Source organism: Acanthopagrus latus, chromosome 4 (genome assembly GCF_904848185.1).
Source record: "Acanthopagrus latus isolate v.2019 chromosome 4, fAcaLat1.1, whole genome shotgun sequence".
Taxonomy (NCBI): Eukaryota; Metazoa; Chordata; class Actinopteri; order Spariformes; family Sparidae; genus Acanthopagrus; species Acanthopagrus latus.
This window is the reverse complement of record NC_051042.1, coordinates 5,250,398-5,394,069: the sequence shown is the minus strand read 5'-3', so window position 1 is coordinate 5,394,069 and position 143,672 is coordinate 5,250,398. Positions and strand designations below refer to the sequence as shown.

The following is a 143,672-nucleotide window of genomic DNA, read 5'->3' as shown; positions in this document are numbered from 1 at the left end:
CTATTTCTTGTATTTTTCTGTGACCTGAGGCCGTGCAGTGTTGTCGTCACAGTCTTTTTGTTAATACTATTATGAGAGCTAATAATCTACGAAGGACTGAACGGCACAAGTCATGCTTGTAGAAAGTGTTTCATATGGGGTAATACTGCTCAGACAGCAGACTTCATGCAGTCTGGACTGTGGCATTGTGCTCCTGATAAACACTTCTCGTTTCTCTAGTTTGTTGGAGCGCTGAGTGGCAGAAGAACTCACAGCGGGCTTTCTTTTGTGGCAGCCAGAGTCCATCACAATGAAACAGCTTCTGGACAGACATGTTAAATATCCATATGTAGCCTACATTTCAATAGAAATAAAACACATATGCTGTGATCTGCTATGAATCGGCGCACCTGCCCTCTCAAACTTGGCATGTCAACCTTCGTGTATTTGGATGGTTCGTGCTGTGTCTTTGAAGCGCGGCTGTGTGTTGTAGAAGTTGTCGCACCATCGCTTGTTAATTAATTTTTCATTAAGCTTGCTGAGGGATGTCTGGTTCGCCTCTCACGTTTCGGAGTCTCGTCAGTCGCTGTCGCTGGAGGAGGCAACTTTTAAATCTTGACTGCAAACTTTTTTTTTATTTTTTCAGGCGGATATCTCCTGCTGGGATGAAGCCTTGTCCATAAGTCCATACGCCATATTTATATTTAAGTTGTCTTAGCAGCATATCTCATAAGTCACACAATATTAATTCATGTAATGTGATATTAATTCATTTATTTGCCAGGTTTCTCAATGAATTTTTTGCCCAATTTTCATCTGGAGACAAGAAGACATGATACCTGCAATTATATACTTTATTAATTCTGCTGTCTATTGATGAGTCTGTTCGGGTGGTACCTTCAGCGCTCCTTCCGTCTCAGTATATTCCCTTGGTGTTTGAGCGCTGACTACAGGAGTGCAGCTGGATGATTTCAGCAGCAAGATATGAAGTCTAGTCTAACTGTAACAAAACACAGCATAATAGCGCTAAAGACATAATGTGTTTTAATGAGCCGTAAACAATACGCTTAATTTGAATTTTATGCAGGTGGTTTTTTTTTTCGGTCCCAGTCACCTTCCCTCCCTTCCTGCTGCATGAAAGAGAATATAAACAGTGTAAAACAGTGTTAGAAAGACAGCCGGTGGATCTGAGACGAAGCTGCCCAACAAGTGCATGTGTTGGTACACAGCCGGGCTTCTGTGTGTTCTCTCGCCCCGACAGAATCAGCAGATTTAACACCCGTTGATTCCAGCCCAGATTCCTAACTTCATTTATCAGAGTGTATGCCAGCAGTGTAAACATTTAATCCAGCGTGAGATTTTTGGGCTCCTTTGGGTCAACAGTTTAGCTGTTGCTTTTTTTTTTTTTTTTTCTAAGCCTCGAGACAAAGTCTGCTTTCAATTATTTCTGCAAAATTGCTTTACAGGGTCCATGCATGATTAAATATTCATTATGTTAAACTAAGCACTTTCTTTGTATATAAATCCATATTAGATTTGGCTGGCAGGCTGCCTGAAGCCACATGAGAAGGATTTCTGGTGCAAAAAAACGCCGTGGACCTCCTCAGCAGCTCTTTTCTCCTCCGTTTGTTTGTTTTTGTTCTGATGTAAATGACGACTTGTTGATATTTTCCTACCTTTTTGTCCTCCTGGCTGGGCTCACACAGGCCTTTTTTAGTCGGTGGGGGGAAATGTTGGAATTTAAAGTGGGCATGGGAAAAATAAACAAGCGTGTCAGTCGGCCTGGCGGCAGGGGAGCAGCACTGATCTGTCCAAAAAAACTGGACTGTGTCTGAAGAAAAAGCCAATTGTGTGTGTATCTGTGTCTGTGGCGCAGCTTTGTGAGTACGTTCAGAGCGAAGGTGTGTGTGTGTGTGTGCGTTTGCGTGTGTGCACTGTAAACCCAGGCACAGGGGGTGATTTCATTTCAAATATGACTGGTTTCCCTGCAAATATTTACCTAATATTTTTCTCTTTCCAAGCAAAATTGACCTCTTTGATTGCAGAGATTGCTCCAAAGACCTCATGGAAAATAAATTCAAGAGTATTTGAAATTCCTGAGTGGATTCGCTCGGGCTGCCTAGCGTGAGCCCGTGTTTATTTGTTTTCCGACGGCAGGAGGGAACGGGGTTGTGTTGACTCAGAAGGTATTTGGTTTGTCTTCTGTTACAGACATCATGAAGGGGCTCTTACTGCAGATGGTCAGGAATAGGACAAACCTGAAGCAGCTGTGTAATCTTGTTTCCTCAGAAAGTAGAAAAAATATTCCTGTCTTCCTGCCAAGTAATATGTTTTATAATTTGCTACTGTGGTATTGCGTCTTTTATGGCTCCTTTTTTCAGAATCATTATTTTCACTAAACCGGAGTGCAATAAGTGCTTCACTAGCCGCCGTGCCGCTGGCAGTGCAACCTGTCCCTCTTGGCCCTGAGCTGCTGGAGTGCGGCTGGTTGTAAGCGGCTGAGGAATGCATATCATTCCTGAATGAATTGGACAGGCACTGACCGCAGAAAAGAGAGCCTGGTGTTCTGTAGAATAACATCTGAAGAAAAGGGAAAATTTAATAGCAGAAAGCGTCGGCCCTACCTTCCATGCTCCAACAACATAAGAGAGATGTGTGCCAGGCCTTGAGAGGCAGCGGTACCGAGAGGAGCAGGACTGTCGGGCTACCATGCAAATATTCTGGGTGGCCGAACACACAGAGACCCACAGAATGTGTGTGTGTGTGTGTGTGTGTGTCTTACGTCTTACACTAAACAAATGCAGAGGACCTTGCGTGACAGAATTAGTTCCCCTGCCACTGAATGACACACAAACACACACAGCTCACGTTACCAAGATGTTGCTCTCCCACACACACCGACCATAACAGACTCTCGGTACCACCAGCGTGTCTCTGGAAACACAGGGTGACATAACGAGACTCAAGCTCCACACGTACGCCACATTGTTTTATCATTGCATTATTTACTTCACATTGTGTCGGCCAGTGTTGTAGATGTGTTGCACGGCTCAGTTAGTCGTGAATTAAACATAAACCGGTTGATAGCTTTTCTTGAAATGTCTTAACCAGCGACGTTCGAACTGCTTGTTGGAAAATAATAGAATATTATCTTAAGGTCCAGTTTGTAAGACAGCTGATTATTGAGGCTCAGTCCAGCCCGATCCACCAGCCCAGTATTTGATGACTTGGGATTGAGAGTAAATAAGCAACTGTTTTACAAACTGGGGTCATTTTGAATACATTTTGAGTCAGAGTTGTTGCTAATTGGGGCTGATTTTAAACACATTTCCAAAATGTTGCTACCTGTATTTGTCTAATATGAATATGATAATTAATTCAGTCAGGTAGAAGATATCTGTGAGAAGGAAATACAATCCATAACAAGAATGAATTCCTAGCGGAGGGAATCCCAGAGTAACTCCTGATATGATTCATGATTACAAGTATTGTGATGCAGCTAATCTGCGATAATCAATACTTGGCAAGACAATAATCTAAAGATACCTCCAGACATCTAACTGAAGAATAAAATTGCAGTCGTTCGTTTGTCTACTTCAGGTGTTTGCTTACTCTGAAAGATGTTCTTGTTGCACCTTCTTCTTCTAACATTTCTTCTAACTCTAAAATCACATATGAAATGTCGACTAAAAAACTGCAACAAGAGTCAAACATTGTATACTTTGTTGGTAAAAACCCCGACACGTATCACAGTTTGACACCTTCCATCCATCACCCTGTCACCTTTACATAGACTCCGCTGTCCTTCACTCTTGTTGTCCGATGAAACATCATTATCCCAGTTCAACATGAAACCCTACTCACAGGATATGACTGGCACCTGGACTGAAGAGGGCAAATGCAGAACAATGAAGGGACGAGGGCTTCTCCATTATGAGAATTAATCTAATCGCAGCTCCGAGCTGAAAGCAGGTTTTGTTAATGGGGCCTGTACAGTCAATTATCTTAATTGTTCCATTTACAGAACCTGCTGCATGTTTCAGGAGCGGCCGCTGGAACCTGAGGGATGAGCTCAGTCACTCTCCATAATTGTAATCGTCAGTAGATTTGCATACGAACGTCAGGGCGGCCATACGGAGAATAAGTGTAATTGCAGGTTGTTCAGGGTGACGGGGTGACGGTGGTGATGAGGAGAGCACGGAGGTCCAGTTCTAATGGTTAACGTGAGCTGACATGTTTTATTGTCTGTGAGGTTAAACAGCATTCTGTTTAGATTTATTAATCTAGTTATCATTATTCATAAAACCATATATCACATCATGATATTAGATTCTGCATATCGTACATTGTGTTGTTTTTTCCTGGTTTTACAGTTACAGTAAAGTGATGTCATTTCCTGACTGTTCCACGTGTTCCAACATTTGCCATTAGTCATTTAGTCATTATATCCACAATCATTCAGTTTTATCTCGATATTGAGGTACTTGATAAAGCATTTATGAGGGATGCTTTTGAGGAGACATCCAAATATCGAGCTATATATCATCTATGTCATATCGCCCAGCCTCATTTCAAACCTTCATGCCAAATTGTCAGAAAGCCTGCAAGGTTTACACTTCCAGTGTTTGTATTCAAAGTGTTTTATCCTGCAGAAATGTCTTCAGGGTCGCAAATGCAACGGGTGTCAAATCCGAGGAATCGCAAAGTGGAAGATTACTTTCACCTGCCTCTTTGCTCCGATGCACCATCTCTGTCAACATCAAAGCCCAATCTCCAGCGACTCCCGGGCCCCTGATCGGGAGAAGCCTCAGCACCGAGGTCCGCCATGGTTCAGGGAGCCTTCAGACGGTCCCTGAGTGAGGTGGTCTGCAGTCCCTCCTTGTACCCACAAATACTGCAGTGTGAGATACTCACAGAGAGACTGTCACACATAAACCTGCTGAGACAGCAGGTCCCCCGTCAGTCAACTCTCTGAGGGAGTGGATAAAGTATGTTGTCAAAGTGTTTCCTCTCTCTCACACATGCTCTCTGTTTCTCCTCTCTCCGGTTGTTGCTATGGTTCTGTTTCAATTTGGAATTGCTGGAGAGTGACTAACATGGAGGCCCAGTGGAGAAGGTCAAGCACTGGCAGCCATTAAACTCACTTGTCTGTGATATCAAGCACTCTGCTTTTTGACCATGTAGTGTTTGATGAGCTGCACTGTGATATAATCACTTGTTCTCTGCACCACGGTAGCCTTTCAGAGCAGCGCTTCACCATGTTAGAGGTTGTTGTAAAACTCCACGATTAAAAAAAAAAATCTCGTTACGGAGAGAGTTAGAGAGAGAGAGAATCCCGATGAGAGGGGAGACAGAGGTACTTTTAGACTGTAGTACAGAATAGTGAACGCTTTGGAGCTGCTCGTAGATGTTGTGCTCATTAAGCTTGTGTAGCATCCAGGACCAGCTTCAGCACAAAGCGCGACAATGAAACGAAGTGGTCGTGATAACATTGAGCAGGGCTTGAATGACGTCTTCCCACAAACCGGCAACAACAAACTAGCCTGGGGAGTTACTGGTGTTTGTGTTGGCCTTGGAGGTGATGAGGTGATGCTTGGTTACTGCTGTAGGTCTTAGCCATTCCTTACGCCTGCCAGGGTTCCATGGGGTCTTAAAAAGTCTAGAATTTGACAATCTCAATTTTAGGCCTCAAAAAGTCTTAAATACATCCATATTTTGCATATAGGTCCTACATGATATTTAGTTAGGTCTTAAATACGTACAATCATTTACTACTTCTGTCTACGCCTTTTTTTTGTTTTGGGGTAATGCATTCTGGAAAGACTTTGACAGCAGCTTCTGCTACAACTATAAGTGTAATTTAACAAGTGTTGGCTTGAACAACCATAATTCAGTTGGTTAAAAGCCTAATAATGAATTTGAAGTGCAGTGTGCCAGTCAGCATCTAAAAGTCTCCAGCGAAGTCACGCTATCACACACTTCTGTACGCCTCTGTCACCAGTTCCCGGTCCAAGTTCATCCAGTTCTGCTCGACCTGAACCGACATTCAAACCATCTTCAGCTCAAAACCAAACTACTACTATCTAATCACTTGTTAAACTAATACAAATAAAGTGAAATGAAAAAACAAATTGAAAAACTAAATTAAAATAAAAACTAATGTAACATTATAATAACCCTGACACACACTCACTCACTCCATTCTTCATTGTTTGAGTTGCTCTGTGAATGGCAATACATTTGGTTATTTTTCAAAGTAATTCTGGGACTTCATATTTCCTTACTTTTACGTACTTCATGTGGGTCTTGAACGTAGTTCAAAATGCTCTTAAAAAGGTCTTAAATTTGACTTGTTCAAACCTGCAGAAACCCTGACTTACCTTACATTATCTTTTAATTTTGGCTTTGTAACAACTTAAAAAATTACACCGTCCTCCAAACTCCTAAAAGTTTGGAGGATTGCGTATTTATCTCACTAGAAATCCAAAGTGATCCTACTACTTGGTACAGAAGGAAATACTAAGCCAAGTTAATCAAATCATAGCTGACTGATGCGACATTTACTGGTCAATCCCACTGACAGAATAAACACAATTGAACTGTTTTTATAATGAATATTAATTAGGATTCTTCCATGAAGCCTTTTCCTTCCTCACACGGCATTGGTCAGAAGAAAAGTTTAGTCTTCTCTGTGTGAACTGTTTGTTGAAGCCTGGCAGGATGTTCATTCTCAGTGACCCCGTGAAGTCATCAGCAGGCTTAAGCACACGACATGACTTGGCGGGTACTCAGTCCGATCCAGTAATCACATCACTTCCGAGCAGAACTGAAGACATTTTTATAAATAAGCAATTGCACAGTGGCAAATCTAATTCAGTGCTTCATAATTAACCTTGGGAGGAAAACTCATTTAAGTCTATTAAATCATCAAATGAGCTCAGGTAAAGCTAAACTTGATTACGCTATGGAAAAAAAAGAAAAAAGAAAAGAAAAATCCTGTTACAGTCTTTGAGGTGAGGAAACATTTATGGAGCCGGAGCAGCTCTCTGTTTGAGCCGTTAAATTGCGGCTCACACATCAATGCAATTAAACTCGTCGGAGGAATACTGACTTTCTGGTTGAATTCACAATGTTAATTAGCCGGTTGGGATTTTTTGAAATAAGTTATTGCTCTGCTTTATCTGGTGCTCTGGGTGAGTGATTCTCATAAAGACTAGAGCCTTTCTCTCTGCCTTCCTATCATAGGCAACGTGTGGGGTGAACTTGCAAAATAATTGCAAGGAAGTGTGTAACTAATGATTTCCACAAAGCTGCAACGCATAATGTGCTGGTGTTTAAAATGCAAATTTCTCCTTGTTTATTCAGGGAGCATATTCAAATTCCAACTTATTTAACTTAAGTTAAATTCCAACCTCGTGCTATTTCGTAACGTAGATTCACTTTTCACTTGCAGTATTTTCCTCTTCGCCCTGCAGAGGTGTGTCTGCGTGATATCACAATATCTCTAAATGAGCTTTTAGATTGCAGTGGCACTTTAATATGTTGGATGGTTTGTAAATATGTGCATTATTGTATTTGCAGCCTTCAGATCTACTTTATCCCCTCATTGTCAAGCAGCCAACAAACCTATATCTTTCCTTTATATAGGTATCACACTTTGTTTTATCTCAAATAGGGCTTCTCTAATAATGAGAGCGTTCAAAACCAAAGTGAAATGTTTGTAGGTGTGAATAACGCAGGCAGGTTCCCTTTAAAAACAGCTGAGGTTGTGGTGGCTGCACCAGCATCACCAGTGACCTTTGGAGCTGCCACCAGTGGCCAGCTGTAATTCATCAACATCTAAACTTTCCCCCTGCGCTCGGTCAAACACATGTGGGAGAGCGCCCACTGACATTAAAACTCAATTAGCAAGGCCATTTTCTAAATAATACATTAGCAAAGCGCATTAGCTGCACATTGTCTGGTGCCCGGAGCACAGTTCTTGCTCTACATCTCAATATGTCAGGGATACCACTGTCTGGGAGCTAATGTGTGGGAATGGGGGGGCATTAGAATGCAGATGAGCTCCAGTAATTAGACGGTTATTATTTAACACGGAGGAGGAAGTTCTTGTTGGCATGGGTTTTCAGTATTTTGATTGTCTATTAGTGGACTTCATTCCCGATCTCACCTCCTAAAAGTCTCATATTAATCTGAGACACATTACAGCCAGGGAAATGTTTTCTAAGTGGTTAATTATAGATAATTACTGTTTCATGGTGCAAAAGGCCTCAGTTAAATCAAGTGTTTTTTCCAGACAGAAAAAGAGCTGGCTGTGTAACTTGATGACAAAACAGCAAAATGACCTGCATTTGTCTTTTATTTAACATTGAGACATCAGAGCAAGGAGGATTCGGGTGCATGATGAGATCCATAGGAGACAAAGATACAGTGATTGTCATCACCTGGGCCAGGAAAAGGAAAAAGAGCGACGGTGGCATCACCAGCACCTTTCTGAAAGGTCGAGAGATTTTCACTCAGCCAGAGTAATCACGCCATTCTTCCTCATTTAACTACATAAACCTGAGTAAGCTTGCAGCAGGAAAATATCTCTGAAAATAATAGCCTACAAGTTGTTGACTGTATTGACTGTCATAGTATAGAAATGCCTAAATATCACAATTAAAAAGTGTGTAAAAGTGTGTATTCTGTGTTTTCTGTTTGATAGGTACAAACGCAGGAAGATAATAAGTAATCACTGATCGTTTACTCAAGTGTCGCAGCTCCAGTTTGATCTTGAGTGCACAGCAAATGGGTACATGCAGAAAGTAATCAGAGGGAGGACAAAGCCCCCCCGCCCCCCCCCAAGACCACTGACAGAACCAGATGCCACCCACCCTGACCTGGACCTTTAACTGATCAATTACTGTGAATTATGACGTTTTGACAAAGCACTTCTATTGTAATCACCACTTTTCTAGCCTTTACAGCACTACAGGCCCAGATGACTCACCAGTCAAGGTGAATTACTCAGGTAACGCTACTTGGCCAATCAAATCTGTGTGTTGCTTTAGGCATTGTGATTTGTGTCAGGCAGAAACACGCAGACGAGACGAGACGAGACGAGACGAGAGACAGCAGTCAGAGAGAATAGTCAGTGAAAATGGAGCTTTTAAACAATAATGGACTCTTACATGTTCAGTCTCCCCACCAGCAGTTCAAAATCAGAGTGACTCATATCTGACACTGTGGCGATTATTAAAAGCGGCAACGTGAAGCGCCACTACTTGACAGCACATGAGCATACCCACTCAGATCTGAACTGAAGGCACAGGAAATAATATTTGGTATGGCACTGAATCACAACGCTAAGTACGAAATTACGATGTTCTGGACCCGCGCTTGAGGATATTGTCTCTAAGTGAACCTCCACTGAATTGCTCCACTTTCTGTAGTTTGTCAGTCATCTTCACTTGTCATTCACTTGTTTATGTGACGTAACAGAAGTGCATATTTAACAGATTCAGTGTGGACAGAGAGTTTCCATTGTGACACGATGCTCAGTTTTATAAGAGTCAGACTCTGCTGTTAGAACTCAGTGTTTCAGACATTCACACTCCCCTCAGGATGAATGGTAATATTGGCTGATCCTCTGACTTAGTTTGTCTGAGAGCTGAAGCTACGGGCAAAGCATGTGGAAGGTAAACTAAGACTGTGTTTTCCATCACTGGATTCATGCATGACCCCGCTGTGGCCATAATCCCAACATTACCGACCGTGCTGTGGTTCAGACACTGCCGTGTTGGTAATATTATGAAGTCGAAGCTGCTCTAAAATGCATCCGCTTGTGGTGCAGTCATAATACCATATCCATAACTTTGAATTTGACTGTACAAAATCCCATTCAGGAATGCTTCCGCCAAGCAGGGCTACACCATCTGCCACAGCACGAACATAATGCAAGCAAATACTATAAATAGATTACAGGAGGCCTTATCCACACAACGAGATGCTCGCTGTATTTATTCAGAGGAGAGAAATGTGCTAATCTGGCTTTGTTTCACTTAGAGGCCTCATTTGTCATCCCATTGCTCCGTCTCTGGGTAATGACTCCCTGGCTCAAAAGCACACCAACTGTTAAAATGGCTCATTGTAATGCACTGGGTCACCTGGGTCATTACCCCTCTCCAACCGTATTAAAGAATAAACAGATAAGAGGGAAGTGAAATTAATTGTCCTTTAGGAATCCCAAATAAAGGCCTTAACTCACCCTCTCTGGCTTCAGCCCTGGCAGAAAACAGTTGCAATCATGAGCTTCAAAAGATAAATACATTTGCAAGTGATTACCGTTAAGCTGGTTCCTCGTCAACACCAACCAGGACATGAAGGTCCCTGCCAAGAACAATGAAAGCTTTGGGTTTTCGCGTCCACAAAAAATATTGGAAGGCATTGTTGAGGGATAAACACCCTCAGCCAAAGTGGGTTGGATGTTTTCCTCGTGTTCCTGGCACAGCCTCCAGTTCCTGCAGCTGTCAGTGGTGTGGTTTTGCTAAGGCACTGTGAATCCCAGGCTGACTTTTTACTGGCTGTGGTCGTCTTTGTGATGACAACGTTGAGACTGATCTCCATCCGCCCACACTCATTAAGGTCTAGTATGCACGGTTCTATTGCTCCCTCACTCATCCTTGTTTTAAACTTCCAGGCTGCTTCTATAAAGGTTTTAACCACTTGTGGAGTCCTTGAACTGCTACAAAATAATTTAGACATCCTGTCCTGGTTTTTACATCTACGGACATTATTAATGCAAATAAGCCATCTGCATCACTGAACACAGCACGAGCTTCTGCCGCTTCTACTTCATGTCACGCCGCACTCGCAGCCAGGGATGGAACTATAAAAGATAGCAGATCGGGATAAACACTCACAAAAATCATTAATAGCTTCACAATATTGACTTGAACAAGCTGTGTAGCTCAATGATGTACAGTGCCTGAGTCATTTATCATGGCTGAAGACATGGCATGCACATTGGACCCAAGAATAGTTATGTTGGATTGGATGATTCCAAACTAAAGCACGACAGGGGGACGAGGTCACCACCATTTATTGATCTTTTATTTGTCCAGGATCACCTTGTGAATACTTAATTAAAATCCTTTGATTGTTGTGCATCTGTGATGTAATGAAACTATTTTTTTTTAACAAAATATCAAAGTGATTCCAGTATGTTTTAATGCAAATTGTGTTTTTATTTTAACCTTTTAAGGATATTTTCATGATTATCGGGGTCAATATCGTGATTCATGACATTTTCATATCTTCCCATGACTATACTCACACCCATGACTCTACATAGGACCCAGAATTATGGGAATTATTACAGCTCTTCTTGTCTGGGATCTCAGTTAATTGTCTATTTCCAAGCAGTGTTATTGACCAAAATGTCTCTGATGCAGTTAGGTAGACCTGCAACCAATCACAGCTACCAAACATGTGATGTAGCGCAGAGCGATGTGATCCAGGTGGGGCAGTGCTTGCTCTGTTGACGATTGTGATCGGGCAAAACAAAACAAGTTGCAGTGAAATGTGTGTGAATAGGAGAGGAACAAGGTGAGTCTGCCTGAGCACAAATGAAGCATGAGCTTGGAGATTTGTCTGGTTATCAAGCTGCCGCTCTTCAGTCCCGCCTCAAGAAAAGGTACTCCGTGGAATGAAACGATAAAGTGAGATTACTTACTGTGCTCCGGGTTTTCCTGGTACTGAGAAAATGGCTTTGGCTAAAGGTTTGGTGCTGAATGTTCCAGGACGCACAGAGAGCTTTAAAGATGGACGCCAGACTGGCAGTGGTGAGCAGTTTGGGTAGAAAGACGAAAGAGTGGATGGTGAATTTGAATAATTTTTGATTGCAAAGATAATGTTGCTGTGTAATTATACCAGAACACACACACACACACACACACACACACACACACACACACACACACACACACACACACACACACACACATTTACACTCCAGGTTATATCAGACAGAAGTCGATTAAGTTAACAAGCAACATGCCAATGAGTAATATACATTAGCTTATATATTATATGTTTACTGAACTTTTTAATCTTAGCATGTTTTTATGCTCACAAACGTCCAGGCTAATGAGGCCTTTACAGTGAAATAAATGTACATAAATATCCTCTTAACTTTAAGTGAGCTGCTACACGTGACAATGATGACTTACTCACTCCACACAAGTATGAGTCATCATTTCACAAAGGCTATTCGTGACTAATGTTCAACCTCTCAGGAGAGTTACTGTAAGAAACCCAGTTTTTAGACCAGGAAAACAATATTTGTGGTGAGTTTTTATGCAACACTGTCTGCCACAACACAAACACTCTGCTGGATGGTCTGTTGTGGACCTGCGACCAATGCTTGATTTCTGGGGATGATGCTGTTATCGATATTGGGAAGTTAAGAAGAAATCCGAGCCAATTTGCACCTTTTCCGTGCAGTGATCATTCAAATATGATAGTCAAAGACTTGTGACAAAGAAATGGGATGAAGGGAGGATATTTAGACAGTTTAACAATAAATGTTAGCGTGCACTGAAACCACAAACCTACTGGGGATTTAATAATTATAAATTACCCAGAGTATTATCATCTCTAAAAAAGAGTTTTCATATCAGGCATCATATATGCATCTATTGATATATCTGTGCATGGCCAAATTATATATTTATAGAGATTAGTATTATTGTAGGTGATTATAGTGCTTTACAGTGAAGGTTAAGTCCTACTTAAAGTTAAAAAGTTAAATGAAACTGTACACCAAACTGACATTTCAGCCATTTTCTCATCCTCGGTGAAATGTAGCTGTAGCCACTTGAAAAGAGCTCAGCCTTACGTTCCCTGTGTTTGTCTTTAGGAGTGTTGGATTAGTATACTGTGAAAAGGCTAATAAAATGTGCCAGCATCTGTGTAATCATACAATAAGTCACTTATTTGTCATATCAAAAGGAGAAAAGTGGCTCCCTGTTGTTGTCCAACTAATAAAAGCTGAGATTTGTCCAAGGTCAGAATATTGGTCAGAAGACATTCAGAAGAAATGAGTCATGTGTTGGTGTGGCAGAAACAGAACTCTAGGACAGCAGGACAGTACAATGAGTTTGTTTGCTCTGCTTATGTTTGTTCGCTTGTATTTAGGATTAACCACCAACTATATTTTTTTGCTTTCACAGAAAACATGACCAGTTACCCAACTGAATCTTGATGTCATCTGTTAAGTTGATCATTTCCCTTTTTTTCCTTCAGTTGGAGCGACAGGAGAGTCTTTGGCATCTCATGTACCACTGTTTGCTTTCCTCTCCATTATATTGTTTAACATCCCCATTAAATACTTTCATGTTCTTTACACCCAGCTTATCCGTCTTTGAGGCCGGCCTATCTGCAGCTTGAGGCAGGATCATAAGTCATTTGGCCAAGATAAAACTGCCATAGCTGATATTAATGTTTAACTCATCTCTTGGAAACGGCTGCAGATGAAGGTCCTCCACCTTTGCCCTCATTAACTGTCAGTGCCATTTACTGTAGGCTGAGAAGAAGCAGATGAAGGAAGTGTCCCGACGCGCCCCATGCATCGGTTCACCCAACTGAACTACGGCTGTGCAAATATTTATACTGGAAAATCTACGCACTCAAAAAAAATGAAGGGCACACTTAATCGTCACACTATAACGCCAAGTTAGTTAAGCTTCAGGGATATCAGTCTGTCCATTTAGGATGCACAGGTCATTGTGAATCAGTTTCACCTGCTTTGGCACAAATGAAAGTGACAACAGGTGCAATGGAGAGGCAGAACCAAGACAACCCCCCAAAAGGGAATCCTTCACTTTACTTCTGCCAGTGTTCTTGTCACTACTGGTAGCATGAGGAAGTACCTGCAACCCAATTAGGTTGCACAGATAGTCCAGCTTCTCCAGGATGGCACAACCATACATGTGGTCACAATAAGGTTTGCTGTGTCTCCCAGCACGGTCTCAACAACATGGAGGAGATACCAGGAGATGGTTGGTACAGAAGGACAGCTGGAAAGAGCCATAGGGCATCAACCCAGCTGCAGGACCATTAACTCTTTTGTGCGAGGATGCACTTGAGGAACACTGCCAGAGCACTACAAAATGACCTCTGGCAGGCTACTGGTGTGCCTGTTTCTGACTAAACCGTCAGAAGCTAACTGCATGCGACGTCCTCTGATTTGATCTGTGATCGCAGGCCAGCACCGTGCAGCTCGATTGGCATCCCTTTCTCTTCACGGACGAGAGCAGGTTCACACCAATTTCATGTGACAGGTGTGAAAGAGTTTGGAGATGCCGTGGTGAACACTATGCTGCCTGTAACATCATCCAGCATGAAAGGTTCAGCGGCGGGGCCAGTGATGGTCTGGGGAGTCTTATCCTTGGAGGGTCGCACAGACTCTGAGACAGTTTGTCAGACCTTAGACCGGTGCAGTTGGCCCTGGGTTCCTCCTGGTGCAGGACAATGCCCGACCTCATGTGGCCAGGTTGTGTTGGTAGTTCCTGGATGACGAAGGCACTGATTCCATTGACTGGCCCTCTCGATCTTCTGACCTAAATCCAATTGAGAATCTCTGGGATGTTATGTATTGGTGCATCCAGCGCTGCCACGTACCACAGACCATCCAGGAGCTCACTGATCTCGTAGGACACCATCTGCAGAGTCATCAGGAGCAGGCCCAGGTGTTATACTACATTATGAGTTGCAGCTTGTGATTTAAATGTTTTACTTTGATTTCCCATGTGATTTTAGTGTAGCCCTCAGTGGGTTGATGATTTTCGTTTCAACTGACTGTTGTTATGTCATTTTGTTCAGTAAAGATCTTCAACTTGAACAATTCATTCATCACGATCTCGATATCACCACCTACGGACCGATTCGACTACCTATCCATTTGCATTGTTGGGATGAGCTGAATTGGCTATGTTGTTTATTTTTGTTGTGATTTTCAGCTGTAACTGTAATGTTTAAAGATAAATACACAGTGGTCCGATGTATCTGTGTTTGTCCTTTGCTAATTTCACGTACTGCGTTGTTTTGCCAGGATCTCTGATCAACTGAATCTACCCGACAGTGAAATCTCACCACTGGTTGGACTACTGCTAGTTTTGGGTAAAGTCAAGTTGTTATTTCCAAACTTCACTTTAGTTGAAGTGTTGCTTGCACATTAGGGGTAGACCCATGTGGCTGTTTCACGATACAATACAATCAATAATGAATCAAGGAGAATAAAAACCAACATTTGGAACCGATATTCATTTACAATATAAATGAAATTCTTTGTGTCAAAATGTTGAGGTGATTCACTCCTATGCTTCCATTTTCTGCTACATTATACCTCCCTCCACTACATTTATTTGTTGAACAAGGTTCCTTTGTATGAGTAAGGGTCCTGGTGGGCCTTGATGGAGATATGCCTGCTACTGTGGAAAAGATTGGGACACGAGTATCACAAGACCTGTCTTATGTTACCCCTTTATTAATTTTAGTATGGATTTTGCTCTCTTTGGCATCGCTGTAGTTCTGCATGGTTTAACTAGACAGGTATATCATGCATGTAAGAGGCTGAAATTTCCTTTTGACCCCCAATAAGAGAATTTGTATTTTGTTCCTAGCACTAGACTATTTCAAGACGCTGGATTCTAAGGCCTGGGCTGACCTCAGATGGAGAAGATAACTGTGCAGAGGAGCTCGGGTATAATTGCACCGAAAGCTGGCAGGAGCAGCAGAGTGTGGTGCATTTTCAGGCGCTGGATGGAAATGAGTAAAAATGAGTCATGTATGAGTGGGGCTACTCACTGTGTGCCACAAGAGCTGTCCAAGTGGCTTTTCAAAAGAGACATAATTGCTTTCCTTTTCAACTGAGCTCACACTGGTTACAAGAAAATGGCATACTGTGTTGTGTGTGTGTGTGTGTGTGTATGTTTTAGAGATGCTCTTTTTATCTGAGCCGACATTGTCACGTTGAATGTGATTAACAGGGATCAGACAATAACCCCTGTTATTAACTATTGACAATGACATTGCTTTCATGTCAGATGCTACTTTTTCTAATACAGCCTTTTCAATGGAATCTAAAGATATAGATTGGGGATGATGATAGTGTTTAGTCCAGTGAGAGCGACAGAAATAACTTCCATTGTGTTCCAGTCCCTCACAAACACACGTTCAAGTTTAGAACAAACACTGTCGCTCTTAAGACGGATGCAAGAGCTCTTTTTGATGAGGAACCATTTTGGTCCTTCATCACTGAATCATGTCAGGTGCTTTGTTTCAAAGCTTTTATCACACATCTGCTGGTTGTGAAATGAAAGGAGCCATTTTCACCTTTGCTACATTAGGTTGGGAGCTACATTAGTCACACATCTCAGGCTTTATGTGAATCCACGTCTGTGTGTGTGTGTGTGTGTGTGTGTGTGTGTGCGCGTGCGTGTGTGTGTGTGTTCTCTTGTAGAAGTTCCTATTCGCTGTCGTCATACTTTTTAAACGTGAGAAAGAGAGGAACACACCTCTGAACACAAGCCAGCTGCTGTCGTGACACGGAACTATGGTTCTTTGATTAATGCCGCATTTAAGGAAAAACGTGTCTTATAAGAACTTGGGTTTCAATTTTGCAGAAAACCAATGTCTTGTTTGTGTGCGCTCCTCTCTTGCACCATACGTTATGTTTTTCAGGCATTTTTTAGAAGCTGTTCTTTCGATTTCATGCAGCCAGTCTCATGTTGATGGCCTGAGTGCGACACACTGCCTGTTGCGGTCAGCTTGGTGTGTTGTTATGGATGCATTGCACACAATCCAACCAGCCAATAGTTTGAAAAGCTGAGGTAAACATTTCTGGTTGTAAGGAGGAGAACACTTACTTTTGAATATACTGGAAAAAAAACGTGGATGGTTGAAGGAATGAAAATGGGAGGTTGTGCTGTAAACAGGTATCTTAGTGAAGTATTCACTTTCATCACAACGCTGTATGAGTATTGTCTTTTTCAGAATAACAAACACACTTTTTTCTGTGCATGGATACTTTTCATTTATGTAACAATGCTGTTTAAAAAGGTTTTCAGCTCGGGGCAAGAAACACGAGAGACGAGTGTGAAATCAGCCAACAGTTTTGTTTGAATGGTTCTGACTTTGTGTGGAGGAACTGGAAGTGAGCACACCTGTGATGTAGGCGATTCTTCCTTACTGCACAGGAAAACAGAGAATGATCACAAACATTTCCTTCAATAGGAATGAAGTTTTATCCAAACTACAGGAAGTCCATGAAGCCAGTTTATGACCCTGGATGTTTGTCTGTAAATTGCAGCGTTGTTTTCTCCTTCAAAATACTACTAATAAGACTATCTCGCCTCACCTGACATATATTTTTAGCTGGAGCAACGGAAACAGAACCAGGGAAAATGTTAGGTTTTTGTTTTTGAAAGAAACCATCCACATTCTTTTAAAAATGCACGGTTAGCCTGTGCAACTTCTCCAGTGTGCATGTTCGCCCTGCATTACCTTTATTAGTGGTTAGCATCACATTTTATCAGTGAGCTGTGTACTCCACCCTCTGTAGGACCTCCCCTATCCTCTGTGCCCTTTGTCTTTGTCCACTTGTTTTCTTTTCTGTTGTTGAATCTATAAACCATTTCATATGCTCAATGACTTTCACTGCTCTGATAGGCTGTGAGCTAATATTTGCCTAACGTTTTATTGGCAGTAGCAGGATGGAAACAGTAAGGTGGTGCGGTGGCATTGTCTTCCAAAAAAAAAAGGCCTCCGCCAACAATAAAATGTTAACTGCCGTACTGAGTGCCAACTGGAGGGATAATTGCATCAGCTAACACAGATACTGATATTGAACAGTGACATTGTGGTTATTGACCAGGTTGAATTTGGCAGAGGCTTTTAATATGCTGATGCAGAGAATATAATAGCTAGATCAAGTACATATTTGATGGCAGTTCCTCAGACCTGTTGTTTATCAGCCATCTTGTATATCTCTGACAGTGCCGTATCTGCGTCCTTGTACCTTTTTATCAAAGCCTCACAGCACTTAGCAAATGACGGTCTGTATCTCTGGACCCTCTTAGGAGTTCTTAGGAAACATAGAGTCTGCAGGCAGATAGTTCTTATTCCCTCATCACACAGAAGAACACTTGTTATGCCGCTTTTGAATACGTCAACAGAAAATGCTGCACTGTGCGCAGCAGTGAACATGGAGAAGGAGAAGCAGGTGGTAATATACAAGAATATAAAACAATCAGGGACTTTTTCTTCCAGAGAACTCTGTGTTCATTTTTCAACTAAACCAGATGTTATTGTGATGTTTTTACAGTCCAACCGCGATTTTAAAAAGTTGTCATGCGCTGTAAAACTTGGATCAAACAAAATGTGTCCCTTCGCGAATCTGTTTGACATATACTTAATCAAGAACAGAACACAGGCGGAAGATGTTTTTACTTCATCAGCATCATTGATTTTTGCAAATAACTGCTTATACTGATTGTGATGCCAGCAACACATTTCAGACACTTTGGTAGAGGAGCAACAGAAGACTGGGAGAAGTGTGGAATGATCCAGAAACACCTGTCGGGAACATTCCACAGGTGAACAGGTTCACCGGTAACAGGTGATGGTATCATGATTGGGAATGAAAGAGCATCATTGAAAGTCATTCACAAGTGTCCTAGTTCCAGTTTCTAGCTTCGCAAAATGTGGCTGCGAGAAGGCAACGTTTGACAAATATGAGACTGAACTTTGCAAGATCACACCTGAACAAGCCAAATCCCAGTCAGACAACGAACTGAACGGTCTGAAAGTCTGCGTTTGTTTCTTTAGTTGTCCAGATATTAATGACAGGATCTACAGCTGCATTGTGGGGATGCTTGACTCTCAACTAGCATCACAGTTTTAACACTAGTTGACAGTTCATACACCTTCCTTTAGCTCTTACATATTAAATGTTAGCTTAAGTGCGTACATACTATATGACAATTCAATCAGGACCCAAAACTGCAGCTAAAATATCAAATACATTCAGAGATCACCTTCCAACAGACGTCAGTGACAATGTAAACCCTCTCAGTGCTGCAGCTTCACTCTTCACCTGTTTGTCATCTGCGGTTTTCAGCAAAACACATTTTTCTTTTGAAAATGTTTCCTTCTTTGAGTCTGTATGGCCAAATCTTAAAACTAATATTGGGGATGGATGCAATGATTTATATATACAGTACTCAGTATAATCCAATGTTGTTGATGTGTTTTTAGACATAACTATGACCTCTAATTGTTTAAGAACTTTGACGTATAGTCACGCTCTGGCAGACATTAAACCAGCATCAGTGTCCGTTAATGATATGTCTGTTATTTTGGAATGAAAGTCTTATTTATCAAGAGTGTCAGCAAGATCTTTAGATTTATCTTTGATGCCTTTTCCCCCAAATGTCAGGTCTAATATCAGAGTTCAGAAAATCTGAGTAAATAAATAAATAAATCATTCCTGACTTTCTGTGCTGGACTCCTCAGAGCACTGAATGTGTCTGACCAGGAGATGGCAGTACTAACCGTGACAGGCGCTCTGTGTTGTGCACCTGTGCTGCCCCACCCGACCGCTGGCGCTCACACATCCATACAACACACAGCCGTATTCCTCTGACCTGTCTGCGCATCAGCTGCGTTTCTCTTTATCCACCTCCACTTTCATAACGCAGCCTGTGGAGGATATGAAAGAATGAGCAAGGTTTTTTTCTTCTACAGCATGAACTATGCAGGGACACTTGACACTTAAGCACGAGACACTGATTAACCTGTGTGTAAGCTTTAACGACCTGCTCCGGTGAGGATGATGACAGACCTCTGGACAGTGAACTCCGCCGGCCGGCTATCAAAGACTGTAAACACTTAACCTGAACTAACACAAGCTCAGGCTAATGTTTCACAAAGTCAAGGGAATTCCTCTTAAATCAGGTTGTTCCACAAAACAGGTCAGCAGGAGTGCTCAACATCGATTTCAATCTGCTCTGTTTGCCTCACAAACAAAGTAATTGAGGTATCTTTGAATTTATAGACAAGCTCTGTGAATAACAACCAAGATAACAGGTAGATCTGCTAGTTATTAATACTGTTACTAATACTTCTGTCTTTGCTTTGCTTGACTCCTGGTGAGCAAGAAACAAAGCAAATGACAGATACTACATCTGCACATAACATTAGTCAGTCCACACACCTCGCGCACACAAAGAGCTGGAAGACAAAGAAAAACCAACAACACGGCGAAACACTGACTCACTGCTTGTTTGACTAGTGTGAAAAGATGACATCAGCCCACACCCTCCATCTTCCCCTCTTTATCTGGGCCACAACCTAAAGGGTACTGGCCTTATTGCCCAGACAGTGTTCCCTCACTGTTGTTCTAATACTAGTCAAACATTATTTTGAATGGCCAAACTCAATAGTGGCAGTGTTCAGCCTGGCAGTGTAAATATTAGCAGAGCACACAGAGAAGCAGGAGTTGCTATGTGTGCATCTGTGTGCTAAGTGTCGTCTCTCTGTCAGCTATGTCCACACGGCGCCGAGCAGCAACAATAAAGTTGCTGGAGACAAAAAGAAAGAGGAAGAAAAAAACAAAGGGAAAGGAATTCGGCTCATTCTGGCCCGATGTGCTTCCTTGTTTGACAAAGACAGACGCGCCATTTTTCTGTTATTAGCTGCGTTGTAGCCGCTGCACTCACATAGTCTTGCCATTATCTGCGCTGCTTCTAGTTTGTTTCACACAAATCAATGCAGCTGTTGAACATTAAATCTTCCCCGTGCAACCCTGTGCTAATAAGCTTAAGAACACAGAGAAAGCTAACGTCTCTGCTTTGTTGAGAAAAGTCTATGTGTTCTTCGAAGTCACATGGTCGTTCAGATAAACAGCAGCAGGCCTTTTTAGATTAAAGCTCTCTCACGGCAGCCTCTGAATAACTGCTGAAGATTTTGTGCAACAAGTTCACTGACCATCAGTTCGTCATTGGTCAAGGTCTCCCTGATGACGGATCCTACGTATGTTCTTTGGTAATTTGCCATGACGAGCGCTGAAACGGCTTTGTTTGCACATCCCTGAGGAGAAGTTTGTTTAGTGGCAGGTCAAACAGCAGGTGTTAAAGGAAACGGTCTACCATGAATCATGGCTGTCAGTATTCTCTGTTGCCGGCCGTTTTTTAAAAAAATCAGTGAACACAACTTGAGCATAGAGCTGTATTATATGCTCAATTATTAACTACACACCTGATTCCACTGTGTGCAAACAAATTGTGTTTACCAGCAACATTTTCTCAAACTGTATCCAAAGCACATGTAGTAATATCCTTTACACAGGTGGGGTTCTCCTCCTTAGTCTCATGATGACCCGTGACTATGACTAAATTCATAGGTTACTTCAGGTCCAGCTGTAGTCTGCAAGGTAAATTTGAAAATGCATGTTTTGTTCAGATGACCTTCCTCTGTTCCAAAGATATATTTTAGATTGTTTGGAAATGGTTAAGTTTGAAGTTTAGTTACATTTTTCAACGTTAAAATGTTCTGCTCACAACATAACTTGGTAGCTATTAACTTAGTAAAGAAAATACTGCGGGATATTTATGAACAACCTTTGTTATGCTATGTGTTTATTGAAATCATTAATGTTGGCCGAACAATGTTTTGATTTTTTCTTTTTTAACTCTCAGATACTGTTTTCCATACTGACCTTACAGATCCCGGATCAGTTGAGCCAGAAGAGTTAACTGTTTGAAAGAACTGTCTAATTTGCAACAACAAAGATGAATTTGATTTAGTTTATGACTACCCGACAGCTCCTCCACACCTGCTTCCATTCACATCATAGGAGGAATCACTGTGTGAAACTCTGCTGTTCACTCTCCGTTGGAGGAAGCAGGAAGAGCAGCTGTGAGACTGTTTGCAGTTTCATCTCAGGAGAAATGGGCGGGAAGTACAAGCGTCTTCAGCTGGTTGAGAAGCATTCTCTTGAAATACTGTTTGTTCTGGGCACAGACACAAAACACCAATGTAAGTGACGGTCTAGGCAAGCAAATAAACAAACAGGCTAATATTGACTGTAGTTTTAGGTTTGTTGATTCGTGCCATATGTGCCTGCTGTTCATGCCAAACAAGTCAAACAAGATTTATCTCGTTTTGAGTGTATGATTTTTTTCCCATCACGATTTTTCACTTCTATCACGAAGCTTGAGTTGTGCCAATGTCTTTGTTGATTAATTCAATAATCAAATAAAAATCTTCTCAGGAAAATGATTAGACGTGTTGCTGAGCACTGCTAAGTGGGAGCTGATGCTGCTTTTCATATTCACGGGGAGCCGTGTCGATGTGATACAGCCCGAAGAGTTTAACAGCCAGACGCTGCTCATGAGGCCGCTCTCAGTTTGTACGTCAGAACTTACCTGATACACTTACTTTGCATTTATTTCGCCCTCAGGCTGCTGCAGAAGTGCCTACCTGGCCTCGTTCTTAGCCGTAGGGCTTCACCTGTCAATTCCTGTAGCTTCAGTTGTAGCCCCGGGACTCGCGCTGTAAACCTGCGCTGACACATCCCGTCTCTCACACATTTAGCAGTTCCAGCGGGTCATTTTCAAGAAAGCTATAACACTGGAGGACAGTAGCAACACCATACAGTCTGACGGTCCTCCCTCCGTCTGTACATGTGAGCTGGGGTTGTGTGTTGTATGTGCATGTGTATGTGGTCTGAATCTCCAAAGAGAGAGCGGCAGACATTGAGGCACTGCCCTGGGCTCATTCTCATGCAGGCCCATGGTGTGGGGCTGAGGCGAGGAGATAATTGCTTCTCTGTGGAGTGGATGGCCTTGGAGCTTTCTTCATCTGCCGGTGCCAGCCACCAAGCTGTCCATCATACGGGCCTGATGACTGACATCCTCTGAGGAGAAACAAAGGCTATTAGCAGTGTATGTGCACAGCTGCTGCGCAAGCATACAGAATTTACTTAAACTTAACTTGCCTGCATGCAAAGTGAGACACCGGCACCCGCGCCAACAACACCGTCCTGGTGTTTTTCTCCACTTCTCTTCCCATTATCATCCTCCCTGCCCTCCTCCTCCTCCTGTGCTTTCTAATCTCACTTCACACCTGCTGTCTCTGACATACATGTTTCCCCTGAGAGAAGAGAGTGAAGCTTGAGTGAAGGGCTAAGGCTTGGTGTGGGAGGTGGAGAGGGGGAGACAGATTGAGCCTATTTTACACCAGACCTCCCTGTGGCTCTAGTTTGGGCTTCAAAGATGAGGTGTATCCACCCACAGGGCAACTATGGAGTAGGATAAAGCCAAAAGGAGGTGTGGTAATCAAAGTGGACATCACAGCGCTGTTGATTCCCCCAAATCCTTAAAAGGGGTTTAAATATACAGTATATATTATTTTTGTCTAACTGTTGAGGTGACGTCTGTTTTCGTGTTACCCTGAGATCTTTGAATTTGTTCGTTGTGAAACAGCTTTATATACAAATGTCAAATTAAGCCAAGAGCGCACATGTGTGAGGTGTTAAAGCCTTCAGCTGGGTCCTTCTCCTCCTGGTTGACTGGCGTGACTTCGACGCTGGTGTGTATTTCAGGTCCCTCCACAGGGTGTGGAGCTCTAATGAGGGGGAAATTTGTGCTTGCTAAGCATGGCCAGATTTATGAGCCAGCAAGGCTCTCCAGCTCTGCACTGACAACGGATATAAATATAAGGACTCTTCAGGGAGACTGTATCACATGGGGAATTGGGAGCCTCACAACATGGTCGTGTGTGAGGGGGCGGTTTCACAGGGACTGAGCACAAATGATGCATTTTACAAATCACGCTTGGTCCATGTCGGTATCATTTCACTGTTGCTTTATATGGACTGTATCGCCACAAGTCCGCCTGCTCTGTCTCCTCCACAATGAGGACCATGATCTCAAGTCATGGTGTGAAATGCAATATAAGGAAAGTGGCTAATAAATACAATTTTATGTGACATGTTTGGTTGATGTCAAATCCATTTATCAAATCAAATCCAATATGTTCCATCAATACAAAATGGCCGTCATTTAGAGAATTGTATATGCCGTGCATGAATAAAGAAGACAACACGAAATCTTCACTTGAATCAGTCTTTTGAAAAACTCAGTTTATTTGTTATTGTGCAGGTTAACAGCCAGCAGGGGGAGCAGTCCACTGACTGCATACACACATCAGATTGTATGTAAGCTTATGAGGAAATTACCCGACTTCTCACTTGATTTATTAACTCACTGAACCGTTTTCTATTGAGTTTATGGGCTCAGGGCTTAGTTTCAAGTTTTTAACACAGCATGATGTTCACTTAGAAATGTATAATAGCCAATAAAGCCTCCGCCAAACATACAAACAATTGCCGTGCTGGTGGAAAAGGAACATCACTGAATAACATTAACTCTTACAACGGCTACTACTACAACTGCCTTCTAACACTTTAGACCCCTGTGTACGGCAAACTAGGTACCAAAAAACCTGGAATGTGGCAATTGTGATGCCAAATTCGACACTTTAAAACACTAGTCCCATGAGTTTCTTTCTGTCTTTTAAGCTGCATTATTTTTATGCAGTGTACACATTCCCATTGCACACAAAATCAGAAATACTTTATAATTACTATTATGTAATTGTAGAGTGGGTTTAAGTGGGAGTTTTGACGAGTGGAAAAGTGGTATTAAAGACGTTAAAGTTAGTTCATTTATCTATTTGGACAAAGCTGAAACTCCTTGATTCCATTAGAGATCAATGATTCCAAGGTAATCGTTGTCCAGTAGTCTGCGCACTATCCTGTCTTGTAATAGAACCGTCTTTTTATTCTGCTTTTTATTTTCTTTGCTGTGTGTTTAGCTGCATGTCAAGTTGATGATTTGTTGTCCGTCCAACAGCATCACAGTTACTTTGGATGATCCGCAGACATCGCTGTGGACAGATGGCACTGGAGTTACAATGTGTCCTCCTGCAGTCCCAATTTCAAAAAAGGAAAATGCATATAAAGTGGTGCTTGGTACGATTAGGTTGCGGTGTTTCTTAGAGACTTCATGATAATGGTCCTTGTCCCACATGACTTGTAATAGTATTCCCAGTCTCATGGGAGTTTGAGTGTGCTTATGGAAAGTGCATTTCTGCTACTTACATAAAGCAATCGCACTTTGGGTGTCGAGTTTCCTTCCTTGTTTGTGGAGATGTGGGTGGTGTTCGTACTGGGCGAGTATTTCAGATGTTATTAGTGGTTTCAACAGGAAGAGGGTGATTTAGTGCGCCTGGATGTTTCTTTCTCGTTTCAGTGTTTCCCTGTTCTTGCCTTCAATGACCTTATTCTTTCCTGGAATGGCATTTTGCGAACACGGTGTTACTCTCCCTGGGACTCTGCTCTTATCCTTTTGTTTTCTTTGGATGTTTAGTCTGATATTTAAGGTGAAACAGCATATGAGCATATTTCCTCTGCAAATTAGGGCACATCATGAAAATGTCAGTGGCTGCGGTTGATTGAGTGTACAGCTTTCCCTTTCAGCTGTCTTGACGTACTCTTGACACTGTCCCCTTGTTTGGACAGACTTAAACCCAGCCATTTAAAAACTATTCAGTTTTCCACGTGCTCTGAATTTGTCAGCCCTGACCTTTTCTCAACCTCTGTACCTCAGTGTTCTTCACATGGCAGTGAAAACAAGGAGGTAATGGAAAGTCATCGTGGATATTTAAAAAAAAAAAAAAAAAACTAAAAACAAAACAAAACAAAAAACTGTGGGAATTCGACACTTTCACTCCGCCTGCAACTTTAGGGAATTGAGGAATTCTTAAATAATCATCAATCATGCACAGATTTGAAGCATAAATTGGCAAAATTGTTTCCCTCAGGTTCTCATAGCTTTAAGTCCAGATGCGTGTTCAGCCAAGAGCTTTTTCTATTTTCTCCTCAACTGATGCTGCTGAGGGTTTGTCTGGAAAAACCATTAAGATTAAGAGTTTTTGAAATTATTTTGGGATGTCATACCCACTGACACAGATTGGATTCACCATGAATTCTCAATAAACAAAACAAAACAACATCTGCATATTTTTTTTATGTATTCGTCAGTCTAATGTAATGTTCAATAATGAGATGTAATATGATGTGACACATCAATTCCAATCCAGCTCGTTATCACGAAAACACTTTAATGATTTTTTACAGGCTGTTTCAAAACAAAACAACAAACATTAAACTGTCAGATAAACAGTGTTGATATGAGCATTTAATCCTCTACAGTTGATTCAGTATTATATAGTATATGTAATATAATATAGTATGATTCAAGTGTTTCTCATACTATTTTTGTTATATAAAGAGCTGATTTGGTGCGGCGTGATATTTCAACAGGAGCTGCAAAGATTGTATTTGATAATAGATGGGACATGACAGTTCCAGATCTGACAGGTTCTCAGGTCATTGAGAGAAACTGAGAGGAGAATTGTTATTTAGATCTGAGGGCACAGGTGCACATTCGAGGCTCAGAGTCTTAAAAGCAGACACTCGAGTCGATCTGAGCAGGAAGCTGGAACAATAGAACAGCCCCTCGTATTTTTATCCTGCCCTCTTCAGCCAGGACAGAGCCATTAAAGAGCACTCTGGCTGTCAGCTGGATGGAGTTTTCCTCCCTGCTTCTCTCTGACAGGCGAAAGATTTGTTCTCTTGCTGAGAGAATTGGTTTGAGTCTTATGGTTCTATTGTCCCCAAGATGACAGCTCTTCTAACAGCTCTGCTTTAGCCCACACCTCCAACACCCACTGTCATCAGAGGCACAACGCTGCAGGCGGAGTGCAGCTTGATGTCAGCTGAGGGCGGCACCGTCAGTCCTAAATCTACACATTACACACAATGTTAGCTGTAGAGTATGCATTATATACAATACATCTTTCTGGCTTGACATCTTGAGTCTGTACCGTCTGTTTCGTAGATTTCCCATTGAAGTAGTGACACAACAAGTCTGTTAAAAGACAGATAATATTTTTTTCCGTAATTTCATAAAAAAAAATTTAATGACTACAGTCCTGCTATTATGTAGCCATCGCAGGTGTCATGATTTCAATTTGAAATAGAAGATCGATCAAATGTGCTTTCAATTCGATCGTCAAAATCAAAAGTGGGTTTTCCCTCCACCTACTTACGTGCACTACCTACGTTTGAGTTGTTGTTCTTGTTGTGGTTCGAATGAACATTTGACTTTCTTTTACTGATTTTAGTTAGATGCCATTTGCTTTGATGTTGGGTGATGATGGATATTAAAAGAATCTGCACATTTGACCTCTCACCCACCTGACTGATGAAGACATCTGTTCTGACTTTTCCCATCTTATAAAAAAAAAGCTTTTTTCTCCAACATTTAGCAGCATCACATTGCCCTAAATACTTACTGCAAAGCAAAAAAAAACAAAACTATGTATTGATCAAGACATCAAACAGATTCTGGTGTAACTCATCTCGTGAGCCATTTTGGACTCTATGGTGGCTTCAGGCGGCCCCTTCCTTCAGTATCTGTTTGTATTCCTTGAAGATTAACATGTTTCACAGACTTATGAGCTAAGAGCAGATCGAGGTTACAAGCAACTGTGATTTAACCTTGGATTTATGAGGCAATAATAATAGATGAGCTGCTCTGGAAGGAGTAAACACATCATATCCTTTAACTTTAGAATTAGCACAACGTAAACTGTAAAGCTTTTTAACCAGATCAACTGTTTGTATTAATTAAACAGCACGAGCTGTTTTAAAGTAAACCACTCTGTTCTTAATGTACTAACCTGTAAGAAATATTACAGCGTTCATTACTCCATATGTTGTACTAATTAAATCCAACAATCCATGATATGTTATGAGCTTATCCTGTGTTTCACAGGTGAGAAAGCATGCCAGTATCAACGCAAAGGGGAGGCAGTGAAAGTGTCTTCCAGTCGCTCTCGGCTCCATGGGGAGCCTGGAGGATAGCAGGCATCCAGATATCTGTGGATTATAGGAAATCCCTCTCCTAAAACCAGTGCCTGTTTGGAGGAGAGAGCTGACAGGGAGTGTAAGAAATTGATTTGTCACTGTAAAATTATCCCTTCCCCGGGAGAAGAAGTGCATATTGCTGTTAGTGGGGGGCAGGTCAGGTTAACACGCCGACCAAAGTGCATCTAAGCTTTAATATGAGAGTGTGAAAACATCAGTGGAGGAGAGTCAGAGGGAATACATTAGAAGGTGTGTGTGTGTCTGTGTGTGTCTCATGAATTTTGTAGTTATGCACTGTATGTGTCACTTTTGATCATGGAATTTAGATTTGCCTCCATTCCCTTTAACCCGACCTCTCCGACTGTATTTGATGAATTTCTATTTTTCCATTTTGTTCCAGCCGCTCAGATGCTGTCGTACTTTCAGTTCCCTTTGTCAACGTCAGGGTCTGATTTAAATATATTTTATGAAATAAGAAAATAATTCTGTACTTGTATCTTAACAAAGGATTAAAAATACAATTTGTGATATGAAAGGTGATGTTCTAGAGACATTATCTCTTGTCTGAGCAGTTCCTCTGAGCACAACTGAGTGCAGAAACCTGTTTATTAATTTTTCTGTCCATATTTTCTGTTCAGTTCAGTAAAAAAACCTGACAGCTATCATCCCTTGTGTGCTGCTCCCAAGTGGAAAAATCAAGTCAGCTAATACGGTTTATTTTAAGGTTTTTAAATGCTTTTACGCAGCTTCGTAGCTTTAACATGAGTGAATGTTGAGCAGCTCGGTATGTTATTGAATGTCAATGTCAGTGTTTCCCTTTTCCACCTTATTCCTCATCCCCAAGAATCCCCCGTGAAAACCACGGCACGACATCGGGCACATCCTGTCACTGAACTGACTGTTTTCCATAGCAGCAGAGTGATAATTCTCTTTATGTGTCATTCATCATTCAAAATATGCCATTTCATCAAGTGAACTACTAACGCTAATAGTATTTCTAACCCACTTAGGTAATATTTCTGAAGCCACTGAAGCGTTGCCAGTGCCTCAGATACTTAAACTAGTTCCACCAAACACTGGAAATTCCCAAGTAACCTCCTCAGTGACCCTCCGAGGAAAATGTGTGGATATATGTTGGTTTGAGTGTTTATGTTTGAAGGTGTACTTAAAAAAAAAACTGTACAGACTCATTGAGTTGGGACCCCAAAATCAGATGCATGCACGAGTAACACATCACAGCAGCAGTCACAGTGCGAAAGAAATGTGGCTTCACGTTGTAAAAGAAAAACACGACCAGGCAGTGTGCAGTGCATGTGAGAAGTCAGGGTGCACATCAAATCATACATTTGTATTTACCTTGTGAAGGCTCAGTTAACACTTGAAGAGAATAAAGATATTTTGTAATCAAAACATATGGTGTGTTCACAAACTGTAACAGACAAATCCTGCATAGTCTGCCTTTAACAACTGTTTAAAAATGCATTATCAGAGCCACTCACACCGCAGGCACCGCAAAAGAGGAAAAGCTACAGATCAGACCACCATAACTATAGATTCTGTATCCAGCTACAAGTCCAGGCAGAAGCCCTTGTTGCTCATAAAGAACATTTTCCTGCAGGTGTAAAAGGAAGGTGAGACAAAGATATGAGCAATAAAGGCAGGTGGAGTTAGTCTGGTGAAGCTCGACAGCTCCTGCCTTGTTAATTATGTAGTTTGCACCAGCTCTCTGTTCCGTCGTGTCATGTCAGAGCGGCTGTAACCACAGGTTGCAAAGCAGGGACGGCCCCTCTCGTCGCTGTCACAGCCCACCTCTTCCTGCCCTTCCTGATTCCTTATTCTCCGCTCAGGAGAAAAAAACAACTAACCAACCAGCTTTCTCACCCCCTGTGTAACACGAGGGCACTTCTTATTTACCTAAAATGTGAATTTGCAGAGTTGTCATTTTCGAGTAATATTTGCAGAAGCAGCAAACAAAAAGTCTTTTTCATCCTGAGAGTTTGATAAACTCACTTCTGCCAAACACCTTCTGGTAATGTTTTCAACAAATTCAATGTCATCCAACTCAAAAAGTTATACAATAAACAACTTTAACTGAAGCTCCGAAGTGCCTCTTAATGTGGTTACAATCGAGGTTGATTACACAATGTTGGTTTCCTCTGTTGTTCTGTCGTCATGGTGATAACTTGATGAAAGACACGTTTTACAATCTTTAAACAAACTGGTCACCTCCCATTTCTGTCTGTAAATTCTTCTCACCTGTCCTGTCTTCACTACCCAGATTAGAGATCAAGCCTTGACTTGCCACAAGGGTTGGGTATTGAGAACCAGCTCTGAGTTGGAACTGGTCCGAATATTATAAGGGATTAGTTATGCATACCTGACAGTCCTTTTTATTGATTCTGATGTATTGGACCCAGTGGTTTGGGTGTGTAGTTTGCAGAACTCTGTGTGGAACATAACCAACTTTGAAAATACGGTTTCAATAAGTAAAATATTTGTCTGACTGATGAAGCTGCTGTCACTGGAGCTCTCTGAATATAAATGCACAACTCCTTAAGTCAAGCCTTTAAGAATATAATACAGGATAACAGGATAAAAATCCAAGTTATATTAATCCATGTTTGTAAAGTTAATGTCAGTTATATAAAGTATATAACTGCCGACGTAAGAATTTCATGACGAGGTTTTAAAATCAACTCTTTCCTCTACAAAGGATTTTGATGACCACGCCGTGAAAACTGTCTTCCAGTATTACTGAGCGTTGATCTCAGAGGACGACAACATTCCCAACAAACTGCAAGAACAAGCTCATCAAGTTTGTGGAAACGTTATTTATTCAAGTGATTCAGCATCTTATTTCCCTCGAGCAATGACTAATGAGATCTGTTTCTGTTCTGAAACTCCACTACACCTGGCATTAACATGCATCCTTGGTGATCAGACGATGTTTAAGTAGAGCATAAACACATAGAAACTGGGTGCAATCATATAAAACTAGCCACATTAGCCTTAGATGTGCTTTGTGTTCAGTGCCAATAAGTGAGTAGTAACATGCTAGCCCACTTATTTCAGATGCAGAACATTTTAAACATTACACCTGATTACACCTGATTAACTGTTGGTGAGTTAACTGAGTCATCACTCCGATCAGCAGATTTACTGAGAAGCGATCGGTCCTTTACCTTTAAGTAACTTTTCAAACTTTTGAGGGCTGCAGCTTATAACAGCTGACTCATTTATTTCTCTTATCTTTAATCTGATGTCTGAAGTTAACAACCCAAATGGCCATTCAGTGACTCCAGTTAACAGGTATGTTGCAGAAATGCTCAATTCATATTTTTCACTGTTCGATTTAAGGTTTCATGTTGTTGCCAAAGCATCAAAATACAGTTTTTTCAAATATTTGAACTGATAGGTCTTAAAACCTGATTTGTGGATTTCATAGAAAACAAAAATGTTGCACCAAATGTTGCATCTATTTCAAAGCAGCGTGCCTCCACACTCCCACTCAGCTCGCTCTTTTCAAAGGATCAGACACCACTTCTCACTCAGATGAGGCCACCACCCTCCACTGTTCACCTCTGCATACAAGCATCATTTCTTTGCTGCCCGCAGCCTAAACCAGTGCCAAACCAAACGGGTGAGAAGATGTCTGGAATGTGTCTCGCTGTTGTCAAATGTTGGGCAGGGATGTAAATGAATGGCTGCCCTTGGGTATGCGCCTCTCACACATCCAGATAACCATCAGCAGTCGTTCCCTTCCCCTCATGTTTTCTTTGCTATGATCACACACGGGCTGTTTTGCCACTTGTTGGCTGAGCATACAACAATAATGGCTGCCTTTATCAGATGGATGATTACTTGACCCTGAACAAAGCAGACCACACACTCTCCCACAGGTAAACACACACACACACACACACACAAATGTATATACCTGCCGATGGTGGAAACACATAATAATTGAAAACTTTGTTCTTCCATTTGAATGGTTCGATCAGCAAGAAGCTGTTATGCTGCATCTTAATCAGCGTCGCATTTAGCAGACAGTCGAGTGAGCCTGTTCAGTCTCCTGTTCAAGGACACTGGCAGGACTCGTGGCTGCTGCTGGTCTCACACTCCTCTATTATTTGTGTTGTTATGAAAGCATTGTTTCATATTCGTGCTGTGTGACTTTATTACACAAATATGGTGAAAAAAGGGGCATATTTCTATCATAAGTACGATAAATAATCCTTAAATGGCAGGATTTTATTTGTTTTTAGTTCTTTTTGCACTGCTGAGTCTGCTGTTATAAGCCTATTTGTGATGTAAAAGTTTCTGATGAAGACAAAACTGTCTTTATGAGGAAAATATCAGCATTTGTTGTTTTTTTCTGTGCATCACATTCAAAGCTTCTTCTGAGGTCTTCAAATAATAACTTGAATCTCTGTTAAAAAAATGGAAATCCTCAAACTAAATCTTGAATTTGAAGGGATAAATTAAGTCTTTTTAAACGATTATTATTACTAAATCCCTTTGTGTGCAATAAGTGGGAGAACAAACTGTTTCTTAACAGCCACAAAAAAAATCGTTTTTTAAAGGAAACATGCAACAAATCTGCATTAAAGCAGATACAACATTAGGTCTGAAACAACATGAAACAATCAAACACTAATATAGCGGGTTTAAAGACAGAAGACCTGCAGAGCATTTGCAGCATTTGAACGTGGATTTAGAATTTGAATGTCTGCATTATGAATGAAGATCAAACTACTGTATTTGATGCAGCCCTGATAGCAGTGGGAGAACGTTTAGACTGAAATAGCTCCGTTGTTGTTGCTGTTATTGGCACCACAAAACCCTCGAAAGAAATTCTGTGACTTCCGCCCATTTCCCATTTCCTCCTCACAAGAATGTGCTTTCATTCCCATGCTTCTGTGGCAAAAATACCAGTATCACTAAATGGGGGCTCCAGTGTCCTGTACACAACAAATGTTGTCACTATTAAATAATGCTGGTTGTTGCCAGGAACAAAAATGCAGTATGGCATTTAATAATACTGGTTGTTATCCTGATATGAATCATTTGTGCTCACCTGCTGTTGTCAGTTCATTGCATGTGTGACTGCTCGTGGGATTCAGCCGCTCGTTGCGCTGCTTTCTGCATGCTTGAGATCACGCTACCCGCACAGACATGTTTGTGTGCACTTTTCATACCCCTTCACAGATAAGAGCACCCTTATTGATGTTTCGAGGGCATGCACTAATGTGGGCGCACTCAAACAACAACCTGAACATCTTTAGAGAATGTGAGGGCAGGGAAACCAAGAGCAGAGCAGCCACAGTGGAATTCAAAAACAAGGAGATGCTGTGAACAAAGAAAACCATCTTACATATCGCATTGACATGACAGAGTGCCTTAATATGCAAATTAGACCCATTTCAAAAGTTCACATGTATAGTCAGCATTTCTTTTCAATGACTTCCAGGTGATGTGACCCATAGCAAAAAAAAACAAACAAAAAAAAACATGATTCTGTCTCCATCAGAATCGTTTTAGTAACATCAACCTCAGCCTGTCAGTGGTAAAAACAAGCCAGTGCACATAATCTTGACAGTTGGACTGACCAGTGGATTACGTTGCAGCCATTTGCAGACAGCGATCTGCTGGAAGACGTGGCCGAGGTTTAAAATCACCAGGATTACCCTTTGAGCATGCAGTAGTCATGTCTGTGTCTGCCCTCTCCTCTGAATGTATAAGAAATAAAGACTAAATACATGTATAAAAAATATTGTTGACAGTTGGACATTTGCCTTAAATGAACAATTCAAGCTTTCGCCTCCTCAGCAGGCATAGCTGCCCAGACATAGCAGACTTATTGGACTGTTAGTGGCCAGTCAGTAGTCATTAATTACAAGGCAAACTGAGCAGACACTTGCTGATTGGAATGAGAAGCCCTTGTAAAGGACACGGCTACAAAGTTCCCTGAGAGCTCAGGCATCCATTACTTAGTTGAATGAATTGACAAAAATGTAGTGAGCAGAAAAGTGGATGTGGTCGGCTGGATTTCAGAAGTATTCATTTTCATTAGTGCAATAAGATTGGACAACATATATGTAATACATTTGTTAAAGTTATATAATTAATATGTTGAGGTTGTCTGACTCAAAGAGGCTTAACTTTCTAAACATGTGATCAGAACCTGGTGCTCTGAAAACACTGTGAAAACTGCCAGTTTGCCACCAATAATGTTGGCTGATTGTTCAGAAAACAACACTTCAATGACCGAAATGAGCTCAAGATGGAAATAAACATCATATTACCACACTATTGTGTGAGCGCAGAAACCTTCCCGGCCTCTGTGTGTACCTGCATCCAGCTCTCATGATTCTGGGACAACAAGGATCACTGAGACTTTTGTAAACATTGTTTACACAGCGGCTGAGAACAGCCAAGCCCTGAATTCAGAACACTTCAACCACAACCATATCTGATTCAGCACAGTGCAGAGTCATAATCCCGGCATGGGTGTCAAACCCATGAAATGTGAACTTCCCAAAATAAGTTTAAATAAGCACCATCCAATAGAATCCAGCGACAATGGAAACATAATCAGAGCGACAACAAATGCATATGTACAGGATATTGTGTATTAATGTGAGAGTGCTCGTGTTGTTTATTTAGTTCAGGTGCTTTAAAGGTCCAGTCAGTAAGAAAGTCAGGTCGTAAAGTCTCATTCAACTCATCAAATACTGATGCTTCGGGTCGCTTGGACCGGGCCGGCAACAACAGTACTTGTGACTTGTGAATTTGACCCAACAATCAATTATCTTAAAAAACTGGCTCTTTATCATGAGGAACAGAGACAAATCTTACATTCATTTAAAAGTTAAAATCAAAATCAACCAGGATCTAAAAAAATGATGGTGACTCGACTAGAATCTGTAGGAAAGTAGTCAGCTGGAAGTGTTTTAATGTCCGACCCCATGGCCTCCAGCCGGTGATTATGATAAACTCTACTTAACCACATTTCCACTTGTGCATATTGGCAATGTCGGCTCTGATAGAATAAAATAATATATGGTAATACATTTATGTTGAATTATGCAAAACACTACTCAGTCACAACCAAATGCAAAAATTGTTGTGAAGGTTTTAACACAACAGAGAAATCCACATTAAGTGAACACACAGATGTTTTGTTGATTCCTATATGCAGAAACATTAATTATTCATGCTTGTTCACAAGAAAATGTAAATCATGTTATACTAGATTTTATGATATTGATGTAATCCCTTCACTTCTTCGCCCTGTATCTAATCCCTTCTTCCACTCCTCTGGCCCAAAGCTCGCCTCCCCGAGCTCATCACAGCTTGTCACATCATTTTGGGTTCACTTCATTCGGGGGCTGGCAGCAGGAGACCTCCGCAGGTTCTAAAAACAGATGTGACAGGCCTATTAAAATGAGTGATCCCCACTGCCCAGCTCTCCTCTGCCGCTGTAGCTAGAATGGGTACTAAGCTGTCTTCCCCAGGGCACGGACAGGAGCAGCAGGGCGCAAAAGGCCTGGAAGATAAGGTGACAGTGGCACATAGCTGGCATTGTAGCAGCTCCCAGAATTATCTCCTGATGAGCTTTTAAATTTTAAGGAAGGGCGGTGAAACCTGAGCTCCCATGCCTCAGGGCTGTCAGGCTCACGGTTAGAGATAAACATGGAAAAAGAGCGTTCACATACACAAACACTGGGACTGGATGATCCCAACAAACTCAAACTATTCTGACCATAAACAAATAATATTAATATATTATTAAGACAGATATACAGCAACACCTCCATAGATACTCAGAGGAAACACAAAACCTATGAACACCGAAGACTCAAAGGAATCACTCTGCTGGCCATATACATATATACAGTGTATACATACACTCATGCTATATATGTATGGTTAGAAGGGTTTCTGTGATGCGGTGAGATCCACATTTAGTGGTTTTATTGAAATGACTGTATATTAAATGTTTAGAATGACATTTGACATAAAAATGGCCATTATTCTATAAAGTCATTTTAGCGTTATTTCAGCCCTGCATTTACATTTACATTTAGGGCATTTTGAATTCGCTTTTGTCCAAAGCGACTTGCAGTAAGTACATTCATCACAAGAGCGAAACCACAACATATCACCTTTGATAGAGTAAAAATGAAAACAGAGACAATTGTCAAGCCCTCATCTGAGGATCGTAGCTGCTATTTATCAAGGACAAATGCATGATATCTAATACAATGGGAATGAGGAAGAAGGTGAAATCTCAAGAAAAGCCATTTATATTCCTTTGGTGAGTTACTGTAGGAGCTTCTGGCTTTCCGACCTCTCTCAAATCTTGGATAAAAACAAATCAAAGTGTTTCTAACATTCCTCTTCAACACCTTGGTCCATGTTTGAATTGTAAATTTGTTGGCACGAGGTGAAGTGCGAGCTGCTGTTCCAGAATTATCTATTCTGTTGGAAGGGCTGCCAAAATGTGTGAGAGGGTCTTCCTCTGAGGGCCGCCGCTCTGAGCTGCTGTCTCCTGCAATCCGCCCTGATCAATGGCTCGCTCTGTGATGAGCCAGCTCCCTCACTGATGGAGGGGCGAAGGGAGCAAGGTGAAGCGAGGAGCAGTTTTTACCCACCAACATTAACATCAGATCAAAGTGGTTAGGTTCACACGTCACGATTTCTCATTCGTCAGCTCTGTGGAGTCACTAGCTTCTGTTCATGTGTATGTTCATGCACACGGGTGCCACACATGAACACCTGCCTTACACTTTCTTTACTACAGTCAGTGTGTGTGTGTGTGTGTGTGTGTGTGTGTGTGAGCAGCCAAACCATAAACCTGTGCTGTTGTAGCTCCACAAACCACGTTGTGTTGCACAGTTTAAACACACATGACTGAGTTTGCATTCATCCAAAATAATTGATTTATTCTTCAGGGTTGGAAACTAGCATTTGGTGTCCACCAGCCACAGTTGCAGTCTGTTTCCAACCTGAATACTCTTCATATTTACCATAGTTCATCATTTAAAAACTCTGAGAGATTGCTGGAATAATCAGGAATCATTGCCTCAGGCATTGTGAAATGAAGCAGTGCTTTCTCGACAGATAAAGCAAATCGATTCATTGAGCGCCAACGATCCAACGACTAGCCAGTCGTGGTCACAGGTGGTGTCGCTGATGCTCTGTGTTCAAACACAGTCAAAGCTGTTAAACAGTGTTTATATGATGTCCAACTATTAATGCGAAGATGCTGACCATGTTATCACCATCTTTGTGTTTACATCCACCCAGATGCAAATTTAAAGAATGCACTGCAACATAAATTTTCCATGTGTTTATATCCTAAACTGTTTACATGTGTATGTTTGTGTAGCATGAAGGCATTTCATTGTGTCATACAACTCTGTGTTGAATAATGATAAATCACCTTGAACTTACAGACAAGATAGATGCTGCAGATACCTCATCGTGGATCGGTTCGACTTCACACGCTTCATTCCTAAAAGTCTGGCAAAACGATGTTAGATTCTGGCATATACGTTGCTCTCTAGTGATTGGTTACACGTAATTGAATCACCCTCCCCAACAGGAATCGGTTAGACTAGCAGCGCTGCCAGACCAAAGATGGAAACAGAGTTTAATGAGTTGACTGCTCGGTCTGATTTCGAGCTGCAGGAATCTTCCTTTGGGGACCAAAACATATTCATTTTAAATGTCATGACAATTGGACCCGTGTGCTGGACTGATAGATTGACCACAGAAGTTTGCCATCCTGAGAAAAAAGGAATAAAAACAAACCAAGAACACACATGTAATATGCATAAATGGTTCTGCAGATGACCCGTGCAGGGAACAAAGAGGAGGAGATGAGGGAGGACGAGTGGAGCCCAGATGAAGGCTCGTCTCTGTGGGGTGGCGGAGGGAGCGAGGGAGGTGATGGAAGCCAAACTAGCATGAAACTGCCTTCCGTCACGGATTACCAAGGCAGCGCTTTTCATTACCTGCCTTTCATAACAAGATATTTATGGCAACAGGAGGTGTTGGAGAGCCATGAGACACATGCAACCCATTTGCCTCAGAGATCCAATTCCTGTGTGCATGTGTGTGTGTGTGTGTGTGTGTGTGTGTGTGTGTGTGAGAGAGAGACAGAGAGAGAGAGTAAATGGTGCAGAAAGAAAGTGCATTGTGTAGGGAAATGGCTGCTGCGATATGCCATATTATTGTCTATTTCACAGTTGTGTGAGTTTGCTGACTGGCTTGTTTGAGGGTGTTTTCAGCAGGGCCATGTCTAAGTTGAAGAATGAGTGTACGATCAGTCAGAAATGTGGCTCGTGACTGCTTTTAAAGCTCGTGTAAGTTGCAGTAATCTTGATCAGCGACACCAACATGTTTGGTTTTCAGTAGTGGGTAGAATACTGCAAATATCAACTGGAGTAAAACGCAGTTACTGAAGAGTACCGTTTCATAACACCTACTGAAGTTTTAATATTTTATCATTTTGATTAATTAGAGATATGAAATGAATGTTGAAGTTGCCGTTAAGTTTGCCTAACTGCTTCCTGAAACACATCAAATTGAAGGCAAACAGACCTCTAACTTCAGGGTCATTATCATAACATCAGATGGATCAATGAACATTACACATAAAAAAGCTAGCTGTCTACATTTTCACCTACAGATCTCAGTTTTGTTTTATTTTTCAGGAAGCACAGAAAGCACTTCATCATGTAACTGTTTTTTTCCCAATAAGATGCTTCTTGTTCAGTCATCATCATCATCATCATCATTAGATAGATGATGGTGCTTCTTTTTCTTCCAGGTAGCTGGCAACTTGACATTTGCTGCAGAAGTGCTCCTCATCCACTTTACTAGCCTCCACTGCCACAGTTAGAGCAGAAGATATTAAAGGTGGATTACTGGCTCAAGAAGAGCAGAAGTAGATGTTTCACAAAACGACTTTACTTGTAATCAGTGTCCACCCACTTCTGATGGTATGGTTGCAGGTATGTGATGGTGGGACGTTTATCCAGATCTCTTTCGTCAGATGCATTCATAAATGACTGTTCCGCCCCGACAAACACCAAAGGACCGCTAATACCCTCTGTCCCTCTGCATATTCAGCCTGAGTGTGAGCAATGGATTTGACCCAGATTGGATAAGTTTATTTAAGAGTCGTCTGCAGCAGACATCAACAGTGGAGATGCCTGACACCTCTGAGATCAAAACAACCATGTCCTCCATTCCCCTCTCCCTTTTCATAGGCCACCAGTCTGTGCATGTGGGCGTGAGGAGTGCTGTGTGTGCGCAGACTTCCAATCAGTGGAAACTGTGGACGGCCCGGTGCCCTACGCTCGGAGGCAGCCATCTGTCAGCTGACGCTTGGTCGCCACGGCAATCAGAACGCTCTGCGGCGGGTCCAATCTGTTCCACCACAGGTAGAGCTGTGGGAGGGCTGCCATCACTCTGCACACACTCTCTTCTTATTCCTGCTCTCCAGTTCATGCTTCTGTAACATCATCGCTCACTCATCGCCATCTTTTCTTCTTAACCCCTGTATCATATCCCTCCGACTCTTGTTTCATCCCCTTTCTGAACTCGCTGACATTCTTTTCTGATTCTGAACTGAATAATTGTCACGTCCCCGCATCACTGTCACGTACCTCCTTTAACAATAAGTCAGATATATTTTTTTTTTCCTATCTCAGTAAAAATTTTGAAGTAAATTATAGATCAGAACAAGTCAGACCTCATGACGTTGTGACTTACAGTGTAATAAGCAGTGCTGATGTTCTGTCCTGCATGGCTTCCCTCTCCTGGCAGCGGCATCACACCACTTGTTTCATGATGATGGCGGTGTGCTAAATGTAGTGCATCAGTGGTCAGTCCAGCCTGCTAAATGTGCCATGCTATACCCAAGCCATGCCAGACAGGACTCTCCATCTCCGTGCCTCTCTGTTGGCAGAAGGCCCAACCGTTAATCTGATCAGAGCCATACTAATGGCAGAAGGCAGCCCTCCTAACCAGACTGCTCGCCAGGCCAAGAAGCCTGTAGCAGTGGAGGTGACATCCTGAGCTCTGAATTATTGAACAGGACCCAGAACAGAGCTTTAGGAGCTTGGCTGTCTCGTTAAGCCACTGAAACAGATGTGAAAATCTGTTTTATGTCACAGTTAGATTATCGGGAATTAGAGAATGAGGAATGAGAGTATTGATGTGGAAGCACTGTGAGACATTTTCAATTGCCAATTTAATTTATTAAAGATGATAATGGAGGACTTTCACTGGGCTGCAAGTGCTTGGAGTTCAAATTTAAAACAGCTACAGAAACTTCACGATTTTTGTGATTGTGGCCCCTGTGGACAAAGACTGTACAAGCAACACTGTCTTTTTTCTAAAGATCAAGATCAAGTATGCTTTTGTTTTGAAAGTGAGTGAAATGCATATTTTTGCATCTGTTCATTTCCAGTAAACATAAAAAAACCCTCCTTTGAAAACTAGCTGTGATAATTGTAATCGCCAATCTTGTGCATATCAGCCTGCGAGGAGTAACACAAGAGACTGTCAGAAAAAAAGAGATTAATAGTCTTCACTATGATCAGTTGTTGGACAAACACAACACCAAGATAGTGATAAATTCTTAAACATTAAAACAGGTTGTGTCATGTTCCTGACTTAACTTGCTGGAGTTATTAATTTTAGTATTGGAATGTGGGTGTTTGTCTTTTTTTGTACCAAAGCCAGCTCATGTTTAAAAATTCAAACGTTTGAACTCTCTGCTCATTATTACATTGATAGTCTTTCTACCATGTACAGCCGCTCTCGCAGAGCATTTCTACTCACAGAAACATACATGATATTCAGTTGAACTGTACCTGCCTGTCTACCAGACAGAGTTTCACAAGAAAACCACGAGCTAGGCGTTGTGACCAAGCATGTTAGGACTCTATGAGATACTCCAAGATAAATAACTTCTTGGCAGCAGCTGCACAAACAAAGGAGAATATGCAGATGGAGCTGTGAAGACTTTTATCTCTTATTCTTTCTTTTGTTTATCTGCAAATAAGACTGTTATCCTCTGGCCATGGCGATAAGACATCCACCGCATACGGTATCCTGAGTCAACATATACATGTATGTGATATGAAAACTCTGCTAATTTTGTTTTTATTGCTTTGTACTTCTAAATCCTGGAACTACTGAGTTGCCCACATCCTTGTGCCACACCCACTGCTTGGTGCTTTCATTTCAACCAGTCTGCATGTCGCCCGTGCCAAAAATCACCCACTTCCAATTAAAAGATGAAAATCATCCACATAAAGTTATGTCTATCAAATCCTTGTTTTTGGATTTAGTTTTTCAATTTTTCTGCCAGTTCTCCCCCCTCTTGCTGGCACCGAGCTAAAACAAAGTGAGCAGAACAGACTGGCAGATTAAGAAGACCAAAAATTCAATATCGTCCCCTGATAATCAGTGTAGTGAGTGTAGGTTGGTAGAATTTAAATCGGACAGTATAAGGGTTCTGTAAATGTGAGGAATTATTTAATCTTATCCATTTGTTGCTCATGCTTAATGTCTAAAATGCATCACGAACATCATATTGTGAGTAACATTTCCGGATCTCTATTAGTAATGTTTTATATTGGTGCTGACCAAAGTTATGACAATATACCATGTGTTCCTATGCTGTCGCCTCAGGCAGCGTTCTATGACTCCTCCAGCATTTACACAACACCACCATAAACAAGTTCGGTAACCACAGTTAGGCCGGGCCTCCCACTGAAGAGAATTTTATAGCATCTGTTCAAGTTAAGTTCAGCCAAAACAGTGGAGGCATGGAGTTTATATGCTCAGCACAGCGAGCCAAACCACTGTTATTCAAGACCCAACCACAATACACAGTTGGGTTATGAACACTGGAACAAAAACATGGTATTTTCTCTCTGAAAGCTTGTTAGAAGTTGGCATTTTATCTTTTTCCTTTCGTGAAACTTGTGGTTGGCAGGTATTTCGCAATACCTGCCAACCACAGCATCGGTGCATGTTGAAGTGAAGTTCGCTATACGGAGAAAAACACAAATAGAAAAGGGGGCGCTGACACAAGTTGAAGACAAATGAGTTCCTGCGTTGTTCTCTGGGCTGAATACATACCAACATACCAATGACCTCATTTCTAGAATTTAACTGGGCGTTTATTATTAGACAACAAGCAAGAATCACACTTAGTAATTATTGCATAATGTCGTTGTTAACGCCTGGAGAAGGTGTTGCTCTTGACCTTCATGTAATTAACCACCATTCCAACTTGTGAATACAACAGAAGCAAGTCTTGTCAGAGGTAAGCGTGTCATAGATGATGACGTTTCGAGACTGAAGTTGTGTTCAGGAGGCATCGAGGCATTGTGGTCCGTTCCGCCCCAGCCGGTTTGATGTGGCGTGCTTTAAACTGAACTGCTACATTCACCCAGCTTTGACTTTTACACTTTTTAAACATGTCATTTTGCAAATTGCTGCCACAATAACTCCAAAGTCCTTATCCTCACGCTGCTGGAGCTGCTGAGTCTGAGAATTTTATGAGCCTCTAACCAAGAAACTCTCAAGTCAAAAGCTCCTTGGCCTCTTAAATGGAGTGTAGTCTGCAGTAAAAGTAATAATTAAAACCAGCCTTTACTGAGATACAGAGCAAACTGTATGAAAACAATATGCTACAAGTGTCAACAAAATATTCACTTAATTTTATGTTTTTGGGGGCATCAAATACAGTAATGGCTTTGGACCAGACTGTGGTGGGAAAAGACAGAACTAAAATAAAAAAAGAAAGAAAATGTGATCGCTTGTGTTGCAGTTCAGATGTTGTTGGCGGTTATGACAAGAGAGACCTCAGGAGAATCAGATGTCTGACGTCATGCAACTATGGTCAATGCCGTGACAAGCTACACCGTGAGCCAGCATGGCCCATTAATCCCAGAGACACACCCCCAGTCGTCTCATTGGCTGCACATTTTGCAGTCAGGTGGAGCCGTGCGTCACGGCGCGTCTTGGTGATCACAGGTCAAAAACCCAGCGCGTCGGTGCTGCCGTGGGTATCTCACTGCTCGGACCCGACGGCTACACTGCTTTGAGGAGGATGAAGACCTGGCTTAGAAGCACGATGCTTCAATGTCGCCTGAATAGTGTAGCAGTCTGTCACATCCACAAAGGAAGACTGGATGAAGTGAACAAGGAAAACATTTGCAAGGAGTTTATCCTTTCAAATGATTACGGAAGGCATGTGTTTGGTTGTTTTAAGTGAGGGGAAGAGAAAAGAAGTCATCACAACATCTTTGAAGGGAAAGACGGAGGAGAAGAAAGAAATGTTCTTTAAAATAAAAGTTTGATGCTCATGAATTGCTCTATGTCTGCCATTGATTAATTGATGTATTTAACATCTTAAAATGTAAAAAATAAATATGGATATATGAAGGTAAGAAGGATTATTTTCCTATATAAGCCATTTCATTTAAGACAATGAGATGGTGGTTATACAATGTTTTGAAGACAGTTTTTTCTCATGCACATTTACTGACAGAATTTAAAACTAAGCATGATAACCATGTTAATCCTAATGTGTTGCTTCTGCTTCTGGCTCTGACGCAACATGCAATTTGCAAAGTAACTTATGACTAAAGTTGGTAACTGAACGTATAGAAGTATCAATTAGCACTGAGTACTGGTATGTGATTGGACTTTACTGGGACTGGAGCAGAAGTTCTGATATCTCAACAAAGCCAAGTTGAGTCCTCAGCCCAAAGCTCCTTTCCTCAAGCTTCAGCTTCCCGACAAGCTTATTCCACTTGTCAGACAGACCTGAGTTATATTTTGTATAAGAGACGCCTTCAAAGAACAGCCTCCATTTGAGACAGAAATATCTCTGTCAAAGGAGATGACTGACAGTGTCAGAGGTGACGTCTTGTGACAGTGACAGCAGCTACAGGGTTTTATTCTGCTCTGGTGGAACAAAGCCAGCGTGTTGCGGCAAAGTTAGTGTTTGTCTGTGGGTGGCATCTGCACGCGCTCCTGTTCTGATCACTGTTTATCTCTCAGATTGCTTTGCTTTTAGGTTAGTCATGCTTACATTTAGTTGCGTTATCTTTTAATCTACCACTTTGTTGCACATAAAGTGGGAGGTTCAAGTGTGAGCTGTGTATTGAAGCTGCGCATGAGAGCTGTGAAGTTGCTCTCATAGGAGCCCAGCCAGCTGATTCGCTTGTTAAGCCACACCCTGATGTCAAGCTTGTCTTCATCACCCTCCCTCTCATCCGTCATCCGACCTCTCTGACAAGGAAGGAGTAGGGGTGGGCGATACTACAAATTTTGGTATCAATCAGATACCAAGTAATTACAGGGCCTGTACTATTGATACTGATACTTTTTACTTGAAAATTCCAGATCATTGAATGATTTTATACTTTTGCCTTTAATTAGCTGATCATGATTGCTAAAATCTTTGTCCTGTTTTTGATTATTATCATAATCAAAAACAGGACAAAGATTTCAGCAAAATAAGAAAATAATATTTAACATAATCTAAACCTAACTGCATGTAGCCTAAATAGGAATACTAATGTTGCTTCAACAGATTCAGGGTTAACAAGGTTATCAAATTCTGCCATATTCATAATTCAGAGTGAACGTGAGTGAGCGGAGTGAGAGAGGTGGAGAGGACCACTGCGCATGAAGACTGACAGAGATGCTGCGATCACACAAACTCTGTGAGGACATATAAGTGATTTGCTGAACTTACAGGAGATAAACTACAACAAAAATATCGACCTCATCACGTTAGTATCGATCCGATACCAATACTCACCTTGGTATCAATACTATCGATATTTGGATCGATCTGCCCACCCCTCGGAAGGAGCGCTCAGAACTGCCACCAACACAAAATGCTTCATCTTCAAACAAACTTCTCACCAGCGGACAATCCAAAGGGCTGTTTTAATTAGCAAGTAAGAAACCAGGAAGCAAACAGCCAGGTGGGATTTTTTTTTCTTAACACATTTGATGAACACTCTTTGTTTGATGTTTGCTTCCAGACACACACCCTCCTCCTCCTCCCACACTTCTTCTCGTCCCCTCTGCCTGCATCCACAGCACTTTGCAGCTTGTTAGTGGGGCAGGGTGGTTGGTGCAGTGCCCCAGAGGCGGTGGCGTGAAGGTGACATCTATCACTTAGAGCACTGGCGCGCTATAAATACCATCGGCGGGCTCCCTGTGGTCCCGCCTTCTGACAGCGAGGGCTTGGTGTGGGAGGGAAGCAGCTGATGAGGACGCCGGAGGGGAGGGAGAGTTTAACAGTGAGGGAAGGAGGGCGTTTTATCCCTCCAGTGTATGCTGTCACAACCAGAAGAATCTTAATTATATACGTTGTTTGTTCACGATGAGAAATGACATACACAAACACCCGCAGTCTCCAACTTAAAGCGAAACTCTCACCAAAATGCATCCTAGGCTTTATTTGTGAATGTACCCAAGTCAACCTTTGTGTAAAAGCATAATTAGACAAAAGAGGCACTTTTAAGTTTTACTGTGTTTTCGTTTTCAGGTCAAACTCAGTTTCAATCGGAGTGCTAAGGGCACCTTTATGATAGCATCAAAATCACTATTTTTAAAACACCAAGAAGGCTCGACACAACATGAAACTTTGCTCGTAGTATTACCAGGGTCTCTACACATGAACACCAGCATTGAGAACACTGTTTGTGTAGACAGAGTTTACTAAAAAGAGAACTTTTGAACAACTCACGTTGGCAGTTACTTGTTCCACTTGCTGCCATCCTGCCAGCGGAGAAGTACTGATTTCCGAATGCAACGTAACATGGAGGAGAGTTAAGGTGGAACGCTCCTAAAGCTTAGTTCCATATAAACGCACGGATAGTTTGTTGTTTTGTCATTAGCAAATAACTATATTGATCTTGAAGTTGAAAAAGGAGCCTCATATAAGAAACAATACTAGAATCAAAAGCCAGAATAATCACGTGAGATATCGTGTGAATAGTTGTTGCTGGACGACAGTAGCGTTCCACCAACGTTACGTCGCAGAGACATAATTTCACGTTCTCAGCTGGCAGGACGTTTTCATTTTCTTGCCGACCTAAATGAGGAATGATTTAACTATTTAATTTAGGACCAAGATATTAAAGTCAGAAATCACTTAAAAATGTATTTAAATGGCAGTAATGCTGATATAAACGTTGGCAGAGCGTTTGAAAAGCAGTGTAGTAAGAGTTTTAGTCTTAAAAATGGTTGTTAACAAGTGTCAAAATGAGACCACAGCCAACTTCAGTTACAAACTAACTTTTAACGATTGATCGATTTACAGAAAACATGTACAGTATTTGTGTACTGAGACGCTTAGTGGTTGTGATGTTGAAATCATGTGACAGCGATGTCGTATGTTTATAGCCCAACATTAAATTTTTAATGCTAATGATTTCATTTACGCTCACAAAACATGTGAGTATCATAAACTTGTGTCTGTAACAGAGATTATTTTCACAGTATTCCAAAATCTTAGAGGCTTGAGTGAGCAAGAGCATGTTTTCCCTCAAAGATGTGCATGTAAAGTTGTTTTCTGTTTTGGGAACTGAATGGAAGTAAATGTGTTGTTATCATGGACGCACTGCACACACCCCTGACTAATGAACCACCCTTAACCTGTTTAGATATTGTGTTCATGTGGCTTAAACAGTGAGATTATTTCTATTTGCAGCAAAACATTTGCGTTATATGACAGCTTGTGCAAAAAAGAGTTGTTTTTTTTTTTTTTTTTTTTTTTTACCACGACAAAGAAATGTGCTGTCTGTCTCTGCAGCTGTGACTGTAATTCTTTTTTGTTTTGAGGGTTTGGCAAGCTTAACAAAAGATCATTGTCGTCTTTCAACAGGTGAGCCAGCAGTAAACAGGCAGGCGTTTCCTAAATCCACAAACCAAAAGAGGTATACGCACAAACCTGCCTTCATAACAACCTGTGCCAGTGTGTCATAGTTATGAATAAACATCCTCCCATCCTTTTCTACCATCTTTCCTCCACCTCCTATAAGTACAATATTCATCTGTCAGCAGACGTAAAGCCTTAAACCGCAGCAGCTGGAAATCAGCCACAGGCGTTTTCCACCGTGTCAGCGCAAGGCGTGAAGCTTGTATTTATGTTATGATGTATTAGATTCTTTAATGATCACTCTGAAAGACATGTCACGCTTGAGTTGTTTGGCAGCATACCAGCTGAGAGCCGTGACAACAAGCTGACATGTCCAAAGAATAATGTAACCAGGAGACATTCTGACTTCCTGTCAAGTAAAAGTCTCTGCTGCTGAGAAAAGAGGTAAGACATGACGGAGCAGACAGGAAGGTCACCTGAACTACAAACAATAATTAGGGCTGCAAGTTCTACTGAGATTTTTTGGGGAGATTCCCTTTCTGAATCAAGGGTCTACATCCCCCGACCCCAAGTCGGCCAACTTTGACCAATGTCGAGCATCTGGTAAGCGTCTGTGGCTCTAGTTGTTTTGGGTGTGTCCTCCACCTTTGACACTAGTCAGTGTTTTTTGGCCATCTTAGCGTGTCTGAGGTGGAGCCTATTGGTGAGAGGAATCACTCTGATTGGCTGTCCAGCTAAATTCATCTGTGCCCAAGACGATATACGGACGTGAGAAATGAAAATAAAGTCAAGAGGGCACACACTCAAGAATCTTCACATTTTTCATTGGCCATTCCTATACACAAATATTTATACAGTGGAACCCCGACTTACGAAGTGAATTCGTTCCAGAGGGCCTTTCGTAAGTCAAAATTTTCGTAAGTCGAAGCACCTTTTTCCCTATAAATAGCGTAATTCGTTCCAGGCCCCCTACCAGTCCTGTATTTCTTCTACAAATATGACTTAATATTAAAAAAAAACAAGACACTATGAATATTCCAAAATACAATCTGAAATGAAGAAAATGATTTATAAATGTATTAATAAATATCAATAAAATAAATTGTATGTATGTATGTATGTACCTTTTGAGTGAGGTGATGCTGGCTGAAGACGAAGTTCTTGGTGGAGGAGGAGGTGGCGGAGGCTAAAGAAAGCATACGTATGCATGCATACATACTTACGTGTACATGTACATAACATTATGTAATTGAATTCTAAACATTAAAACTAAAACTTACATTTACGTTAATTAATGTACATGCGTACACTGTGCAATGATTTTTTAAAGCATTTTTTTAAACTTATAATTTTTTTTTAAATTTTCTATTTTATAATTTTTTAAAAATTTCGGTCGCGGCAAATTTCAAATTAACGTGAATGTTCCTGTATTTGTGGGATTTCGTTACCCGGTCATTTTGCCGTACCACGGGCAGAAATATTGCCGTTAAGTGCCTTCGTAACTTGAATTTTTTGTTAAATGGGGTCTTTGTAAGCCCCGGGGTTCCACTGTATATATCACAATGACATGGCCCTCTGGAATGAAGCGACTCAAGATAATGTTTTTACTTTAATACTTGTAGTCCTGAGTCTTTCAGAACCTGACGACTGCCGCCTGCTGTATGGACCGTGTATATGACGAACTTAAAGTTCGAAACAAGGTGAAAATCTGTCACGACCGTGTAATAATATGGACATTCTAGGAACATCAGTGCATTCATAACTGAGACAATATGCATAGCGAGGGTCGACATGTATGGTGATCTTGAGCCTATCAAAACTGGTATAAACTGCTAACCTTTTTTTCCTCCATTCTACTCAGCAAGGTTGCAGCCGACTGGAGAGAAGACTGAAAAAAATGCAGTTTGGAGTGCAGACGAAGAGACAACTCTTGTTACTGAGTCAGTGGTCTGCAGAGTTTTAACTCCACCTTTTAGTAAGGGATCAGTTTGCTAGATACCTAAGCAGAAGGGTAATGGTACCATCCACAACCTCTGATAATGGAAACAGAAAAATAACTAGAAACAATTTGTATTCCCTGCAAAAATACAGCGTGAATGTTGACAGCTGAAGTGTTGTGGGAAAAACTATAATGCTTTGCACTACACTGCTGAGGCAGTAGCTGAACCACAGCTGAAAATGTCCTTACTGAGAATGAAAAGGAAAGATTTTGCAGAAAAAGTTGAATATTCAAAAAGCAGAAAAGCTGAAAAGTAAAAAGCTGAAATAGCTTTAAAGCTGATCATGCTGATAGGTGAATGGTTTCTCCAGCTGAATATATGCTGAAGCAGTAGCAGAACCAAAGGAGAATGAATAGGAAAAATTGTAATTACATAGAAAAACACCTTCCAAACTCCTGCTAGTTTTGAAAAATGTATACTAGATTTGAAGATTTTCATATTTACTTCCATATTATTTTTTCTTTTTGAAAAAGCTGAATACTTGAAAAAGCTGAAAAGGCAGAAAGTTGAAAAGTACAAGGCTGAAAGAGCTTAAAAAGCTGAATGTTTTGATAGTTATCTCTAACTGAATGTATGCTGAAGTAGTAGCAGAATGAATTTTGAAAAATTCCCCATAAGAATGGAAAAAAATGTAATTACACAGCAAAAATCCTCCCTTACTCCTGCGAGTTTTGAAAACATGTAATGGTTATAGCCAAAATATTTATCCCCATAAGAATGAATGAGAAAAGCTGGAAAAGATTTAGTCAACCAGCACTCACGGCAAACTCCCCATCTCTGCTGTCACTCACGGTGGCATGCATTTGTTTGGCCATCGCCCTGATCGTTTTGTGGGACACTCACTCATGGCGTGCCCGTTTGCTGATCACCCATCCCCGCATGTTTATCTCAGGCTCCTTGCTAGCCTTCTTCCTACCTCCACCAGGCAGCCTGGCCCTGTCGCTATCCTTCTCAGAGAGACGCTGAAGCTCAGTTTTATTTTTTCGCCAATCTTGGGAACTTAAGTTAAGTGAACTTAGGTTAACTCCATCACTGCTTGTACTAAATTGAATTTTTCTTATAAGTGATTATTGGTCCTAAATATTGGTTTTCAATCTCCTTGATTTCCAACAGGTATCGCTATGGGTCCTGAAAATTGGCATTGGTCAACCACTACTTTTTACAGCATGGGGCCTTTAACATACAGAATACAGACCAAAAAATGTGTATTTTACAAACTTAAAAATCATTTGCCTTAAGTGTTGTGGGTGAGGGTTTGGGTATGTGGGGCACTGCATGAGACAGATGAGTGTGTATGTGTGTGTGTCTGTGTGGGGAGCAGTTGGGGGCACATATTGCGTACATGCCCTTACGTGACAGTGACAAAATGTTCAGTGAGTTGCTGAAATTCATCCCTGCGAGGGCGAATGTGTTGACATTGCTTTAATTCAGCTTGCCATGTGACACTGTGTCCGGTTCTCTTCTCTGACAGAGCCGGGTGGACACAGATATAGGCTGTCAGGCTCACATAGCCATGCTGAAATACTGTATACAGAACATGCCAAGTGAAGCAAAAGTGTGTAAAACTGGATATACGATTAAAGTCGTCCTCCACCAATAAGATATATTTTGTGTAGACCGCACAGTTTGGCTTTTTTTCATGGAGAGTAGCAGCTGTAATTGAGCAAGTGGTGAAGTAAGTCAATGTACTGCGGAAATAGTCCATATTATATCTTTACAGTGTGTCTCCGAGTGACTGCACTGTATCATGTCTGTATTACCATCCAGTAAATCATTTGTGTCCATCAGCTCAGTGTCAGTCTCCTCTTACCAGTGAGGCCTTCCTCCAATGATCAGCTGACATCTACTGTCAGGAAGTGTCAGGAAACGTGTGTGTGTCTGTTAGACAGTTTGAACAGAGGCATGCACATGTATGAAGCTTATGAATGTGTGTGTGCATGAGTCAGAGAGAGAGAGAGAGAGAGAGAGAGAGAGGCCAGTCTGGAGTCAGACACACTGGGCTGGACACACTATCTCTCTGCTGACAAGTGTCATCAGCTCCAGCTGCTTGGGGGTCTCTGCTGTCGTATGGGTGAGAGGGGGCAGACAGGAGTGTGAGTGCTGTTGGGGGTGAGAGGCTGCAGAGACCGGGGGGGGTTGGGAGGTTGGCAGTCAAACGGTTGGGGGAGGTGACAACACAGCCGGGGTGAATGTAACCAGCAGGCCCACAGTGGCAACCCAAGTTTCAGCACCCATGTGTCCACCTGTCGTTTCCTCTTAAACCCCCTCCCTCAGAGGAGGTGGGGCACAGGAGCCCAGTTAAAGGCCACTGGTACAAACCTAAAATGAGGCCCGACATAACTGTGGCATGTTTGCTTAGATTAGATGTGCATTGTCAGATGTTTTGAGGCATTTACACCTCTATATATAGGCAGCATGTAGGCTCCACTGCAACGCACAGACAGATGCAATTTGTTTCATCCACTTTTACAGCTATCAGGCGCACCTATAAAAGTGCCACCCTGTGTACCTTGGGCATTGCAACCTAACACTGTTTAACAGTGCTGATGAAGCAGGGTGCAGTGTGTGGATCCAGTGCTGTGAGGTCTCCTTGGGTGGTGTTTGGGGTTATTAATAATCTAATTCTCGCCACTCTGATTAAATCAGCAGTCAGGGTAGTACATGCTCTGGACAGCTGCCATGCTTTGTTCTGTTAATTAACGGATGGCTAATTACGGTCTCCCTCTGTAAATAATACTGATTCCGTTCTCTCACGTCTTCATCACTGAAGCACTATGCACACCAAACAGGCCGACAACAAAGCTAATATGAGTGCACAAAAACAAGCAGCAATGCCGGTGAAGCCTGGTTTCAGTCCGCACGCCCTGAGATGCATCTGGCTTCCCATAAATCTCCTCGTGTCAATCAACAATCAAATGCAGCTGGCACACAGACATCACACCCCCTGCAAACTCACACCAGGAGTCGGGTTTGCACCGAGTGAGAAAATAAGATCCACCAGCTTCAATAAATGCCTCATGGCAGAGCGATCCGTCAGAGGCTTTCCAGCTATGTGTGGCCTCCTCTGGCTAAACCGTCTCATTAGCAACAAGGGACCTCATATTTACAGCGCAGTTTAACACCATTTAGATTTACACTTAGAAGGCTGCCTGCACGGCCCTATCGGGGACCCCGGCCACTTGTCAGGTTCTTTTTTTAGATTTGTCTCATTCATAAACAATAACAACCTCACTGTGAGCCCCTCGCATTAAGACTAGTGCGCAGCCATTCTGCACTTAAGTAAAATAAGAATATATGTTTGAGTATAAGTTGAGCACCTGCTGACAAGTAGGCAGCATAATGCGTAATGAACCGAGACACATGATCTCCGACCACTGTGGTGTCACTAGATGTCCGTCCCGGAGTGTTGAGGCATTCTGGGAACACCTCCAGGACCGCGTGCCAGCTCTATCAGACTCTTTCGAATAGGTCCATCATAAATCCATCTGCCTCTTGGATTGGACTGGATCTGAACCAGACAACGTATTCAAGTTGTCTTTTGAGGCGAGACTAGTAGCAATGTCATCGATTAAATTGATCTTTTTATGTGAGTCAGAAAAACAATACTGTGCTAAAAGAAGGGTTATTTATTTCATGCTACAAAACACTTTGGTTTAATACGAACAGCATATTTATTTGTGAGTCAGAAAGCTGTCTCTTTATTTCTTGTCTGATATAGCAGGTTTTGGGAGGATGACGGGTGGTCGGAACTTACGAGTTGCACAGTGATTTTTTTTCTACAACCTGTCACTGTCGGTTTCATCTTCTCTCTCTTAACTCCAATAGCTTGAGGCCATTTTGATTTGTATCAATAACACTAAGTACTGGAGTTTTGGGGCTGATATGACACAAATATTAAGGCGCATATATATATATATATATATATATATATATATATATATATATATATATATATGTGTGTGTGTGTGTGTGTGAACTTCAGTGGGAGTTTAAAGATATAAATGACCATTTTTTTCTGGATTATGCTCCGTAGTAACATCAATAACTAAATACATTAAAATCATTTAGGCATACCTGATAATAAAATATCTTAAGCCAACACCTTTTTTGCCTTGATGTGCATTTAAACACATAATGTTTGCAGCATGCATAACAATGAGATAATTGATCTATAGTGGATACATATCTATGTTATAACTACAACATGATTTATTCTATGCTACCGTTCATCCACCACTGATGCCATCCTACAGCTAACAGAGTTGGTTTCTCTTCATTTTGTTGAGCTAAAGCTCAAGTTTTTACCATTCCACAGCAATGTTATATTTTCCAAATAATAAGCCAACAAGATTTAGCTCTATAGCAAGGACAACATGTATTGGTATTTCATAAACCAGTAGTTTGTCTACTCTCTGGCAATACAGAAGCATCCACTGCTGCACCACCAGACTACAGAGCAGCTCCTCTCCTCTGGCTGTGAGACTATTCACCTCATTCTCAGCATGAGGAATAGTTTGGATTTGAAGAATCCAATGCAGTGACGGCATCATGAATAACTTGAAATAGCCAGTCTTATCACTGATGGTCTCCTTTGCTTAAATAGGTCATATAAAGGCATCGGTATTAAAATGAGTCTGTCTCATAAGCAGTAAGTTCCTTGTGTTATGTTTAACTTGAAAGCTTATCTTTTTTGTGTGAGACAAAAAATGCTTCCAGGCTTGTTCATATGGCAAAACATTATTGGATCCTGAGGCAATTGAAAAACAGAGGCGCAGCTGATAGTGGCATAATATATACAATATTATGCACAGGCTAACAGAGACATATGGCTTTGGATTCAAGAGCTAGAGACCGGCAGGCTAACACCAGCAGTTATCTCCAATGAGGACTCTGTGATGAGCACAGGCACGCAGCACTGGCCAGGTGGCTCTTTGGAAGATAGAGCCAAAAGATGAAACCACCTCAGTGTCAGCATTTTAATTTGATCTGCCATGTGCACATATGTCTTTAAAGTCTGTGGGGAGTCTCTTTAGCCATTGATGTGCCTCGCCAACGGTCTGCAGCCGTACAGGTTAGCACTGCAGGCTAATCTGTAGCGAGTCGGTCCCAAAAGCCCGAGCCAAGTTGATGGCAGGATGAGTGATCTCCTCTCCTCTGATCCCCGGCCCTCGGATGCCCACTGTGTGCCAACTATTCAGCTCCTTTGTAATAGGTGCCAACATGCCCAGACGGGGAGAGGAGGAGCAAAGAGACCCAAACAGGATTTCAGAAGCAGTAGTGCTCTATACTGCTAGATATTAGGCTGCGGGTGCAACCATTCCAGGACCGGCAAAATGTTATTGGGGCAGGAGCCATGCTGCAACTTGATTTAAAAAAAAAAAAGGGTTGGGGGGGCACATAGGCAGCTCCAAAAGTGAGTGTGATGTGTCACTACATTATTAATGAAGATGAATCGAGTGCAATATAAATATGGCCATGATAATAATATGCCTAAATTGATAGATGCTTTTTTTTTAAATTTTATTATATTATGATTTTTCACCCAAAACCTGTATGAAATTCTTCTTATGGCATAAAACTCAGGAAATCTGCTCACACTATAAGTTAAAAGTTCCAGGACCATGCTTACTCGTTTGCTTTCATGAGGGTCTGATAACACAACTACATTTATTATATCCACCAAGGAGGTTATGTTTTCACCTGTGTCGGTCGTTTGGTCATTTTTTCAGCAGGATTACACATAATGTATTTCTATAGAACCTGGCTAGAAGATGGGTTTCGGCTCAGAATAGACCCCATTAACTTCTGGTGCTGATCCAGATAAAGGGACAGATTAAGGGTTTTTTAGTTGCCACTTTGGTTAACAATGACATTTTCCAACATTTTCGTTAAGTTATCAGGGAATCATGGATGGATCTTCATGAAACAATTCTGGCCTATTTAGGGGGCTGGTATCTTACTACAAAATTATAGAAAATAACAATCATATGGCTAAATCAAAGTGCAGGGTCTTGTGTGTATAGCCAGTGAAGCATTTCTGAACCGAGTCGCCAGAATATATGTTGGCAATGTCCATTTCTGCAAACCACAGATATGTTGAAAATGTACATTTCTTTATGTTGAAAAATTAATTTCTCTCGGTTTAATTTTTGTATTTTATGTTGTGACAGCACCGTGCTCATGATTTGGTTAGGTTTAAGAAAAAACACCAAGTGGTTCCGCTTAAAACCGCATTTTTTGGTTTTGTTACTATAAACGAGGCTGAAGAGGTCTGAAGAAAATATCCGGCTGTGTCATACATACAAATGTTGCCTGTAACTCCACCACCATCCACTCAGCCCCGATATAAAAATCAGCTCAGAAACATGTGAACGTGGTATGACACGTGTTATGCAAATGTGGTATGTAGGCCTCTGACACAAACAAATGTGAACATTAACTGCTGACATGTTATTGTGACAACTGGGCTGATTGTGGAAGTGAGATGTTTGGTTTTACCACTTCGGATTGTTTGGCTTGAAGAAAATGATTGAATAGATGGTTAGCCTGCTGAGAGGAGTTCACATTTTACAACCTTTCCACTGAATGTGGAGTCGTGGATTGGACGGATGAAAATGTTGCGGTTTAAGTCTATCTTTTGTTGCCATGTTCAATCTGCAAGAAAACACAGACAGGTAGAGGCAGGGTGTTGCCGATAAATGCATCAAGCCGTGCTGAAATGACCAGAATTGTAATAACTCTCAAAAACGTAAATTAATTCCAGGAAACTATGACTGCATGCATCAGAAGCCTGATTTGTGATGTTGCCTGCTAAGTGCAGTAATTAGCGTCTGACGGGGAAAGACACCCTAAAGGAAACGTCTATTCTCTTTTCTCTGAGAATGTTTCTATAAAAGCCTTTCTGCACAGCAATGAACCTAACTACATTTTTAGAGTGATTCATGGCCGTGAAACTCAGCATCTCATGTATCCATTCAGTGTCAGAACAATTCCACCATTAGAGGTTTGTGAAGAGCCCTTGAGAGCGCTACATTGACGATGGAGTTCTCGCTCCTCCTTTCTCCTCCACTCCACAGCCTGCCCACATTAACTCTCCAGCCCATTCAGCTGTGATTAGAAAAGCCTCTCGGCTTCCAGAGTTTGCAATCATTTGACCATGATGAATTCCAATCACTCCCTCCTCCTACCCTCTGCTCCCACTTGTACTCAACAAGTCATAAGGAGGTGAGTGCAGAATGGAGAGACAAAGAGCACGAGGCAGTCATAGAGAGACAAGTGTTCAGCGAGAGAATCGTACACAGAGAATTAAGCCTGACAAAAGGCTGTCTGAAGTAAAGGATAAAATACAGACATTGTAGGAGCAGAAATGTGCTTTGTATCAGATGGTAGCAGTGTGTGAACTGTGTTACATGGGAGACAGTAATTTAATGAGCAAAAAATAACTGCTCCATGGGCCTTTTAAATAATGTTGCAATACTTTAAGCTATATCCTGATAGACTATGTATAGCTGAATGTTGTGAAATCCCTTCATGAGCACTTCGTTACGACACGCTGCATGATTTAAAGATATAATATGGAGGAATTCTGCATTAAAATGTCCGCGACTGGCCCTTTGTTATATATTTTGTGGAGCTATGTACTTACATTATCCCAAATGTTTCCAGTAATGTTCAAACCAGAGAATAACTGAAGGGAACGGTGCATTGCATGTGGTCAACACAGTTTTAATTGCATGAGTTGGTTATATGAGCAAAATCAAAGATCAGTGTTTTTTTTTTGTTTTTTTTTTCACAAAATACTCAATATCTATGTAGGATAAGTTTTGGTGCTTAAACAAAATATTGACACAATGACAGTCTTTGATGGCAAGTATTAGAACAAGTAGAACAGCCTGGCAGACTCAGGAAATGTCTGGCTACAGTATTAATGATTCAGTGACAAACACTGCTGATAAACAGCAGGAATGAGATCACAGCGAAACAAGGGAACAGTTGTTGCACTGGGGAATGTAGACGGATGATTTCTGATTGGAAACATCTGCAATAACTTCACTTGGCATCACTTCCAACACTTCATTTTAATAAGATCATTCATCCTCGTTTGTTATTTTTTCAGAAGGTCATGTTTCATCGTTAAAATCACAAAGAAATATCTTTACGTCAAGCAAAAAATAAGCAGTAGCTCTTAAAAGTAGTGTCAGTTATTCTTAGTTGTCTTAGTTTTTGGATAGATAATATATAGGGCTGTAACGACACGCGTATTGAAACCGAATATCGCAGTGTGAGAAGGCAGAATCGCGACACAACTTTCAGTCCAGATCCAGCCCTATGAGCTATATGTAGCTCCTTTCACACGGAGTGAAGAATGAGGCACCGCTGGAGTAAAGACGAACCGCTGTGTAATTCACACAGAAAGCCGGTGCAGCGTCTCCTAAAGAGAAGTGATGGTACACATCATGATGATGGTGTTTCACCGGTTTCCCCCTATCAATCTAAACCTGTGAGAAGTTTATAATCATATGGATGCTGTTATAAAGTGTAGTGATTGAGATCCTGACCCTCCAAACACCGTTGAAAGTGACAAAGTTATGTTTTTCTGCTCTAAAGAACATAATTACATAATCGCCATCAGTGAACAGGTCGCTGTCACTCACGAGGACAGAGTCTGTTTTCTGGGGGAAGTTCACTGAAGACTCGGTCAGGAGGGCTGACCTTCTCGGTCATTTATTTTCATCACAAACACTTGGTGAGTTCAAGTTTTTTGCCGTGACTGATGCTGAAATGGGCAGAAATGTGACAGAGTCTGTAGGACAGGCGGGAGGACAGGCGCTTCTCCATGTACAGCTGTACAGAGTTTGGTGTATCGTTACAGCCCTAATCATATACATATAATCATATACATATTCACACAACTAAATTAATTTACAGCTGATTTTTTCATAGATCATTTGTACAGTGGAACACACATGCACAATCATTAAACATTTAACACTGATCATGCTATGTTTTTTCTCTATAATTGATGCTAGTGTTTGTCATCTGAAGACTGTTTTACTGGTAATAAATAAGACGTGTGAATGCATTCTGGTCTGCTTGTTGTTCTCTACGGCTCTTTCATCACTGTGTCACAGTGATGATGCTGACAGTGCTGTGGTGATGACCTTTCCCCATTGCCATGCCAACATTTCCCAGGTCCCTCTGGCCAGCAGTGTCCCTGTCACCTATAATCAGCACCACACTCTGGCCACCGAGCCGCTTTCTGAGTCGGACCAGTCGAGACACAAAGACCAGTCCAGAGAGTCGACCATGAATATAAGAGGGCAGGCTGTGAATACTACTTAAATATTATAGCTAATGAAGATGATTTAAGTTCAAGTTGTTCGAGCAAGATGATAAGCTGCTCAACTCAGACTGCACCAGACATGAAACTGAAACATTATGTTCTTAAAACCTAACCTTTATGTTGACAATGTCATGGGTATGTGAAGGATCCTTGTTACTATTTATTGTAGTTATTAACCATTCGTTTATTATCACCATTTTGGTCAAACGGTTTGCTTCATAAATAGACACCATGCCGTACACCCGCCTTGTTGCTGTGAATAAACTCATCAGCCATCTCTCTGCTGTCAGCCATAACAAAAGGTATGAAAGGTTGCAGTAGCCAACTACAGATATTCCCTTTGACAGCGTCGGAACAACTGAATGGGGCTGGGTATTGTTTTAATACCAATACCAACAACACTGGTATTACACACCAATATCAGCACCCTGGGAATGATTTGGTAGACTTGCTAAACAAGGTAAAGTTTGCAGAAAATCCATGGCAGATCAGATATAAAGGAAGCATCATTTGACTGGTGGAGTTTTGATACTACACTGGACCGGATTATTTCATAACACTGTTGCTTTATTTTACTGCTGATGCTGCCTTAAAGCTGTAGTCTATGTAACCACTTTTTGTTATTTGCTGAAATTGTCATTATGATATGACAGTAGAATAAGATACAGGTCAGCTGTCTGTGGCTCCACCCAGTGGCTGTAATTTGATTTGCAAAAATCTACCACTCCCGGTAGAATACAACCAATCAGAGCCAAGGAGAGTGTCTGAGAAGTGTAAATCACTCTCGTGCATACGCTGCTGGCAGGCCCCCTCCCTCATGCAGCACGTACTGGGCAGTGGCCCTCCCTGTGCGGTTGCAGTGTCTGCTCCCACTTGGTCAGATACGTCCAAGCTGTAAACAATGGCTGAGAACAGACAACAACAACAGGGCTGAAAAATGCCCCACCATTGCCCATGTCAAAGAGAAGAAATAAGACGACTGACGAAGAAAAGCAGCGTTAAAAAGAAAGAATTGGACTGAGCCAGAGAGAAAACTCGGACAAATATCAGAGCGTCATCTCAGGGGTGGAGGGAGCTGTGGCATCTGTGAGAACTTAAGAGCGACAGAGGCTTTTCTGCTAGACAATTTAAGGAACTCTCTGTTTTAACCACAAGGCTATGGTGGCGGCTGTTACAGTAATACTTGCAATAGCACGAATGGCTGTATGACATCGCAGTCAAGCTATGGAGCTTGTTGCTGAATCTAGCTTGTTAGCTTGTATGCTAACTCTGGTGTTCAGCTTTGGGTTTATGGCTACTGGTTTGCAAAAGTGTCATTCAAGTGAACTGGGTAACGTTAGTTTGTGTTCAGGACGATCTGAAGTAGATGAATTGGTTTAGAGAAATAACATGCCGGGTACCTGGTAATGATTAGCTGGTACCTCCGTCTACCGCGATGTGAGGAATATTGTTTGTTACTCAAGATATATACAGTTATTGGCATGAGGCACTCGTCACTGTAATTTAGTTGTATTAGTCATAAATAGAACAATCAGGGCTTATGTTGTTATGGCGTCCTCTGTTACCGTGGTTACAAGCCTGCTCATGCAGGGCAAACTCCTCTGTGGGAGGGGCTCAGAAGGCAGGGCTGCAGCAGCAGAGAGGAAGAAGGAGGGACCTGGGAGCTGTGCTCATTCAAATTCTCTGGCTAACCCCGAGATTCCACCAGACAAGTGTCCACTGCGCTACGTCTCCGTCACACCAGCGGAGCTGATCGATTTAACTCCAGTCTATGTGTTAACTTCCACCAGGTCTGCTGCACTGCATATCTGCTCCGTTCCAGCTCCAGCAGTCAGAAACCCTCTGGAACAGCTACGCAGGACTTATATTTCTGGCAGATGCAGAAGCACGACGCATCAGTTCTGCTGAATTTAACACAGAGCAGACAGGAAGTCACGCACGGAAACAACAATTTAACATCTGGTTACCTTTCAAAATAAAACCCCCTGTGTTGACACCAGCACACAAATATGAAAAAAGAGACAAACACAACCTCTTCTACTAATCCGTCGGTTGGGAGCATTAAGTGTTGGTGTGTTTATAACACATACCTATAACTGCGTTTGCAAGTGATTGTGTGATTATCACGGGAACTCTTTGGTCTCGCGACACCAGTTGTCTAACAGTACTGCGCAGCAAAACCGGATAGGAGCAATTGCCTTGTTAGATGCCAGATGTAGCAAATCTGACCTATGTATGTCTAGCCCATGTAACATAGTGTATTGAACAGCCGAGCTCAGGACACATAATTTCATGCTCTTTGGCCTGAAAATTTCTATATTTAAACACTTAAACACTGCAGATGATGCAAAATGAAATAAAATGCAGACAGAGCTGCAAAATAAAACATATGAAGCCAGATGTGTTATGCAACAAAACAACTGAAATTCAAGTCAAAAGTGAATACAAAAATAAATTTCTTGCAATAAACATATCAACTGAAACGGCAACATGTTATTTTTTTTTTTAGAACCAAACAGCCTATGTAAAAAAACAGTCTCTTGAGAGTCACTTGAGACGCTTGAGATGCTTGTATTGTGCCGCTTGTTCATTTTGGACTATTAGCGTCATTTGCGTTTGTCGTGCTTGACGCTCAAGGGGAAAGCTTGCCTGCTCATTTTTGAACCGGTATTTCTCAACCCGCTCTCTTTCCACATCGATCATGGCTAATATCACCACCGTTGCTGCACTGTACCTGCTGTACAAGTCCCAGAAACGCCGGTTCATGAAATCTGCCGGAGACGCACAGAGCTGGGGGAATTTCACTGCCTCCTCCAGGAGCTCCGTCTGGATGACGACCAGTTCCAGTGGTACCTCAGGCTGCAAAAGGGGATAATGCTATTCAAGTGCTAACTGATGCTAACATTTCATAGAGAAACATGGTCAGTTACGTAGTAAAACAAACCACAGATAGCTTCAAACTTACCAGGGAGTCCCGCCTCCTCCCTGACCTTCACCCACGCTTCCTCTTTTTTTATTTTTTCCCAGTACAAGACAGCAGCAGTGTCGTAGAGCGCCGGGTGCCCACACACAGCTACAATTAGCTTTTTCTCCATGTTGGTCTGATTGGATGTCGCAGCGCGATGCCGCCTGAAAAGTTTGATATTTTCAACTTTATTCGCATCGCTTCAGACGCTCCCAAAGCCCCAGACGCTTCATCCGCGCGACGTCTCACTATGCTAGACGCTCCATTCGCAGTGTGACTGAAAGATGCAGACATAAAATTATGTCAGTGTTTCCTTCCCTACAATCGTGACATGACAGGGTTCCCGCGGGGTTTTAAAAAGTCTTAAAATCCGTGTAAAGCAGAAATAAATTTGTGTTATGACTTTCTCATACCACAGAAACGTGTCATTGACCACTGAGCCAAATTTGAAAGGTTAAAAAAATTGCAAAGCATATAAAATAAGGTCTCAAAATCATGGAAAAACAAGCATGTCTCTCTGCTGTGAAACGCTTGGGGCGTGTCAGTTAGAGACACTGGAACCACGCCCACACGTAGGAAGGGAGCCTCCGTGTACTGTACAAGGACGTAACGTACAGTAACAATGTCAGCTAGCAGCATCATCAGATGACCCAGCCTGACCTGTATGAGCCACCAGAGCTAGAAACTGACTCTGAGTCAGACACTGATAGTGCTCAGCCTCGTTCCTCACAGTCCATGTTTTACATTACACACAAATGTAAAACCCCAGTCTACATACATTTCCTTGTCATAGCTATATTGGTGCACATAAAATATTACTTGTGGATTATCATTGTGCTGTCAGATGGACTCAGGGAATGAGGCCAAATCATGTCATGATTACATGCAATAACAGTTGCTAACATTACATGGGCATTGCACTTTCAGCAAAATGGATTTAATTGCCAAAATGTACAACAATATATACACACACACACACACACACACACACTCACACTTGGAGCTTAGATCTGGCCCAAAAAAATCAAGCCCGACCCGAGCCCAGCCCAGCCCAGCCTAGCCCGTGCACGTTGTGTCCGAGTCGCCCGGCCCGACACATTAACTGTAATTATGAGCCCGAGCCGGATTTAAACACGACATTTTTTTAATACGTGGGCTGTTATAACGGACGTTCTCAACTCCATGTTGCACTTACGCTACGTAATCAGTGATGCCGGTGACACGTTACTCTAATTTGACCACTTTTTTCAGTGAGGAGTAATTTAACGCGGTCATATTTCCAAACCACCAATCAGATTAAAATTACTTACTCAAATTACTGTGCGTTACTATTATATTTGTTATTTTCCTCAGTAAAAATATTTATTTTGCATTTTCTTCCTGCATCTCAGGGAGTGACGTCACGTGTGCGAGAAGTCACGTTTTCTGCACGAGGACACTCACGTATAAAACCACGCAACGGCACAAACAACATGGAGGGAGTAGAGAGATGCGCGTGTAGCTGGAAGTACCGTCATTATTTGGAGTTATTACAAAAAACAAACACACACACACACAAATGCTTGGTCAAGTGCCAACCCAACCCGGGAAATGTTGACCCGACCGGGCCCGTGGTCCGGTTCGGGGTCAGCGCAGAGAATCTAAAGTCTGGCCGGTGGCGGGACGGTCACAGGCGGGCGCGTAATGCTGGCGGCGGAGATGAGAGCATGCGCTGTCGGCGGGACGGAAGGATGCAAGCTGGGACGGAGCGGGTCGGTTCGGCCCCACTGACCAGCGTCAACGGACTCTTCAGATTTCCAGACTTTACCTGGTGACAGTCGTTGTAGTTAACTATATAGAACTAAGTGGACACTGCAGAGACAGGTGTTGGTGGTGATTTTCAGCTCTCCACAGTAGCTCCTTTTGACAAAATCGATCCACAGTTTCCTTACGTTGTCATCCTTAGGAAACTTAAATAAGCTAACGGTGTCATTACTCTGCACACTGTGGCATCCAGGAAAGATGCTGGAGCGATGTGGAGGAGACCTGACTGTTTAGCTGACTGGTTAGCTAGCTGCAAACTATTCTAAGAGATGCTATCCAAGACTGGAGAGCAAGCAGAAAAACAACTGAAGCTAATGCGCTGAGTGTATTTATATGCTTCCGCCGCAGGATCGGGTTTATGCTGCGTTACGTAACGCGGCCATGATTTGCATGATTTTCTGACCCGCCCATTAAATCCTGAACACAGAAATCCTGAAACAGTTTGTGAGCGTAGCTCTAAAATTAAATTCTAAATGGCTGAATGCTTTTTACATGTTTTAAAGAAATCCATTTATGACCTTTTTAATGTGTTTAGAAGAAAATGGCTGAATTTGCTTTACACGGACTTTAAAAGCATTGAATTTGTGAATTTGGAAATAATACCTTAAAAAGACTTGAAAAAGTCTTTAATTTTAATATCTGGGTCTTAAATTTTATGCTGTGCGTAACTTCTCCGTATTTCTCTAACATTTCTCGTCAAAAGTTTCATTTGTCAACCACTCTTACTTTGAACAAATAATGTAAATAAAGAGCGGCAGAGCCATAGACCTCCGGCTACAGCACCACAGCACTGACACCGACCACAAACAACAAGGCAAGCAGTAGTTTTTAATGTTACCTGGCTACTTAATCCATGCTGGGAATATGGGGTAATGTAAATTTAATGAAGCGTGGATGGATAAAATTTCTTTCCGTCATTGATTAAAACCTGTGGTAGACAACCTTTTTGAGGCCTACTGGACCATGTGTGAGAAGAGGATTAAACTCAGAACAATAGGAGTGAAGGCATTAGACTTAATCTCTCATGTAAATACATAATGTGATGTAATATGTAAATAAATTGAATGATAAATGCATTCATTGTGTCATTATATTTATTTGAAAAAATGAAATAACAACAAAGTGAACATTTAAAAAGTTTAATTATACATTTATCAATATTCATATAATTGCACATAGTAATCCGTAATTAGTGCTTATATTCACATAAGATTTTAATAGAGAAAACTCTGGACAAGAAAATGAACAATTAAAAATAACTTACTTGATTACAGTCAAAGTTATTGCACATATACATTTGAAAACGGTCAAAATGACCATCTTGGCCACTCTCATGCAGGCAAACCTTCACTTGGACTCTGCTACTAATTATTATTCTGCGCTCCGGACAGCTGAGCCGGCCGTATATATGCAAAGCCTCCTGTAGGCCTAATGTAGAAAGACAATGAAGGCAAGAAATTACAATTGAGAATGTTCCTCTTGCTCTAAAAGCCTATGCACACAGGTCTTATTACAGGCTATAGGCCTAGTGAGGGAAAATTTGATTTATTTGTGATTAAAATATGACAATGAGGACCTCAACGATTGGCCTTCCTTTCCTTCACAAACTACGTTGAAATTGCATCTTTAACAGCCCAAATTTCAAAAAATCCCCGGAACCCTGTTAAAAAAAGACCATCTGGGCAGTGATGCCAGTATCTGACCATTTTTTCCAGTAATGAGTATTCTAACACGTTAATAATTCCAAACCAGTAATTAGATTACTTATTCAAGTCACTGTGCGTTACTATAATTTTTGTTATTCTCCTTAGTAAAAAAAAAAAAATATATATATATATATTTTTGCTTTTTTTTCGCATCTCGGGGAGTGATGTCACGTCTGCAAAAAGTCGTGTTTTCAGCACGAGGACAACTCGCGTGTAACACCACACAGTGACACAAACACAAACGACAATGGAGGGAGGAGAGAGATGCACGTTTTCTAGCTGGAAATACAGTCATTAATTTGAGTTCATGTCAGCTAAAGATGAGAATATTAAGGTTGTTGTACACTCTGTGCTGGTGACAAAGTACTATCGAGCTTAAAATGAGTTTAAAGGAGTAATCAGTAATCAGATTACTTGTTAAAGGTAACTGAGGCAACACTGCCTGCGGGGCAAAAGCCCAGATGTTTTGCACTCCTAGCATTGCCCCTGGAAATAGGTATTCATTTTTTATATGAATGGTCTTAAAATGTCTTAAATTTAACTTGAGGAAACCTGTAGGAACCCTACATGATAATAATTCTTCCTCCAGGACTGGAATGCTACGTATGAGGTAGTAGGAGAGCCTGTTTTGCCTTGTATAGTTTACGCTGAAAATACAGAAGCTACATATCGGCACAGGAAACTTTGTTACGTTATGGGATTTCAAAAAAGTCCCAAATGATGTGCGTTCAGTGGGGCTAGCAAAGGGTTGATATTCTCATCCTCTGCGGGTCCTACCACTTCCTGATATTCGCCTACCCCCGTGGTTGTTTTGGACGACGGGCTGACGCAATTTATTCACATCAACACATTGTCCCAGCCCTATGCCCCACTCATCTTTCTAAGAGCAGTTATTTGTCTTGTCAAAAGTATGTCTCGTAAAAACATCAGTATGTCTCAATTCTGTTTAAGCGTGCCAGCTTGCGCATGACTTCTTGGCATACCTAAATCAAACTGAGCCACTATTGATTATTTCCACCTGTGCTCTTCCTGCTGTGACATGTCAAAATACCCACTATGGGGAAAAAAGGATTTGTGCTGATATGTCATTGACTCTTTTGTTCTGGCAATAATATATTGCCATAATCGATGGTAGAAGTGTATGTGTGTGTGTGTGTGTGTGTGTGTGTGTGTGTGTGTGAGAGAGAGAGAGAGAAAGATGTGTGAGTTTCACTAGAAGAATAGAACAAACATTTCAAATACAAGATGCCGTGCACAGGGTTAGGACATGAACACACACACTGCAACAATAGGCAGCATGAAGACAGAATACTAGAGTAGGAAGAATAATAAGACAAGGATGTAATAATGAGCTGCAACCAACAATTATTTTCACTGAGTTGAGCCTTCAGACTGCTTCTTTTGTCCAACCAACAGTCCAAAACACAACGATTCTTCATTTACTGTCACAAATGACGAGAAAGCAGCAAATCTTCACATTTAAGAAGCTGAAACCAGACAATGTTTTGACCGAAACATTTCTGAATCTCTTTAGAAATCAAAGAAAAGAAAGATGTTAATTACAGGTGCAGAACTTCCCTCAGAATCATCACTTTTTTAAATTCTTCTGTGTCAGAGTAATAAAATTATATCTCAGTTCATTGCAAACAGGAACTGCAAACAGCTGATTCAGCCCACACAACCAAGGATTATGTTTATTCAAGTTAATTATTTTCAAGGTTAAGTGCGTGTTCTGTCTATATGATGTAAAAAAAAAAAAGAAAAAAAAAAGAAGAAAAAACTGTCAACTGCCATCTTTTGTTCAAATAAATGCAGAAAACCCCAAAACTCCACATTTATTGTCAGAAATTACCAAAAAGCAGCACTTTTTTTTTTTTACTTTTTAGAAGCTGAAAACAGATAGTGTTTGACATATTTGGCTTGGAAATCAGATAAATCAATATTGTTACCTGATAATCACAGATGAGGATGCAGCTGAGTTGGAGATGATTGATCTTTGTTAGGAGGACCAACTGAAACCTGCTTTAAGGGAAGGGACCATTGAGTTCTGGAAAAGTGTGCCAATGGAAAAATATCCCCAATGTCAATCAGACTGCGCTCAGGATACTCTCAGCAAGCATGCATGGTAAGAAAAAAAAGCCATTGTAAATTGTTATAATTTTATTTGTGGACTTGGTTGAACTGAGAGTTTGTGTGTGTGAGACAGTGCACACAGTGTTCATTCTTGAAAATGACTGGCTTCTGGTTTTAGTACTGTAGGAGTCAATTTCTGTCATTATCATGTTGGTGTGTCACATTTACAGTAAATCTGGCTGAGCAGAGGACTGTGTGTGTGTGTGTGTGTGTGTGTGTGTGTGTGATGTGGCTCTTTGCAGTAACAGTTAAAAAGCTGGCTCTTGGTCTCTGAATGGTTGGCCGCCCCTGTGCTACACAAGAACACATAGTGTTTTTTTTATCTACATTATGACCTAAAAGGTAACACAGATGTTTACCACCTGCTAGTTATGGTTACCAAACATTGTGATTGAGTTTTTTTTTCAAAATGAAAAACTAATCAGTTCTGAACAGCCAATCATCTGCCGCAGCATTCTAAAGGACTTGGAATGTTGGAGTGTTCCTGTTGCCTAGTGACAAAAGGTGCCCTGTGGAATGCCCAGGGATTCCAAATTCCTTTGATTACCTTTGATGTTCAATGACATCATCTGTTGCTTTGATCTGCATTCTGAATCAGACTCATAGAGTATATAGGTGCTTCAGCAGCAGATACTCTCCCCAGTGACCTGCGATCTGAATTGTGAATCAGGAGCGAAGAGGTAACAAATACTCCGGCAGCAGATAATACCCATTATGGACATGGAAGAGGATAAACTTTCCAATGCGGAATTGGAGAAGCTGAGAAAACTGCTTTGCGTCATCAATGAAAACAATGAATTGATGAAGACAACAGAGGAGTCTGTGACTACGACAGAAAATGAGAGCGCAGAAGGGTCTGTGAAGACGACAGGAGCTTCGATCCCACAGTGGTCTACGAAGAGGATAGGAAGTCAGAGCTCAGTGGGGTCTATGAAGTCGATGGAAAGTCAGAGCACAGAGTCGTCTACGAAGACGATAGGAAGACAGAGCTTGGTGGAGTCTCTGGAGATGACAGGAAGTCAGAGCTCAGTGAAGACGTTAACAACAGAGAGATCAGAGCGCAAAGTTACGTATTGGGAATACGCTGAGCTCCTTCAGAGGATCCTCGATCTTGAAAGAGACATTAAAAGCATTAACCAGGTAAAAAACGAAAAAATAAAATCCAAAGATTCTCTGATCAAGCTCTTGCTCAAAGCCATCAAGGACAACGATCTGAATCCGACAGAAAGTCAGAGCACAGAGTGGTCTGTGGAGACAACAGGAACTCCAAGTTCACAATGGTCTACGGAGACAATAGGAAGACAAAGCTCATTGGAGTCTCTGGAGACGACAGGAAGTCAGATCTCAGAGCGGTCTATGGAGACAACAGGAACTCCGAGTTCACAGTGGTCTACGGAGACAATAGGAAGACAAAGCTCATTGGAGTCTCTGGAGACAACAGGAAGTCAGATCTCAGAGCGGTCTGTGGAGACGACAGGAACTCCGAGTTCACAGTGGTCTACGGAGACAATACGAAGACAGAGCTCATTGGAGTCTCTGGAGACGACAGGAAGTCAGATCTCAGAGCGGTCTGTGGAGACGACAGGAACTCCGAGTTCACAGTGGTCTACGGAGACAATAGGAAGACAAAGCTCATTGGAGTCTCTGGAGACGACAGGAAGTCAGATCTCAGAGCGGTCTGTGGAGACGACAGGAACTCCGAGTTCACAGTGGTCTACAGAGACAATAGGAAGACAGAGCTCATTGGAGTCTCTGGAGACAACAGGAAGTCAGATCTCAGAGTGGTCTTGGGAGATAACAGGAACTCCAAGTTCACAGTGGTCTATGAGGACAGTAGGACGACAGAGCCCATTAGAGTCTCTGGAGATGACAGGAAGTCAGAGCTCAAAGTTGTCTGTGGAGACGACAGGAACTCCAAGTTCACTGTGGCCTACGAAGACAATAGGGAGACAGAGCTCACTGGAGTCTCTGGAGACGACAGGAGGTCAGATCTCAGAGTGGTCTTGGGAGATAACAGGAACTCCAAGTTCACAGTGGTCTATGAGGACAGTAGGACGACAGAGCCCATTAGAGTCTCTGGAGATGACAGGAAGTCAGAGCTCAAAGTTGTCTGTGGAGACGACAGGAGCTCCAAGTTCACTGTGGCCTACGAAGACAATAGGGAGACAGAGCTCACTGGAGTCTCTGGAGACGACAGGAGGTCAGATCTCAGAGTGGTCTTGGGAGATAACAGGAACTCCAAGTTCACAGTGTTCTATGAGGACAGTAGGACGACAGAGCCCATTAGAGTCTCTGGAGATGACAGGAAGTCAGAGCTCAAAGTTGTCTGTGGAGACGACAGGAGCTCCAAGTTCACTGTGGCCTACGAAGACAATAGGAAGACAGAGCTCACTGGAGTCTCTGGACATGACTGGAGGTCAGATCTCAGAGAAGACTATAGGACGATGGGAATACACTGAGCAGAGTCAGAAGATCCGGAATCTTGAAAGAGACGTTAAAACCATTAACCAGGAAAAAGATGAAGAAATGAAAACCCAGGATTCTCTGATTAAGTTCTTGCTTAAAGTCATCGAGGACAGGAATCTGAGTGTTGCACTGTCGCCCAAGCCAGTCAACAAGAACGATGAAGAGATAATCGTGGAGCAGGAGGACGAGACAAGGCACCTCAGACAAGATGAGATGGAGGAGAGCTGTGGATCGACAAAGCAGAAGTGCAAGAGGCCTTCTTTGTGGAAACGATTCAAAAAATTATTTGTTTGCGGGTCTAGTGACATGGAAATTGAAGAGGAGGTGAAGGAGAGCCGTAGATCGACAAAGAGTAAGTGCAAGAGGCCTTCTTTGTGGAAGCGATTCAAAAACTTATTTGTTTGCAGGTCCAGTGACATGGAGATTGAGTAAGCAATGGAGTTCTGAGCAGTAGCAATCAGTGTCCTGCAGAACAAGTTCAGAGTTTAGAGATCTGACATCTGGTCAGGGCATCTGTATGCTGTGGTATTTAATGGTTTTCTCCGGGCTGCTCCGGTTAGCCAACCTTACATTTTATGTAAGAAAAAAAAAGTTGTACAGTAATATTTTTAAATATTACTACATTAGACCACCACAGTATAGCCAAAGGGAACTGACACACTGCAAGAACATCTCAAGAAAAAAAAAATGACAGTGTGCTCAAGACCTTGTCTCTAGATTCCGAGAATCCTGAAGTGATTCAGCATCTTCAGGATGTCCTGAAACAATCCCCATCCGAAGAGACCTAACTGTGGGCCTGACTTGGCTTGGACAATCAAGGCATGGGCAAGGGACATCTGATCCTCTGACTCCAGCGGGGTGCGAGGAGGTGTCTCAACAGAACGGATGAAATTGAGATCTGTGTTTATTTGGGGTTTTCTACGGGTTGCTCCGTTTTGCCCACATTAGACCACCACAGTAGAACCAAAGGGAAGGTACTTCCCCTTTGTTATCTCACCTCTCCTCTTCCCTCCTCCCTACCTGTTCGGGCCAGTCTCCGCTTGGACAATCAAGGCAGGGGCAAGGGACATCTGATCCTCTGACTCCAGCGGGTTGTGAGGAGGTGTCTACATTGATCGGATTTGTTAAGATGCTCACTCTGATTGGGATTTGAGTCATTTGAAGGCTGGGCCCAAGATTTCTCAACAGAACGGAGATTGAGATCTGTGTTTATTGGGGTTTTTCTACAAGTTGCTCCGTTTTGCCCACTTTACATTTGTAAGAGTAAAAAAAATAGGTTGTATAGTAATATTATTAAATATTATGATGTCATCGAAGTTCCTTGTGTTTCCGCCCTCCTTTAAGTTCCTTGCGTTTCCTCTCATGTCTCTGCATTCCTGTTTGGTATGTTTTGGATTTAGAGTTTCTTATGTTGCATTTTGATTTGAACTTTGCCTTTCTGTGTCACAACGCGGTGAGGGATGTCCTGTCTTGGGTTTTTGTCCTGTGAAATTCATGTTTTATTTTGAAAAGTAACTCTCCTCTCGTTTCAGGTCACTTGCCCTTCCTCTTGTGTCCCCGGTCTGACGTCACCCCTGATCCTTGATTGTTTTCACCTGTGTTCCCCTTCCTCATGTGTATAAAGTCTTTGTCTTCCCCTGTCCGCATCGCAGAAGTATTTCGTCATTTGTCGTATACGGAAGCCTTGTTCACAGTCTTGTCTTGCTAACCACAGCTAAGTATTGTCAAGTTTTATTTTTTGAAATTGTTTCTCTTGGGTTGTTTGATTTTTGTTTTTAAAGTTCTGGTCAGAGTTTTGATTTTCAGTTTAGATATTTTGATAGCCTTTTGTTTCCTCCGTGTGGAATGCCTTTTGTTGTACCTTTTGTATTATTCAGTATAGATAATTTTCATAGCCTGTGTGCTGACCTTTTCGGAGTGATTTTGTTTTCGATTTAAAGTTTTATAGTCGAGTATTCAGATCAGTGTAGATTCCTCCTTCGGGAGCGCTTTTCGTTTTGCATGTTTTATGTCTTGTTCGTCTTGTCTGTCTTCATAGAAATTTTCATAGCCATTGATTTATCATTCATACCGAAGAAGTTGCAATTCAGCAAAATAAAACCTGTCATTACACCTGATATTCTGGATCTGAGTCCTCTCTCCTTGTCTGAGTCTGACATTCTGTTGCACTTTGTTTAGCTGTTTTATTTGCTACTGTGTCTTTGAAAATGGAGTACTTATTTTTTTTCCTGCTTTGATATTTAACATTTCCTTGTGAAAATTTGGTATATTTTGGTTTGTTTTTCATTATTTCTGTTAAACCTTGTAACAACTGTAAGAAAACGCTGGAGACTCTTGCTGATACTAATTTCCTTGTGTTCTATTGGTATTTTCATGATTTACCACTAACAAAGCTGTTTTTTGTCACAATTGTGAACATCACACCAAATGACATGAGTGTCATGCCATATGATAAACTGCACCACACCACACTATGTCAATGCAAAAAGTGTTTTATATGTATTTAACACTCAAACAAAACAAGTGAGGAAACAGGTTACACATGAATTTCAAATATAGAATAATAACAGCATTCACATAACCTTAATGGTTCAATATAAACTCCACTTAACATTGTGTATTTGGTAATAGTAATGAAATAACATTGACCATATGATGAGTTGAAAATGAATATTATGTTTAGGTTAACATTTTTAAAGCATGGCAAAAGTTATCAACACACTTACAAAAAAAACATTAAAAATGTGAAGAAACTTAAAAGTGTGTCTCAGCATGAACGTTATCATGAATGAACACTGTAAAAATGAGTGCGAATGAGTTATAACAGTGGCACCTTTGTAGCTAACAGATAAATGTTCTAAATTCACAGACATTCATAGAATCAGTATTTTAACATAACAGTTTGATTAGATTGTAAAATTCATACATTAATATTACAATCATGACATTTGATATTTGTTTTGTAGTTCAGGTGTGAGTTTTGAACTAGAAACTGTGAAAAGCTGAAAGCCTTCAGACCAGATTAAACTTCATCCAGTAAATGTTTGAGAGTTTGGCAGACCTGTGAAGTGGTTCTGGCTCAGATATTGTGCATGGTATTTGATTGCAGCTGTAAAATATGCAGTCTGATTTATCAGGCCGAATGAAGATATTCTTCTTACCAACTTGCTTCATGCAATTAATTTCCACTTCATTGTGACATATCTTAGCGACCTGTAGCCTGTCATCATAGTTGACAATGACAAACTTCCCCACAGTGTAGATGGTGTCATCATCAGAACTGGTATCTGCTTCAGCTTCAACAAGGTGGGCTGGTTCTTGGTTGGTTGGTTGGTTGACCACCAGTTAAATCTTGGTGAGTGTCCCTTTAAATGCAGTGACCTGCAGTTTCTTTGGCTGAAAGCAGGGGCACATGTCTGGGTACTGGCAAAAGCACCTAAGACGTCTGTACAGTATTTTGCCAGGTGAAAAGTAGAGCACTTGGTGTGTGTTACTTATTCCAACCACAGGGCACACTGTTGGAAGAAGCAAGCTGTCGATATCAGTGATCTCATCTTCTTCAACCCATATGATGGTCACCTTCTCTGTGTTTTTGCAAAGGTAATTGAACAGATCTTTGGGTGACTGAAGATCTCCACCTCTATGGACATACTTGTCAGCAACATGCTTGAGCGCTCCACCCACTCCATCAGGAGCCCCCTTTCCATGGGACCTCCCGGAAAAATTCCAAGTTATATTTTTAAAACCCAAAGTGTATGGAACAGTGCTGAGAAGGCAGCAGTTTGTACAATTTCGATACTCGGTTGCAGGACCATCACTTAGGATGTGGAGTGTATCAATCTCCTGGTCACTCTAGGCCTTGAAATGTTCTGTGATCGGCTTGATTTGAGCCCTCACAGCCCTTTCATCATGTCTGACTGTGAGACTGTTTGCGTAGCTCATTGACCCACCAGTACCATAGGCTATCCCAGTGTGTAGAGTTGCTTGCTGTCTGTTTCCTCCAAAGTGAAAGGCTTGGATTTCAGTGTTTAGCTTGCAAGCATAATTTTCACTGAAATCAATATGAAGGACCATCTCGTTGTTCTTCAGGTTCTCTTTGAGATTTCTCAACTGCCTAATCTGATGAATTCAATAATAATGGTGACCAGCCAGCTCATCCAGATCTTTCTGGAACACTTCTATCAGTTCTCCCACTGATCCACTTTTTCTTTTTTACCCAGTTCTTAAATGTTTTTTTCTCAAACTGTTACCGGCTCTCTCTGCCACTGATCCCATGCGACACTCTCAGCCAGATTATGTGCACTGACCCTAACCTCTTCAAAACAGCATTCTGTGCATTGTCGTCTCATGCACAGGTCATTTTCTGTGCTGCAGCATATTGATGACAATAGTGTTGAAAGACTTGTTGTTGTGATTAACCCTTTTTTTGAAAGAGCTGTAATCAAAAGGCTCATGTTTTCATGCTGATGGCATGCACAGGTGTTGCGATCACATGATTTTGGTTCAGCTATCTAGAAAGGTTTGTATTTGATGAATTGCCGGTAAGACATCCTGCGCATTTCATCACTATTGTCATTGTAGGCTTTGTGAAGGTCTTTAAGAGTGCTTGTAAGGATCCTTCTTTGTTTCTTCTCTCTTCTTCCAATTGTGTCCTTTTTTCCTTGAAGCAAAATGCTGTTCTCATCTAAAAGCAGGAAAGACTCAACCCTTTTTTTCCTCTCACTTTTTTGGGTGCTCTAGGTCGAAAAGCTTCACTAACAGTGCGAACAGGATTCTGCTGTTTTTTTTGTTTATATTTCTTTCTGTATTTTATAATAAATAATAGTAAGTAGTAGTAAATACTAATCATAATATTACTGTGCTGGTTGTGGCCTAGACTTTCAACCTCTCCTTTCAATGGTTATAAGTCAGCTGATGGGACACTGATTAATTGGAGACGTGTATATGCAGTTAGGTATATGGGTACATAAGAGGTGAAATGAGATGCACACACAGCTAATTTTAAATTGTTTTTTGATATAGTGAGTGCAGTGTCAGCTGTTTACTTTTGCCATCAAGTTTCCCTATGAGTAGAGAAAGCCAGTGATCAGCGAGGCACTGTTGCAGTGTGTGGGAAGTTATAAGATCTTTAAGGCAAATGGATTGTGTATAATTATGTGAAGCATAAACTTATCTCTGCTGCTTCTTTTCATCCCAGGGTGTGTCGCAACAGAAGAGTTCCCCAGGGGTGTGGACACCTTTTGCTGCTGTGGTATTTAAGCGGGTCATTTGGAGGAGGATCACACGGGGTTAGGATGTTGATAAACATGACAGCTGAACCTAAAATAAAGAAAATATCACAGGCTGAACATCGTCTGTCTGGATCTCCTCATTTGGTCACCTCGGCTGCTCTGGCAACCTGACCGTTGGACTTAAAGTCTGTGTAAAGCAAATTCAGCCATTTTCTTCTAAACACATTAAAAAGGTCATAAATGTATTTCTTTAAAACATGTAAAAAGCATTCAGCCATTTAGAATTTAATTTTGGAGCTAGGCTCACAAACTGTGTTTCAGGATTTCTGTGTTCAGGATTTAATGGGCGGGTCAGAAAATCATGCAAATCATGGCTGCGTTACGTACTGCGGCCATGATTTGCATAAACCTGATCCTGCTGCGGAAGCCTATAAATACACTCAGCGCATTTGCTTCAGTTGTTTTTCTGCTTGCTCTCCAGTCTTGGATAGCATCTCTTAGAATAGTTTGCAGCTAGCTAACCAGTCAAGCAGTCAGCTTAACAGTCATGTCTCCTCCACATCGCTCCTGGGTGCCACAGTGTGCAGAGTAACAACACCGTTAGCTTATTTAAGTTTCCTAAGGGTGACAACGCAAGGAAATGGTGGATCGATTGTGTCAAAAGGAGCTACTGTGGAGAGCTGAAAATCACCACCAACACCTGTCTCTGCAGTGTCCACTTAGTTCTGTATAGTTAACTACAGCGACTGTCACCAGGTAAAGTCTGGATATCTGAAGAGTCTGTTGACGCTGGTCAGTGGGGCCGAACCGACCCTGCCCGTCCCCGGCTTGCATCCTCCTGTCCCGCCGACAGCGCATGCTCGCATCTCCGCCGCCAGCATTACGCGCCCGCCTGCGACCGTCCCGCCGACAACAGGTGTTCTCATCCCCGCCACCGGCCAGACTTTAGATTCTCTGCGCTGACCCGAACCAGACCGCGGGCCGGGTCGGGTCAACATTTCCTGGGTTGGGTCGGCACTTGATCAAGCATTTGTGTGCGTGTGTGCTTTTGTAATAACTCCAAATAATGACGGTACTTCCAGCTACAAAACGCGCATCTCTCTACTCCCTTCATGTTGTTTGTGCCACTGCATGGTTTTACATGTGTGAGTGTCCTCGTGCAGAAAACGTGACTTCTTGCGCACGTGACGTCACTCCCTGAGATGCAAGAAGAAAAGACAAAATAAATATTTTTACTGAGGAAAATGACAAAAATAATAGTAACGCATAGTGATTTGAACAAGTAATTTTCATCTGATTAGTGGTTTGGAAATATGACCACTCCTCACTGAAAAAAGTTGTCAGATTAGAGTAACACGTTACCGGCATCACTGATTGTGTAGGGTAAGTGCAACATGGAGCTTGAAAACGTCCGCTTTAACAGCCCACGTATAATCACAGTTAATGTGTCGGGCAGCCCGCTCGGACACATCGTGCACGGGCTGGGCTGGGCTCGGGTTGGGCTTGATTTTTTTGGGCCAGATCTAAGCTCCAAGTGTAAGTGTGTGCCTATGTATGTTATAAATATTGTACATTTTGGCAATTAAATGCATTTTGCTGATTTTACACCGTGCATTCTGTCATGCCCATGTCATGTTAGCAACTGTTATTGCATGTAATCATGACATGATTTGGCCTCATTCCCTGAGCAGAGTCCATCTGACAGCACAATGATAATCCACAAGTAATATTTTATGTGCACCAATATAGCTATGACAAGGAATTGTATGTAGACTGGGGTTTTACATTTGTGTGTAATGTAAAACATGGACTGTGAGGAACGAGGCTGAGCACTATCAGTGTCTGACTCAGAGTCAGTTTCTAGCTCTGGTGGCTCATACAGGTCAGGCTGGGTCCATCCGATGATGCTGCTAGCTTACATTGTTACTGTAGGTTACATCCTTGTACAGTACATGGAGGCTCCCCTCCTGTGTGTGGGCGTGGTTCCAGCGTCTCTGTCTGACACGCCCCCAGCTTTTCACATCAGAGAGACGTGCTTGTTGAAAAACAGTATCTGTCTATGGCAGAGAGAGTCAGGCAGTTTACTGACGTGACATGTGACCAGATTTAGAGCAGAAGACTTTAACTCACATATCTTTGTCTCCTTCACTGTTGTGTTGTTGTAGTTACTGACTCTGGAAACATATGTATATAGAAAAAAAATCACCAAAGGTACTTAAAAAGTCAGCATCCTTCTCTGTGAGTGAGAGCTAGACAAGGTCCTGTATTCGCTGATGGTGATTATGTGATGATGTAATTTACAGCAAAAAAGCCAATCATCACAAATCAAATCACAACATTTTATGAAAGCAGCCATATGATTATAAACAGTCTTCTGAAAAATGGTTTGTGTTCTATATTGATATCATCACTTTAACAGATATATACAGTATGTTAAAAGCGTGTGTGTGTGTGTGTGTGTGTGTGTGTGTGTGTGATGTCTGACTGATCAGTACAACACACATCCTCAGGGGAGGGTTTGTTGGTGACGACTGCTGACACACAACACATTAGTTTGCTCATGCAGAAAGCAGAAATGCAGTACGTACACACATCTGCATCAATAGATATGTGTATGTACTGTGTACTCATCATGCAGGGGGTCAAGTCGGGACAGAAACACTAATGTTAACATGATTGTGTTCATATAAAGTTTGTAACATGAGCACAACTTAGTTATTACACGAGGGTCTCGGCTTTATTTTAGGTTTTCCCTCTGAGCTTTGGTGCAGCTGAAAAAACCCACTGTTCTAGTTTCAAGATGATCAGATCTCATTACTTACAAAGCTCCACTGGGTTCAGTAGTTTCACGACAGCTAGTCTAATGCTGCAGAGGGAGTTTTTTTTTTCAGTCTTGTGATGCTAAAGTCCTCTTTTTCTCTGACACTGGGCAGAATCACAAGCACAAACTCTGTTTGCAAGTGCATGTGGGTGAGTTTGACTAATTTTTGTGATTTTTGTGACGAGAGGCTCAAACACAATCCTGGCAACCAAACTGTAAAAGAGGCTGGAGCAGGATGAATAAATTATATTGCATTAGTAGGAGGATTGAGTGTCAGCTGGTGGAGTTGGGGTAAGCTTCAGTAATTGCCAGCCCCTCTCACTCCCTGCTAAAGCTGCAGACAGTGTGGTGGGCCAAGAGGAGAGTCCAGGCTGCGAAGAAAACTGTTGCTCTCTGCTCTTCAGGAATCACTGAAACTCCTGTCTAGACATGTAGATGCACACATGATGTATTTAAGAGAATAAATAATCAGCTTTTAGGTTACAACTACGCTGAAAGATATGAAATGCATGTTCAGCCAGTCCTGTCTGCATAATAAAATGTGGGCGTTGTACATTACTGCAACCCACGGATATATCGGATGTCAGCATTTAAAAGGCATCATATCTGCGTTTCTACATCACTTATCATAGATAATAGGGCTGTCAGTTTTTATTCAAAATTCTAATATTCGTTCGAAAGTGGAGGGAGAGGTTCGTATGCGAATGTAATGACCTGTTCGAAACCAAAATGTACGGTCTATAAGCGCAACAGTCAGCTTGAAGTAATTCGCCTTTTGATCCAGCAGAGGGCGCCCTTAATTTAGCTTGACCTATTGCGCGCCCTATTAAAGCTAGGTTCTGTAATGTTGTTCAGAAACACATTTTGGTATACTGGGTGAAATGGTCCTGCTATCCTGAGAGTAGTCAATACATTATATATTCAGAAAAAGGAACGAAAATAATCAGACCTCTGTAGCAGCTGCAGGACTGAGAAAAAGCTGACCAATCGGTGCTTTTCAGCCCGCATAGCTGAATATACAGAGTTGCAGGAGAAGACGTTGATTTGGTTACAATGATTTGGTTACAATGGTAGAGAAAATGCAGCCAATGTTACTTGTAACAGCTCATCCCGCCAAAAAGGCAAGGAAAAGAAAGCCTGAGACAGAAATGGCTGTGATGAAATAGGCTCTGGATAAAGAAAGAAGTGGGACCGAGTCAACATCCGTGCGAGTTTGAGTGGTGGAGACAACTGGGGCACGTGAAGGGCCTGAAAAGTGATGCAGAGGTTGCTCTCTTTCTGGTGGACAGGTAATGACTTGTTTTGTTTCGGGGGGATTTGCTATATTCATGAAATATGTAAGGTTTGCCAAATTGGTTACATTTGTAGCTCGTATTAGCCCAATGCTAACGTTAGCTTCTTTGTGTGTTGTTTTTAGCCATGAGAATGGCTAATGAGTTGGCCCAGTTTCCACTGGATACGGGTCCGCTACGTTGCAGCTCCAATCCAGTTTTGCTCCGCCCTCCGGCAGTCCCCACCAGTTGAAGTTTGAGTCTGCCATGGCGCAGTACGGTAGACAGCAGGCCTCACGATGTGTACTGGTGTCAACATGGAGTGTTTTATTTTGAAAAGTAACCAGATGTTGTTTGTTATTTCGGTGCTTTACTTCCTGTCTGCTCCGTGCTAAATTCAGCTGAATTGCTGCATCATGCTCCGGCATCTCCTTCCCCAGCTGAGTCCCACAGCCTGATGCACGTTCAGGTTTGTGGGGGCGTGGCTTTGGATGGGGTGGAACTTAGAGGAGGTGCCACTTTCAAATCTTGCTAGCTCGCTTGCTTGCTCTCCAGGATTGCAGACCCTAGCTTTAACTCTTGATCTGTCAATTCAGCTAGTAGTATTATGTTGTTTGCTACGAAAATGGAGGACACTTTTGAGCAAAGCCGTCCTGTGCAGACAATCGCGACACCAAAGCATCTGAGATGTAGTTTATGGAAGTATTTACTGTTCCATACCATAGATGGAAAAGTTACTAACAAAGATGTTTGTCGACTTTAATTTGCACAAACAGACCTACAAACTCCTAAGAGTAAAAAGGGTGACGGTGTAAAGAGGGGGGGGCACTTTTGTTTGACAGTGTGCCTGCAGTGCATGGCTGCCCTTGTTTGCATAGTTAATAGCCTTTTTTCTACTGGGCAGCAAGCTGCCAATTTGGCCGTCCTTTCTGCGGCTAGGTCCACGGATTTAGGCAGTGGGTGATAAATTGCTGGTCTGTTTTGGTCCACCAATTCGCCACCTCCGAGGGTACACTTTTTTCAAACTCCACCGCGATCTAAATCCGAGACGTTGATATGCCGGAAATTGTGCGAGATGGGCGGAGGTGTCGATGACCTGCACTGTTGTGCGACCCACAGCCGGGAAAGTTTTAAAACCAGGACGTCATCTGCGGACGTCAAGATCCAATGGGATGCAATGTAAAGCTCTTAGCTAGGGGAGAATTTATTCAAATTCATTCGAATAAATTGCGTGTCATTTCAAATTCATTCGAACTTGATTTTTTTAAAAAGTGACAGCCCTAATAGATAGTGACGTACTTCAGGTGACATCTACTGTATATTCAGTGAAGTTCTCATTTGGAGGAGGAGGGGCTGTGTGGTGGTACAAATACTTACGTAGGTATTTCAGCTATCTGTGCTTTACTTTCTTTAGTATTGTTTTTTTCTGCATTTGTACTTTCCCGCCCTGCGTTTCAACACAAATATCTGACCTTTGTTTTAATTCATCTGAGGAGAATTATCAATAATTTCTATTTTGCATCTCTGCGCCGCGCCTTCCCACCATCATAAAACTGACTCCATCCTGTTAGTGCATATCAGGCACAATAGTTGTAGTGTCACAAAACTATGACTGGGACAACGCATCGACACAATCGAGGAAATCGACAACATAAATTTGTCGAAATGAATGATTTACGTTCATGCGTCTTCCCGAACAAACGAGAGGGTATGCGAATATCCGGAAGTGACAGGACCCGCGGAGGCTGAGAATATCAACCCAAGTATCCTTTGCCGATATGTAGCTTCTTGATTTTCTAAATAAACAAGACAAGGCAAAACAGGCTCAACTACCTCGTACATAATGCTCATCCCATAACAATAATTTTAGCATGTCTGATTGTCGGGAAGCTAAGACTGACATAATTATGCCCACGACATTCAGTTGCACCGTACGGAAATAACTGTACTGTACTGAAAAATTGCGATACTGCATTGTCATTGGATGTGGTTGTGACCTGCGTTCTCCGTAGCGCCCTGTATTATGTGAAGCACCATTTTTAAAAATTCATGAAAATTATTTCCTCCTACAGATTTAAATCCGCAGTCTTCACATTCCCTCAGTATCATCCTCATGCCTTGAAGAAGAAAAAGTTGTTAAAATCTTTTGGCTACATCGTACCTGGTGGGTGTGACGGTGGAAACCATTTTTTTCCTTTGCCATGAAGCATCAAGGCTTTGTAACTTCTACATGCAATTTCCCATCTACACCAAACTGCACATACATGTAGCGTTTGTTGCCCTGAATACGTCTCTGCATCAATACTAAGTCGGCCATTTTGATTTTGGCCACCATTTTGAATTTGGCCGCCATTTTGAAATATTTCCAATCCTCATACTTTAATGACATCCTCCTACAGATTTAACACAGACTTCACAGTCACTATCATCCTCAGACCTTGAAGCTGAAAAGTGTCAGGCCTGGACTAAAAAGCAGACTCAGATGCAGAGTGAGAACAGTTCAAACTTTTATTCTGAAATTCCAGAATCTGCTCTTAAGAGTGACAAAGAAATAGGCTATAGAACTCTATACAATCTAAATACAGGCAACCAGAAAAATTAAATAAAGAACAAGGCAGAAAAACAATACTCGGCAAAATCAAAGCACAACAGAAAAACACTCATCACATTACATGCAAGTAACAGGTGGACACGCCCCCCGACGGCCACAGCCCGACACGCGTGGCCTGCGAGGGCCAGTTCATCGCTGCTTGCAGCTTTAACTATTTTTGGTATTCCTCCTGGTTGATTTTTCTTATTATTAATTTTGTTAGCTGCTACATCTGACATCGGAATGCATTATTTTGCACAATTTAAAGGTCCCATATTATGAAAAACACATCTCCTCTGGTCTCCACATATATAAACTGGCCTTCCCTGAGCCTACCAGCTCCCAGGATGAGGAATGCAAATGAGTCCTGCATCGTCTCTGACTTTGATGTGCGAGTTTGATAAATAAAATAAATTCATGAATTACTGCAACACAGGACCATGAAATAATTAAATAGTGAAATAATTGTATATATATTTTTTACATAAATAAATTGATATTTTAATTAATAAATGACATGTTTAATTAATTTTTTAATGGTGTATTTATTTCTTTAATTAAGCCACTTTTACTCCTCCAAAGAGGTTGTACAGTAACTCTGCAGTGAGAGAACTGAAGGAATGGACAAATGGCATAATAGTAAAATCTAGTTGTTACAGTGAAAATGATCCCTCAAGTTATGTCTGCATTTGTGATGAATGTTTTCTGAGTGTGTGAAGCAATATACATGAAGTAGTAATGCTCACAGCATCTGGCAAAAGCCAAATAGCTTGGGAGAAAATACAAGAGAGATGGATCTAAGTAAAAGTGCAGGCAGATGACCTATTCCTTTTGCTCTTATGATGTATGTACATCAGATTTTCTGCGTGTAAACATTCTGTCATTGAGACGTTTGTCTGGTAATGGATGAAGAGCAGAGACAGTTTGGGTACTTGAGAGTTTTCTATTTCATGAGTGTGTTAGTCTTGCAGAGTCTGTGCAATGTGGTGTGTGTGTGTGTGAGAGTGAGTGAATGAGTGAGTCATTGGTTGCTTGGCAGCAGTGGTGCTAGGTTCATTACCCTCCTAACGGCAGGCTGATGGAGGTGCCTTAAGAGGCTCTCCTCTTTCTTGCTCTCTTTTTGTTTCTCTTTCACTGCTTTCATCTTCACGACACATCTCCTGCTGATTGCCATCTCTCAGTGGCTCCGCAATACCAATATTGAGAATGACAGAGGAGCGAGACACCGCTGGTCACCTGTGTTTCCTTCAGTCTCAAGCTATTGTCCTTCTGGAATTCATTGAACTTAGGTATTCTTCTTCTTCTTTCGTATGTTTTTTGGCTTGCTTGAGCTCCTGCAAAAACTACAACCATTCAACTATATAAATGTTCAGCTCCTTAAGGACATATGCTTCTATTTTTTGCTTTTATGTCTTCTATACTTTTGGAAATATATATGTGAAATTATATATATTCATCTTCTGATTTTATAATGGGTGTGTATTGCGTGAGCTAGAGTGGCGAGCAGCTGGAAAAACTGGCGAAAAAATTCTCTTCAGCTTGATTTGGATACCACATCTTTTACTTCACATAGACAATATATACATAGAAATGTAGGAAGTCTTGTTGACTTTCAGTTGATGGTCTTGTCAACTTGACAAGTAACACAAAGCTACACTTAGCTTTCATGGAAACCCCAGAAACGGTTTGTGATTGCTTTTGTTCTTTAGAGCATAAGTTTAGACGTGGAGGGTACATTGGCAAGTGGTAGGTACGTGCTGATTTTGTACCCCAAATCTGTGTAAATATATAACCTGTTCAGCGCGTTTACTGTTCACTGTCTTACCTTGTTAGAACAAACAATTTTTATTATAATTAAGTGAAAACCAAAAATGAAGACAGTAGAGAGACTGGCTTGAAAGGTGTGTAAATTACAGTACCTAAAACAGAGCAGAACTAGGTTTCAATATTCTCTACAGTTGATTACCTGACAGCTATTTTCATACCCACTGTTTGTCTTTTTTGATCTTTCTCATTTTCATTGTTGTAGTAGTGTCTTCAATCAGAAATTAAAGTTATTTTATTTATGTGAAGATTGCCTTTGAGAATTGCTCACCAGTGGAGACAGCAGAGGCAGTGTGTTCCGGTGTGGCTGGAACAGCACTACGCAACCACAACGCTGCTTTGTTTCCAAGTCCGCGCACTACTCCACTCTCAAGCAGGCCGCAGTGTCCCCTGTTCTTAGCTGTACAGAGACAGAGCAGCGTTGGCACAAGCCAAGAACCATGGTAAGTATTTGTTTAGATCCAAAACACAAGCTTATGCTATTTCCATTGCTGGTAATCCATCAATGACATTTTCATTCATTTACTGGTTCTTTTGTGTAATTAACACGTTATGAAACCAGGTAGAGGGGGTGATATGGTACTCCTCTCCACAAAGCCCAAAGCTAGACAACACTATCTGACGGTGTAAGGTAATATCTATTGTCCTATTAAATAGTATAGCCTCACCTAATATATCGCTGTTCAGGTTTTTCACTGTGTAAAATTGTTATAAAATTATATTGAAATTTTAAATTTGATTTTAGAGTAACTATTACAAGGCAGTGTAGGAGGAACATTCAGATAAAAATGTCCTCAAAGTGGCGGAGGTCTACAAGGACTAAACAGCAGACGTTGCCCCACTCACCACCACCATGGCAATAAGTGGGGATGTGCTACTTGTGGACTCCTCTTTTGGAGTGGTCCAAGAACGGAGTCCCATCTCATACCAGCATGCATTGCCAGTGAGTGAGGTTGTAAAGCACCACCCAGATGCCCCCCTCCACCACTTCTGCCGTTAAATGGCTACAGGCTGGATCCATCCATCTGCCAGTTTGTATGTAGCATCAGCAACAGTTGCATCTAAAAATAGTGGTGGCCATCAGGAAGCAGAGCGACAGTGTGGAGTTGCACCATGTCCAGCGACTAAGGATCACTTCCTCCCAGTTCAGGGAAATATGCCATGGCCCACGTGAGAGGGCTGAGCTCAGCAGAAACCCTGGCTGAAAAAATTGAGGCTGGCCACGTGGGTTTGTGATCCACCCGGATGCCCCTGTGTGGGGTCATCTCCTGATGGAATCATTTTTGACCCAACTGAGAGTCAACCGTTTGGATCCATTGAAATTAAAAGTCCAAATGCCAAAAGCCACGTAGACTGTAGCTATCTGAAAATGCACAGTGGCACATTAAAGTTAAAACAGAGCCATAGCAACTATTGGCAGGTGCAGGGTTGGATGGACTGGTGTGACTTTGTTGTCTTTGCAGACTATGACATTCTTGTGCAGCGTATTGGCAGGTGGCTGCAATTATTAGAGAGAAGGGAGATTTTTTTGTTTTCTTATTTTTACATGGGCCAATACTTAAGTAATCATTATTTCAATCAGTTCAGTGTCTTAAATAGTTCTAAAATCGGTTCTTGAATGTGTTGATATTCTTGATGTATTGTTTTTTTTTTACTAATCTATACAAAATATGTTAATTTCTGATTAAAGGGAGAAAGAAAGTCTAAGAAAACTGAGAGCCCACCTTTTGGACTGATTGACATTAAGAGCCTTACTGTTAAGAGCCTTGTTATCAATCATTTTTCCACTTCAGCACATCCATTAGTGTTGCAGCACAACGCTGGAAATTATGTAATTAGATTGTATTGTAAATACCTAGTATGCTATATACTTATTAAATAGTAAAATTTTCATGTTCACATTCGTTTTATTTCTTTTGTGAGTTTTTATGTATTTGTGCATATGATGCAAATCTGAAATGAAATGATAACCACCTTAGACGTTCAGGATTTTAACAGTGGCAGTATTTATTGTAGTAATTGTGGTAGTAAGAATATATATTGTTGAAACGCAGTCACATAAGCTATGTTATTGTGTCTTTATGGTAGCTTACATTCTGGAAGTGGGCACACACCGGGACTAAACATCGTTTACATCGCACACATTAAATTCACACACATTGTGAAATTCCAGGCTAAAAAGCATGGAACTGCATCGTTTTTTAGACGTCTTCTGCCCTTCACGAGATACGCATAAAAAATCACCAGGGAGAAAATGAACACGACACACACACATTTGTGGGAGAGAACTTCTCCCGCTGGATCTTAGCTTCCCACACAGACTTCGCTTCAGGAACCACAGGGAAATGGTGAAAGCTAAGTTGAGAATTATACTTAGACGAATGACTACATCGTGGGACTACGGAGCCCCAGATATGACATGGTCAAAAAAAATAATTAATTGTGGCCACAATATAGCTATAACGTGCGCACAAAATACTAATTCACGGCCACAAAACACTAATTTGTGGCCACGAAATAAGTATAACGTATTTTGTGGCCACGAAGTAGTATTTTGTGCGCACGTTATAGCTATATTGTGGCCACGCTTGAACGCCTGTTCATCATATATGGTCATCGTCTTCTTAAAAAAAAAGTTGACAATGGCCGTTATGCCTGCCTCGAAGCTTCTAAACAGTAATCCACAAACCCATGGGTGACGTCACAGTGGGATTACACTTGGCATAAACACATTAAAATAAATCAAACAAGGCAATACAGACACATCCACATTCAGAATATGTGCTTTAATACATAAACTGTATAATATATGCATGCTGCACACACAAAGTGCGCCAATATCCATGTCAAAATCCAATTCAGACCAAGAGCTCTGTCTTTTTTTGTGTCTTCTGTCATTTACATGAAAAGAAGTGGTACAGGAACAAAAAGGCCTGGCAAGGCACCCCGCTCTGCTACCCACAGATAACATTCACTTATTAATTTGTTCCCATCGTTACACAGCCAGATTGTACATTTAAAGTCCATGTCAGCCCATGTCACAAGCTCCTATTCATTTCCCGGAGAAACGAGGGGGCTGAAATGCCCACCGCCTGGAGAATGCTCCGGAGAATTTAACCGTGATGGTCGCAGAGAAAAGCAAAATGAGGAAAAACACGCATTTCTTTAAGTGTGCACTCAGCTTCTTATTTCTAATTAACCATCTGGCCTGTGTTCGTCAGACTCCAGTCCAGAATGGTTTATAATGGGCATCAAGACAGTCATTGAGAGAGGCAGTTGTCCTGTGCCACTCGGAGCTTTTAGCATTTTTTATCTTTTAAAATATGTCCCGACAAACTAAACTGAGCAAGTTGATATTATGTCCAAGGTTGAATCCAGTGAATCAGGTCAAATGTGTGTGCGACCGTGTTGTCTAAGTGTAAGTGTTGCGGTTATGCTGTGCGACTGTGCCCCCCTCCCTGCTAGTTACGCCGAAGGCATAATATTTCTGGGGCTGCTTGTAATGATGTTTCATTGGAGCCCTTCTGGCTCCGCTCCAATTGTTTCATCCCATTTTGCTCTCACATGAACCCCATGCTCACACACACAAACACAATGCATTGTCTTTGTAACCATTCACCCGCACTCATCTGTGTGATATCCCTTCCTCCCCTCCCTCGCTCTCGCTATCTCTCTCTGCCTTCTCTCATTCCATTAGTAAGGGATTTTCAAGGCCCTGGCAGCAAAAGCCCATTTTCTACATTTTTCCCCGGTGGCCTCATCATCAGGATTCAGCGGTACAGCCTCAAGCTAATGTTTTTAATTCAATCCCAGCAATCCATATCTAAAGCACCCGTTCCTTTGCCTTCCTACTCTCCTTAGCGAGGCTTGAGAAAGGCCGTTTATGTGTTTCCATGTATGTGTTTATGCATCCGGGACCCTTCTTTAACCTCAGGCTTCATGCCTGGCAACCCTCGATAAGAGTGTCACGCCCGTGCCCCCCTGGAAAATACGAATCAGACCTGCATGCACACACAATCGCGTTTTTCCTCTTTGAATATACTTTTTTAGCCACAATAGTTGGATGTTTTGTGAAAAATACACTCAAAAAAGCAGTAGAATGGACGGATCATGAGGTTCGTGACCAGTGGTGAGAAACAGTGGACAACAGGGAGCAAAACGCTGTGTTTATGTTTGCTCGCCTTATGTCCTCCTGTGCCTGAGGCGAGGTGTAGCGCCGGCTACTTCTACATAACAAAATACAAATGGATCCGGCCTTCACTGTCCGCCGGCTGAACTAGAGAGCTGTCTCGAGGAGAGAGAAAGACGGCGAGAATGTGGGGTGTGAGGAGCGTAACAGGCAGCAGTGTGTATAAACATGGTAAAGTGTGTGTGTGCAGTGGGAACGAATCATGCTCCAGTGCCTATGGAAGCCATTCATCTGTGCGATGTGTTTTTATGAATTAATAAAGGCAGGGAGAGATGATGGAGGGAGGGAGAGAGGATGCTGGAGAAGCAAACCCTTCTTGCAGAAAGAGTAAAAAAAAAAAAAAAAAAAAAAAAAAAAGAGGAAAAACGGAGAGTAAAGGAGGACAAAAGCGACTGTTGTGTTTTTGCCAGCAAATAAATCGGCGAACTCGCCCCTCGGCCAGGCAGTCAGTCAGCCAAACAGAAATCTAGCCGCCACAGCGTCCTGCACCACACACACACACACACACACACACACACACATACACCCTGTCATTCCAGATGACTATCATTACCCAGGTAAATACATCTGGCCTTAGGAGCCAGGCACACTCTCATCGCTCCTCTCTCTGGTGATGTGATTTTTTTCTCCCTAACCTTTTTCACGCTCCACCTCCTGCCCATTACTTTGCTCCCCCACCCTGTATGCAGACACACACTTTGCACGAATACATGGCGGAGAGACAAAGAAAGAGAGAGAGAGAGAGAGAGAGAGAAAAAGAGATGGATGGAGGTTGGCCATGCTGCAGAGATTCACCTGCCTCATCAAATCACCAATTATTTCAGCATGATCATATTTAAATTGCGGTGCAGCAAAAGGCACTTAGAGAGTCTCATTCGCTTGTGCACACAGAGACATAAATATAACCTACACTTTCCTGCCCTCTATCATCCTCTGTCTATTTCGATCACTTTCAGCTTTATGTGTTTTTCTCACTGTCTCCCCTCTCTCTATCTGCCCCCTCCCTTTGTTTGACAATCTTTTTCTCTCGCTCACTCTCCAGCTCCCAGGAGTCTGCTTCACAGATGAGTCCCCCAGTTACAACATCACTCATTGATTTAAGAACTGCCACGGGCATTGATCTGAAACAGCCATGCTCCCAGGCGCAAAAAAAGTCATTTCTGCTTGCTAGGCTGTTAATGACATGATGAAATGCACCCTGCTGTCTCGGCACATACAGAGATTCACTGCATGAATCACCAGTATTGGGCTTGTGCCGATGGTGTATTGACGACAGAAGGGATGATCGAAAGATGTTTTTTCCTCTATCAATATTAAGGCACAGGAAAAAGTCAGAACTACGATCTTGTGAAAGAATCTCTAGGATCTGCTCCCTGCTGGGGATTTATAGGCGTTTCTGGCGGAGTGACATGTCCGCCGGCTGAGCCCAGTTAATCATTCATGGGTGACGAGCACAACAAATGTCAAATGAAACGAACAATGGTGAACTTTTATCCATTTTGCCCTCACCCAGAGCCCTCCACTCTCATTTCACCAAACTGTCTAAACTAGGTAGCGCTTATAAACTAGAAGCCAAGATTCTGTTACTTCTGGGCTTATTTCCCCCCAAAAAAGGTTTCCAAAATATTATTATATATTTCAGTGTTACTGCTAAACTGTAATCTGATATTGTTTGTTACCAACTGGCTATTTTACTGTTGACTATGTTTGTAAGATTTGGATTGTTACATTAAGAACAAGATAACCATGTTGAAGCTCGGGTAGGTAATTCTGTTCAAAAGCATTTTCTATCATATTTGTATAACATTTCTTAACATCCTGACAGCATTCAAAGTATTAAATGATCTGAAATGAAAACGAGCTTGCAGTATCCATTGTCTCTGGTAGAGAGAAGCAGAACTGGTAAATATGAAATGACTAAGTGGCACAATTCTGATGTAACAGAGGCTATTTCTGGTTGATGTCAGGAATATTTGTCACTGCATAAAATGTAAGTCATGCTGTGGTGTTATAATAAATACAAAGTCATTTCAAAGTCCTTGAAAAGCTGTATTTACTGTCAGATAAGTAATTATGCTATTCTCTCTACAGGACAGTCCCTGTCTGAACAGTTTCTAATCAGTCAAGAACCTGTGGACGTCCTTCCTGTGTATAGTTGTTGATGCTAATTGTACTGTTAATTGTCTAAATGATAAAAGGTATAAAGGTATAAAAATAGAATAAACAAGAGTCTTACCTAATTCAGTTGTTAGTATTAGTGTATCATGTAAAGTGTAAGAACTGTAAATAGGTTTGTTCACAGTGCTGGAAGTGTAAAGAAAAGGCATTTATTATTTACAAGACTTTATTCAAACAAGATAGAGATCATGCAAAACAAGGAGCAAATACAGAACAACAATAATGAATCTGTGTCAGGCAGAGTTCAGCGCTGGATGTGATGCTCCAAACGCAGCCCTGAATTCAGGCCTGTAAAGCAACAGATGATCAACATGATTAGATACTGAATGGATCAGAGCTCGACTGTCCTCAGCATACTGTGAACATATATACTTTCAGTGATCAATACTTCAGACATTCCTGGACGAAACTGTACAGATGTACCGGTTTATAGAACATGAAGTACCAGCCCTTTACCTCTTTCTACATGTTTCTGCTTACTGTGTTTGCTGTTATTCACCAACACACAAATCAAAAGGTGAAAAACTACCTGGCAACAAATGTGATTCTGATCAGGGCACGTCACAGGTCTGATCAATAGACTGTACAAACACCAGTAGTTGTGGGTGATGTTTATCAGAATAAAGCACCTGTGATGTTGTGATGTTCTGCGTTAGATGCTGACCTGCTCATGTTCAATCCTTTGAGCTTAGAGATCTTCTACTCCACATATGATCCCTGACCCGACATCATCCCACGTCCTCTCTGACGTGATGATGTGCTTCGCTCTGGCGTGTCCTCGTCATCAGAGTCAAGATGCTGTCATGTTTGATGCTCTAACATGCAGAACATCACATCATCATGAGTCCAATATAATATTCATGTTCGTCTGTGAATCATGAGACAAAAATAAAACATGTAGCAGGCCCACCACTGATCTTAATGTTTAGCTTTGCCATATCTAACATTACCATAGCTAGCTGCTGCTAGCTAACCTGCAATAAGTTACACTTTCAAAACAATGTCTGAATGCTAACAAAGCTAGCTTGACAGCTATCAGTGCTAGCAATAGCTATGTTTGTTGTTAAATATGATCATATGAGGTGTTTACTTAGAGGTGAAGGAGACATGAGGTAGCTATCTGTTGTCAGATGTTGTGATGAAAATGATGATGCAGTGATAGGGTTTGTTCGTGAGGACTCAGACACCGTCAGCAGTTGGTTTGGGGGGAGTGGCTTTGGAGAGAGGCCTGAGTGCAGGAGGCGGGGCTTACCAGCTAGATACTTTTATATTCTAGCCTGGGCTTGAAGGCTTTTCCAATTTCCCGACCACAGCTTTAAGAGTAACGTGATACTGCCACAGTTGTCATGTTGGGCTCTATGAATAATATTGATGTTATTGTTGCCATTAGCGGGGCTAACCATAGCTGCCCCATATGACTCCTGAACTCTAGCCATGTAGGATGTCTCACATCCCTCAGATTACACCTCAGTGCTGTTGCACCAAAGACACACACACACACACACACACACACACACACACACACACACACACACACTCACATCTAATTTGTATGTGATACGTGGCTGTATGAACAGCAGTGTGATTTTCTAATGTCAGTAGACTCTAACAATCAGGGTGACTCATATTTAAAAGTGAGGAGCCAATTCAATAATCAGTAGCTTATATGATGCACATCAGCACCCAAAAATGCTGTTCCGTCATAGTTGTGGCATGATGGGAAGTATTTCACAGCAACATGGTCTTTGTTGAGCAGTAAAACGAAGTGAGCAGGAGCTGTTTGTGATCGTGTTAGGGGGGATTTTGTGGCTATAAGAGGTGATAATTCACTGTTTCAGCCCCTTTGCTGGTTAAAGGGATAGTTAGGGTTTTTTGAAGTGGTGTCATATAAAGTACATATCTATAGTCAGTCTGTTCCATACTGTAATTGCCGATCAGCGCAGCCTAAGTTTGGAGAAGCAGAAAGCCGCTCCAGCCCAGACGCTCAGCTTTGTACTGCAGTGAACAGTGCCCAGATGCAAAGCAAATTTTAACCACCTAAAACAAGGCCCACCTAAAAAAATCTATATCACTTCAAGTGTATATTGTATAGAGAAGATTCACGCCGCTTTACATTGCCATCAGACTTCCCTTTCTTTTGAAACTACATTTTCTCAACCGTAGAACCTCCGTATCCCTACGCTGAAACTCTGACCCAAACAGGTGATCTGCAAGCAGAAAAATACAGTGCGAGGCCTGGTTGCGCTAATGCGTAGGGATCAGAAAACTTCAAAAAGCCCAACTATCCCTTTAAGATGTTTACTTTGTAACTGTGGCTTTCTGATTTCTAACACCACCCGACCTCTCCATCCCGTAATCTGTTTAATGAAGCTGAAATGCTTCGAGAATGACCTTTGAAAGGTATGAATTTCCAAGGTGTTTGGGTCCATGCGTCTCCACAGAGAAGTGGCGTGGCATGTGTTTACTCCACAGAAAAAGGGAGAAAATATGATATAATGACATTCTGATCCCTCACCGTTAGAAATTGTTTATGCAGGACCAAAAAAGGGCAGTTTATCACAGTGTTGGACTTCTTGTTTCTTCTGAAATGACTTCAGATTTATTTTCTCCACAGCTCAGATGACAGATTTGTAATTTCGGGGGGAAAGCAGGAACATTCACATGGCCCTGAAACCTTCCCTTGAAAACTGCGAGTTATTGAAGAGCGATCAGGCATGTGTGGCAGGTTTGAACAGCCTAATATAACAGAAATAGTGCCCTTCAGTCTGGTTATCTGCTCCATTTAGCCTCCAGCTCCTCTGGGATCATCATAATTAATGCCCATTTAGAAACTACCTCAGCGCTTTACGCCGAGAAACGTAGAGGCAGTAATACCCACAGCTACTCTCTGCAACCTTCACACTTACGCCTGCTTTGTGTCTGTCAGCATTAATTGAAGGGATACTTGAAATAACTAAATTTAACCCAATTACACATTTATTGTTAAAAGAAATGCCGTAGGGCTGTCTCTGACAATTATTTCCATCATTAATTTGTCTTAATTGATTTCTTGCATTATTACATATTAGAGTCTAAGGTATCATCTCCTCAAACGTCTTGTGTAATCTGAGGAAAAACCCAAAAAGAATAAGTTGATGATGATACAAAACAGAATCAAAAAGCAAATAATCGCATTTGAGAAGCTGGAACCAGACTGGCATAAACTTTATCCTGATTAAGGACTTGATAAATGTCGATTGATTGTAAAACAGGTGTATATAAATGTTTCACCACTAAACACCTGTATAGAATAGAATAAAATAGAACAGAATAGAATTACTTTATTGATCCCAGACTGAGAAAGTATTTTGTCACAGCAGCAGTGGGTCTGCAAAAAAAAGAAAGAAAAGGAAAAAAAAACTCTGTTCATAACATGAATAGAAATCAAGATATATACAATGTATATACACAGTGCAAACTATACTATAAACAATAATAATCTATACAGCGTTACAATAAATACACTCCTGTACTGAAGCTACGAGCTCAATCAGCACCAGAAACAGGGTAAACACAATGAATAAGGCACATTTTGAACAATACATGTGTTTGACAACCAGTCAGACTCCCAGTCAGCCGCCTCACATGCACCAGGTGTGTAACAGTGTGTACAGAGTGACTGTTGGCTGTGACCTCGTTACACCCTTTAAGCTTTGTGGTTTTTAAAAAGTGTAAACATGCTTTATGCAGTTCTACACATGTTGCAAACATAATAGTGAGAAGACAGAATGTTTTGTGTTTGTCGCTGAACACTTTCTTTTTAGTCCTGTGTTAAACTTAACATCTATTGGAAAAACATTTTTCACTGTTTCTCTGAGGCTTCGGGGAACTGTTGGGAACCTGATCCACTCACAGGTTTTCTTGGAGCGATTGGCTCTTTATCTTTATGCCAACAAGTCTGAAAAAAATGACTGTTTGGTTTGGAGCTGTGTTTTTTTTTAAAAAAAGCTAATCTTGCGAGTTTGGAAAACTGAAGCTGAAGCCTCCTATGATTTGTGGTTGGGAGAAATTAAAAACACATTTCATCTGGAGGGACTGAGAATGTGTGTCGATTATCTCTGAACTGAAATGATTTCAGGGTAAGAACTGTTGTGTTGTTCCCAGTGTGACGCTCCTTTATGTGTATATTCCTTTTATTTTTCACTATGCACACATTCTTAAAGAAAAACTGCTTTGCGTATAATTAAATCATGACTGTGGTTGTTGTTATTAGTAGAGATCATTTATTGGCTTGATCTTGAGAATTTCTTTTAATTGTCTTTTTATGGTATTAGCCAATAAATATACATCCATGCGCTATAATACACAGAGAATTACAGAGAACAGAAAAGAAGAAGAAGGACGTAAAGAAGGAGAAGATGGACAAGAAGGACAAGGAGGAGGAGAAGAAGAGTAACTGACAATACAAGTTCATACACGACTACATGTTTTAACACAGCAGATGTTTTTGGAGCTGTGGAACAAAATCACTCATCTCTCCTCACTATATCTGTCATCCTTTCTTCAGCCCACATGTATGCATTAACCACACTAACCACACTAGGAATTTTTTTTTTAAAGACACAAGAATGTGAAACGATCTTCCTGGTATCAGCCATGAGAAGAATCAAATAATGGTTATCAGCTAAAGAAAAAAATCCATATTGTGCATCCCTGGATATTAGTCCAACCAGGATGAGCTGTGTCTGTGTTTGTTTTATCTGTATTCCTGTTAAGTTTATTCTCGTTGTGTTGACATTGTTATTCGTTGACCACAGTGATCCCTTTGCGTTAATGTGTGATATTTTGTCACACTAGCTGGAGACATTGTTTTAGAAACAATACTGAGGTCTACTCAGCTATCGCCTCTTGCTTGTCAGGACATCTTCGACCACATAACTGCCTGTTGGAGCCTGTTTTGATGCAGCTGCAGGTCAATAACCCACACCATCGTCTGTCGATAAATCTTAACTGGAATCTGTGCTTACAAAGACATGCACAAGTGTTTACTGTGAAACCATGCCGCGTGGCTTTGAGATGAGCAGAAAGTGTTACACTGGAGGAGAGTGTTGTGGTATTGATGCCCACATCGGAGGCGATGTCCATTAGTGGGGTTGGACAAGTCTCTTCTCTGCCCACACACAGTCTCACCAATACCCTAATGACGGTTTCCCTAGAAACCATAGAGGAGAGAAACATGCAACACACAAGTGAGCACACACACTTTCAAATACAAGGCACATACGCACACACTTCTCCCGCATATTGTAATCTTCAGAGTTGCATGATAGAGTCTGTCAGGTCGGGGTGATACGGGAGCCTCGCTGGAGGTGGCGAGGATGACAGGGATGAGGGATATGGAGAAGAAGAGTTGGGGGTGTGGTGGAGGGTGGCTGGAGTGGGGATTGAATTATGCATGACAGCAGCCTCGGCCTGGCCCTCTCAGATGGATTCATTATGGGGGCTGGCCAGGTAATAAAAGGACTGTCAAGGAAAACGCCAGCAAAAACACTGGAAATGGTAGCAAATGAAAGGAGTGTGTGTGTGTGTGTGTGTGTGTGTGTGTGTGTGTGTGTGTGTGTGTGTGTGTGTGTGTGTGCTCCACCTGCACCTGCCCTGGAGCGGCAGTGGAGAGGTGACCCTGCCATGGTAATAATGTGCTGAGGATTACAATTTGATTGAACCAAGCCACAAGGGTTGTTTCCTGCCCACTCTAATGACAGCTTGTTGCTTCTGGGACTGCTATACAAGGCCCACTTGACACATACTCACACACACACTCTCTCACACACACACACACACACACAAACACTTCACTCCTGCTCTTTTGCTCTCCCTCCCCATGTATTTCCTGCAGCCGCTGCCGGCTGAAGACATGCAAAACAGAGCGAGAAGAGACGGTTATGAGAGATTAGAGGGAAGACGAGGAAGAGATGAGACAGATGTGCGAGATGTGTGAAGCTTGCCGACACATTTAAAGAAGGGAGAAAAAAAAAAAAGGTGGAGATAGGTGGGCGACGGAGAAGACACGCAGACGGAGAGCGAGGAGGAAAGAGGGAGCATTAGAGAGAGAAGTTTGAAAGTGGTTGTCCGGGCAGATGAGTGTCAGGAGAGCAGCGCTGACATCAGAGGTACCTGCTGCTCGCCTTGTCTGCCTGTCTGCCTGCATTGATTCAGCGCTTCACTGAGCCAACAACAGCTGACTGACTGAGTTTCCTGTCTTGCCGAAGAGAGGAAAAGAAAAAAAAAAAAAAATCCTCCGACACTGAGGATGAAACAGTTCAGCCGCTTAAAGCAGTTGTTTTGTTTCTGCGATGTCTGCCTTCAGAAGAGCTGCTAAAAAGCTAAAGAACAATCACTTTGCCGTGTGAGGAAGCCTCCTCTTCTTTTTTTTCTACAAAGCACAATTACAGAGGTGTTTATCTCGCTCGCATGCACAGCCCCAAACTCTCCGTCTTGTCACCGCTAACTACCTGCTGTTGTGGCAAACGCGTGTAATTAATTAGACAAATGTGGTACTGTCTTCAAGGATAATTGTTTGTCAGAGCATCAGGGAGCTGAGCAAAAGCCAGCCAGCCAATTAGACGATCAGACAGACAAACTGTCAATCAGTCCGTTAGTCAGCCGAGACACTGCTGCCGCTGTGAAGAGAGATGTGCTCAGGTCTCAGTGTCAGAGATGTCTTCTTTCATTACAGTACATCCAGCCTGAGTCTGTGATCCATCAGTATACAGTCATATTCACATTACAATGTTAATTACATGTTCCTGCCAAAGAAGATTGTGATCTTTCACTCGTGTTTTTTTTTTATATACTTGGTAAAAATAGACTCCTGTCCCGATCTCAACAGTTCTGTTTTCTGGTTGTCTGTCATCTAGACTGTACATCCGTCCATCCGTCCCACTCATGAACAACATATCGCACAGTCTCCTCGAGGGAACGTCTTCACATTTGGCACAAAATGTTCATTTAGACTCAAGGGTGAACCAACTAGATTTTAGTTAAAGTCACTGTGGTCTCATAAAACGTGTTTCTTTGGCATTTGTCATGCTGAGTGTCATACATTGGTGCATTACTGCTGCTGGTTATATTTTTGTTTTCTATTATGTGCCGTGTTTTGCATTTTGTGGATTTTTTTTTATTTGAGTTGATTACACGCATGCTTTAGAAACGGCCGATTATGATTTTAGGAAGTGAACGCAACCTTTTGACTGACAGCTGCAGTAGCCAATCAGCGGTTACAGTAGGGCCACAGACTGATTGAGAAGCAGGCCAGGTAGCCGGATGCAGGTGTGCTTTTTGGAACAGATGCGGACACAATGGGAAGCAGCATGGCGGCAGCAGAGGACCTCGAGGGTTGACCGGAGAAACCTGTAACAGTGTATGGAGGCTTTTGGACGCACATGGCAGAAGCAGGAGCTTTTGGCCAAATGCTGTGAGTCCCTGACCAAAACGCTGCTAGCTGCAAGCTGAGACGAACCCTGAAGCCAGAGAAAGTGACTCCTGTGCTTGTAGAGCAGGATGCTGGCCGTCTCATGTGTTCTAGAACCACGGGCGTCGCTGGGAGCGGTTCAGACGAGGTGGAGGTTGGACGAGGGATGGGAGCAGCCGAGGGCTACAAACAGCAGTGAGATTTTCGGTGGAGGATAGCGGTGGCTAACTGGCGTGGCGGGAGAGACGGCGCTAACATTACAGGAGGACAAAGACTGGAGCATGGTCGCGAGCTCTCGGACTGTTTGATTTTAACATTGGCTTAATTCTTTTTGTAAAAGAAGATTTCCCCCGTTTTATAGAAGGGACATTGCCCTAAACAATTATTAGTTCTTCCCAGTTCTTGAACAATAAATGTTTTCTGTGTGTAAAATTCTGTTTGTTTTTTTGAGTACTGCTCACCCTCATACAAAAGAACTCGCGTTATGGCATTTGGTGGCTTTTGATTAACACATAAAGATTGGGGGGAAAAAAAGAGTTAACCGATCTTATGACACATTACTTAATTTATATGATAGTAACAACATTTTATGTCTAATTGGAAGAGCAATGAAGAGACACTCTTCTCTTGGGGGAAAAAAACCTCTCGGCCTTGTTTATATTTCTTTAAGCCAATCACAGTTGTGTTGGGCGGTGCTGAACACAGGATGCAGCAATGCTGATGTGCCACGTTGGACGTCATGAAATAGAAAGCATAATGGAGGCTTGTCTTTTTGAAAGTTTTTCTTCGGGGAGTCTTTGAAACTTAACGTCTACTAAAAGATGTTTTAACGCTTGAGTGGACAGATGGAAGACTAGTTGCATTCAGAGATCCTTAACTTTAAAGCAAGCATGGCGTGTGCAGCTGGATGCTGTGTTTCTATCACAGCTGATCAGATCTAGAGCTGATAAAGACTTCTGGCTACTGCGACACAAGGACCGACAATGGCTTCATTTCACTCCGAAGAAGAGGCTGGATATGAGAAAGGAGCAGGCGAGATGTGGCGATGGATGACGTAGTTGAGCAAGCTCACTAAATCTTTAAGCGCAGTTTCTCTAACCTGAGCTGTTGCTTTAAATGCACCGGCTTGTCATTACACTGAGGATTAGACCTCTGACAGAGCACCTGTCGACCTGTCTGCTTTTCGTGTGTGGAGCCAGGCCAGGGGTTAGTTCATTATCCACCCTACATTGTGTACATGTGTAGAAGATTTGGAAGGCGAGAGAAGCCGTGAGGTTGTGTTTGCAAACTGATTAATTTGTGATTACAAAATAATACGGAGCAGCTTTGTTGGGGTCATGATTTAGTTGTTTTGGAGCGCCACGAAAAGCTTATGTCATGATTACAATCAGATGAATGTCTGTCTTGAGGTTTGAGCCTTATTCCTCTTAAAAACGAACTGACCAACTGTTTTATTTGTTGTGTTTTACTGAGTCTCCATACGAGACCTCATCTAATGTTGCCTGACGAATGTGAGCTACATGTTCATCAGTCAAAACAAAATATTAATCTGGAAAGGATGAATAGTTACACTGATGGCTACATCACACAAACAACTCTTATTATGTTACTGGTGGCACTGAATGTTTATTTAAATGTCATTTTCAGTTTCACTCCTACCACACTCAGCATCTGAATCTGAACACCTGAGTCTGGTAGCAGCGACCTGACTCAGTGTTGAGAGTTTCCTCTCGTTGGCCTTCGAGGTTTCTCTCTCCATTGATCCGAACCTAAAAGGTTATGCCACCATTCTACAATCCTCACCCTTAAAATTAGAACAAGCACCAATTATTTTCCCCAAATCCCCCTTAAACGTCCTTAATCTCTTTTGTTTCACAAACTGTCTGCAGTGTTTTTCCCATTTTCACGTGTTGACTCATTCACTGAAAATAAGCTTTAATCCGTCTCTTGTGGCAGGGTTTTTCCTGAAAGCTCTGAGAAATTAGAACATGAGCAAGAAAAGGGGGCAAAGTACTTCAAAAAACACTTGTCGTTAATGGAACTAAATCACTGCTAACGATGTTTCTGTTTGCCAGGAAATTTCTGATCTCCCGTTTGTTATTAAGAGAAGAGATTAGAGCTATGTGCTCAATTTCCAAAAAGCAACTTATAATCACACAAGTCCCATTATGCAAACAGGAAATGATTATTCAGTACAGCGCCAAGGTTTTTTTTGTTTTGTTTTGTTTTTTCCTTTTGGGAACAGGTTTTCTGTCACTGTGACTCCCCAAAGACTCATAGTCATAGTTAAAGCCCAAGAAAAGGTGAGATGGTAGAATGTACTTTTGTTATTTCAGATCCCTCCAAATAAGTAACGGATTGAATAAGGATTAACTCCGTCATAGCTGGTGTTCTGTTCTGGAAAATTATTAATCTCCAGCAATAAAAATGTCCTACAATGGCAGAGTACGCAGCCCTGCGCTTTCTGTCAGCTACCAAAATGGGAATAAAAAGCGAAGGTGTCAGATGTAAATGTACACACAGGGAGAAACCTCCAGATGAAAATGAAAAACAAAACAAAAAAGTCTGGCACAGAGGAGGAGTGTGTAAAAACAAAAAAATGAATGCAGGAGGACTGCCAAGCAGCAGTGGAGGGAACTGACACCCATGATTGGGTCCAAACCAAAGAGGCAAATAAAAGAAGCCCCCTAAGCCCTTGTAATCAGTAGAGGAACAGACGAGGCCGAGCTGGTTTTTCCTCCTTAAGCCTTGGTGGAGTTTGGGGTCCAATGCTAGTCTTTCAGGGGGCCCTGCCAAATGGCAGCACACATCAAAGTCTTTAGCTGTTAGCCTCCTTGCCTACTCACGTCAATGTCCCAGGGATTAGCATTAGCATAATTGAGGTTTATGTACAGATGCTTAGTGCAAGGGCTTGATGGATCACTATTCTGGAATGGGAATGTGTTGTGTAATGTGGATTTTGCATCCATTCTGCTTAAGACTATGAACACCACCCCCATAGCTTATTACACCATGTAGAAAGAGTGTGTGTGTGCGTGTGTGTGTGTGTGTGTGCGCGTATATGTGTGTGTGTGGGGGGGGGGGGGGGGGGGGGGGGCAGGGACAATCACGCGCACACTATAACACTGATATAATCCATACACACACACACACAACACACATTTTCTGTCTATAGTTGGATTCTGAGAAAGAAGAAGAAAACAGAAGTGTAGTAAACAAGCTGTGGGAAGAGAAAATACCTCTCCACACACTGAAACACCGCAGGAACAAATCTGTGGCCACAGCACACGGCTGCTGATACACCTCAACTCTCCTATCTTAATGTAACACACTCCCAACTTATTTCACGTCTGTGCTGAGGAGAAAAACTGCTCTCAGCAACACAGAACATAACAAAGCCTTTCTTCAGCGTCTCGCAGTAAATGGATTTATCATCAAAGTTTTTTCAAAGACTGTTAGTTTTAACATAGTTAAGTCATGTTTTTGGTGTTTTCCACATTCAGGTTGTCCCGAGAGTTGTGTTGTTTGAGCATCCCAAAGATGCTGGTATTGAAACAGTGAAGCTTTTATATTGTAGACTGATTTTTTTTTAATGACTTCAAATAAAATAAGAGATCCTGTAAAGAAATGACTCCCATCTCAACTTTAATGTGTTTGGTGACATGGCTGAAATACTTTAAATTACTGTAAATTGACATTTGTCCTGAATGCGTGTTCCCATGCAGCTCTACTGCGTCTGTATCCATTAAAGAAAGTTATTGACTTCAGCCAGCCAACCAGAGCAGTGGCCCTGCTGAGTCTTTATTTCTGGCCCATGAGACGTGGGGTAATGGAGCTGCACCCTTCTTTATGGAGGCGCTGCACAGCCTCCAGCTGATCTCTTTATTCAGCTGCTGCTCGAGTCAGAGGAGACAGAAAATGAAAATGAGTTTTTTGGCGGGGTGTTATTATTTGCATCTGTTTGAATGAGAGCGTCTGTTTCTCTGGCTGAATTAAGTTGTTGATTGTCTTATTTCCTACATCCACCCGGATTTATCTTCTACAGCTAGATGCAGCTGTGCGTTGCAGGTGACGGTGTTAGAAGTCAGTATGATATCAAGAACTTCCTCATATAAAGTTCTGTTTATCGTCATTAGAGTGTTGATGATATTTTCATATTCAAATACAGTGGAAAATCATTAGTTAGTAAATAACTTGACAGAGCGTTGACCTTGTCGTTTATTTGCATGACGGTACATCGTTTGTGAGGCGTGTGTGTGTGGGTGTGTCTGAGGAGCACTGCAGGTTGTGCAAATGAGGCGGTCAGTACACCTGTTATTTATTTGCATACTGTATGCTTTGGGAAGCTTGCAAAAAAGCTGACACCCAGCTCTTAATGGTCATCATGTACTTGCGCTGAAGCATCGTGAGCGGCTGAGATACTGTAATACCTAAATAAACCAAACTAAAACTAAACTGTGCCCGAAAGGCGGAAAATAACCGTAAATCTTAACAACTCGTGGCGGTCTGTGAGTAAACCTCTGGAGCATGTTTGCAATGTGGATAAAAGATTCAGGTTTTTAAGTAATTGCTCAATATATAATGAAAGGCTGTTAGTAGAATTCATAGAATAGACAATGAAACAATGAAAAATAAAAAAAAGGTTTAGAGTGTAAATGATGCCTGTGGCAGAAAGGCAAATATGTACACAGTGCTCAGTGTTCAGCAACTATGTGTTACGAATCTGTATTAAGATATTAAAACATTTTAAAGTCCAACGATGACAAATTAAGTCATACATTTTTGCAGTGCAAAATCTTGATGTCTTTTAAAATGTATTAATCGTTTTTTTTATTAATAAAAGACAGAAAAAGGGCCTTGAACAGGTTGCCAGTGTCTGGACCTCTGAGTCAAAGTAAGCAAACTTGTAGTGTCGCACCGCACCTGGAGCCAAACATAAAGAAGTGACATGTGCAGGAACATGTTGAAGTGCGCTCGCCATGCCATCAGGTGTGCTGAGGTGAAGTTTGCCTGAAGTTTGCCGCTGACCCATAACGGCCTGTGTCTGTGTCTGCTGCATGTGCAAGCTGGCATCAGTTTGACAAGTCAGCGATACGCTGCGACTGTGTAACTGTCAACTTGGTTTGATGTTTTTTTTCTCCCACCTCCTGGACAAGACTTGATCAATGTAGCTTTAATAAGCTCTGTCGATGCACAACAGTCACCTGCGAAGGACTAAAAAGAGTCCCCATGCCAGACTGGTGGGCGACGAAGAGGAGCTTTATCCACAGGTGGTGTGGATGGGACTGTTGGAGTCCGGTGGTGTAGGTGTCCGTGTGAGTAATGATGTTGTCAATGTTGCCATAATTGATCAGGATGTTACAGAGCCTGCAGTCAATATGGGAGACGTGTGCTCCAGGAAAACAGTGGACGCGTTCTGTGCCATTCTTCTAATTCTTATTTTACTCAAGTCTAAAAGGCACAACTTCCTGTCAAACCCCGGTGCAACAAGAGAAAAGAAAACGCTTGCTTTGTGTTTTATTTTGTATTTAATGAGATGCAAGTGGATTTTTGCTATTGGCTCATGACGTCAGATTTCATACATACTGCACCTAAAATTCACACGATCGTGCACTTCCTTGTGGACATCTGTCGGAGTGCACATCCACACTGTTCCATGAATCATGTATTTCTGGGAGTCGGAGAGTGTGGAAGACAGAAAAAGCACCAGGGAAGGAGGGTGAAACTGAAGATCAATGTGTTTCGCCTCAACAGCATGTTTGAGCGTGGGAAGTTTAGAAAAACTTCTCCTGGGCCTCACAACTCAAGTGTGTGTCTGTGTGTGCGCTTGCCAAGGCATTTGTCAGTCTTATCGCCTCTCTCGGCTCTCAGTGGTGGTGCCGGTGCTGGTGGAGAGTAATTGAGTGCTTAGAGTTATAGATGAACTAATTAGTGGGCGCATTGAAAGCTCAGCTCATTAGAGGAGGGAGAGAGTCCTGTGCCGCCGTGGCTCTGAGGGCTCTCTTTCATATCCAGCCTCAGCACCGGGAGAACGCCACTCCATACAACTTCATTAAAGCAGCTGCAGGGAGGACGAGGAGGAGGGACGTATTTTCAAATAGCGAAGATGTGTGCGAAATAAAGCGTATGAGCAAAGACGGTCTGTACAAACGACAACCACATGATTCATGTCGAGACGAAGGTTAATTTCACTTTCACAGCAAAAGCCCAAGTTTGTACAGTTTGCACAAGTTAAAGCACATCCTCAAATATTTTTCATGTTGATTACTCTGCCTATTAAGTCCAAAAAATATCAGACAATGTCCAAGATGACATGTGTATGTTGCCAGCTGACAGTTGTATCTGGGAACTGGACCAAATCAAAATGAAAGATTTCTAGTTTACGGTCAGGAAAGCAGTTCTGGCGAAACACAGTTGAATGCTTTGGGTCACAATTACAGGTCGCTGAGCCAAAGCATCGGTATTTGGCGACCTGTGAATGAGACTCAAACTATCTCATTGAAATCGCTAAAATAATTAATGGAACAGTTGCTGAACAGCCAGCAGTTTGTTTGATTGGTATTTGTAATTGTTTCAACTGTACCAGGTCATTTGTTTTTAGTCTGAGGTCCAGCAGAATCAGAGTAAAGTAACATTACTGATGACAGTCAGAGAAGCATAGATAACATCTTGGCACACGGTCTTTCTCCTGCTGCTATTGCTGGACCAAGAAACAGCCTCGAATTATATTTTACATGTAACAACATTATGTGATGCACACTGGCCCAATGTTATTTTCCCGTAAGTTATCAATAAAAAATGTCAGACATCTTTTTAAGCGACAGCAAAATGACTTATTTTACAGTCAGAGACTGATCCATTCTGTCCAGTGACACTTTTAGAGTGAAGAGCACGATTAAGTCATTTTATCCCAAGTCATGTTAGCAGGGAGGTAAATCAGAGGTTAGCCGGCGGACACCTCAACAATGAGAGGCATGTCTCACTAAGCAGCCTTCATAGGAACAGGCCTCCAGCTCTGACGCTGTGTCCAGATTTCCTTTAACTGATCCAAGTATTGGAGGGATGTTTAAGGAGACGAAAGAAACTGCAGATTTAGATTTGTGAAACCGTTTCAAGTGAAGATCTGATTTATCATGGATCTCTATGTCTCCTGAAGCTGTTAAGAACCCTTAAGAACATCTAGAATAATAATTGAAGGTGAATTATCTGTAGCTGTTGTTTGACTTACAGATGTGCTCAGACACTGTTCATACAACACTGTGAATTCAAGCCTTCGCAGAAAACTCACAAGGTATCACATGCACGTTGACGAGCAGTGTGAAGTTTCTGTTGCGTTTGGACGGCAGACCGACACCAGAACATTAAAGAACTACTGCAGCATTACTCTCACGTGTTTCCCTCCACAGTGTCCTTCGATGCACAGGTTGTTATTTCTGGCTCTCATCGATTGGACAGAGTGGCTTTTTATCGTGTTCATCAGAAAATGGACTCTGGCTACTTCATTTTAGTCAAGGAGAAAGATTTATTGACTGTCCCTGTATTGATGAAATACGTGGTGCACAGCTCAATGATGGCAATTACTTGAATTGATTAAGACCTCTGCTGTCAGTTACTACCAAACTGCAGCACTGCTGACATAATGATCATTTTTCTGAGCCTATATCTTGGATTTTGTGATCCTCTTGCATTTCACTGAATGACGGCAAGCTTTTTCTTTTAGCTCTCCCACTGAAAAATATTCATATTAATACATACGCATCATTGGTGTATACATACACAACATTAAAAAGTCTTTTTGTGGGCTGAGACTCATCTTCCTTTCAAGTTTCATGGACATTTACTCAGTAGTTTCGGCCAACAAACAAACAAATACGGGTAAGAATATCAAAAACAAGGTCCATTTCTTCTTTTCGGATAAGCTGTTCCTCTGGAGGGAAAATAAATGTTTTATTTTTGTAACACACAATTGTTTAAGTCGAACTAAATTATATTATCATTACCATCCAAACTTTTATCACTTTTTGGTAGGAATGAGTAGCGTGTCTTGCTATCCCCCAGGCAGTAAGCTAAATGCAAGATAACACTTCAGTTAGGACCATTACATTGAATGTGTGTTCTCAGAGTTACACACTGATTGTTTTGAATGCTGACTCCTGCGAGATTACATAATATTTATAGTCAGCATGAAGCTACGTGTGATATGCTAATCAGACTGATGTTAGCATTCCTCATCAGGCCAAATACCTCAATTAGCTTCTTACTAGTTTGTGAAACCTTTTGTGTCAGGTTAGAGAAACAGGACCTCAAAATATCTGAGCAGTTGCCTGAGTAGAACCAAAACACTGCATGGGACATTTGCTGTATGTTTTACTATATGAAAATAAAGCAAATAGATTTGTAGTTTGTATAGAAATAACCTGTTTCCCAGGGAATATCCCAACATGCCACACAGCCAGTCCACAGGCTGGCAGGCGTGGTCCTTCAGTTGCACTGTAAAGATTTTTTTCTTTGAATGGCCACCAGTTAGACATTTCCAACTGTTTCTCCACTGATAGCCCAGTAAACCCTCTGATAGAGGGCCACAGATCACCATGCCAGGGCATTATGACAGCTGCCAAGCAGCCAGTCCAAGCCAGGTTACCTCAAAACATTCTGGCCTACAGTAGCTAATCTGCCTCGTCCAGCTTGTGTCCATCGTGCCACGATACATCACAGCTATGACTCCCCCGTGCCACAGTGGGCGGGCACCATTAAGCTGGATGGATGAGGGAGCGGTGCCAGTCAGGGACCGCCATATGAGCCTCTTCTTCCTGCTTCCTCCTCCAGCTTGGTGCCCTTTAATGGGCACTTAATATGGCTGACAAATTTACAAGGCATTTAAAAATGACCCAGTCAGCCAGTCAGCAGAGGGGAGGCGAGGAGGAGAGAACGAGAAGGAGGAAAGAGTGTCCAATCTCATTTTCTCCTGCCGACCGGGGCAATAAACATGCTGGATTTATATCAGAGCAGGGTTATGGGATGAGCAGGCTTTGTGTGTGCATGTGTGTGTGTGTGTGTGTGTGCGCACGCACGCGTGTACGCGTGTGTGTGTGTGTGTGTGTGTGTGTATGTTTGTGTGTTTAGTGTACACACTCTGTCTCCCCAGTACAAATAACTCACCCTGAACACCTGTCAACATGAGTCACGACACCAGAGAATTCCTGCAATTGAGCACATCCAACTAATTGGTGGCAGCCTGCCAGCCATCCCCCTTATCTCTGCCTCTCTTTATCCCTCTCCTTCTCTCTCTCTCCGTCGCTCGCTCTCTGTCTTTATCGCTCTTTATCTCTTCTTTAACACATATTTATTCCATGCATCTTACTCACTCTCTGCCTCACTCTTTCTCTCTCGCTCATTTTCCCCCCTCATCTATTTTAACATAACATTTATGGATGAATGATTTAATACTGGTTATCAAACTCATCATTGTAATCGCATCTCTAATTACGCTTAATTAAAACAGTCTAATGGCTGCTGCTGAGTCGGTTTTTGAAAGCAAATCAGCCGCTCTTCTATCTCACTAGAATTCCTCCCCTGACTTAGCATTCGGTGTACTCACTCAACACCTCCAACAACCAATCAACTCCAAATTCTCTACCCAGCTCTTGTCAGGTTGTTAATTAAGCTCCCGAAGTGCCTAATGATTAAGATAACGCAGCAATCTAATGGTGAACAGGCTCTTTCCTCCCTCTTCTTTTTACAGCTTTTCGATTATAGCACCCTTGAGGTGTTACTCAATCTTGATGAAATGCAGACAATTGACAAATCAGTTGCTTTGAGCCGGGGCTTATTACCCAGCTGCATATTCATGAGTTGTTTGGGGAAGAGTGGGACAATTTTTAATCAAAGTCGCAGAAAAGGATGGCTCGCCATACCTACCTCCCCCCTCCCTCCTCTCACCCAGCCTCTCACCACCCTGCTGTGAATAACATGCATCATTCATTGGATTTAGCTCACATTTGCGTGGATGCAGCTGGCAGTGGAAGATGTGTGTGTGTGTGTGTGTGTGTGTGTGTGTGTGTGTGTGTGTGTGTGTGTGTGTGTGTGTGTGTGTGTGTGTGTGCGTGCGTGTGTGTGTGTGTGTGTGTGTGTGTGTGTGTGTGTGAGTCGATGCGAGGGCCTGCTTCAAGGGGCCTTGGACAAATGGAGGTGCCACATGGTCAGACCAGATGTTCTGGTTTCTTATGTGCATAGCTCATCAAAAACAACAACCGGTGCCACCATTGGGCCCCTGCTATCCAGTAAGGCCAGCCAACCCATCTGCTTCCTGCCTGCCAGGCCCGGTGCATTGTGGGTCCTGGCTTTTTCTCCGGTGTGTCTGCAGTTTCCAACCTGTTTTGCATCTGATGAGAGAGAAGAAGTGTTGGTGCATCAGCAGCGTAACCTTTCTGGAGGAATGAAATAATCATTAATATGCATGTGGGACAATGGAGGACAGAGAATGTGTGATGCACATGCAGCCAAAGCGACACCAGAAGGGTTCAATGTGATAACGGCGTGCAAGGTTTCAGGGTTGTCAACGTTTTCTTGAAACAGGCTTTGGATATGTTTTCTCCAATTCGAGCCTCTAGAGCTTTAAATATATGCCTCTTCCTGTGGATGCAGGTCCGACATGAACTCCAGCAAAGCACCGAATGTGTTGCCGTTTTCGTTTGGCATTTAAATCTCTGGTTTGATTATTGGTTTATTCAGGTGTGCCTTATAAACTCTGAGATATAAACTTACAAAGCCTGTTTAAAACAGGAGAGTTTCTGGTTGTTATCACTGGATTATATTTGTTGTACTAACTTGTTCTTTTACAACATCATTTTTGCAGCCACACATATCTGAAACCATTTAATTCAGGGTTTTTTTTTTATATATAAACATGAAGACTAATAATGATGTACTGGGTTAGAAGGGTCCATGTAGCGTTAGTTTCCTCAGAACCTGGTGTGGTTCAGTGTTGGGAAGTGTTACTTTTAACTTTAATATTTCATGTTACAAGTTTACACTATTAACCCCTCAGGGAGCCAACATGTTAGCATTGTGTTAACAGAAATAAAAATCCCTGTGTGATCCCTTGTGCATGTTGCTGTTTATATAGAGGATGCATGTTCTGCCACTTTAGGTTGCTGGGATTCATGCATCTGTACAAAAAAGCATCCTGAGCTGTTATTTGATAAGCGATCCCTGAACAGGACAAGTCACTTCTGCAAGTCCTGCAAAGTTTTAGGACACAGAATCACAGCAGAGGGACGTTTTGGCAGCACAGAGCGGCATTCATGCGTGGGACTGTGCGAGAGGCAGTCTGACCTTCACACAGCAGAGTGACTTTTCACTTCCTTGGGCTATTCGAGTCCTTAAAATTCTATCCAACTCTTCAACCCTTCACCTACAGCGAAAAAAGTGTGTTGTACAGACAAGTACATAAATCACACTAATATCCTCCAATAAACGTTGCACTCAGGCCTCATCGCAGCAAACTGCCGATGGCGGTTCTGCTCGTGCTCGCAGTGGTTGTCCTCAGCGAGCTGTGGCTCCTCCCTCCTCCCTTTTTCAGTCAGCTCATGTGTCTCATTGTGAAGGCAGAGCACAGTTTGTTATTATGTGCACTGTCTTGCTGTCATTAGCACTCGGTGGATGTTGGCTTCACTCGGGTAAGCCCATCCATAACCCCATTTATTATTGTTGCCCAGTGAGCTGCAGTGTTATGATGACTAATTGCTGGGGCCTAATTGTTGTCAGCCTGAGTGACTTGGTCGGCTTGAAATAGCTGAGGAGGATGTTTCAACACTGTGGACTGTAATGGATGGTGGAGGATGTAGGGTGGTGTCTCTCTGTGTGTACAGCCATTTATGAGGAAGAATGACCGTTCTGATTCTGATGTTATGGTCCACAGTACTATGATTCTGGTGTTATTCAGATGTATTACGAATAACCAGTGAAGGAGAAAATAAACAAGAACATCTTCTCAGTGGCAGACGCCAGATTAAGAGTTGTTTTAAGCAGCATTTTGAGACCAGCTGTTTCTCATCAACCTCGTCATTAACAGTAACCGAGCCAGGTGACTGGAGGACGTCACTCCCAGTCCCCGTGCACCCTCGTCCTCTTGCTCTCACGTCTGATTGGCCGTGAAGATGTTGTCCTCCACCTGAGGCTCAGCTGCCTGGCATCCCCCCATGATGTGTCCTCCCGGAGGACTCAGCCGCTGAACCATAGATGACCGAGCCGCACCTGTCGGAAATGCTCCACTGGTGTTATTCAGCGGGGCGAAAGAACGGAGAGAGTGTGTGAGGGTCGTTCTTCCTCTTTTCTCTTCGTGTCATCACTCCGTTCTTTTCACTGAAGAATCAAATTGTACATTTTGTGATTTGCTTCATGCATTTATATTACATTTTAATATCATTTCTGAACATATTGTGTAAATGATTGTAAACAGGAATCCATGTGCAAACAGATGTTTGCCTTCTTATAATGGTGACAACTCCAGTTGTATAAAAAAAGGTTACATTTTTGGCACACCAGTGAAACCAAGGAAAGTATACAGTTGCAGCTGTATTTCCCAACCCAGATTGTCTGAAAGTGATATTTCTGATATTTTAAAACAAGGCCATACAGTATATTTACATATTTTGCTGTGTAAATGACTTACAGGTAAAAAAAAATAAAATAAAACCCAGCTGTGACAGGCTTCAGTGACCCTTAACCAGCAGATTTTGTTGTTTTTGCCACTGGCAGGCTGATCATGTTCCTCTCAGTGTCTGTAAACATTATGGAATGGATCCCCACGGAGAACCTCTCTGTTTGACCACAAACAGCCCCTATATCGCACTCGCCAAATCTGCCAGACTCCATTTATAGAAACAGTCATTTTATTGTCTTAAAACAAACATAATACAACTCAGCAAAACCGAAATAGATCCTCAGTGTACCAGGTGAGATGTGGAAACATCAGCAGAGGGACAGGAAGGAGGTCCAGTGTAAAACACAATCAAGTGCGTTTATATAGTGATAATACTATTGTTCCTGTGCATGAAGCCTGGTGGATTTGGAGAAGCCGATAAAGCAGCTAATCCTGGCTGAAATGAAAAATATTTGGATGTTTATTAAAAGGCATTTTTCAGTAGAGTTGTTTTCAGACACTTAGAACAACAAAAATATGTAAACATTAGGATTAAAGCTACCAGGAATCCACTTTACATATATATATATATATATATATATATATATATATATATATATATATATATATTTCATAATGACCTGAACAGAATTAAACTTCCTGTTGCTAATGGCAGCTTCCACATTGTGCCACATCCTTCCTGTGAGCTCAGGTTCACAGATAAATCGTTACTACACGTCTCCGCCGCTCGTAAACCCTTCTGATGCGGGCATGAAAATATCTGAATGGTGTGAAAAAAGAGAAGAAAGCATCAATTATTCACTTTTCTCTCCATAATAGGATTTCAATGCATCTGCTGTTCGCTGTTTTTTTTTTTTTTTTTTGCGTGGAGTGAATTCATTGATCCATTTTTCCTTGATAAATCATTCCCTTTATTCTTTATTTTGATACGGTGCCGCTGTCACTGCCTTCAGCCGCTCTCTCTCTTCTCCTCTCTCTGTTTGTCTGTCTGTCTCTCTCCCTTTCTCTTCCTCCCTCTTTCTCCAGAGATCAGAGGGAAAAGATAAAACAGGCTTCCCCGACACAGCGATCCTGTCATGCTTTCCCATTCACTTTACATCAAAAGCACAAGTGTGCTACATAATATTACAGATGATCTCCTACAGATTTTGGATGTGCTTTTTGAATGATAAAAGCTCCCCACACTGGCAAACAGAACACCACTCGGTGTGTTGGAAGCAAACTCCGCTTTCAACGGTTTAACTTTATTTTTTACAGTTTTACACTTGAAGCTGGGTAAAAGTGAAGATAAAAGTGTATTTAAATATTGATGAGGAAAGTGTGTTTGTGTACACTGAGCCAGCGCTGGGTGTCGAGCCAGGGCTCTGTCTTCACCCTCCCCGAGGCCACGGGATGGCATTTCACACCGAGGGAGGAAACATTAGCCTGAGGATTGAGGAGAAGACTGAGAGAGATAAAGAAAGTGAGTTGTGTGTCTCTGTGTGTAGTAAACTAGGTGTTAAATAAAAACTGTTTAAGAGATAACTTCACTCCTGTGTATGCAGAACTCCGGTGTCTGTTCCCAGCCTACCTGCATTCATTCCGTACACAAAATACTTTTAGAGCTGACGACAGGCCCAGCCGAGGTGGAGGCCGTCTGGGTTGCCTCAGGTTGCGTCTGCCTGAAGCAGCTGGCAGACTTTTCACCTCGCTGTGTGTCTTTGTCCTGTTGATGCAGCATGGCTCAGTCTGTTCATACGCCCCGGACAGCAAGAATACTTTACTGTACATTAGCCATGATCTTGTGATGCTTCGTGTTCCCACAGGATACGATTTGAGTGCAGCGTGGCCGGACAGCTGGAGTGGACAGACCGAGGAGTTTCCCGCTGTAATTCCAGAATCACATGCTATCACAATTATACATTACACATAATTTCACAACAAAACAACAAACAGACAAAAGTTTTGTGTTTCTATCTCAAGGATTAGAAGAATGTTGGACTTGCATGGATAAAAGTGCACCAGAAAAACATTAGCTAAAAAACATGTTTTATTCCTAAAATGAACTGTATGTTTTAATGTTGTTTCGGTGTCTGACTTCCTGTCTTGCTGGAATTAATGCCCTGGACTTCAGCCTCCATCAAAAATAGAGGAAAAACAAAAAGTAAAAAAATCTGCTGCAGAAGGATCTGGACAGGCAGATCAGAGGTAGACCAACACGGGTCTTGTGGTGGTGAGGATGTTTGTCTGCACTCACCAGACGCTCCTGCTCTCTCTCTTCTGGTCCCACTCTCTGTACGTTATGTTCATGGAGTTCATGGAGCTCCTGTCAGGTGACACCTGACAATGGAGGTCACCTCTGCCAATTGCTGCTGCGATCAGGTTGATAAACAGGAGTGGAGATATATCACGTCTTAAGATGTCCAATATGTGATGTGACTCTTGGTGTCCATTCCTCCAGGGGGTCTGGCTCTGCCCCTCTGCTCGCAACACAACACTCTCAAATTTATGTCTTTCACATCTTTGCATTGACTTTAACAAAAATTCCCCTTTCTTCACAGGAATGGATCGTTAACACTTACAGCAATATTTGAGTACAAATGAAAATATAAAACCACAAGGAAGGGCAGTGCGAATCTAAAGTGAACAAAACAAGTGCCAGCATGAAAAGGCTAAAGATTTAGAATCGTGTGTTGCCTGACAACTAACAACAGCTGGAATTGAATGTGTCTTTCTATAAAGCCTGACCCAGTTCCTCAAGATAATCCACACAGCCTGCTGTGAGCATTTTCATGTAGGAACTATTTTGTTTTGGTGTCACCACTCAAAACAGTCACTTAAACATCCCCTCTAGAAATCATTTGGAAAGCGGCAAATATTAGAATTTGGCATTAATTTATCTTTAAAAATAAGTTTATTTAATGTTTAATATGTGACAAGACTTCAGTGCCACTTAAAAATGATCAGATGGTTTGGAGATAAGAGCTGTTCTTCTCGTGATGACCGTGGGTGTTGTTCGGCTGGTCAGCCTGCCTGCGAGCTCCCAAATTTTGATCCAAATTGACCGCGTATTTGCGAAGCCCCCAGGGATTCTCACCAATCTCACAGGCTTCACAAATCAAACTGTGGGCTGAGATGAAGAAATGTAGAAATGGAAGCATGTAGCCGAGTGTAGACGGAGAGCAAACCGAGCATAATGCCAGCTTAATGATATCATTATACATCCTATTTGCTGTTGTAAGCATTTGTTTATCTGAGCTGAAAAGAAATAATTGGAAAAAAGCCATTAACCCATTCTAGCTGAAAAACTAACCGCATGAGTTCTGCCTCAGTTCCTCAGAGGAAACATGAAACCGGTGACCTGAAATTACTTTGCCTTACACTGTCTGAATCTCTGCTGCACACGCTTCATTATGAGATTAACAGACGCTCTACACACAAACAAAACATTATTACCGGCTGAGTTACGCTAAATGTCAAACTGTTGTGTGCGGTTTGCATACTTTGCACCGTACATGGGGCTGTAGCTGCTGTGCTACATACTGAACATGATAACCAGGCTGCCTCTAGATCAGTGGAAGTGAAATCAGTCTGCAAACAGATGCATATAAAAATCCACATCCGTTCACCTGCGCCTTCCCGTTACCTGTACTGCAAAGCCCTGGTGGTGCAGCCAGGCCTCAGAGGGAAGATAAGCTCCGTGCTACGCTATTAATCCGGGCCCTGTTTTTTTTTTCCCGTTGTCAGAGCTCCCGTGTTTGAACAATGCTGTTGTCTTCTCTGTGTTTGCTCATTTAGGAACAAACATTTGCCCGAGCGCACTGCTGCTGCCGCAAACAAGCTCTCCCAGGAAGTGTTATTAATAGGATAATTAAGCAGACGGTAATGAGCTGGATTATGCCTAATTATGACAAGATTTGTTTTGGCATTTTGTCTTGTGAGAAGCCAGTGAAGTGGTAAAGTCTACCTTGGAGTTCATTATGCTGATGTGCGTGCACCTGAGTGCACAGGACAGGCATCAGGGAGCCAGGTGGGGGGGAGCCGGGTGGGGGTGGGGTGGGGGGGGAGCCAGGTGGGGGTGCACAGGAGGGCAGTGTGTGCCCGTACAGATAGCAGGGCAGCGGACACCGGTGCTGTCTGGCTGCTTTCCTAACTGGCTGGTTGGCGATGCAACAAGGTTTGACCCCTGAGATTCTGCCAGACCAGGAGAGCTAACGTGTGCCAAGAGCTAACCTGCAGCTGTCAGACAGACAGTCTTTAAACCGGCTCATTGTTAGTCGCGTTCAGGAAGCAGGCTGACCTATTGGAAATCTTTCCTGAGACACAGGAGCTCGATCCTAATGAGGAAGGATGATGTATAAAAAACGTAATGTCTGAGCGATTCAGACTCACTGCTATGATGTAACAGCGAGACACATGACGACATTAACTCGCGTTCGTTAGCATCATTATGAGCATCTGCTGTGTGCTGCCTGTAATATTGATTGCTTGAGGTCTTAAAGATTGTTGTCACATTAATTAGAGAAGTTTTTTTCTCACTTATAAAGTAATAATGTGATTTTATGCTATTAGTTTGTGACATTAACAGGTTTTAGTCCATTTAGAAGAATACATACATGTTCTAAATATTTATATCAGTTCAGAGTCTTAATCTCTGCTTTATGTTGAATATATTCAGCACATCACACCATAATTATTTTAAAGTACAGCGATGTGAGCAGCCACAGATCCAACATGATGACTTCCCACCATGCACAGCTGTTGGGAGGCTGCGCCGTCTCCCCTCACACCTAAACACCTGTAGCTTCATGTAAATCTGTGCGCGCAGTTAAAGGTTAAACCGACATTTGTTTGATGCAGCAGATGTGTTGAATGCAGCCTGTTAGGGAAACACAACCAGCTAAGAGAGTTGTGGATCGTGTGCCAGCTGAGCTCCCAGAACTTAAGCAGAACTTGTGTGCTGTTGTTGTTGGTGGTGTACTCATCACTGATGAGACTGACGAGCTTCAGGTGTGTGAGTGGATTTAATTGACATCACATCTGTCCTGACATTTTTGTTTTTCAAATATTGCTAATATTTGCACTTTAACCACCGTCTTTTTTAGTCTGATTATCACTCAGTTCAGATGAATGTAGCAGTCTGTACAACTTGTATCATTTCCTCTTTAAAAGGTCTTAAATCGACGACACATTTACAGCAGCACATTGCCAACAAAGGCTCACAGCCAGAGAAAATGCTAATTTTATTCAAGATCTTCAAATGTGATGAAACGTGGAAACATCAGAAGATGCGTCAGAGAGTGAAGAAGGACGTGAGTGGATTATCTCATCCAGCTCACATCAGATTGATTAACGGTTGATTAATGGTTGTTAAACAATGAAGACAACAACTCCCATGATCCCGCTTCAACTCACAACGTCATCAAACGACGTCATTTGTTTTCGTTGTTTTGATTGACAGAAAATGCAAACTGTGTGTTTAAGATAAGGCAACTAAAACTGCAAGGTGAAGCTCAGGATAAGAACTTTGAGCCACCTCCAGCTTTACTCTAAATTCGGACAGTCATTATGTGCATGACCACAATACATAGACGTTTTAAAGGAATTGTAATAATACGTTGGTTCAACTGATGCAGTCATTCTTCCAGTCAGGACGTTCTCACAGAGGACAACTGTAAACTGTGATCTCTCTGGTGGGGCTCGATGACCTTCAAGCCTTATTCTTCCACAACGCCCAGCTGAGAAACTGGGATGAAAAAGGTTATTACAGCAGATATACTGCTTAGCTCAACATCTCGTACGATAAACAACTCAAACGTAAATCTGTGTATGATGGATTTCCATATTCTGACGGCAGGATGACGGTGAATCAAACTTATTACGGGCTGAGTGTCTTTATTCCTTTTTAAAATGGTTTTAGCTCAACAGCCTATGAAATTGTGCCTGTGTGTCTTAATGAATTTGCATTTACAGCCCAGACAACACTCTCACACACACATACACACACACACAAACACACACACACACAGACACAGATGCACGCACACACACACACACTGGGACGCACACATCTTCTATTAAAGCGCTCCTGCGGCTTTCGATAAGAAAGCTAAGTCTGGGATTTAGAGCTTTAGCTTATCGTCATCTTTACGAAGCTTTCTCTGCAAAGTGCAGTAAGCATGGGCCAGCAATCTGCATAGAATTCACAGGGAATAAAGGGGGGAGAGGTGGGACGCAGCCGTGGTGTTGGGGGAGAACGGTGACAATAAATACATTCGTCTGAAACCCGTCTGTTCAGAAACAGGTGGATTTACATTCCTTAGAAATCAAAGCCGACTCGGTGGGTAAAACCTGGTCGACTGCTGTGGTATTTATGAACCAGCAAGCAGAGAGTGTGTGTGTTTGTGTGTGTGTGTGTGTGTGTGTGTGTGTGCAGAGGGAATACACATTCATACTGCACACAATACACAGTTAATTCTTCGACACACACGCTCTCAGAGAGCGAGGCTCAGCTCTGTAACAGGGGACTTTTCATTTACTCGGGGAGAAAAAAAAAAAAGCAAAAAGATGAGATTATGGAGAAAGCTCATTTCCTGCTAAACTTGGACTCTGGTTTCCCAAATAAAATTGCTTTTATTCTTCACAACATGTGTTCCCGGAGATTAAGGGCCTGTAATCTTGCAAGGGCTTAATAAGACTCAGTATGCAGAGTGCAGGCTAAAACAGAAAATGTGGAACGAGCCTCGCTTAGCTCTGTTCTACCCAATGACTTTAATCCTGTTTATTAAATTATAAAGAACCTTAAAGGATAAAGATAAAGAATATTGAGTCGAGGATTTAAATGATTCAGGGTTATTTTTTTTTCCCTCCTGTCTCAGAGCGAGTTATTTGATAGCACTGGATCATGTTTAAAGATGGCAGCAGGCGAGAGCTGTGACAGACTCTGTTTTTACAAACGGCGCTCGCTCCCCTCTGAGTGCAAACCTGCATTAAGCACGGACTCAGCCTTGGCTGGTTTCTGTTTCTTGGGTATTAAAGTGTAAAGTGTTTCCCACGTGCTCGTAATCCAGAGTGTCACTGATCACTGTGACAACTCTTAAAAGGTGACATAAGGGGAAAAAAAAAAAAACTGGGCTGAGATGTTTCTGCTCATTTACGCAGCAGCACTTTAAAACCGCGTCACTGAAACAGGCTTCACTGACCCCTCACGTACACTGTGCGAGCGTCATCGCAGACTTGTTTACAATATCTCCCAGAGATGTATGTTGAAACTGTCAGAGCCAGATATAAGGAGATTACCTATAAGCTGTGAGAGTTAATGGCCAAGAGCCGGAGTCTATGCGAGCGATGTGGACTTGTGAACTTGTCAGTGAGAAGTTCTACTGAGCTATTGGGCTAAGAGGATTGCAGGCCACTAATCCAAATCAAAAGACATACCATGTGAATTATTACATTCTGAGACAGATTATTTTACCCTCAGATTAAGGATTCCTGCCAGCCAAATCTTCTCATGTCTTGCATGATGAGGAGTGGAATATGCACATTTTGAAAACCGGCCAGCCTTTTAGGACGTTGTTGTGACTGCAGCCGAGGTCGTGGTGTTCAAAGTGACTCGATGATCCCTGTGATATCCCCCTATCCCCCTGATAAGTCACACACACACACACACACACACACACACACACACACACACACACACACACACACACACACACTTTTTAAATGCCTTCACGATAAAGCATCAGCATCTTGAATTTGCATGTTTTTTTTTTGTTTCCTTACTGAAATGAAATATTGATACAGCATCACATCGTATCCCTTCCTCCTGCCAGATCTTGATACCTTTATCAGACTGTGCAGGTGTTCTGAACAGATGTTGACGGTTGGACTGAGTCGAGTCAACGCTTCAACAGAGCTTACCTGTCAGTGGCGACGGTCATCTCCTGCAGGTAACACACTGACAGGGATAAGAACCTCATACAACCCGACATCCAAAGACCTGAATCAGCAACCAGAGTCACCCTTCAAATAACTTCCACCATTCAGTACAGTCCCTTGTATTCATTCAAGTTTGTGACAGCAGCAAGAAACAGCTCATGGGAAATGTTGACGCCTCTTACAAATAGGTCAAGTCGAGCTAATAGGCTAAATTATGTCTGTACACGTGCACATAAAGCTAGTTGTCGGCAGAGAGGACGTCTTGGTAGTGACGGTGCACAGCAGTGCAGGTTCCACTGAAGAAACGTGTGTGTCTGCGGGGAGTTGAGCAGTTCACTCGTAGTAGCGCTCCACTCTACTACGAGAGCAGCCGGTGACGCAGGGCAAGAACTGAGAGTCATCTGGACTCAGGTGAGACTAAAGTCTGTAACAGATGAGACTGATCACCAAAAACTACAAGTCAGAGTCAAAACACCCAGAAGAAATAGAGGAGCCACCCCGGACTTCCAGCAGTCATCGGACCGCAGATCATTACAGCAGTCTGTGGTCCCTTTGACTTTTCTGTCCAGGAACACATAGATGGCTACATGCTCTAAATTCATGAGATCATTGTGTAGAGATCAGATCTACGCGCAGGCTTCATCAGAAAGGAGGATCAGAACAGACCAGCACAGAGAAATGTGCCTCCGAACAGCCAGACCTCATGTGAGAAAGGGAGGCAGAGGCACTTCAAGCACTGAGTAACTCCACTGTGCAGATCTTCACCGTGGACAATCTTCTTAGGAGCCGTCCTCTTTGATAGTGTTGTACTGCTGACGGGAACATTGGGACACTTCCTTTGCTAAAGTCTACAGTTCTGATGGTCTCCATCTCTTCACTTAAGTTGAATGAAACTGGCCGTGGTCATCTTTTGTTTGGGAAAATTCTGTAATTTTCCAGTTTCACAACCGTTTAATCCCCCACTGGATAAATTGAAAAGTGCTTTTGTGTGAAGCTAGAAAATTATGCTGCTCTTTTCTGCCTTTGAAAACTTTGGAGATATGAGCTTTTCACCCGACAGCGACAGCATCATAGTTATATGAATGATGCAGAATACAAAAGAGTGAAAGAGAGTGACTGCAAGCCGGAGAAGGTATTTTTGGCGCTCTGTGGAGAGGGAAGTAATCCCCACGGATGATTCATTCTGTCTCTCACTTTGTAGACAAGAGTCGGCGGGAGAGTGAAAAAAACACACACACACACACACAAAAAAAAAAAATAGGTGCAAGCAGACGGAGACGGAGTGTTCTCACTTAAAATGTTGGATGCTCTCTGCCCGGTGCGTGGACTGAGAACGTGCCACATACAGAAGGCTAACTAGATCCTGACCTCCTACAGTGTGGACGAGGGCACCTACTGTCTGCCAGCAATTTGCAGCTGAGAGGATTTACTTTAGCTGTGCGTGTGTGTGTGTGTGTGTGTGTGTGCAGTCTCAAATCTGGCCTTTGTTTACAGGATGACAGGTCAGCTGGACGTTACTTGGCGCTCATTTATCGTTGATCAATGACTGTGGCAGGAGCATACATCACACATGTTTCTGAACTGAACACACACACACACACACACATTAAAGCACTCTGCCGCACAGAGGTGGAGGTTGAGTGACAGTTCAATTCTTTCCCTTTCTGCAGAAAGCTCTGCACTCACACTGAGCCATCATACTTAATTTAACAAGATCAGCGAGGAAAGAAAGAGTAGAGGGGATTTTTTTGAAGATGCCAGAAGGGAATTAGAGGAAAAGTGTGATTTGTGACCCAAGACTAGGGTAATACAGCTTGATAAATGGAAGTCAAATTGAGCGTGATCTTTTTGTACATCTGAAGCGCGAGATGTGGAGAGAGGATGTGTTATTACGGCTTTAAAGTAAGTGGTTTTGGGATGTCATTGTCACCTTGAGATCTGAGTCATGCACACAGCAGAATAACCTCAGACAAACCCCAGAGAGACACAAAAATAACCCAGAAGGCTCTGCTCCCCCCACCCTGATGGCTTAAATGCCCAGTTTTATTTACCATTTAGGGTGATTTGACATCTAACCTCAAGAAAAATATGGATCTTGAGCTGGTTTAAGGCTCATTTATGCTTTCTGACCGTACTCCGTGTTCATTTCATCCATATTTCTGCACGTTTTTTGAAGCTGACGGATGTGGACAAACAGAGCAGTACCTCCACTTGTCATAGGGGGCAGTGTATACGGTACAAGGTCATTTATTAACACAGAGCTGCATAAACTATTTGTGCAGAACATTTTAAAGTAATTTATGTACAAATAAACATAAAACACTTGGCGCATCTTTCGTCCGCGTCAGGGGGGTATGTAAGCAGCAGCAGCAATATGATGGCGATGATAACGTGGTCGGCATCTTCATCACTAAGCCGGATCTGCCTGCGGGTCTCAACGGTCAGGACAACAGGAGCAGTTCATTTGATGACACAAATCAACACTAACTGACAGAAGAGTGACAAGAAGATCAGGGGAAGAGAGGACAAAGACAGTTCGTCTACTTTAAATCAACTGGTCAACTTCCAACTGTTGAACAGCATCATCTCGTTTGACTTCTTCCCCTTTTTGACTCTTCTGGCACCTGCTTTTAAACAAATAATGTGTTATAAAAATACTGCTCTACAGCAGCTTATCTTATCATCTCACCATCATAACGTTAGCCCCCGGAGACGTTTACACAACTCACTCCTCTGCTTTTAAAATAACAGCGAAGCCACAAACTTCCGTCTCACAAATGGAAAAATAAATGTCTTTCTGTCACAGTGGAACCAAAAACTAAACTTTCCTAACTTCACAAAGGCTCTGCTGCATCATAATTCACAATGTTGCTCAGGTGTTCCCAGTGAAGTCGCCTTAATGATCATGAACAATAACGTATGTAAATACCAGCAGGGCAGAGCGCTGTGAGGTTTCAACACATCATTTGCATCTCCTGCTTTAACGCTGGCAGTTAGAACAGGTACCACAGTAACTCAGTTACACACACACACACACACACACACACACACACACACACACACACACACACACACACACACACACCATCCCTTCACCCTCACAACATGCTCAGACTTGCTGACCACATTATGTGCTGCAGCTTTCTGCTGTATCTGTTTCTACAAGAGGAACTCAAACACGCTTATCTACATCCACTGAGGCTATAGGTGTGTGTGTGTGTGTGTGTGTGTGTGTGTGTGTGTGTCAATCTAATTCAAACCCATTGTTGTTCGACGTCACGCCTGTTCGATCACCGACAGGCTGAATGCAAACAAAGTGCTTTGAATGCAGAACGGGGGAAAAGGTGCTGCTGGCCTCCTCTTTGCATAGATAGCAGATGACAGATGGCTGCTCGTAGATTTTCACATAAACGGCCACTAAATACAGCAGGATACAGCTGACACTGTTACAGGAACAGACGGGGAGCATCACAAATAAACACTTCACCGCGACATGCTCGCACACAGACACACACATACACACACACACGAGGACACGTCGGGAACCCCCGGCTCTGAAAACACACTGTCTCTCACCGTGTACACAGTCGCAGACCGCACCACCGCTAACACTCGCTCATGTCGGCCATTTCTGTTACTGGTTCAATTTTCTACCCCCTTGGTTTCCATGGCGACCGCGGAGGCCTGTCAATCACAGACAATTTCCTCAGTGGGAGAGAGCTGGCAACTAGCCTCCAACAGTGTGTGTGTGTGTGTGTGTGTATGTGTGTGCGTGTGTGTGTCATATTGATGATGGGAGTTGTATTAGAAAGCGGGGACGGGATCTAGTACTGAACAAACCCATTCATCGTGAAAAGACTGAAAATGCTCTCCTTCTATTTTATTGAAAGTATTATAGGTACAAGGCAGGTTAGCAGAGAGGGTTTTCCGACTCAGGGTAAATCTGGAGAGCAGTTGTCTCTCCTTCAACACTACGGTGTTGTCAACAGTAGGACAATTTCACAACGATAACCATCTCAGAAGATATGATTCAGGCTGGTAAACTGCTGCAACCTGAACCACCACTGAGGTGCCCTTGAGCAAGGATTTTGACCCTCAGCCTCCGCCTACAGATCAGACCAGACGCCCCAGGTGTGAGCAAGCCCTTCCTTTGAAAGCGAGCATTACTTTTTCACAAAACTTCACACATTTCCTCTCATATTCATATTGCCGATGTCTCAGGATCTCATCTGTTGTATCGAAGGAGATTTTAGAGCAGCGAGACTGACGATCTGCCAAACATCAGGCTCATGTCTGCAGATTAAATCATCACGGAGGAAGTTACTTGGTGTTGCGATGTGTCAGCGCAGAGTGTTACCGCGTGGAGTTCATGTGGAGTTCGTACATTCTCGATGTTTATTCTCATTCACTCCTTCGTGCCAACAAACTGTCGCGGGTGAATCGGCTCCCTGCAGAGAGAGAAATCACACGGAGAAGATTTATGACTGAACCTTTGTCGTATTCTGTTATGCATCACTGCTTATTTGCACTGAGGGAGGGCTAATTTATTGTGTTTTAAATATAGTATTGAACATTTATAGCAACGCATGATTTACATGTGGGATTGCAGCAATAATGTTCCTGCAGGGAAATGTAAGATTTGCACTTCTGCTCTGTTCCCAGGTTTCATATGTATTTTCATATTCCCAGCGTGTCACCCTGCACTGAAATGACGGAGCTTCTGCAAAAGCTTCAGCTATTAGAATTGGAAGTGTTAAGATCTTTATCATGAGTACACAGATGCACATAAATGCAGACCGTCACAGAGTTGTGTCAGCTTCATAGATATGGTGTCCGGCTGTGCCACAGTGCAGGGGTATGTTTCTAGTTCCTTCCTTCAGGGATGAAGAAGATAGTTTTGTTGATACGTGTTGGCGCAGCGAGGAAGAGGAGGGACGTGGGATGCCTTCACAATAAATCATCGTAATAAGAGTGGGATGGCAGGTGGCTTTAGATGGAGTGGATGTGGAGTCAGCAGTGAGTTTCTGGAGCCTCTAATGCGGGCTGGCAGGTGAGGGCGGGTTGTACACGGCTGTGCAGGGATTCAAGCTATGTGCGTGTTGTGGAGAGCGGATCCTCGTACTATCTGTCCTGTGATGTTGAGGATACTGTTGGTTTGTGACTGTCACTAACAAGCAGGACTCTATCATGCTGTTTGTAATATCTGGATATGAGGCTGCACTTCACACATCGCGTCTGAAGTTCACTTCGGTCCGACGGGAACTCTCCTGTGATGGCTTGTCGCAGTTCTTTGTGCGGCAGCCCAGCCTCGGTCTCTGGTGTCACTTAGTTTAATCACAGCGCCTGTCTGTGCTGCTTAATTACCAGGACCAGCGTGGTGTCCACAAGGTGCCCGAGGTGAAACCGGCATGGAGCAGTGGCCGGCAGCCAGGCACAGGGATTTGGCCATGATGCTCTCTCTGTTTCATCCCAAAGTCTTTGTTTATGTAAAAACAGTGGTGAGCCCTTTACCCCCAGATAACTCCCTGCTGGGAGGATAAAGATACACACACACAGCCTGGGAACGGGCCCTGGGCCAGCGCCAGCTCAGTCCAGGGATAAAGAGATTGAGGCGCGGAGACAAGAGGCTTGACTACAAACCAGCTAACCTTTGCCACAAGGTTTGCACTTGTTTGCTCTCAGTGTGATTACTGTGGGATAAAAGTGTGTACGCTGTGAAGCACTTAATAATCACAGTAATATTCTGAGTGGAAGGAAAATAGAACTATTCAGAGTTATTCCACCTGGAACATGAGCGGATTTTAAAGGTGGTAAAAGGTTGGAAGTCTCGGTTATTTTTATAAAACAATCCTCCTCACCCTCCCCGACCCGATGTTCACAAAATGTGTTTTTGTCGGATTTTTTTCCAGCAACAGATCAGGAAAGAATTGTCGAGATGGCAACATCAGAACAGTTCATGATTATAATTGCAACAATTCATTAAAGTCCTTTAAGGCGAGTCGTACCACTTGGTAGCCATCTTTGCAACATCCTCAAGCAGTTATTTTGACTAATTCTTAATGAATGGAGAGGGAGCCATAACTTCACTGGGACAATAAAAAGTGTTTGTATGGAATTATCAGTCAAATCAAATAAAAAAACAGTTTGGTGACTTTGCCCCAAAATCAGGTTTTAAAACGTTTTTCCTTCAGCTTGCACTTCTACTGTACATGTGCACAACGTGACGACATCAACTTCTTTTATGACTCAGTCCGACTGGACGTGATATCATCAGCTCAGCTGGAATTTTATTTTAAAGTTTGAATCAGCTCACCTTTCTTCCTGCGCATTAGCACGACATCCTTCTTTTACCTGTTTCTCAGAAATCCGTCTGCAGCTGCACCAAATCAGCTGAAACTGTCATGAAACTCATCTGTTGGCGCAAAATGTGATGTGTGGCTGATACGTTTCCTTGTGTTAAAGCAGATTATTGGCTTTTAAGCCTTCGTCCTCTCTTTTATAACGTCTCTGACATCACTCATTAGCCAGTAAACGATCTTTGTCAGAAAGAAGACATCATTTGTATTTTTCGATTAATAAAAAGATCATTTCATAACTCTCTCTGATTCAGCACCTTGGACAGTGCCTCTTTACCCGGAGCAGTAAAGGTGCACCGGTTCCTCCTGGACCACCTCCTCCTCAGAACCAACACACTCTTTTCACAGGAGACACTGTGATGATGTGGAAGTATTAACACTGATGACGGCCGTATCCCGTGTAGGTTATTGTGTTGTCCGTGCTCACTCACCGACGGTTTAGTTTAGGTTGACACTTAATGTTACAAACACGTGTCTGCTGTGGAAAAGACGGATTAAAGCTGAAACACAGTAAAAGAATTGCTAAGCTGCTATCCATCGTTTCAAACTTGTGCACACGTCTGTCCACGTCATGGTAATTGATTGGAAAGCAAATTGTCAGCAATCCCAGACATTGTTTGGCTTTTTATTGCTTTACATTTGAGGATGTTTGTCTGGTTAACAAAACGATGTCTCCCCTCAGCTTTTCACACCAGCTGTCCTCCATGAACTAGACTGAAATTCAATAATAACCGGAGTGATTGATTGCAGAAAGCGACATAAAAATGTTTTTCTCTTCAGAGGAGGAACAAACATCTGCCCAAATACTTGCATACCATAAATATGTCAAGAAGATCAACACTTCCCTTATAAAAGTGTGTCTTTGTTGAAATGCAGTCGTATGTGTCACTGGGTTGTCACGACACAATAAACTTCAGTTGGATCTGTGTTTCTGGGTCAGTAACTAAGGAACAGTGTGAAATTACTGCTCACTTTGTTAATTTATACAGATTTACGTAATTGTTTGTCTGAGCATGGAGGTCAAAGACAAACAAAAGTGTCATCACAGTTTGAATAATGACTGACATGTGGCTGCAACACACTGAAAAGATATTGATTGCAGGAGAAAATATGCTTAAAGACTCATCCATCATTTTGAGAAAGTTCCCAAATCCAATATTTCGTCGGTTAGCTCGACAGTTTTGTGGGTTCTGACCGATCAATACACGAGCACCAGCCTCCGCTTCGCTAGAAAAGTCCTTTATATGCCTTCATGAATCTCCGCTCACCTCTTCAACATTCATCCATGCATGAAAATGATTTCAGCAGGTCTGCCAGATTTTAATTCACAGTTTCCACGAGCAGTAACACTGTCGTCGCTCTGTCAGTTCACTTCTCTGTAACTCGGCAGTCACATGTCTGAATGATGATGAGAGGGAGTTTAAAGACCTGGAGAGCCACAAGAAAGACAACATTAGAATTACTGTGAGCAGCTGAGAAGAGAAGCCGAGTATCTGTCTTTACAGAAAGAACTAAACGAATTGATGTAAACAGACTGGAGTCTAATAAAGATCAGCTCGCTCCCTCTTAATCCTGCAGAGCATCTACATCAACACGTTCATCATAAAAAGAGTATAATGCACACTCTGTAAAAGTATAATGAAGCTGCTGCTGTCGTTGCTCTGCTGACTGATTAATGTTTTGTTGTGTGTGATTGATTAGTAAGATGATTTCGCCTGTTAGCTGCTCATGTTTGCTGCTGTTGAAGAGATTTTAGTTCACGTTGTTTTGACTGCGTTTCACTTAATCTGTGGGGCCTCTGAAATAAGACGATGAGATGTACTTTTATCATAGATAAGTGTTTCTTTTTATGTCTTCAGTTTCAGCAGGGCTGCTGGAGTTATCCTCCTCTACACTTCTCCTCCAGGTGGTTCCTGTTTGAAGTGATTCTGAACCTTGAATTTTAACCCAACTTTCTATCTTTCTGGCCATCATAGAGTTCAGCTACAAACGTACATGAACGTGATGACGCAGCCGGCTGAAACAAAAGCATTATTGGAGAGAAGAAACGTATTTTATCTATTTATCTCGTTGTGTAGTTTCAATAGTATTATCCTGTATGTTTTTAAATTAGTGTATTTAAGGAAAAGGAAACATGGAAACAAAAGTCTTATCTTCATTTCCATTCAATTGATTTAATGTTGATAGACATTTATTTTGCCCTCTCCTCCCGTCGAGTGCCCCACTCTGTTAAATCAGCTAACGTAGTTTTTTTAATTTTTATTGCCGTCCAAACATCAACTCACTGCAGGCGTCCGTGTTTTCCCGAGCACGTGACCTGGCACGGGTTTGGACTGGAAGTCAGGAAAATCAACCTCCAACTTGCGATGGATTGCAGCAATATTTTCTCATCAGAAATGTACTTTATCGAGTTTACTTGCTAAGTTAATGTTTTTTTTTTCTGCTTCCCAAAAGATTTTCTTGCCCTGACAGAATTTGGTGCATTCACATGTGTGGGCGGATTGAGCCGTGGCAGCGTGTACTGAGAGCTTTTCAGTCAAGAGAAAAGAGTTGAGCCTCTTTCTCCAAACACATCTTCAGGCTGCATCGAGTCACTGAGATGACTGTCAGCGCTGAAAGTCGAATCTTCACCTCTTCGTCTGGTTGTGAGGAATTTATTCTTTACTGACGCTGAAAACTGTTATTTACTATCGATGCTGCAGCTAACTGTGGAAACTACACTGCAGTGGAATCTTAGATGTCTCAGTGTGACTTTGCTTTATTTAACCAGAAATTTGTTAAAATGAGATGAATACAGTCAATTCTACTTCGGGATTTTTGAAAAGTTTGAACTTTAAAAAACTTCAGGGAACTTTTAACTGGTTATGAAACAGTCTCCGATTAATATTGATGCCTCTATATGACCTACATAAGACCATCAGCAAGACCATTGACTATTTTATATGTATATTAAAGACTATTAAAGTCTAATTAAAATGCACTGCCATCTTACAGTTATCGCCTCATCACCATTCATCCAGCAGACAGCTGTTGCAAAAATTTGCATTTCTTTCCCTAGAAATCTGTAGATCAACATCATAACTATGTGAGGCCGGACGTGCTCAAGCTGCTTTTGCCAAACGAACAAAAAATGAAATTTCCCTGTGCATAACAAACATTTTGAACCCTTTGTTAGGAACAATAACACAGTGGATCAACGTCTGTCCACACTGTGACTCACTGTGAGGTCTGACATGTAGAATCACAGCACTCAGATATTATGATCCATGCAGCAGGTTTTAATCTTCATCAAGAATAAGGAAAGATGTGATAGCAAAAAAATCTGGTTGTTAAGTGATAGAAGTAAAAGTGCGGGTTGTGAAGAATGGATCATGTCACAGTGTTGTAATTGACTATATACTTGTGTGACTGTTTCATTATTGATGCAGCACTACACATGGTTGCACCAGGATTAGAACTTGTCAGCCAAAACATCACAATTTGAGATCAGATATCACAAGGATCCATCAGCAGCTGGGCTCTACTGGTCTGACTACATATAGGTGCAGGCTTCCTCATGTTACATCACTCCGTCTCTCTATTGCTCCCCTCTTTCACAACAATATCCTGTACAAACCTCAGAATGAAACAAACCCGCCTCCTTTCCTTCCACCAGGCTTCACTCCCTCCAGCTAATCAGGAGCATTTTTCTCTCCAGTCCTCCATCTTGTTTAATACCTGAGGGACCTGAAGGTACGACTTGACCTCCCCTACTACTCAGACACTACAAAGCTAGTCCATGTGGCCTCCAGTCTACCCCCTAATCCGCCTATATAATTACAAATACCTCTCCCTGCAGACGCCTGAACAATCTCCTGCAAATACACAGGAGGCTGGAGGTGGGTGGTGGCAGAAATCAGATTAGGAGGCCTCTCAGCTTCATCAAGTCTTTCCTTATCAGAGACTAAAGACACTCAGGGACACACTCAGGGACACACATACGCCGAAGAGCGCTCTGTCTCCCGGATAAATACACATCGCCACAAACACAGTGCTGACAAAGGATGAAGAGGAGGGAGTTAAAATAAAGAAATAACTCTGTTCAACCGTCAGTCTGATGATGATTGTTGGCGCTGCTGATTGACCGATAAATGCATGCAAATCAGAGCCTTTTTCTGACTACCATTTAAATTGCTGTTTATCTCTCCCACAGGGACGGAGCGAAGGAGGGTTCCCAATCACCCACCCGTCCATGCTTGAAGCCTCTGGAGGGGAGAGAGAGGGAAAAAAAAAAAAAAAAAAGAGGGGGAGGCTTAAGTAAACAGAAGAGAACAAATGAGCTCTGTGACGGCTCAGCAAGCACTGCCTCCCTCCTCGCCTGTCTGAATGCCCGTCCTTTGTTGATGGCTGAATAGGGGGCTAAATATCCCTTGAAATCAGAGCCAGAGCCACCTCTCTGGATGCTATATTCTGAGGCTAAAGCCTTTCATATGCAAATAGTAACTGGGTTAGGATCGGTTCTACCCCAGCGGCCGCCGTGCTATAATGGACATCACATTTCGGGGGTCAGAGGACGAGTGATGGGGCAATATTTGTGCTTCTCATCTCCAGTTAGCTCGTGGAGTCTTTGATTTTCCTTCGGCTTTTTAGCATTGTGTGCTTATTCATGCTGCTCTGACAAGATCTTAGTTTTTGAAGGCAGGAGAGCAGATGGTGTCCCCTGAACTGGTGTTTAGCATGGCAGGAAGAAGGGTTTGGGGTGAGAGTAATGCTTAGTTACAATTCACTGAAGGATTAGTGTGTGAGAGAGGGAGAGGGTGACACATATGTGTGTGAGTGTGTGGCTTGGCAACCCATTCATTAGGACCTAAATCACCAACAAATACCCCTCTGAGTTCCCTAAATGGGTTGGATCCTCGGAGCACAAGTAGACAATCTGTGGTGACTTTGGTCTGACGTTGTTCACACACAAGCCTCGGCCCTGTCCACATGTACCCGGCTGTTTGCTCAAACTTGGCTTTGTGTTTATATTCTGGCCTTTCATACGTATTAGGTCACTGAAAATCGAGCTTTCGGATGAAGATATTTGGAATCTCTGTTGTCCTGATTGGGTCTAATGAGTGAATCATTTGCAGATGTGAGCTCAGATGGATTGGATCGGTTCTACTGTTGATATCAGAGAGAATCAAATCTACATTGAAGTTGATTGATGGAAATAAGACAATAACAGCTGCTGACAAAGCTTCCAAAGTATCATCCAGGAAGACTGTGTGAGGAGCATCACATGTCCGTGCCTTAAAAATTCAACCTGGTGTAGAGTAGAATCTGAAAGTAAAAGTGAGGAACGTCCATTGTATTTTCTGTGACAAGAGAGTCTCTTCAAAAATGGCACCTGTCCAGCAGGAGGACAAAAGTTGTTTTTCTGTCTTATAAAAAAGGTGTCTCCACATTTATGCTGGACACCGTGTCTACATCTGTTAAGATGACGGCGTCATTTTGAAGAAAGAAAATTTCAAGTGGTGAAAAAACTCTTTGTCTTATCGTGTTTTTTCGTCACCATTTTTGTCCGTGCCGAGTCAAACTACGCCGCATTGATTTGTGTCCCTGCTACCCCTGTAAACGTGCAGTCTTCCAGTGTCAGGTGGTCTTTGTTATCATTCACCTTCCTCTTCTCGATCCATTACTGAATCCTGTCTCTCCATTTTTTCAAGCACTTTTATGCCGAGCAGAATCGTGTCAGGAGCCTCAAAATGCACAATGATAAGTAGCTGGCGTCCCATGTTTAGCGATGCCTAACAGCAATAAATTGGATGTAAACGCCATCAACTCAAGACAAGCGTCACATCATTAAAGACACAGCTTCAGGTGGGCAGTGATGATGCAAACCCCTGCTGCACTGGGCTGAAGGCCACCTGTACGGAGGATATGATGATCTCCGGGTCAAAGTGTAGACGTCACATGTAATGATGAACATATTCTACATTTACAATCTGTTTCAGGTTAGCTGGCTGACTTAACTGACTGAATCCACTTCAATACAAACTGCAAATTAGTGATCATTCATTTGTTTGTAGAGAAAGTTCTGGCGACCAAAGCTGCAGTGAAAAATGTTATAAAACCAACTCATCCGTCACACACGGAAGAATAACAATGACTTGGGATAACAATGTTCACCATCAAGCTGAAAATCATCTCTTCAGCTGTCTCAAAGAAAAGAGGAGACAAAAATATATGTCTTTAGGTTAGCGCTGCATTAAAATTGCAGTAGTCTGTCAATACAAGACTTTTCAAAAGGGCAAACTCATAAAACCCTCAGATTGGTAGCTGTCAAGGAAAAAAAAGGCCCATACAATTTTCTGCAGCCTTGAAGAATCCTTGACAGACACTCAACAGTTTACTTAAGAGCAGCGAGAACATTGGCTTTTGTCAGCGGCAGGAATGAGGGCAATTACCTCGGCCTCTTATAATGCTCAGCGCCTTCTGTAATCCTGCTGCGAGGAGGCTGAGAGGAAGAAAGGGAGGATTACTGAAGAACACCTACACTCCATCAAGATACGACGCACCGACTCTTTTGTTTGGTCAGGGTAGAATAATAGAGGTCGTGAGGTGAAGGTGATCCTTACCTGAGGATTTAAACATTAATGTGCTTTCTGAGGCTTCGTATGAAAGAGTTTTATTGTTTAAATGTTCTGGAGGGCACTGCGGCATCATTAGGAGAACAACAGGACTGAGGAGAAGTTTCCTTGTCTTTGCCTGTGTGTGACAGTATTGATCAGTGGATTATATAAAGACATTAGTTTAAAGTGCACTCAAAGTGTACTTGCTCTCTATACTACTTCCCCTGCAATCCTACTGCAGCCTAACCCCAAGATATGTAGATATGGGGTCATTATAAGCTGTTTTTGTACTCAACCTGTGTGGTCATGATTCTGATAAAGACGGGCTGACAAACGCTAATCTGATAAAGAAAAATATTATCATGTCACAATTTTTACGTCTCGATTTATTTACGTTGCATTGGGTGGAAGAGGTTTGATGACATCATTCTTCAGAGAGACAGAGCCGTAACACAACGTCACTGAACGAAGGCCACATGATCGACATCAGCCATGTCCAAGAAACAAAACAGCCAAAAGTCAATTTCACGTAGCGGTCAAACTGTGCAATTACAACTTCACTTGATGCACAGGGTCCATTGCTTCTGACATCCTGGATCTATCAATCTATCTTCTCAATAGATGCATTAAACAACATGTCAGGTGTGTGTGTGTGTGTGTGTATGGGTGCTTTGTAGTCACTGACCTCAGTGAAGTCAGTGAGGTGAGGATGTGTTGGCAGAGACGAGCTGCCAGTCAAACACCAGGCTCAGTGTGGTCTGATGATCACCAGGTGGGCACATGTTTACCCAGCTTGATCTGCATTATAATTTCATATTAATCAGGAAACTAATGTCAGTACAGCGGGTCAGGATGCCTTAATGGATTTAATCAGAGAGTCATTCTTAATATCAGTACGGTGCCTCGGCTCTGCTGCTCCAAATCATCCTGTGAGCCAGTTCACCTCAAACGGCTTCTTTAATACTGGAATCACTGAAACGACGAACATCATTTCAAGGCCCTACAGCCCACTGTGGCCTGAAGGGCAGGTGAAGAAACTGTTTTCTTCTGGTGATCCAAATTATTTTCTCTCCCGTGTTTATGATTTGAGAACGGGTGGGAAACCGGTTTTGTTAGGATAAATATTTAAAAGTTCCTTAAATATGTTTCCATCGTGGAATCAGACAAAAAGACACCTTTCAGTCCCGTTTAGAACACGAGGTAGTGGTGAACTTACAAAAACAAACACCTAGAAAAATTTGGCCCCTCAGGGCTTCCGTACTCCTTGTGCTCTTGTGCTGCATTAGAGGGAAAGTCAAGTAGAAATGACAACATATCACTTTATTTGTGTGAAGATTCGATAATCACAACAATTATCGATAACTGGGATAATTTTTCACTGCATAAGAAACAGTTGTCACTAGTATGTGTTTCCATTAGTGTGTCCGTTGTTGTGTGTTTGTGTTCGTGTGCGAGTGTGTGATCACGGTGCTCTCACATGGTGAATTATGATTTTAATACCAGAAGCACAAAACCATTAAAACATCTCATCTTGCTGCTATTTTCTGATGCTGCCTCTTAATTAGAGCTGAGTGGCAGATTTAAATTAATTTGCATTTTGAGAGGAAACGGGGCTCGGAGATAAATACATGTTGACATGAGACGACATTCAGCAGACTCTCGCAAACATCACATACGTTTCACTGTCAGGAGTATTCGGGGCGCTCGATCATGTTCCATCTCCGGGAAGGCACTCAACTCTGCTCCACCTACTCTACATGTCAGTCTTTGTTATTTTGAAAGAATCTGCTGCTCTGATTCCATTTTATTTGGCTCTCTGCTCGGCCAGAAGAACATTTGTAGAGAATATTTGAGAGCCTTGACAACAGTGACGTAAACAGACCTCACTACAGTTTTGTGTCTCCAAGGTCAAGAATGAACCTCCCTGCTCAAACCAAAATAAATTACTTTCTTTGTGTGGTGTTGACATGAACCAACATCAGTTCCCGACTTCACTCGTGCTCTGGGAGCTGAAGGAAAGCAGCCAGGTTCAAAATTTTTGGGGTAATCACAGAAGTTTCATTAGGAAAAGTTGACCTAAAGATTAAAATTTGTTGATTATTTACTCACCCTTATGCTGATGGGAAGTCAGGTGAAGTTGCATAGTCCACAAAACATTTCTGGAGCTTCAGATTCTCCTGAACAACAGAAGACATCGGGGGGGAAAACATAAATTATAACAACTGAAGAATTACCAACACAAAGTGGCTTCATATATCTCATCCAGCGAAATCCAAAAGACCCCAAACTGAAACAACTTAGTTGCCAGGATATAATGTTAGGCGGTAATGTTTCTGCAAACCAGATACACTCGGGTTCATACCATTTATTGATTGCATGAAATCTGAAATCTTTAAGGCGCGCTTCATCTGAAGTGGGTGCACAAGCTGGACCATGTGTTGTGGGTGAAAATAACATCTTTTCAGAATAAATGCTTGACATTTGGGTTAACTCCGGGTGCTCTGGTTTCTCCCAAAAAAAAAAAAAAAAAACTTCAATATAATACAACATTACAATAAATTCAATACAAGATGTCAATAAAAATGCAAACATAGAAAAAAAAAATGCCTGTTCTGGTCATCACAAACATGCCGGAGATGGCTTTACATCCTCCGGAAAAATGGCAGGTTTTGGTCGACACGGAATCAGGTGGAAATTGTCTCCAACGCTGAAAATAGCATGTGGCATTACGCTTACAAATTCTGAGACGTCATGGTCACTCTTCAAAATCAAGTCTCCAGCTACTTCAGTACTTTAGCAGAACGCTGCGGACTGTGAAATTTCGCCTGACTTGCCATCAGCATGAGGGTGAGTCGACAGCGTCTGAATTGAAATTTTTGGGGTGAACTGTTCCTTTAAAGCCAGCTGTTCTCTCCTGTCCGCATACTTTTGGCCGTGTGCTGTAGTGATGTCCGGAGGCTGTCTCGTTTAAAATCCAGTTGTCTGATTCACAGTCGTGCAGAAAGAATCGCGGAGCTGAGACGTTTGTCAAGTGATTTCTGTGTTGAGTCTTTGAGTGGTGATCTACCTCAACCCCCGCCACACACACACACACATGCACACACACGCACACACACAGACACACACAAAGCCCTCCCGCACTCTTTCTGGGGACAATGGCGGTGCAGCGAGGTGAGACAGCGAGAGGGAAAGCATTTATCCTGGTGGAGTAGTGCTGATGACCCTCCCTGCTGCCTCCCTCTGGTTCTCTTTTCTCCCTCAGGGGGAACACAGGAAGCTCTTCTGTCAGCTCGACCAAGTCGGGGGGGGTTCTGGGTTAGCGGCAAGCGGACCGCTGTCACACCACACACAGCTTTTTCAGGACACAGGCTGTACTTTTGACATGTGTCTACTGACATTACCCATGATGCCTCCCCTCCTCCCCCCTCACCACTGGCTAGGGTTGTCTCCTCGCCTCACAGGGGTAATGGTGTGTGAGACAGGTCGAGAGAGGGAGAGGGAGTATTCTGTGCCAGAGTGTGACACAGAGAAAAGTGAGAAACAGAGCAGAGAGGAGGAGTTGTAGAAAGAGCCAGGCTGTCTGTGTTCAAAGGGACCGAACTGCAGTCTGCGTTAATGTTTAAAATGTTCCAATGCAGAGATTTAATTTAGAAACAGTTAGTCTTTGTGTCTGCACCTGCTTTTCACACGTGAGGATTATTTCCCCACAAATGTCACAACAACTCTTGGGCAATAATTTATGTCTTACTTTCTAATTCTTTAACTCACTGTTACTTTGCCGCTTTCAGTCCTTTCAGCTGTTTCTGCATATTCTGCAACAGTGACATCACATTTCTAATGGATGGTAGAGATGCAGTTGTGGCAATGGCAACTCAGGACCGCTTCATAACTGCAGAGAAGGTGATGTGAAGGTTAAACATGGCGGTCAGCAGTTAACACTGCAAACAAATGTGTGTTTAATTATTGTAATAGTGGAGCTGCTTTCTTCTGACGCCTCCATCCTGCTCCACACCGAGAACGATTAACAAGAGGGTTCAGACAAATCGGAGCGCTCCGCTCATAATTACAACTTAAATGCTGAGCAGGGTTGCACGATTACTCAGCTGGAAAAAACATCACAAACATATAATGTACTTTTCAGCAGTATAAGTATGACCTGTGTCCATATAGTGTCGTTTTCAGTGCAGAGAAGCACTGGCTGGGCGCTCAGGAGCACTGAGGTGAAGCACAACAACATCTAGACATCCACCGCTGTACGATCGACGCAGCTTCTTTACAGTTTACTATCTGTGTGTTTTTTATTTGACATCATGACATCAGAGCCAGGAGGATGTGGGTGCATGACAAAAAAAGGAGACAAAAAAAAAATATGTAAATTCCTTCAGTTTGGCCAGGAAAAGGAAAAAGAGTGACGGCGCCAACTTGCAAAGCTGGTTAGAGAAATAAGTCCAAGGACACAACTGGTTTTCTGCTGGAAACCGGTTGATGGGTTGCATTTGGTGAGGTGAGCTGCTGCCTGTTTTTGAGGATGATTTTGACAGATGATGTCAGCAGCGTTGAAGGTATTACACCGGACCGTTGTGCTGAAGAGGAGTCTGACTTGCTCTTCCCTCAGTATCTGTGGGTGTTCGGTGGATCTGTGAGCCTTCCTCACCTGTGCAGATCAGGTGAGCAGCTCAGACAGGAGGACTCTTTGTGTCAGACGGAGCCAGCTGAGGTTGTTCAAGCATCTGATCGGGACGTCTCCCGGCCGTCTCCCCCGTGGAGGCGTTCGCTGCCTGTCCGACATGTCATGTCATGTTTCAGAGCTTACATGTGTTTGTGTGTGTGTGTGTGTGTCTGCGCAGTAACACACCTCTCAGTCAGGAGACACTTAAAGCTCGACATCTGGAATTTGATCTGATCTGCTCCAGCTCTTCAAAGCTTTATTAATGACTGTGTTAACTAATATCTGTGTGTATGTGTGTGTGTTTTCACCCAGAACTAAACACAAAGGTGCTTTGTGTGTCATTGCGTAATAACACTTGGCAGCGCACCTTCAGACTGCTGGATCGCACAGGTGTTTGCTCATTTGCCGCTGAGATAAATATAATTCTTACGTTTGCATACCGTGCACTCCTTGACAGCTCTTGTGCGTCGATGTTTTTATTTCTGCCAGGAAGAAAAAATTTAATCTGACAGAAATCATACGAATGTCGCTGTCAGTCTCTCCGTCCTTCACAAAACAACTGGGCCTTAATTGCCAGTGACGACTTGGCTCATTACTGGATCCGTCTCACCGACTCAATCCAGTTTTCTAAGCAGTATTATGTTCACTCTGATGTTTTGACCGCTGCTCTGGATTCCTGTTGGTTGGCGTCTCCATCCTCCGCTCTGCTGCCGAGCTGAATGGCCAGTTTCCCCTTTCGCCTCTTGCTTTGCATAGAGCCCATAGAAATCCCAGGAACAGGCTCACACTCATTTGCCTGTCACATTAACTTGGCACCTCTCTTTCCTCGGGCCCTTTAAGCACTGTGACCCACCCAAACAAATGACCTGTTCATACAGCACAAAGACCTCCGGCTTCCCTGTCAGCCTTCCGGCTTCATTTCACTTCTCCCTCCCCTACAACGACCTCTCCAAACCCCCACTTCCTCCTCTTTGATTCGTTTTTCATACTTAGTCACTTTACTTCATTACTAAACTTGGTTATGTCATGAAAAATAAGGCCGTCTTCCAGTGTCATGTCAGACTCAGTGAAGGCTTTTTTATTCTTTAACTGAATACTCGGGACGGCATTAAGAAATTAGGATACCGAAAACAGCTTTGTGCCATCAAAGTTACAGAACTGAATCAAGTCAAATGTGCGATACGTTTTATAAAGATGTGGATTCATGTCAGGGTTACCAGCTCTCACACGCTGACCGTGAGACTCAACCAATTAACACTTTTACAGATGCTCTCGCGCCGCACGTCCATTTTCTTCATCGCTGATAAGGGCTTGAAAAGACGACGCTGACAGCACACAGACTCTGAACACATCACAACACTTCACAAGTCTCATGACTCCCTCTGGTCCGACGTGGAACCAGAGCCTCATTTACAGCTGCTGGTTCCTTATCGTGGCCTCGTTAGAGAAAGACACGCTTTGACCGCTGTTTTGTCTGTGAAGGGGAAGCAGAAACCTGCAGAATATCACAGTATAGAACGACTTATTTATTCTTCTGTCTTAATTGTAATATTTGGTTTGGAGGTAATTCAAAAGTCACAGTGGAAGTGGAAAAAAATCACCTTTGTCTCTGAGAAATATGATCAACTTTTATCTATTTTATTTTCATAACCAATTTTTTGACTTTTTTTACAGTCAATTACATAAATAAAGTCGCTTGAGATTTCTGGATGAAGGATTCTGTCCAGAAATGTGTGTCAGCAAACAATTACATTCCACTGAAGTTGTGTTCGATTAGTTGTCAACTATTTTTGATAACTGATTAATCAGGTAGCAAAATTATTATTATCATTATAATTCTGGGATTCCAGCCTCTTAAAGCTGAACATGTTCTGGTTCTGTTCGTCCTCTGTGACAGTGTACTGAATGTCTGCGGGTCGTGGACGACACATGAGCATTTTGGACTTTCAGAAACACTGATCGACATTTTTCAGCATTTTCTGATGTTTTAAAGGCCAAACGAGCTCTCGATCAATCGTTATAATAATCGTTAGTTTCAGCCCTAACGATGATGTTCTCTTCCTGACTGACCTGTTAGTTCTGTTCTGGTTTCTCCCTCACTTCATGTCTCTGCCTTTACAGCCTGACGGAGCTCCCACGATGTCGGCGTTTGCTTGTGGTTCAAACGCTGAAGATGACGTGTCGATACCCATCCAGTCAGTCTGAGGATATCCTGAAAGCTGCAAATCCATGGCTTAATTAAAACAATCACGCGACGTCGCGAAACGCAAAATAACTCGTCAGTGTTTGTGTTGAACCGTCGGCGCCGTGCTGAACCGTCTCCCTGTGAGCTCCTCTGAAGTGGCACTTTTGCCCTGTGATCCTAATTATCTCTGAGGACATCCTCGTTACAGCTCCGGCTGATGGAGGAGGAAGGAAGGAAGTTTATAATCATGTTCAATTAGTGCTCCTTCACATTTTATCCGAGCCTTTCCACTGTGCTAATTACTTATTTGTACCAATTATTTGCTTTGCTGAGCTTGTTAACCCCCGTGTTCACCTTGGCAGTTAAAGCGATTGCTGTGAGGCGTGTTTCACAGTTTCCCTTTTACAGTCCTCTGAAATATCACGGTGCATCGCCTACCGTGCATCGTAAAATGCATTGTTAATTGTCGCCGTGCACTCCAGACCTCGTTACTCAGTTTGAGCTCTGATCGATTTCAAGTCCTCAAATCTTCCACAAATCAAGGACGTTGTGTTTAATGACATCACCGATGTCATGAGGGGTTCTCGAGCAGGAGCGGGTGTTAGTCTGCCGTGCTTCGTCCTTCATGCATCCTGAACATAAACTCCCTCCCTGTCCTCCTCGGTAGAAAAAGAACAGGTCGACATTTTGTGTAAACTATCACAGAACAGATTAACAGTGTTGATTAGTAAATTCAGAGGCTTTAGTAGCATTTAGTCGCAAAGAACCAAGCTAGCTGTTTCCAGTCTACATGCTGAGCGAAGGTGAGCGGCTGCGACATCACTGGTTGCAAACAACGACACGTCATCTTTTTCAAGTGAAAATATTTTTTCTTATGGGGGGGGTGTAATACTATGTTGACCACAAGGTGCTGAAGCACAACATCATGGCATGTTCTTAAAAGACTAAAAGCGAAGATGTTTTCTTCTCCTGCCAAATACAAAACATATATAAATCAAATCATAAACAGAGAGAGAGATACAGTTTAGATCAGGTAGCGGTAGTGTTAGTCACTGGTCCAGTTTATAAACTTACACTCTGAGGTTTGTGTTATTCTGGCCTCCTGCTGTACATACTTGATATCCAGTAAGCTCTCCTCATGAAGCCTCGTTCACTGTTTCCTTTTCTTTTTCACTCGAATCCTTTAGAATCCCCCTCTGCTCCCGAACACGTAATCTAAAATCCAGTTTAAGCTGCATTCGCAGCAGTCCGTGTGATCAAAGACCAGAGGAAACACTTTTATGACAGTAAAAAGCACTGAATCATACATAACAATATGAAAACCCGAAACACACACACACACACACACACACATATCAGAGGCAGTCTCTAATTTGATCCTGAGTGGGCTCTCGTGTCCGGCAGTGCCTGATGAAAGCGTCTCATCTTGATGGCGGGTCAGGAGATGAGGCATCCCGGCTGCTATCAAAGGGCCCTGATGACCTCTGGGTGCTGAAGCAGCGGCGCTCTGCCTCCACACGAGCTCCCTTTAATCTCCAACTGCTCTCACAAAACACTTGCTTATCCAGGGAGTGCACGATGGCAGAGAGCTCCTCGTTTTTCTTCGTGTGCGTGTGTGTTTTTTTTTTTTTTCTTTTAAAGTACACACCTCTCCATTTTCTCCGGGCTGCTCGGTTCAGCCTAACGGATGCCCTGAAGACGGGCGACGCGGAGAAGACTGATGAGGAGGGGGTGTAACTGCTGACAATGGGATGGAGAAATGGAGACGGCGGAGGAGGAAGATGAAACCATAAAGGGCTGTCTCGGTGAGAAAAGAGAGAGAAAGGGCTCATCATTTCGCCCTCCATTTGGTCGCACGGAGCTATAAAAGAGAGATGAAATCAGGAGGCTGTCAGGTAAAGGAGAGGAAAAGCTCTGCTGAAATGGAGCGAGCACAGAGAGGAGAGAGGAGAGAGAGGAGGCGCCCCGCATCACTTCTCCTCCACAGCACAAGCTCTCGACTGTCAGGAGAACAAAAACACCTTCATCAGGACTCTACAGGCCGATCGCTTGACTGGAGCACAGGCGGCTTTTACAGGAGATCACAGGAGAGCGTTCTGTGGATTAGTCGTGAGGCTTTACAGAGATATTAAACTGTTCCACTGGTTTTTATTTAGGTGACATGTCTGGATTTGTATTTCTGTGTTTTGATCCATCAGGAGGCTGTTCCCTGCTCAGCTACTTTAACATGTAGTCCAACACAGTTACTAGTTACCTGTTCAAGCAATCTAACTTGATTACTTTCTGCTAGTTTTGGATTACCTCATTACCAAACGTATTCAAATAAAGACGAGAGAAGAGAAACGACAAGAAGACTTTTGTTTTATCATTACAGAGTGTTTGGTGTCAGTCTCATGTGGAAGGTTACAGACGAGTGTATCCGTCTTTATACTATAATTTAAGTAATCCTCTTTGTTAACTGAATGTATCTGTAATCTGATTACATGTATTCGGTAACCCCCCAATGACTGGGCGATAAGGCCTTATAATAATAATGATAATAATACACAACATATATCTTGATATTTGTATATATTGTCTCCTGTCACCATAATGAAGTTCGGAGAGTTTGTAGTACAACATGACTTTACCTCTGTGGAGCTCGCTGAGGAAACAGGAAATAATGTCCTGAAACACACACACTTGGATTATCGGAAAAATTGCATCATTTTCCATTTGTCAGCCAAAGTTCTCTCCATGGTTCAGCTGAAGCTGTTGTTGAGGTTTTTGAATAATCTTTGTCTTGGTCAAAGACTGAAAAGTCAACAGTGGATGAAGACAGGACGTGTTGGCTCTCCCATCTAGCTCAGTATTTCTCAATATTCAACTGAAGCCACTTTCTTTGCTGAGGTTTAGTGTCTTAAACTGAACCACATGTGATAAAGCAGAACACAAACCCTGTTTTATTGTCCAGCCCGACCAGCGTCTCACGGCTTGTTGTGAGCCAGTTGAAAAACCAGCGAACATGATCCACACGGCGATTCAGTCCCCCATAAAACCTGAAAGATTCACATAAAGATGTAAATCCCGTCATTATGTGCTCAGCTTCACAGCAACACAGATGTAGCCGAAGACGTGTTTTAAAACCTAAAACAACAAACCAACATGAATCCATCCAGCTCTCCTGATCTAAAGAGGTTTCTCTGCTGAGTTTATATCTGGAGAACTGGTGGAAAAACCAGTCACAGCACTGATTAGCTGTTTGGTATATGATCACTTCAAATGCGATGCAACATGAAAAAAAAAACACACACACAGAATGAAATAAAGCTTTCTTTTAAAATGAATAACTACATTTTGCTTTGCAACATAGACGCACAGCTACAGCAGCTACATGCTAAACTTGTGTATAGTTTTCTATAATATGTGACAAAGCAGCGCTCTGTGAGAGCAAGCGTCAAAATATTCAGCAAACACCATTCTAATCAGGTGAACCTCCCTCAGATACACAGCTAGCAGCAAGCTAATGTTAACCTTAGATAGCTGATGCTAAGCTAAACGTGTTTGCTAACCGTCTGTAGGCGCAGAGGTTAACCTTCACCTGTCCAGGTGTGTTTGCGTCTGTGGCTGCGCAGCAGATGATCAGTTCACACAGAGAGCAGCTGGAACGACTTTCACCTTATGTTAATGCACCACAACAAAGAAATAATTAAGATTGTACACGAGTCCCAAATCTTGAGTCCGAGTCGAGCTTCAAGTCACAGAGGTTGCGACTCAAGTGTGACTCTAGTCCAAGTCTCAAACTCGAGTCCTCATCCTGCAAACACAAAATGAGCATTATTCTGAAAAACACGTTTTAATTCTTTTGTTTCATACATCAAAATTAATAATTGGCTTAACTCTGATGTTCTCTGGAAAAATGTTTCGTTCCTTCCAAACATTTTTTTTTTCACACTTAGGTTTAAACAACCTTTTTTTTTCTTTCTTTTTTTTTTCATTTTTTTTACCTTTTCACGGATGGAAAATGAAATAAAGGAACTTGGAAAGATGATCCCATCAAGGCTTTATGGATTTTAAAAGACGCCTCTCTACTTCAGCTGTTCAGCAGAATGCTGCAACACTGTTTCACCGAGAAGCTCCACAAATGTTTGGTGGACTGCTGATCTTCCATCAGTGTGACAGTGAGTAGATTGTGGCTGCATTTTCATTTCTGAGTGAACTGTTACAGTGAGAAGGGTCACACAGGGACAACTGATGTATCTGAAGAATATATGTACATGCGTTCATGCATAGCTGAGCCATATGCGCAGAGCCTGAAGCCCACACAGTCAGCTGAAATGCATGGCAGAGAAAAAGCTCCATATTGCCTCCCTAACCACGCCATCTCCCCCCTCTCTCACACACACAGTCAGAAATCACAGCCTTACAGCCAGCACCCCCACACAAGTGAAAATGAATGCACTCACCACCTGTGGTGGGAGCAGAACAAGAGAGTGGGAAAAGGACGTGGGAGGGGAAGAAAGACGAGGAAAAGAAAAAGACATGGCGGCGGCTCAGAGCCATGAGTCAGTGAAACAGGATCACAGACATTAATAGTAAAGATCACAACATAATGAAGACAAAGGACCGAGGTTTCATAATTATGTCCGTTCATTCGTGAGACATTTTATCCCCAAATCCTGTTTCACAACCAGCAGTGAGACGAGCACAAAGACACAACAACACAAAGTTTGTCTTTCTCTCAGGTGTGTGTGGGAGTGTGTGAAATGTGAGTGTGACTGAATGTGTCTGTGTGATTCAAGTGAGGCAACAGAGTAGTCACTGTGTGTGCGTGTGTGTGTGTGTGTGTGTGTGTGTCTCATCCCTCCCACCATTACTCCTGTCAGCAGGCCTGAAACCACAAACCATCCCGTCTGGAAACAAAGCCATTAACTCACAACAACCGTCTCCCTCACACCTTCTTACTTCAGTTTAGATCTCCTCTCTCCGTCACACTTTGCTTGTTTCATATCACTGTGTGTGTGTGTGTGTGTGTGTGTGTGTGTGTGTGTGTGTGTGTGTGTGTGTGTGTGTGTGTGTGTATGTGTGTGTGTGTGCATCACAGCCATGACATTTAACTGTTCCCATTCCCAGGAATTACACCAACAATAACCACTTCTTTTGGAAGTGGCATTTGGTCACTGTGTTTGTTTTTTTCTTGTTGTTTTTTTCCTGTTACAGTCTCATTTTACAGACACAGAGTGTGTTCTTGAACATCACACTGGACCGTTCATGAATACAGAACTGCACCAGGACGGTCGAGCCCATTTTAAAAACCACTGACTGTTCGGCTCATTTGTAATGGAAGGAATCTGAGGCGCTGTGATGAAAAAAAAACCACGTCTTAATCCTTTATTGAATTATTGAACACTTGATAACACAGACTTCCATTATAAATAGGCTGAACAGTCAGTGATTTAAACTTTACTGGATGATTGACCTCATCCTCAAAGAACACCTGATTTTATGTCTATCACTGCGCCTGACCCACTGTGTGCTGCGTCACCAGGTTTAGACTGACGCTTGTTCAAATATTTACAGTGGTAGATAAATGGGGAGTCTCATGAAGAGATCACTGATAAATAGGCTATTATTTGGCAGCCTGTGAGATCAGTAAGGAAGGACATGACACAAGTTATCTCTGGAGACAGCCACGGCGAGGGGAAACATGTGAATCACCCTCATCCTTTAACCTCACTGTGGTCTGAGTGTAATCAGTGCAAGACGAATAAAATATAAAACTAATGACTCGCAGCAGCCGCACTGTGCTTTAAAATCAGGCATAACAGCATAATGAATATTAACCGAAAGTCTTTTCTTTGCTCAGGAAACAAAGAGAAAAGCAACTAACATGGTTTCAGTTGTGCGTCCGTTCAGACCGACAGTCGATGTTCCAGACAGCAGCTTCTGTTTGCTGCGTGACTCTCACCGACGTGTCGCAGCGAGATAAAATCCCCCTCTGGCCCAAAAAACATTTTCCCCACAGAGCGTCTGTAGAGCTGCTGACAGGACACAGAAGTTTTATATTGGTTGAACTCTCAGTGAGCTAAGGGACGGGGTTTAAAAACACTGTGACATCATCACAATATAAAGTCTCAGGAGGAACTCTACTGTGGGTATTGTTTGGGCTGCAAAACCAGGAAGTAGACCCAGAAGTTGGAACATGTTTTTAGCTTTCTATGTTTTACGTTAACTTGTCTCATGTCGCCTGATGCTTGTTTTGACTCATCAACAGGTGAAATCTAACAAAAGATTCGTCTCATGTGTCATCTGAACACAGTGAAAGACTGATATCTTTCATTCTCTGTGTTCCTCCTTCATCAGACCAACATGGAGTTC

At 42.3% G+C, this 143,672-nt stretch overlaps 5 long non-coding RNA genes across 11 annotated transcripts; 1 reads left to right on the top strand and 4 right to left on the bottom strand.

Annotated features, from left to right (window-relative positions):
* Nucleotides 1-29,539: 29,539 nt before the first annotated feature.
* LOC119018052 lies at nt 29,540-45,059 on the top strand. Of its 7 annotated transcripts, none has more exons than XR_005074646.1 (8): nt 29,540-29,649; nt 30,732-31,327; nt 31,531-31,658; nt 31,868-31,917; nt 38,830-38,947; nt 39,043-39,167; nt 39,301-39,474; nt 44,702-45,059. It is a non-coding gene; the product is annotated as an uncharacterized LOC119018052 (long non-coding RNA). The 7 variants fall into 7 exon arrangements; XR_005074648.1 differs by lacking the exon at nt 44,702-45,059 and having other exon boundaries at nt 30,732-30,833; nt 31,288-31,327; nt 31,505-31,658; nt 39,301-40,363; XR_005074643.1 differs by lacking the exon at nt 44,702-45,059 and having other exon boundaries at nt 30,732-31,139; nt 31,288-31,327; nt 31,508-31,658; nt 39,301-40,363.
* Nucleotides 34,175-61,496, bottom strand: LOC119018053. The gene is made up of 3 exons (XR_005074649.1): nt 61,267-61,496; nt 61,036-61,160; nt 34,175-35,435 (listed from the first exon to the last, which is right to left on the bottom strand). It is a non-coding gene; the product is annotated as an uncharacterized LOC119018053 (long non-coding RNA).
* Nucleotides 61,497-64,311: 2,815 nt separating this feature from the next.
* On the bottom strand, nt 64,312-67,403 carry LOC119018054. The gene is made up of 2 exons (XR_005074650.1): nt 66,725-67,403; nt 64,312-64,497 (listed from the first exon to the last, which is right to left on the bottom strand). It is a non-coding gene; the product is annotated as an uncharacterized LOC119018054 (long non-coding RNA).
* A 22,227-nt stretch (nt 67,404-89,630) lies between these two features.
* LOC119017522 lies at nt 89,631-90,667 on the bottom strand. The gene is made up of 3 exons (XR_005074458.1): nt 90,569-90,667; nt 90,143-90,293; nt 89,631-89,766 (listed from the first exon to the last, which is right to left on the bottom strand). It is a non-coding gene; the product is annotated as an uncharacterized LOC119017522 (long non-coding RNA).
* A 20,216-nt stretch (nt 90,668-110,883) lies between these two features.
* LOC119018501 lies at nt 110,884-112,048 on the bottom strand. Its single transcript, XR_005074773.1, has 3 exons — nt 111,829-112,048; nt 111,163-111,428; nt 110,884-111,036 (listed from the first exon to the last, which is right to left on the bottom strand). It is a non-coding gene; the product is annotated as an uncharacterized LOC119018501 (long non-coding RNA).
* Nucleotides 112,049-143,672: the final 31,624 nt, after the last annotated feature.